General features: G+C 41.3%; 1 protein-coding gene across 6 annotated transcripts; it reads left to right on the plus strand.

Annotated features, from left to right (window-relative positions):
• Window positions 1-47740: 47740 nt before the first annotated feature.
• Window positions 47741-88658, plus strand: LOC126162158 (gametocyte-specific factor 1 homolog). Of its 6 annotated transcripts, none has more exons than XM_049918467.1 (3): window positions 47741-47887; window positions 59595-59980; window positions 87329-88658. In XM_049918467.1, exons 2-3 carry the CDS (start codon window positions 59603-59605, stop codon window positions 87671-87673), a joined length of 723 nt encoding a protein of 240 aa, XP_049774424.1. In that variant the 5' UTR covers window positions 47741-47887; window positions 59595-59602; the 3' UTR covers window positions 87674-88658. The 6 variants fall into 6 exon arrangements, with proteins under 6 accessions (XP_049774424.1, XP_049774425.1, XP_049774421.1 ...); XM_049918468.1 differs by having other exon boundaries at window positions 47843-47984; XM_049918464.1 differs by lacking the exon at window positions 47741-47887 and adding an exon at window positions 48023-48169.
• The last annotated feature ends 55521 nt before the right edge of the window (window positions 88659-144179 follow it).

The raw sequence follows: 144179 nt of genomic DNA on the forward strand, positions 1-144179 counted from the left end.
ATATATGTTGAACCTCCATCTACTGGATCATAGACCTGCGTGTGGATGTTGAAAGACGTATACATTGCCAGCGATGGGCGAGGCATGACAGAATCTCTGACCAGAGAGTAGTTTATCGTTAGCTGTGGCTAGTCTGCGCTTGACCGCGCGAGTCGACAGTTGTAGTAGCGAGTCGACAGTAGTAGTTGCGAGTGGGTAGCAGTCCAGTAGTCGTCTGTCCGTGCTTGTCGGCGGGAATCGGCATGCGTCGGCTGTGTGCTCTGGTCGCGACTCTGGTCAGGACTCTGGAGGATGAGTATTGTTGTAGAAGGTAAAGAAGCAGCCTTGCGCATAATTAATAATGTATGTTAATTGTAATTTAATTTGTTCAGAAAAAAATGCCCCAATAATAATTTCTTTATAAAGTAACTCTTTTGAAGAAAAAGCATTCATTTCAATTTAAAGAATATTTCAAATGCATGATCATTCCTTCCAATAATAAAAAAAAAATGCCAGCTTTGCACGAAGCTGTGTCTATAAAAAGAGCAGAAATAGTTGCAGTTTTTATTGGGGTAAGAATTTTTTGCTTTTGTTATTCAGAATACAGGGCCGAAGGTCAGTGCTGCTGTCCTTATAAAATTTATCAGGTTACAGAAACTTTTTTATTATTTTTTGGTGATTAGGAATTTTGCTATTTTGAACCTGACATTTAAATGAGAAAAGAATTTTGTGGGAATATTAAGTGTGAATACATTGTTTGCACAGAGACTATAAATCGGAGCCAATTTTGTTCAGAGTTTACAATATTAAAATTCATTTAATTATAAATTATATTTTGTGGGGAGGTTACATTTGCCACATTTTCATTGACTTTTTTCTTTGTGGGGAGGTTACACTTGGTTCATTTTTATTTACATTTTCATTTGCTGCGGTGAGGTTACAATGTCAAGGTGTAGTATTCAGCTGAGTGCTTTAGCTGACCCTCTCTAACTTCCACCTCGGAAAACCAGTCCAGTATAGCACTCAAGGTGGACTTACGAAACCACTCAGTGATTGATGTGTTCCATCATACCATGCCATACTCCTGCCCCCTCCCCCTCCCCCTCCCCAAATATTGTGAAGGCTAGTCTCTTCAATGCCAGAGGTCTGTTTGAGAGGAGCACAACAGTTCGATGTACAGCACAGTGCTGCATTTAATGGTGGCATAACGCAGTTCATTAACAGCCTTGAGGCAATCCGTTTCCAGAACAGGAAGGCAAGCTTTCAGAAAACCTACAGGGTCACAGTACCCTCCTTCTGTATTCTCGACCCTAGTGAGCGAGATTCTCTCCTCAACGCAATCACCAAGTACTCTAACTGCGGTATAGTGTTGTGTTACTAACCTGATGTCTTTCACTAAAAGAACGCGTGAAGGATCTGCCGCTATCCATTTATTCCTATTGCTACGACAACAACTAGTTGACGACGATTTGATGATGGCTGCGTGGAGAAGCATGGGGTGCACATACCTTGCGGTTCAGGCGAGAAAGTGGGGGAGGAGGTGCGCGCCCCAGTGTGAGCTGTGGCTGCAGACATGGTTTTTGCCACAGCTCTGAGCCAGTTGACGAAGAAGTTAACGTCGCTCATGGACGCCAGAGCAGAGCTGGTTCTGGAGCAGCGATGGTGGTGGCAGTGGGGGCTGCAGCTGCGGCTGTGCAGCAACAAGTGGAAGCTTACATGGTGATGTGTGTCGCACAAGACTGCGTCTTGTTGGCTTCTTAGCCGCCCCCTGTAGCCTTGCACGGTATATTGTGGTAAAGCACTTGCTGGAAGAAGAAGAATAACGAAAAAGAACTGAGTACAGTGTTCTAGATATTTCTTGCTGCTGCTGCATGGAAAGAAGGAACATAGATTATATGCAAGCAGCGTGAATGTGTGTAAAAATTACCTATAATGCTTTGGCTCTGTGACATGTCTCACAGGTCATTGGAAATCACCTCTGGAACGTCCTCATATTGACACTGCACCCTCTCAATCTACCTCACCCATTGTGACACGTCATCATTCTCACCCAAACCATAGATTCGTCGATCCAGCTCACCAAAATCTCCTACAACATATTGATCTAATAAAATAAAAACACATACATACAATCAAAACTAAGAATTTTTTTTAGAATATGCGCTTACATGGTAGCCCTGACGGGAAAGATATCACAACCTCAGTCACTCCCTGGTCCTCTTTCTCGAAATCATCTATAACAACAAATAATATGTCCCAAACAACAACATATTATGTATACCCTCAGTACGACAATGAAATTTGAGAAAGGAACAAACTCTTAAAGAATATGGATCAGCAATGAGTTATGTACACAAACAGCACTACGAAGAAGAAAATATGTTCTCGAGATGCTGATGCTGCTGTTGTTGGTGTTGGCTCTTATTTTCCAGCTGATGCAGTATTTCATGAATATATGCTGAAATAATAATAAGAAGAAGACATGGTTTCAGCACTATGAATGTCTTACAGAATGAATTATGAAAAAAGTTAGAGTTGTCGATTTTAATACACTCCTGGAAATTGAAATAAGAACACCGTGAATTCATTGTCCCAGGAAGGGGAAACTTTATTGACACATTCCTGGGGTCAGATACATCACATGATCACACTGACAGAACCACAGGCACATAGACAAAGGCAACAGAGCATGCACAATGTCGGCACTAGTACAGTGTATATCCACCTTTCGCAGCAATGCAGGCTGCTATTCTCCCATGGAGACGATCGTAGAGATGCTGGATGTAGTCCTGTGGAACGGCTTGCCATGCCATTTCCACCTGGCGCCTCAGTTGGACCAGCGTTCGTGCTGGACGTGCAGCCCGCGTGAGACGACGCTTCATCCACTCCCAAACATGCTCAATGGGGGACAGATCCGGAGATCTTGCTGGCCAGGGTAGTTCACTTACACCTTCTAGAGCACGTTGGGTGGCACGGGATACATGCGGACGTGCATTGTCCTGTTGGAACAGCAAGTTCCCTTGCCGGTCTAGGAATGGTAGAACGATGGGTTCGATGACGGTTTGGATGTACCGTGCACTATTCAGTGTCCCCTCGACGATCACCAGTGGTGTACGGCCAGTGTAGAAGATCGCTCCCCACACCATGATGCCGGGTGTTGGCCCTGTGTGCCTCGGTCGTATGAAGTCCTGATTGTGGCGCTCACCTGCACGGCGCCAAACACGCATACGACCATCATTGGCACCAAGGCAGAAGCGACTCTCATCGCTGAAGACGACACGTCTCCATTCGTCCCTCCATTCACGCCTGTCGCGACACCACTGGAGGCGGGCTGCACGATGTTGGGGCGTGAGCGGAAGACGGCCTAACGGTGTGCGGGACCGTGGCCCAGCTTCATGGAGACGGTTGCGAATGGTCCTCGCCGATACCCCAGGAGCAACAGTGTCCCTAATTTGCTGGGAAGTGGCGGTGCGGTCCCCTACGGCACTGCGTAGGATCCTACGGTCTTGGCGTGCATCCGTGCGTCGCTGCGGTCCGGTCCCAGGTCGACGGGCACGTGCACCTTCCGCCGACCACTGGCGACAACATCGATGTACTGTGGAGACCTCACGCCCCACGTGTTGAGCAATTCGGCGGTACGTCCACCCGGCCTCCCGCATGTCCACTATACGCCCTCGCTCAAAGTCCGTCAACTGCACATACGGTTCACGTCCACGCTGTCGCGGCATGCTACCAGTGTTAAAGACTGCGATGGAGCTCCGTATGCCACGGCAAACTGGCTGACATTGACGGCGGCGGTGCACAAATGCTGCGCAGCTAGCGCCATTCGACGGCCAACACCGCGGTTCCTGGTGTGTCCGCTGTGCCGTGCGTGTGATCATTGCTTGTACAGCCCTCTCGCAGTGTCCGGAGCAAGTATGGTGGGTCTGACACACCGGTGTCAATGTGTTCTTTTTTCCATTTCCAGGAGTGTAGATAAGGAACAGCAAAGGGCCTATCACACTACCTTGTGGAATGCCAGAAATCACTTCTGTTTTACTCAATGACTTTCCGTCAATTACTACGAACTGTGACCTCTCTGACAGGAAATTACGAATCCAGTCACATATCTGAGACGCACGCAATTTCACTGTAAGCCGCTTGTGTGGTACAGTGTCAAAAGCCCATCGGAAATCCAGAAATACGGAATCAATCTGAAATCCCTTGTCATTAGCACTCAACACTTCATGCGAAAAAAGAGGTAGTTGTGTTTACAAGAACAATGTTATCTAAATCCATGTTGACTGTGTGTCAAAAGACCGTTTTCTTCGAAGTAATTCATAATGTTCGAACACAATATATGTTCGAGAATCCTGCTGCATATCGACGTTAATGATACGGGCCTGTAAATTAGTGGATTACTCCTACTACCTTTCCAGTCTTTGGCTATGGATCTTTCGTCGAGCTAACGGTTGTATATGATTGTTAAGTATGGAGCTATTGCACGCGGTGATCATTTGCACTAAATAAAATATTCACGTAAATACACTGTTTGACAGTTGCTAAGGAAGAACTGACACTTCCTATGGGACAAATGCCAATTGATACGGAACAACGGACCACTGCTATAGAACACGCGACCAATAACAGTAAAAGGAAATGTAGAGGGTGGGACGAGTTAACTGTAGTACGGTGTGTGACGTAGGTTGTTGTGAAACTGATCAACGCGACATTCCGCATAGAACATCAAAATATCGGCAAGAGATCGTTTGAGTGATTACGACTGTGGCATGTGATTCTGCTCACCAGTTAATGTGGAGAGAGCGAGGAAGACGTTACACGCCACTGAATGTTCATGAATGTCATTAGTATGGCCTAATCGTTATGGTGTGCTTAGGCATTATGCAAATTGTGGGGAGTCAAGTGTACATTTGGGGGTAAATTGCCCCGCTCCCCATCCCTTTAACCTATTAGTATGCTGGAGGTTGATTTATGACCCAATGGGGATTACCTGTCAGTCGGGCGTGGTCGGCAATTGGATGGGGACCATCCACGCTGCCATGAACTGTTGCCATTTTTCTCGGTGCACTCAGCCTCGTGATGCCAATTTAGGAGCTACTAGACCGACTAGTAGCTGCTTCAATCGAGAATACCATCTTATGACCGGGAGAGTGGTGTGCTGACCCCACGCCCCTCATATCCGCATCCTCCACCGATGATGACACGGCGGTCGGATGGTCCCGGTAGGCCACTCATGGCCTGAAGACGGAGTGCTTTTCTTTTCTTTTACTGAGAAACCTTCCCTCCCTCTCCTCCTTCCACACATCTCTGGGGAAAGGGGTTGTCACTGCCTCCCTTCCCCAGTTCAGTTCTGAGCCTCTTTTCCCCTCCCAGGATATCGCCCAGTCCTTGCCTCCACCACTTTGGCCCTCCCCTCCTCCATCTGGAAATTGGTGGGGAAAAAAGGATCAGTCTGTGCTGAGCTGCTGGAGGGGAAGGATCTCATGAAACAAAAATCAAATTAATGTCAATTGACTTAATAATATATTGTTCAGTTCAGTTCGCATATTTTTAATCTACTCAGTCTGCAGTAGACAAGTGTTCTCCTCACCACTCCCCCACTTTCCAAGACGTTATAATTGTATGCACCGAGGAATGGAATGAAGTGTGATATATTAGCCACCATTGAGTTGCTCAAGTGCATGTCAGCTGACCAGGCACCACCAAGCATCGGGCGGAGCACTGACCGCATGCATCTACATCATGCAGAGATTGGGTCATGCCTACTGGCTGTGTGCTGCCTGCTCCAGATGGAGCGCTGAGCACTGACAGTTCCATTCACTGTGGAAGTCTTTGGGCTAACGGCATGTTCCGAGATGGCAAATGCCAGCGTGGACTCCTAGCATCGCCACCCAGCGACCAGTGGAACTACTGTGAGACCATGCACACGTGAGGCATCCGTTATCTGCAAACACAGAGAAACATCTGTCAGGGACCACACAGCCCACCACAGAGAAACCATTGTCAAAGGCTGACAGCTCGCCACCACCAGGACCCATATGCGCCAATGCTGATCCGAGCATTTGCCTGTGCCTACCTGCATGGACTTCCAGCTGTTTTCGTGGACCCAAACAAAACATCAGGTGGTGGCATGCCTTTGACTGGGAAACTGCAGCGCTGTTTCCTGTCTCTCTCTCTCTCTCTCTCTCTCTCTCTCTCTCTCTCTGTCTCTCTATCTGTCTCTCTCTCTCTCTCTCTCTCCTACCTCTCTCTCTCTTGCTCTCGAGTGGCTATTCCGGTCTGTGTGAACACATGTATGAACCAATGTGTCCAAACGCACGGGTTTTCATCCCTCCTCGGAATAATGTGTTCCTATTGGCTAGTGCTGAATCAGTGAAGGCACTTAAAGTCTATTCTCACCTCCAGTAGTTCTCATTTTCCTATCATCCATGGTGACGTCAGTGTGCCTGTGTCCTCGCTAATGCATCCATCCACACAGCACCAGCGCCAGTGACAAACGCCCTATTCAAGGAGAATTACCAGGTAAGCATATACACTCCTGGAAATGGAAAAAAGAACACATTGACACCGGTGTGTCAGACCCACCATACTTGCTCCGGACACTGCGAGAGGGCTGTACAAGCAATGATCACACGCACGGCACAGCGGACACACCAGGAACCGCGGTGTTGGCCGTCGAATGGCGCTAGCTGCGCAGCATTTGTGCACCGCCGCCGTCAGTGTCAGCCAGTTTGCCGTGGCATACGGAGCTCCATCGCAGTCTTTAACACTGGTAGCATGCCGGATCTGTCCCCCATTGAGCATGTTTGGGACTGGATGAAGCGTCGTCTCACGCGGTCTGCACGTCCAGCACGAACGCTGGTCCAACTGAGGCGCCAGGTGGAAATGGCATGGCAAGCCGTTCCACAGGACTACATCCAGCATCTCTACGATCGTCTCCATGGGAGAATAGCAGCCTGCATTGCTGCGAAAGGTGGATATACACTGTACTAGTGCCGACATTGTGCATGCTCTGTTGCCTGTGTCTATGTGCCTGGGGTTCTGTCAGTGTGATCATGTGATGTATCTGACCCCAGGAATGTGTCAATAAAGTTTCCCCTTCCTGGGACAATGAATTCACGGTGTTCTTATTTCAATTTCCAGGAGTGTATATAAACGATTTGGGAGACAATCTAAGAGCAGCCTTCTTCGGTTGTTCGCAGATGACGCTTTCGTTTATCGACTGATAAAGTCATCGGAAGATCAAAACAAATTGCAAAATGATTTAGAAAAGCAATCTGGATGGTGCGAAAATTGACAATTGATCCTAAATAACAATAAGTATGAGGTCATCCACATGAGTGCTAAAAGGAATCCGTTAAACTTTGGTTAGAAGGTAAATCAACAAATCTAAAGGCCGTAAATTCATCAAATGCCTAGGAATTATAAATGTTGTGGGGAAGGCTAACCAAAGATTGTGTTTTTATTGGCAGGACACTTAAAAAATGCAACTGATCTACCAAGGAGACTGCCAACACTACGCTTGTCCGTCCTCTTCTAGAATACTGCTGCGAGGTGTGGGATCCTTAGCAGATAGGATTGACGGAGTACTTTGAAAAAGTTCAAAGAAGGGCAGAACGTTTTGTATTATCGCGAAATAGGGGAGAGAGTGTCACTGAAATGACACAGGATTTGTGGTGGACATAATTAAAAACCAAGGCGTTTTTCGTTGCGGCGGAATCTTCTCACGAAATTCCAATCACCAACATTCTGCTCCGAATGCGAAAACCGACCTACATAGGGAGAAACGATCACCGTAATAAAATAAGGAAAATCAGAGCTTATACGGAAAGATACAGGTGTTCGTTCTTTCCGTGCGCTATACGAGGTTGGAATAATAGAGAATTGTGAAGGTGGTTCTATGAATTCTCTGCCAGGCACGTAAATGTGATTTGCAGAATATCCATGAAGATGCAGATGTAGATTAAAGTGGCAATTGAAACTCGAAGAATAGTCATATGAGATCGTGTACAAACCGGGCTAAATAAACGCTAATTCCGATGTGTTAAGTAGAAAGTGGCAAAAAATTGGTAGAGACCACAGGAAGAAGACGGAGGACCAAATAAGAATAGCGACTGAGCACGAGGAACCGAATGAGGACGTGGTAGAAATTAATGATGAAGAGTAAACAGAAATTATGGAAGCAACACGACAATGCACTGAGTGGTCACCAAGGAAAAAATGAAATGCTGAATCGGCTAAAGAAAAATTGTGCTTGGAAAGGAATGAAACGGGATGTAGAGGAATTCTTTTGAACACGGGATAACTGCCAAAGAAATAAATTTATGTAAAATAAGAGAAAGTTGCCATTATTATCAGAAGACAGCAGAAACCGTTTCCGGCAAATTTACTATGGACGTAGTAGGTCCATTAGATGTAACATCGAATGGAAATGGATATATTTTGACATTTAGTGGTTCCTGAAGAGGGGCAGCAGCCTTTTTCAGTAGTTGCAGGGGCAACAGTCTGGATGATTGACTGATTTGGCCTTGTAACACTAATCATAACGGCCTTGCTGTGCTGGTACTGCGAACGGCTGAAAGCAAGGGGAAACTACAGCCGTCATTTTTCCCGAGGGCATGCAGCTTTACTGTATGGTTAAATGATGATGGCGTCCTCTTGGGTAAAATATTCCGGAGGTAAAATAGTCCCCCATTCGGATCTCTGGGCAGGGATTACTCAAGAGGACGTCGTTATCAGGAGAAAGAAAACTGGCATTCTACGGATCGGAGCGTGGAATGTCAGAACCCTTAATCGGGCAGGTAGGTTAGAAAATTTAAAAAGGGAAATGGGTAGGTTAAAGTTAGATATAGTGGGAATTAGTGAAGTTCGGTGGCAGGAGGAACAAGACTTTTGGTCAGGTGAATACAGGGTTATAAATACAAAATCAAATAGGGGTTATGCAGGAGTAGGTTTAATAATGAATAAAAAATAGGAGTACGGGTAAGCTACTACAAACAGCATAGTGAACGCATTATTGTGGCCAAGATAGACACGAAGCCATCGCCTACTACAGTAGTACAAGTTTATATGCCAACTAGCTCTGCAGATGATGAAGAAATTGATAAAATGTATGATGAGATAAAAGAAATTATTCAGGTAGTGAAGGGCGACGAAAATTTAATAGTCATGGGTGACTGGAATTCGACAGTAGGAAAAGGAAGAGAAGGAAACGTAGTAGGTGAATATGGATTGGGGCTAAGAAATGAAAGAGGCAGCCACAGAGCATAACTTAATCATAGCTAACACTTGGTTCAAGAATCATAAAAGAAGGTTGTATACATGGGAGAAGCCTGGAGATACTGGAAGGTCTCAGATAGATTATATAATGGTAAGACAGAGATTCAGAAACCAGGTTTTAAATTGTAAGACATTTCCAGGGGCAAATGTGTACTCTGACCACAATCTATTGGTTATGAAGTGTAGATTAAAACTGAAGAAACTGCAAAAAGGTGGGAATTTGAGGAGATGGGACCTGGATAAACTGAAAGGACCAGAGGTTGTAGAGAGCTTCAGGGAGAGCATTAGGGAACGATTGACAAGAATGGGGGAAAGAAATACAGTAGAAGAAGAATGGGTAACTTTAAGAGATGAAATAGTGAAAGTAGCAGAGGATCAAGCACGTAAAAAGACGAGGACTAATAGAAATCCTTGGGTAACAGAAGAGATATTGAATTTAATTGATGAAAGGAGAAAATATAAAAATGCAATAAATGAAGCAGGCAAAAAGGAATACAAAAGTCTCAAAAATGAGATCGACATGAAGTGCAAAATGGCTAACCAGGGATGGCTAGAGGACAAATGTAAGGATGTAGAGGCGCATAACACTAGGGGTAAGATAGATACTGCCTACAGGAATATTAAAGAGACCTTTGGAGAAAAGTGAACCATTTGCATGAATATCACGAGCTCAGATGGAAACTCAGTTCTAAGCAAAGAAGGGAAAGCAGGAAGGTGGAAGGAGTATATAGCGAGTCTATAGAAGGCGATGTTCTTGAGGACAATATTATAGAAATAGGATGAAATAGGAGGTATGGTACTGCGTGAAGAGTTTGACAGAGTACTGAAAGATCTAAGTCGAAACAAGGCCTCGGGAGTAGACAACATTCCATTAGAACTACTGACAGCCTTGCGAGAGCCAGGCCTAACAAAACTCTACCACCTGGTAAGCAAGATGTGTGAGACAGGTGAAATACCCCCTGACTTCAAGATGAATATAATAATTCCAATCCCAAAGAAAACAGGTGTTGACAGATGTGAAAATTACCGCACTATCAGTTTAATAAGCCACGGCTGAAAAATACTAAACGAATTCTTTACAGACGAATGGAAAAACTGGTAGAAGCCAACCTCGGTGAAGATCAGTTTGGATTCCGTAGAAATGTTGGAACACGTGAGGCAATACTGACCTTACGACTTATCTTAGAAGAAAGATTAAGGAAAGGCAAACCTACGTTTCTAGCATTTGCAGACTTAGAGAAAGCTTTTGACAATGTTGACTGGAATACTCTCTTTCAAATTCTAAAGGTGACAGGGGTAAAATACAGGGAACGAAAGGCTATTTGCGATTTGCACAGAAACCAGATGGCAGTTATAAGAGTCGAGGGACATGAAAGGGAAGCAATGGTTGGGAAGGGAGCGAGACAGGGTTGTAGCCTATCCCCGATGTTATTCAATCTGTATATTGAGCAAGCAGTAAAGGAAACGAAAGAAAAATTTGGAATAGGAATTAAAATCCATGGATAAGAAATAAAAACTTTGAGGTAATGACATTGTAATTCTGTCAGACACAGCAAAGGACCTGGAAGAGCAGCTGAACGGAATGGACAGTGTCTTGAAAGGAGGCTATAAGATGAACATCAACAAAAGCAAAACGAGGATAGTGGAATGTAGTCGAATTAAATCGGGTGATGCTGCTGGAATTAGATTAGGAAATGAGACACTTAAAGTAGTAAAGGAGTTTTGCTATTTGGGGAGCAAAATAACTGATGATGGTCGAAGTAGAGAGGATATAAAATGTAGACTGGCAATGGCAAGGAAAGCGTTTCTGAAGAAGAGAAATTTGTTAACATCGAGTATAGATTTAAGTGTCAGGAAGTCGTTTCTGAAAGTATTTGTATGGAGTGTAGCCATGTATGGAAGTCAAACGTGGACGATAAATAGTTTAGACAAGAAGAGAACAGAAGGTTTCGAAATGCGGTGCTACAGAAGAATGCTGAAGATTAGATGGGTAGATCACATAACTGATGAGGAGGTATTGAATAGATTTGGGGAGAAGAGAAGTTTGTGGCACAACTTGACTAGAAGAAGGGATCTGTTGGTAGGACATGTTCTGAGGCATCAAGGGATCACCAATTTAGTACTGGAGGGCAGCATGGGGGTAAAAATCGTAGACGGAGACCAAGAGATGAGTACACTAAGCAGATTCAGAAGGATGTAGGCTGCTGTAGGTACTGGGAGATGAAGAAGCTTGCACAGGATAGAGTAGCATGGAGAGCTGCATCAAACCAGTCTGTGGACTGAAGACCACAACAACAACAACTCAAGTAATACGACAAATGGATTACATGAATATCATAAGCAGGACAGAAATCTTAATTTACCTTTTATTGCTTATTTGTGGTCTGACTTAAATAAACAACAGCATCGTTTAATATCTTGCCTAATGATTGTCGTTTTTTTCTTAATAGTGATTCTTGACAAAGCATTTTAACGAAGTTTCTGTTTTTGTGTGTCAAATAAGTGAAAAAGATATTCTTTTATTTTGTCCAACTTTGTTTCTCCATTGAACTGTAAATGGTTCTCTTTATAAAACGCGTGGTAACGTCACAAGGGCGACAGTGGCAATGCGGTCGCAGTGGAATCGAGAGAGTAGGGTGCATGTGGTTGTACTGATTGAGCATGGCAACTACTCGGCATCAGAAGCTGGAGAAAAGTGTGGAGTACCGGCAAGAACAGCTAGACGCTGGTGGAAAGAACACTAGGAAAGGGGCTATATAGGGCGGAAAAGAGGAAATGGCCGGCCCCGTGTGTCTACTGCAGCAGATGATCAACGTGTTCTGGAGAACATACGTGTTAATCCATTCCTCAGTAGCGAGAAACCTCGGTTTCCGGGCAGCGGGAAGACTGTTACGAGGAGACTGAAATACGCCGGATGATATTGTTGTAGAGCTGCTATAAAGCAGCCATTGACCATCAGAGGATTGACTGCATGGCTTCTGCAGCAGAGTATATCGACTTTTACTGGAGTAGAGTAATCTTTTCGGATGAAAAAATATTTTCTTCCTGTAGCGACGCTCCTGTTCAGGTGAGACACGAAATTTTCTCCATAAAGTTATTAGTTTATGCTGTTAGTGACTTTACATTTGTAGTAAGCACAAAATATAAAATATAAACAGTTCCCTATATCATGATTTTAGATCTCTCATCTGGTAAATAAATGTGACCCCTGCATTTGTGAATATTTGCATTAACACGCAAATGTTTTTTGCATTAGATATACCGCCCACGAGGACAGCGCTTCCAGCCGATGTATCTTAACGAAATACAAAGAAGTGGACGGTTCTCTGTAGCTGTATAGAGCTATATCTCGGCTCATGGGGTTGGTCCTCTCTGGAGAATAGAGGGAATTCTCAACGGAGAGGCCTACATTAACATACTGAACTCCATTATGAAGCCGAGTGCTGAAATGCTGTACCCAGACGGTGAAATATATTTGCTGCAAGTAGGAACAGCGGACGTGTGGAACAATTAAGAGTATTTCCGGTTTTTCCTACAATTTATTCATTACTCTGATAATCTCTACTTCTTATCGAAGAGTTTACTCTACTTTGTCAGTCGTATAATTTTGATTTCTCCACCTTGCTTTAATATTGATGGCCGTGAAATATAGCTTTCCCGGGCATCATCTTAGTTTCTTCCTTAGTGCCTCGTTCCATAATTGTATGTGTAAGGAAGACGCCATGTATATAAATTTCATTTTCCTACTTACCTTTTCTCTTCTTAGGCTTCTCTCCACAGTTGCTTCTTATACGACTCTGCGATTCGTTTCTATCTCCTTTTACCTTCTTTTGGCCATTTTCCACTACATTCAGTAACCCGTTACCTGTAGGCTGACCATACTTTATTTTTTCAGATCCCATCTTGCACTTCCAAAGAAAAGAGTACTCCATATCATTCATTTTACGGTGTGTTTCTATATTTCTACCCCTTGTATGTTTACTTGAAAGAATATTATTCGTAAACATAAATGGTTTGCTAGCGCTGTGTTCGCTTTACTTTTGTTAAGCATCTATTTCTCTCTCATTCCGGCCCTGAAGTGGCTGAAGTGCTGTACTTTTAATGCCATCAATTTTTATTGCTGTGTTCATATGTTTATTACTTTTTCTCATTGCTATTACCACTTGTTGTTGTTCTTACGTTCCAGTGTTATTCTTTTCTCGATTTTCAGGTAATACCTGCAAAATGTTATTTTGTTTCTAAATTTGGAACTATTAGGAAATTGTTAACAAATGTGATGCAGCGTATCTTTCCATAATTTAATTTAACTGTTAATGTTTCCTGTTCCGTTGTTTGTATTGCTTCTGTAATATATATATATATACGGTGTTAAGGAAAGTGGTATTCCATGCTTTGCGAGTCGGTAGTATGGACTAAAACAAGACAAACTGCATATCGTAGGAGCTACATGCAATTCTTCAGTACAAGAGAAGTGTTTTAATTAGAACAGCAGATGTGTTTCACAGTAGTAAATGTGAAGAAATGCTCATTGCTCTTACCATATTCATTCCAGACTCATTGCACTTGTTTGCTGGATATGTTTGTCTTGTTTCTGTCCATCCTATCAGCTCTCGAAATATGGATTACTTGTTTTTAATACCATATATTCGAAGCAGATATGTAGACAAAGGACGTCCACGGTTACTCATTTTCAGACTTTATATTCCTATTTTATTCGATTTGTATTGATTATTGAGCTCTAATGTGTTCAAAAATTGGAACTAATCAACCCAATCCAGGCCAGTTTCTTATAACAGTAAAATTATACCTTCCATTTCGAGCCATTCCAAAATCAATGAAGGAATTATTTCTTTATCGGTTCATTTCTTCTCTTTTAAGTAGCAGCACATACAAACCAGTAATTGATTTGGTTGTCCTTACTTTGTTCCCGAATAGGCCTGCCCCAATAAACCGATTTGTATTTCCTTTTATTAAAATTGTACGATATTCGTACATTTATTGGAGGCATGCTGTACTTTTTACTGTTGACTGCCTTGGCTGATTTTTCTTTGAAAGTTAAGCATAAGATAAAATATACTTTACAGTACTTTACTAACATTACAATCATAATCTATAACATATCCTCAAAGGTGTACACTCTTTTTCTCCAGGTCACTTCTCGGGTGGATGATAATAATTCTGTCAAACAGGAGAGGCGAAGTCTGTATCGCCTAATCCCAGGTCGTTCGCGCTCCTTTCTGCCAGCCACTTTGACAGGGGAAGTGCGTGATGACGGGGCTAGGAATCGGAGAGTGAACGTACTAGTGACGTAGTTTGAGGTTCCTGGTGTCTCAGCCTAAAGCCGTTCACTCTAGTGTGCTTTCTGTCAGGAAATGTCATCCTCGGAAAGTGGACGGGATGGTTTTCTCATTCTTTGAAATTGTGAGATAGCCGCATCAGCACGTTTCTAGGATAGTACACAGTTGTTCATGGGTTCGAGATTTGTTTCTCGTATATCTTTTTCTTTATTCCTCCTTTACACTCATTTTGATATCAGCTGACAGCTGCCTGCATTACCTTGATTAAAAATTATATGACGAAGAAACAAATTGTTTTCATGTTTAATATTCCGCAGGCGCATGCAAATACATGAACTGGGTTACGATTTACAGATTTTATGATCTTAGTCATAACAGTAACGTTGCATACACGAATTGATCTTGAGTAATGAGCATTACATAAAGATACATACTCGTAGTGGTATCTAGTTCTCACTAACATGAAGGGAAGACTTATTTCATTAACATTCCTGAAATCAGCTATTTATCTCAACTGTAGGCATTTACTCCGAGCGTGGGGCCGCGTTGACACGAGGTGTGAACAGGCGACGTCAGCGGCCGCGGTCGCCTTCGGTAAATGCAACACATTGAGCGAACGAGCACGCGTAAAGTCCGTAGAGAATATCTCGCTATAAAACAGATTTGTTTCTTCTATACATATTTGTCAGTGGAAAGATAGAAAGAATAATTGTATAGCGAAGGCTAGCAATCGTTTTGAATAAGCAAAGCATATTAGCTTTACAACCATGCAACAAACAGAGTCGAACAGTTCAACGGACTGCTGCACTGTATTGAACAACTTAGACCCCAACCTCATCGCCGGCCGGGGTGGCCGAGCGGCTCTAGACGCTACAGTCTGGAACCGCGCGACCGCTACGGTCGCAGGTTCGAATCCTGCCTCGGGCATGTTGGCCCAGCGGCTCTAGACGCTACAGTCTGGAACCGCGCGACCGCTACGGTCGCAGGTTCGAATCCTGCCTCGGGCATGGATGTGTGTGATGTCCTTAGGTTAGTTAGGTTTAAGTAGTTCGAGGTCTAGGGGACTGATGACCTCAGAAGTTGAGTCCCATAGTGCTCAGAGCCATTTGAACCCCACCTCATCATTACCGAAGCAGAGGAGGACGGTATATTCTGAAAGAAGGCCTACTTTCTTGTTATAACTGGCGCCTTAAACTATATTACTATTCACTCTGTATTCTGATCTCCGTCCCAGCACCCTCCCCTTGTCAATGTAGGTTTTTGTCAACAGCTATCAGCAAAGTTTTTCGGAATGTGGAATCCTCCGAATAATTTATAAACCTGCAGCTTAGACTACACAGCCATTGCAGGTGTGGAATTTTTTCACAGTTTAGAGAATAAGTGTTCATATTATTAGTCAGAAGTATTTAATTTGTAAGTCAATGAATGATCATTTCTTTACAGGAACATAGCCCGATTCATAATAGCAGAGCCGTCCAGACCTGGTCCCAAGATCAGCAGAGAATAAAACTTCTTCCTTCAGTGCCGGCCGGGGTGGCCGAGTGGTTCTAGGCGCTACAGTCTGGAATCGGGCGACCGCTGCGGTCGCAGGTTCGAATCCTGCCTCGGGCATGGAAGTGTGTGATGTCCTTAGGTTAGTTAGGTTTAAGTAGTTCTAAGTTCTAGGGGACTGATGACCTCAGAAGTTAAGTCCCATAGTGCTCAGAGCCATTTCATTTCATTTTTCCTTTCGTGCCAAAATCAGCAGACCTCAAACCCATTGAAAATATATGGGCGGAGGTTACCAGGTCGTTACCACCTGGATCAAGGAAATCAGAAACTCTGTGGGAAAATATAAAGAATACATGGTGGGAGATAAACGATCATCACAATCTCTCGAGGAATTTAGCCTTATCACTTCCCCCGGCGCCTTCGAGCAAATACAGAAAACGAGGGAGGGAGGATGGGTAGGGTACTGAAAAAAAAAGGCCAAACCAGTTGCGAGTTCCTAAAGTGTTCTGGAAACCTACTATAGCTAAATGGTCCCTGTGTATTCAAATGGTTCAAATGGCTCTGAGCACAATGGGACTTAACATCTGAGGTCATCAGTTTCCTAGACTTGGAACTACTTAAACCTAACTACCCTAAGGACATCACATACATCCATGTCCGAGGCAGGATTCGGACCTGCGACCGTAGCAGTCGCGCGGTTCCTGACTAAAGCGCCTAGAACCGCGCCGCCACAAGGGTCGGCTCCTTGTGTATTCTCATTAAATGTGTCACTGCGTGATTCTTACAATAGCAACTACTAATTAAATTCTTTACTCAAAGAAATAGATAAACAAATGTATGCGTAACGGATAAATGTTTGATTTTCTACTAATAACCCCAAATTTGGTACACTGTTAATCACCCGACTGTGTTTAAAGAAAATGTGTAAGTAACCGGAATCATAACGGGGCCTGCATAATAACTCCTCCTTCGTTCTGTAAGCTATTTCTTTTCATTCTGTCTTACTTTCATCTCTCAAAACACAATAACGGTATTGCCAGTAACATACAGGATAAAATTGCCTAACAGCTGATCTTGTAACAGCACATATAAAGATATTTCTACTTCCTATGGTCTCCTAGGAAGATAACCTTTTTCTAACCCACGGGAAGGGATGAAGGATAGTCCACAATGCTTGATTCATAACGTCACAGCAACACACCACCACTTTTATTACCACTGGGCAAAGCAGTGATCGTATCTCCACGCGGACTAGTACTAGAAAAATTCTGTAACTTGTTCAATCACTGTCTGATCCCAAAAACACCTCTCATTTATTGATGTGCCTCGATGTTAACTAAGTGTCGCTTGGTTGAAAAGTTCGCGCGGTGGCGATTCCGAAATTTACGTTCCCGTCATATTCGTGCACGGCACGTTATTGCAACTGAAAAAAACCTCCACAAATTACCTAGAGTGATTTCCTGATTATATCTCGGCACAGTTAATTAATATACCGCCGGGCTCTGGCCGAGCGGTTCTAGGCGCTTCAGTTCGGAACCGCGCTGCTGCTGCGGTCGCAGGTTCGAATCCTACCTCTGGCATGGATGTGTGTGATGTCCTTGGGTTGGTTAGGTTTAAGTAGTTCTAAGTCTAGGGGACTGATGACCTCAGATGTTAAGTTCCATAGTGACATCTTGGGTTGTCGAGTGTTCTGCCGGATATCAGCGTCGTACTTGCACGATATATCGGTCACGTAGCTCGAGACCTTCATCAGGTGCGACCTGAGACTGCTCCTCGAGTGTTTATATATATATATATATATTTTGCACTTTTCATTCCCACCCCTGATGGGGGATGGGCGGGCTGTTTGAGGGCTTGCATTGCCCTTTTCAGCCATTTGCTGTACATAACTCGTACATTCATTTATTTATTAGTTCAATATTTCTTGCAAAGTGCATTCGATCATATTGAGTATACAAAGATATAGCATATATAAAAATGCAGAAATATAAAATAATACAATAATACAAAATAAAACAAAATATAAAGTAGTTACAAGGATATTAGATAGGTACAAAAATATTACATAAAATGAGGTTAGAGGTTGAGGTTTAAGTATTAGAGATTTTAAGTCATGTTGTGATATAGTGTTTCTTTATAAATTATACCGTATTTTCCGTTATGATTATTTTCTTTGTTTTCTTGGAGTACTTTAGTGTGTGTGGAGGTTGTAGCATACGATAGTAGTACCGTAGTTTGGTGTGTATGCTACTTTTAATGTTTAATTTGTTATTTCTATGCTACTTTTTAGATGTAGCTTAGGTCTACAGTTCTTGTGTATGTTTTGTGTGTTTTGTGTGTGTGCGTGTGCGCGCAGGCGCGTATGTGTGTATATTCTGGGGTCAGTTTCTGTGTCTTTGGGTGAGGTGTGGGGGAAGTTGGATGCCTTGTGTTAGTGGTTCCATGGTGGGGGCGAGGTCTGGGTATTCTTGGCTGGTGTTTTGTGCTACTGTACGCGCTGGTTGGGTATACTTAAATTTTGGTCGTCTGTTCACTAGCGGTCTTGATGTCAAAATGTCTTCCATGTCTGGGCGTTTCGTTAATATGTGTCTACCGTAGTTCGCTCTGAGTTTGGTCAGTCTGTTTTGTAGCGGCTCCACGCCTGTGATGTCATATACGTCGTCACTGGGCGTGAGCCTTGGCAGTCTACAGATGCTGCGTAAAAGTCGTCTTTCGGTCGAGTAGAGTTGTTCTGCTACCGGTTTGTGCAAGCCTCCTAGGGGAGCTGCTGCATATTCTATCACTGGTCTGATGTACGTCTTGTAGGTGTGTATCGCCGTGTGGTCGTCACATCCATGGAAACGTCCTTGTACTTGTCTGATTAGGCGTTGTCTTTTACTCGTCTTGTTTAGCAGGTAAGTGAGGTGTGTCTTCCAGTTTAAGTACTTGTCTAGGTACACTCCTAGGTACCTGGCAGTATCGTTAAGTCTTAGTGGTGTGTCCCACAGCGTCAGTTGTATGTCATTTGTGTTTTGTTGTCGTTTTTTCGTCAGGTGTCTGTGTCTAAATAAAACCATTTGGGTTTTGGTTGGGTTTGGTCGGATTCTCCATGTCGTCATCCAGTTTTCTAATCTTTGTAGGTAGGTCTGTGTTTTTTGTTGTATGGTTGTCGTCCTCAAGTCTGTGCACCAGTAGGCGGTGTCGTCAGCATACAGTCCTACCGTTTCTTTGGGGGTTGCTGTCGTTGGTACGTCAGCCGTGTAAAGCGCGTACAGCAGCGGGGATAGGATACCTCCTTGTGGCACTCCTGCTTGGGGTGTGAATTCTTGGGAGTAGGCTCCGCCGACATGTACCTTGCACTTCCTGTTTGTGATGTACGTCCGTATTAGTCGTATAACCTTGGTCGGGAGGCCCAATTTGCTCAGTTTGTAGAGCAGTCCTGTATGCCAGAGCTTGTCGAAGGCACGCTCTATGTCTAAGAAGACTGCAAGCGTGCAGTGTCCTCTGTTGAAGCCTTGTGTTATTCCGTTGGTCAGTCTGATTAACGGGTCGTTAGTGGAGTGATTTTGTCGGAAGCTTGATTGTGTCAGAGGGAGGATGTCATTGCGTTCTACATACGTTTTTATGCGGTCAGTTAGTATACTTTCGTAAGTTTTCCCTATGACGTCGAGTAGAGATATCGGTCTGTAAGATCTTGGGTCAGTCCTTGGTTTGTCAGGTTTTGGTATCATTATTGTTTTGCTAGTCTTCCAAGTGGCGGGTAGCGTTTCATTTGTGAGACAATAGTTGTAGATGAGGTAGAGGATGGGTGTCAGGAGGTGGGCTGGGGCTTTCTGAAGGTGTATACGTCTTATGTCATTTTGTCCTGGAGCTGTGTTACGTCCTGAGTATATGGCATTGATTATTTCTGCGTTAGTGATTTCTGCTGTCAGCGTGTTTTCGTCTTCTGTTGCTGTCGTTGGGGTGTTTAGGATTATAGTCAGATGTTGCTCGGCGTGTTGTCTGAAGTTGTGGGAAGGAGTAAACTTGCTGCAGTACTTGTCGAAATGCATCTGCTTGTTCTGCTTTGTCTGTTGTCGGTTCGTTATCCACTAGTAATGTAGTGTTTGTTGTCTGTCGTTGTCCCGTGAGCGTTTTAAAGCGTTGCTTCCATTGTCTTTTTAGGTCTGGGTTGTTGTCGCGTCTGATTTGTCTATAAAGTTATTTTTTGTGTCGTATTAGGTTGAGGGCTTCCTGGGGTATGGCTTGTTTCCAATTTTCGACTACTATGGTGGGTATGGCTTCATGTATTGCTTGATGTATGGCAGTCTCTATTCTACACTCCTGGAAATTGAAATAAGAACACCGTGAATTCATTGTCCCAGGAAGGGGAAACTTTATTGACACATTCCTGGGGTCAGATACATCACATGATCACACTGACAGAACCACAGGCACATAGACACAGGCAACAGAGCATGCACAATGTCGGCACTAGTACAGTGTATATCCACCTTTCGCAGCAATGCAGGCTGCTATTCTCCCATGGAGACGATCGTAGAGATGCTGGATGTAGTCCTGTGGAACGGCTTGCCATGCCATTTCCACCTGGCGCCTCAGCTGGACCAGCGTTGTTGCTGGACGTGCAGACCGCGTGAGACGACGCTTCATCCAGTCCCAAACATGCTCAATGGGGGACAGATCCGGAGATCTTGCTGGCCAGGGTAGTTGACTTACACCTTCTAGAGCACGTTGGGTGGTACGGGATACAAGCGGACGTGCATTGTCCTGTTGGAACAGCAAGTTCCCTTGCCGGTCTAGGAATGGTAGAACGATGGGTTCGATGACGGTTTGGATGTACCGTGCACTATTCAGTGTCCCCTCGACGATCACCAGTGGTGTACGGCCAGTGTAGGAGATCGCTCCCCACACCATGATGCCGGGTGTTGGCCCTGTGTGCCTCGGTCGTATGAAGTCCTGATTCTGGCGCTCACCTGCACGGCGCCAAACACGCATACGACCATCATTGGCACCAAGGCAGAAGCGACTCTCATCGCTGAAGACGACACGTTTCCATTCGTCCCTCCATTCACGCCTGTCGCGACACCACTGGAGGCGGGCTGCACGATGTTGGGGCGTGAGCGGAAGACGGCCTAACGGTGTGCGGGACCGTAGCCCAACTTCATGGAGTCGGTTGCGAATGGTCCTCGCCGATACCCCAGGAGCAACAGTGTCCCTAATTTGCTGGGAAGTGGTGGTGCGGTCCCCTACGGCACTGCGTAGGATCCTACGGTCTTGGCGTGCATCCGTGCGTCGCTGCGGTCCGGTCCCAGGTCGACGGGCACGTGCACCTTCCGCCGACCACTGGCGACAACATCGATGTACTGTGGAGACCTCACGCCCCATGTGTTGAGCAATTCGGCGGTATGTCCACCCGGCCTCCCGCATGCCCACTATACGCCCTCGCTCAAAGTCCGTCAGCTGCACATACGGTTCACGTCCACGCTGTCGCGGCATGCTACCAGTGTTAAAGACTGCGATGGAGCTCCGTATGCCACGGCAAACTGGCTGACACTGACGGCGGCGGTGCACAAATGCTGCGCAGCTAGCGCCATTCGACGGCCAACACCGCGGTTCCTGGTGTGTCCGCTGTGCTGTGCGTGTGATCATTGCTTGTACAGCCCTCTCGCAGTGTCCGGAGCAAGTATGGTGGGTCTGACACACCGGTGTCAATGTGTTCTTTTTTCCATTTCCAGGAGTGTATTTGTGGCGTGTTGGAGGTCGTCGTCGTCTGTTATCGTCAGTGGTATTGATAGTTGTTCCGTGAGTACTTCTTTATATTTGTCCCAATCCGCATTTGCGTATTTGCGGATTGTCCGTCTTGTGGGTATATGGTCTGGGGGCAGGGTGGCGCTGGTCGAAAAAAGGATTGGCAGGTGGTCGCTAGTTATCGAGGTGCCCACGACAGCATGTGACATTGTGTCGCTAATGTTGTGTCCATATAGTACGTGATCTGGTGTCGAGTGGCCTCGGTGTCCTATGAAAGTCGGTTGGTTAACTGGTAACCGTTCCATTGGTTCTTTTGTCAGGAAGTCGAATAGACTTCGTCCGTTTCCATTATCGGTTGTGTCCCCTAGCATATGGTGTCGTGCATTAAAGTCTCCTAGTATTATGTATCTATTGTAAGTCATCATATGTCGTAGGAAGTGCAGTGGCAGGGGCGTTCCAGATGGGTTGTACAGGCATGCTATCGTAAGAGTGCGTCTGTTCTTGGCTCTTATCTGTACTATGACTGCTTCTAGGTTATTGAGTGGTGCCGGGAGAGGGATCTCCTTTGCTGCAATCGTGTTCTGCACGAGTATAGCTACTCCTCCTCTTCCGTCCTGCCTGTCTTTTCGGAATGTATTGAACCTGGGGATGTTAAAGGCGTGTGTGTTCCTTAGCCATGTTTCGGTGATGCCTGCAATATGGACACCTTCCTGTTGTATGGTGTGCGTTAGTATTGGGCGTTTCGGTTTGACGCCTTGGGCGTTTACCGATAGGAGACGTAGTGTGTTGTCCATCGCGGAGGTGCCTGGGAGGGAGGGGGTTGGAGTTAGGGTGTGGGTGTCTGTTTAATTCGTGTCCTGTTGTGTGTGTTGCGGTGTGTGCTGGGGTGTGTGTTGTGGTGTGTGTCTGAAGCGTGTTTCTGGGTGCCAGTGGTCACTTATTGTGATATGTATTTTGTTGCCTGTTTGTGTCACCTCAAAGTCTTTTTCTAGAATCTGTTTAGTAGCTTGTTTGAGTGACTTTTTGATGGCTTCCCTGCGATCCTGGAACAAGTCCAGCAGAGTTGCAGCAAGGACTCGCAGCAGGTCTTCCTTCAGCACGAGCTCTTGTTTGAGGTCGTCATTGTTGTTTGGAAGTGGCGCTGGTTCGTCGATGATATTTATTGGCGCGCGCGTTTCCTCACTTGTTGCCTCCTTGGGACGCATGGGACACCTGTACGAGAGCGCGGAGTGGTCACCCTTGCAGTTTGCGCACATCTCTTTCTCTTTTATGTTACAGCGTGAGAGATCGTGCGGTCCACTGCATCTTGGGCACTTTGTTTCTCTAGTGCAGTTCGCTGTGGCATGCTCGAAGGTTAAGCACCTGCCACATTGTGCCGGTTGTGGGGGAGGGTCACGTGGGGGCTCTGCGTGTCTTACGGTGAAATCTATTTTTGCTCCCTCAGTCAGGAGTGTGTCAACAGTTTGTTGGCAGTACGTAATTACCCTGAATTTCTGGGTAAACGCGTTGCGCTTCCTGTCCTTTATTCGCCATGCTTTTACCACGTCGAAACCCTGTTGGCGAAGTTGTTCTGTCACAGTTTCGTCCGTTGTTCCGTGTGGGATTTGTTTCAATATGACACTCATTGAGGGGTTCTTCCTGTGTCCCCCTATGGATCCTCGCGGTTCCCTTGTTTGTCTGGAGTTGACGGTGACCTCAGGGTACCCACATCTCCTAAGTTTGTACATGATTTCCCCCTCGGCGCCACCCATCTGACTCCAGATGTATGCCGCCGTCCCTTCGCGGTTCGTTTTAAAGTCTGTTATGCTCCTCAGAAAGTCTTGTTTTAAAAATTTCCTCATGTCTGAGGCTAACGCAGGTTGCTTGGTGCCTCTGGGGAGGTTTTTAAGCTCGTACTTTGTAGGCCAAGGGTCGCTGATTTCTTGCCTGTCTCCCTGGGAGGATGTTTCACTCGGTGTCCTGCTCCTGTTTGGTGATGGGGAGGGGTTTGGGCTGGCTGGGGGGCTCGCTGCCTTGTTGGCGTAGGTCGGTGGTGGGGGACGTCCTTGGTCACTGTCGCTGCTCATGTTGCTGGGTCAGTGAGTGCCTTGCTGTGAGTGTGGTCGTGGTTTGGGGTGCCGATTACACACTTAGTTGGCATCTTGCGTTGGCTACTGCCTCTGCCTGAAGGTATCCGTGTGCCAATACAGCCCTAATCGACACGTGCGCGGGTTTCGGGGCGGCGCCACCGGCCCTGGCACGGATTGTCCCCTACTCTTGGGAGGAGGCAGAAGAATTCTGCCGCACGACACTGTGTGTGGCACACGACAATTTTGCCGCTACCAAAGTTGGTAGCTACACAACGACAAATTCTGCTTCCTCCAAAACAGCCGCTCGCGCTCGGCTGTGGTGCCTTCTCGTTGTTGATGAAGAAGATGGCTGGTCACCGCGTGGGCTGGCGCTTTCTTCAGCGGCGGCTGCGGTGTCCCCCTCGGTGGTGGTGGGGGGTGAGGAGCTGGTCCAGTATTTATGCCTATGGCCTTCCCCCTCCACCAACGGCTGCAGGCGCTTCCTCTGTGGTCCGCGCCCATTCCCTGCGATCTGTTGGAGCGTTGCTGCTCCGTTTTCCGTCTGCTGCGGTTCTAGGTGTTCCCTCTGCGGTCCGCGCCCACTAAACCCGCTCCTGGGACTTTCATCTACGGTCTGGAGTACCAAGCGTTCCCCCTGCGGCGGTCCGCGCCCGCTCACCACGACCTGTTGGAGCGTTGCCGCTCCGTTTTTCGTCCGCTGCGGCTCTCGATGTTCCCTCTGCGGTCCGCGCCCACCAGTCCCACTTCTGGGTGTTCCATCTTCGGTCTGGTGCGCCTGGCAGTCCGTCAGAGGCTTGTTTACCATCTCCATCTCTCTGGTTCTTCTGTTTGTGTAGTGTTGCAGCTGGCCCCGTTGCTCCTTTAACAATTCCAGAGCCGGATCCCAGGCTCTGCTTAGCTGGTACCCTGTGTCACGATTCATAAGATCGTCAGCCATTTTAATCTCTATCGATTCTCTTATGACACTGTCCCAGAATCTGGGTGTTTGTGCTAGAATCTTGGTATCCTCATACTTCATGGCGTGATCTAGTTCCAGGCAGTGTTCAGCAATGGCTGACTTAGTCACCTGTCTTAATCTAGTGTGCCTCTGATGTTCATTGCACCTGATCTCCACAGTTCTTGTCGTCTGGCCAATGTAGGACATGACACATTGACAAGGTATATTGTAAATCCCTGGTTTTCGTAACCCCAGGTCGTCTTTGACACTCCCCAGCAGTCCCCCGATCTTGTTGGATGGACAGAAAACACACTTGATATTGTGTTTACAAGAGGATCCTACTGATTCTGGCAGAAATAGAGCCAGCATAGGGCAGATATGCCACCTTCTTTGCTTCATCTTGGTCTTCTTCAGAAACCTGTGGTATAGTGGCTGGTCGGAGTGCCCTCTCAATTTGTCTGTCCGTGTATCCATTCATGGAGAAAACTGTTTTGAGACGTTCTATCTCTATGGGTAGATTCTCTTGGTCTGACAGGGCACGTGCTCTGTGGACCAAAGTCTTCAGAACCCCATTCTTCTGTGCAGGGTGGTGACAACTGCTGGCCTGCAGATATAAATCAGTGTGTGTTGGTTTTCGGTACACACTGTGGCCAATTGATCCATCTGCTTTCCTCTGGACTAGTACATCCAGAAATGGCAGCTGGCCATTCTTCTCCAGTTCCATGGTGAACTTGATATTAGGGTGGCATGATTTAAGATGTTCAAGAAACTCATTGAGCCTATCCATCCCATGTGGCCAGATCATGAAGGTGTCATCCACATACCTAAAGAAGCATGTGGGTTTAAATGCGGCTGTCTCCAATGCCCTCTCCTCAAAACTCTCCATAAACATGTTGGCAACCACAGGGGACAGTGGGCTGCCCATAGTTACACCTTCAGTTTGCTCGTAATATTGGTTTCTGTACAGGAAATACGTGGATGTCAGTGTATGACTGAACAGGTCCAACAGAGCACCGTCAAATTTCTCTGCAATCAGTTCTAGTGAGTCCTTCAGTGGGACCCTGGTGAACAGCGATACCACATCAAAACTAACCATGATGTCCGAATCTGTGTTGTGCAATTGCTTGAGGCGTTGCAGGAAATCTTCTGAGTTGCGGATGTGGTGAATACATTTCCCCACATATGGAGACAGGAGACATTTCAAGTACTTGGCTGTTGTGTACGTAGGTGCCCCAGGTACACACTGTGGCCAATTGATCCATCTGCTTTCCTCTGGACTAGTACATCCAGAAATTGCAGCTGGCCATTCCAGTTCCATGGTGAACTTGATATTAGGGTGGCATGAGTTAAGATGTTCAAGAAACTCATTGAGCCTATCCATCCCATGTGGCCAGATCACGAAGGTGTCATCCACATACCTAAAGAAGCATGTGGGTTTAAATGCGGCTGTCTCCAATGCCCTCTCCTCAAAACTCTCCATAAACATGTTGGCAACCACAGGGGACAGTGGGCTGCCCATAGCTACACCTTCAGTTTGCTCGTAATATTGGTTTCTGTACAGGAAATACGTGGATGTCAGTGTATGACTGAACAGGTCCAACAGAGCACCGTCAAATTTCTCTGCAATCAGTTCTAGTGAGTCCTTCAGTGGGACCCTGGTGAACAGCGATACCACATCAAAACTAACCATGATGTCCGAATCAGTGATGTGCAGTTGCTTGAGGCGTTGCAGGAAATCTTCTGAGTTGCGGATGTGGTGAATACATTTCCCCACATATGGAGACAGGAGACCTTTCAAGTACTTGGTGGAGGGGGAAGGCCATATGCATAAATACTGGACCAGGTCCACTCGAGGAGCAGTCTCAGGTCGCACCTGATGAAGGTCTCGAGCTACGTGACCGAAATATCGTGCAAGTACGACGCTGATATCCGGCAGAACACCCGACAACCCAAGATGTCATTAGATCGCCGGGAAAGCCTGAAGAGTTACATCAAGTTCCATAGTGCTTAGAGCCGTTTGAAATAATATACCATCCAAAACCTCCCCTCAAAAAGATACATAAATACACCCACAGAACTTTTCACAATACTTACAGTTCGTGTATAGCGTGCATAGCATGGCTACACGAATTACTATTATTCCGTTTCCCCTTTATTTAATTCAGGAAAGCGATCTCACTGATTCCCACGTATCTTTCAAATCCCGTTGTTCTAAAAATCAGCTTCACACGTAAATTTCTACTGACTCATTACACAAAAGGTGACTTCTTATTCTTTCATATTAAATTAGCAACCTTGCCTTCATCCATGAATTTCAGAAACTCTTCAAATTACAAATTGAAACACACGCAAGCTACAAATGGCTTCTTTGAAAACTATTTCTTTCAGATCAAAATTAAGAGCATTACTTCTACCATGAATTTCTGGTAGCAGCTCGATTAGTTAAAGCCACGAGATATTTTCCTACACTTCCAGATCAGATTTTGAAACGAACTAACCAAAATCATGAATTTAAATTGACCATTACTAAAAAGAATTATGGTAAATCAACACATTCCTACTTATAAACTAAGCCGGCCGCGGTGGTCTAGCGGTTCTAGGCGCTCAGTCCGGAACCGCGCGACTGCTACGGTCGCAGGTTCGAATCCTGCCTCGGGCATGGATGTGTGTGGTGCCCTTAGGTTAGGTAGGTTTAAGTAGTTCTAAGTTTTAGGGGACTGATGACCACAGATGTTAAGTCCTATAGTGCTCAGAGCCATGTGAACCATTTTGAACTTATAAACTAATGGCTCCTAGCACTCAGTCATCCACTCTTCATCATTTTCTTCATCAGCCCAATGTGTTGAGTGCCAGGTCTTTAGGCTATAATAGTTCGTCACATGCATCCTATTTGTGTCGTACCTGCTTTACAATTGAATTCTAACACTTTACTGTTCACCGAAATACTCAAACGAAATATCAAATTCCGTTAACTTTCAAGCTACTCTTCGCGGTCGCGACATAGTATTCTCACATTCGCCTATATTTTACCTGCCTATAAATAATATGATTCCCTCCAAAATATTATATTAAATTAAATCTACCCTGAAAGAGAAGATTTCCACGCAAGGTGGAACATTAAAGCCTTAAATAACTCATTTCCTTTCCCCTTGCGGAGAGCGTTTTGCTCCGACACTTCCTCAGTCCATCCGGCTGCTTCAGTCACCCCAGGCAAGTGTCTTTCTCTTACCACGCTACCGCTCTCTCCCTGCCTACGGCGAGGGTGGTGTGCACCCTGGTCAATCAAGGCTCCAGAATGTCAAGCATTTGAAACTCCCAGCTGTCTTCTCCCCAGCACACAATGAAATCTGGCCGCACTTTTCTATTCAATGAGCTTACTGTAAGACTAGGTTTGTCTGTAAGAATACAGACAAACCTATCCCCCTTCTCTCCAATGTCAGAGACAGACCTTTACCTCAGAAAACTCTCATGTCGCTGCTTATCGATACATCATTACCTTACCATGATTCTAATAATTTCGTTTCAGTATTCACCCCCATTCTATCCACATTGCATACATTTACCTTGCTCTCAACCCAATTGTGGACTATTTAGGCTAAGATAAGTGGTAAAAGTGGGTTTTCATACATTATACCAAAATAATAAACTCATTCAGTTGCTCTGATCAATTTCCTAAACACAGCAGGTTGGTTCAAATGGCTCTGAGCACTATGGGACTTAACTGCTGAGGTTATCAGTCCCCTAGACTTAGAACTACTTAAACCTAACTAACCTAAGGACATCACACACATCCAAGCCTGAGGCAGGATTCGTATCTGCGACCGTGGTAGCAGCGCGGTATGGGACTGAAGCGCCTAGAACCACTTGGCCACAACGGCCGGCCAGGTTGGTTCAATAAAAATTAACAGCTCAGATCGAGCATCTGATAACAGATAGCCCGCATCTCGTGGTCGTGCGGTAGCATTCTCGCTTCCCACGCCCGGGTTCCCGGGTTCGATTCCCGTCGGGGTCAGGGATTTTCTCTGCCTCGTGATGGCTGGGTGTTGTGTGATGTCCTTAGGTTAGTTGGGTTTAAGTAGTTCTAAGTTCTAGGGGACTGATGACCTAAGATGTTAAGTCCCATAGTGCTCAGAGCCATTTGAACCATTTTGAATAACAGATACATGATGTAGCAAGATATTCTAGCAATTACATGTGGATAGTAATTCCCTTGTGAATATGCTGATGTTTTTGTATTGACAGCGTCTTTGGGCTATCAGGAAGTAAATTCGGAGGAGTACGGCCATATTCAGGGCGCTGCGTTGACCATGCCCACGCTCAATATGATGAGCCTGCTGCTCTTACTGTTACTTTGTTTCTTTCATTCTGAGGTGTAACACGAAATAAAATTCTCATCCGCTAAACGATTTTCGCTTCTATTCGAAAAGCTTCTTGAGTAACCCTGCAGTGAACATTACGTAAATATAATACTTCTAGTTTTTGAAGTATAGGCATACGTTTAAGGACAACGAACTGTAGTCGAAATTAAACCAGATGATGCTGCAGGAATTAGGTTATGACATGCGACAGAGAGAGTGGTAGCCATTGTTTGCTATGTGAGAAGCAAGAAACCTGAAGCCTTCAGTAGTAAAATGTATGTAAAATGAAATAACAACAAATCCTTTTTGATGGGGTAAGGATGCTAATATAATATATATATATATGAGGTTCAGGAAACCTTAATTGAAAGTATATGACAGGCTTCCTGCTATTATGTTTGAAAAGAAAAGAAACGAGGTATGAAGCATTTATAAATTCATTGAATGTAGTGAGGTGGCTTAATTTCGTCCCAGTCTATAAAATTAATTTCGGGCCATACTCAGCTCTTGCCGATTAATGTAATACAGTACCCATCTACTAATCAGGGCGTCTGTGTCCGTTGCTTTCGAGCGTGAATGGAAATCGTGGAAATTTTCTACGTAGCAACATTTAATAGTAATAAAGCGTTTTAAATTATCAAAAGCGATGAGCGGTAGCAGGCGCTTTCGATAAAGAACGGGGGAGTGCAGCGCCGCTGCTGTCGCCACGGCTGGTGCCGGTTGCCAGCAAATGGAACCCGGAGCTTTGCCGCATACATCGTCCAGAGGAGGACAGTCTGCAAGAAATCTGCCGAAAAATGGTTACTGAATAAAATTCTGCTATCGGTGTGTCAGAAAGTGAAATAGATTGGATCTGCGCTACCATTACATTCACGTCTTCAGCATTCAGACAGAAGAGGCTATCAAAATTCTTTGCGCCAGGTGGTCTCGATTCACAGACAGTGTAGACAGAAACAACACACGCTACTACTAGACCACGGGCAGAAACTGTCTACAGTTTATCTAACATGAGACAAGACTTCCTCCAGGAAGTGCCGCAGTCTACGGTGTTGCCAGATTGTGCAGACAGCCGGACTTAGAGAATTAGCGAGCTGGTCAGTTTATTTGTCCCATGTCGCGATCGGCGCGGACTTAACCTCTGCAGCGGCCGGCCGCCGGCCGAGTTTTATGTCAAAGAGTGTACACGCGTATATGTATCGAATTTTCTCATTGTAAACCTCTAAACCAGTGTGGCAGATCTATGGCATACACAAACGATGAATATGTGGATATGCTTCTGGTCTTTGGTGCATCTTATAACTTGGCTGGTGTTGCTGCTCGTGAATATGCTGCTAGATACCCTCGTCAACGCCATCCAGATAAAAATGTGTTTCGTCATCTGGAGCTGTGCCTTCGGGAGTCAGGTAACAGTGGTCGTGCATGGGCTCGCCTTACTCCAGCCACTGAGGAAGCTATTCTGTAGGTGATACACCGGGAAACTCAGTGCAGTACACGTAGCGTAGCAAGGCAGCTGTGTGTCTCACAAGGCATGGTCATTAACGTACTGCACGAGCATGGGCTACACTCCTCTCATTATGCTTTCACAAAGTCCGCCGCTCGTGGTCTCGCGGTAGCGTTCTCGCTTCCCGAGCACGGGGTCCCGGGTTCGATTCCCGGCGGGGTCAGGGATTTTCACCTGCCTCGAGATGACTGGGTGTTTGTGTTGTCCTCATCATTTCATCATCATCCAGGAAAGTGGCGAAATTGGACTGAGCAAAGATTGGATAATTGTACGGGCGCTGATAACCACGCAGTTGAGCGCCCCACAAACCAAACATCATCATCATTATGCTTTCACGCGACACCTGCATCCTGCAGATCGCCATCAGCGGAGGCAATTCTGTGAGTACTTCCAACACCAACATGAAGCCAACGACGACTTCGTGAACATCATAATATGATACGATGCTGCAGCATTCACTCGTGAGAGTGTCTTCAATATGTGCAATGCCCACCATTGGTGTTAAGTTAACCCGCACGCCACCCGCGACTGTGGATATCAAGTTCGCTTTGGTATCATCATCTGGGCCGGAATATTGGGCGACTGGTGTTTGGGCCCCTACATGTTGCCTAACCGATTGACTTCATGAAGGTATTATGCATTCCTCTCAAACTATCTGCCTAATGTGCTGGAGGATATTCCACTACATGTTCGACAGAGGATATGGTTCCAACATGATGGTGCACCTCTATACACTGGAATTAATGTGCGCCAGTATTTGGACAAAACATTTTCAAGGAAATGGCTTTGACGTGTGGATTTCTTCCTGCGGAGACACCTGAAGGAGTACATGTACACTACTCTGCCGACGAATGTGAAAGAATTGGTAGCACGTGTTCATGCTACTCTTGTTACTGTGGATGCAGCTTTGCTGTGAAGGGTCCAGTGCTGTGCGTGTTGCACAATGTTTGGATGTACAGGGAGGTCGCTTTGACCATCTGTTGTTCTGAGGACAACGTATTCTGTTGTGAAGGTCATGTGGTCATTAATATGGACATTTTACTGTCACTGGTTTCTAATGTGCAACATCTTAGTGCTCATATTACATGCAGTCTAAATGAAAAGTACTGTGCTATCATCTTTAGCGTCTCGAAATTGATATTGTTTTTGTAGTTATTCTGTCCTGTGACAGGTCGTTCGTTTCAGCTGTCTATTTCTTATTTTTCTAACCACGTGTTTGATGCTCAGCGTTACAAAATGTAGTAAATTTATGATACATGTGATCTAAGAAACGGTGTATATTACAGTATGAAATGCCAGAATGAAATTAGCAAATGAAAAAAAATGCGCCCCAACCCAGGATCGAACCCTCAACCTCCTGAATGCACCAACTGTGCAGCACAACTTACTTGTGCTGATAGAGAAAGTTACCATGCATATGGTTGCAGTGTTGCCAGATTGCCACTCTTTAACTTACTTTTTCTGCTGGATGTACTCACCCAACGAAATTTTGTGACAGACATTTTTTTATCACTGGCTTGTGAGGATTCATGCTGTGAAGCCCGAGTGCGTGAATTTCGCTTCACCCTGTATGTACACAAGGTAACACTGTTTCTCGATGCATGATTGTTTCACATACATACAGCAAATATATTACTGGCTGCAAAAATTGCATCTTGAAGATGATGTGCAACAAATATAAAATTTTCACGAAATATACTCTATGTTTGCATATGTAAACGATCAGCATTTCAGTTCAGCCGCACTTATGTAAATAAAGATTGTGCAGAGGCTATCTCATTCAGAAATAAAATTAGAATTTTGACTATTTGCAGCGAGATCGTGTTACAACTCACGAAAGAAGAAGACCAGGATCTGACCGCATGCATCAGAAATCGCCAGTGATAATATTATGGTCTATTGAGACTGCAGTTTATTGTTCCCTGATGTTGCTACTCTTGTTGGTCACGATCCCATGACTGTCATACGAGTATGTAACTACTGGGTTAAGGAGGGGCGTAGTAAATGCCATGCAGGATTACAATGATCCCACATTACTAGTGCGTAAGATGCCAGACGTACTGTCTGCTTAGCCATAAGGGATTGTAGAGGCATATCAGGGGCACTGAGTGAGGAAATGTTTCTACATCTCGTGTACATAGTTCCACGTAGTCAGCACGTACACAACTTTCCCACTAGAGCATGCCCTGCTAAGCACAACAGCACAGGCGCAGCGCTCGTCCATCTCCGCACTACGAGATGGCGCTGCCTTAGAGACGGACCAAATTCTACTTCCACCAATCCACGTATTAATATTTAATGCAGCCAATGAGATTGCTGCTAATGTAGAACCTTTTCTCCTCGCGGATCACACTCGCGTAGTGATACCTGAACGCGCGAGGTATTATAACGAGTGTACAGACCTCTGATCAGTCCGTCTGCATTTGTCTGCATTAGTCTGTACCAGTCTGCTTTTGTCTGTACCAGTCTATAGTCAAGTTTCAGTCTGCGTCTAATAAGATTACCATATTCCTGTACATAGCCATGAAGATAAATGAATAGACACTTTGTCAAGTGTCGGAGATATGTGAGAATAAGATTAACGTACCATGACCAAAGGAACTTCAGATTGTCAATTGTAAATAGCATCAAGAACCAAGTTAAGTTACTTTTATGCTTGTTATTATTTTAATAAATGTGTTTGAAAATTAATCAAGCTCTGTTTAACGTTGGTCACTGTCAATCTGCTACTCTAAGCGTGCAAGTGGCATTTCTATCGTCTGACCTAACGGCCGAAGATAAACACGCCACGATAAGACCACGAGACATATTGCTGACACTCGCCTACTTTGTTAGAGGGACAAGTCAAATAATCTGATGGTGTGTGTACCGAAGGTCTTACAGTGCGCACACCACACTACATTTTTGTAGGAAGACAAATATCCACTTGACAAGTGTGAAAACATCTGTAACATATGTAGAAATCTCAGAATTGGCTATACTGAACAGGGGGAGGGGGAAGGGGGCACTTAAGAGAACGCTATTCACTTTGCATTTGCTGAAGTCTTTATGGACATGAACTACAGACTAACAGACATGAGCACTGACGTAAATGCAGGAGCAGTCCTGCACAGAAACTTGTAATAGAAGAAAATTACTATATACAAAATGCCAAAGTAGACAGGAAAGAAATAATCAATGAAAACCCAGTACTCTGCAATGGAAGCCTATTTTCCCAGCTCTAAAAAACTATTGTAACATCAAGGCACACACACACAAACACCAGCACACACACACGCACACACACACACATACACACACACACACACACACACACACACACACACACTGACTTCACAAAATTCGAAATTTCCAACCAAAACACAGAAAACAAAATGATGGAACAAATGAATATCTGGTAAACACAGTGCATGTAGTGATATGAAAAATCGAAATCAACAAAAATTAAGTACACTCAGTTTACATACAGACTGCCTCTCCCAATAACCAATCTACAAAGCTCATTCATGATCAACACATCCTCACAATATCGAAAAACTATTACTTTAACCTAACAATGGCAGTTAAAGAATAAAATAACAAATCAGTGTTGACAAAAGTATATAATAAATGGCAGTATTGTAATCTAATATTAGCAAAGTGGAAAAAAGGGTTAATTTCATTTTAGGCCCAATGTTCTGGTAATATACCTACATAGTACAATATTGAAAAACCCTGACTAAGTGCAGATGCAAATGACAGACAGCCACATAAACATCAGTATATGATGTATTAAGATACACATTTTTCTGTTATGAATCTAAATACTGAAATATCAAAACTGGGTATTGTCATGCTAGACGGCTTTATATGTTATTGGAAACAGAGTAAATTAACCCACTGACATTGGTGAAACGTTACTGAAACATATTTTTGTGTTAAAAAAGAAGAAGTTGTCTTTACTCAAGGCAGAAATGTATTTGCATAATTATATAGTGACCAGTGTTGCAGCTTCCATTGACATGACAGCAGAGAGTGCTACATCGAATATCAACAGTCAGATCTTGAGCAGCACCACATCATTGTTTCACATGAGTTTAAGTCCTATGTACAGCATAGATGTATCTATAGCTTATACATGGGGGGGGGGGGTGGAAGCGTGTCCAGCACTGCCCTTTAGAAAGGTAAACTAGAATTTGAGCATAACAACATAAAAAGGCATTGCTGTTAACAGCAATAGAAACAGTTAATTCCAAATTCTATAAACATTTTAGAATCTATATCAAAGACAAGTAAAGCTGCTTGCAAGTGCTAATTAATTCAAGCACAGTTTAAACAAAAGATATATGATTTGGATATTAAGATACATATTTTTGACAAAAGTAACAAACCTAAAACTGTAATTAGTCATGGTATACTATAAAAGTATATAATAAATTATGTTACACTACTGGCCATTAAAATTGCTACACCATGAAGATGACGTGCTACAGACGCGAAATTTAACCGACAGGAAGAAGATGCTGTGATATGCAAATGATTAGCTTTTCAGAGCATTCACAGAAGTTTGGCGCCGGTGGCGACATCTTCAATGTGCTGACATGAGGAAAGTTTCCAACCGATTTCTCATACACAAACAGCAGTTGGCCTGCGTTGCATGGTGAAACGTTGTTGTGATGCCTCATGTAAGGAGGAGAAATGCGTACCATCACGTTTCCGACTTTGATAAAGGCCGGATTGTAGCCTATTGCGATTGCGGTTTATCGTATCCCAACATCGCTGCTCGCGTTGGTCGAGATCCAATGACTGTTAGCAGAATACGGAATCAGGAGGGTAATATGGAACGCCGCGCTGGATCCCAACGGCCTCGTATCACTAGCAGTCGAGATGACAGGCATCTTATCTGCATGGCCGTAACAGATCGTGCAGCCACGTCTCGATCGCTGAGTCAAGAGATGGGGACATTTGCAAGACAACAACCATCTGCACGAACAGTTCGACGACGTTTGCAGCAGCATGGACTATCAGCTTGGAGACCATGGCTGCAGTTACCCTTGACGCTGCATCACAGACAGGAGCGCCTGCGATGGTGTACTCAACGACAAACCTGGGAGCACAAATGGCAAAACGTCATTTTTTCGGATTAATCCAGGTTCTGTTTACAGCGTCATGATGGTCGCATCCGTGTTTTGCGAAACTGTGGTGAACGCACATTGGAAGCATGTATTCGTCATCGCCATATTGGCGTATCACCCGGCGTGATGGCATGGGGTACCACTGGTTACACGTCTTGGTCACCTCTTGTTCGCATTGACGGCACTTTGAACAGTGGATGTTACATTTCAGATGTGTTACGACCCATGGCTCTACCCTTCATTCGATCCCTCTGAAACCCTACATTTCAGCAGGATAATGCACGATCGCATGTTGCAGGACCTGTACTTACCTTTCTGGATACAGAAAATGTTCGACTGCTGCCCTGGACATCACATTCTCCAGATCTCTCACCAATTGAAAATGTCTGGTCAATGGTGGCTGAGCAACTGGCTCGTCACAATAAGCCAGTCACTACTCTTAATGAACTGTGGTATCATGTTGAAGCTGCATGGGCAGCTGTACTCGTACACGCCATCCAAGCTCTGTTTGACTCAATGCCCAGGCATATCAAGGCCGTTATTATGGGCACAGGTGGTTGTTCTGGGTACTGATTTCTCAGGATCTATGCAGCCAAATTGCGTGAAAATGTAATCACATGTCAGTTCTAGTATAATATATTCGTCAAATGAATACCCGTTTATCATCTCCATTTCTTCTTGGTGTAGCAATTTTAATGGCCTGTAGTGTATATAGTACAATATTGTTACAGCATTTTTGTTTATATTTCAGTTTGTGACTTTAGGCCATAAGTTAATGTAAACCTATAAATAATAATAATGAATATAATTTAAAGTATTATAATCAACCTTTTGTCTTATTGGTGACTTATTTATAATTTTAGAGCAAGGCCAGTAAGTCTTTACACTACCATTTTATTTCTAGTGCATGTTTGTAGCCTTGTTGGCGTGAAGTAACATCTTTAAGGGACTGGAGTAGAAACTGGGGGAGTGTGGCTAAAATGATAAAGAGCTTTTTTTATCAAATGGGAAAATTGTTCACCACACTGATCAATACCAGATTTATGGTGATTGTGCCATATCTCATATTCACATATTTATGATGGAGTCATTACTGGCTCTTCAAGTAGAAAAATCTGAATCTCTTTGATCGTCTCTTCATGTGGTTTAAAACGAGCAACTAGTCAAATAGTCACATGTTCAGTAAAAGGGTAAAATACGTTTCGACGCTAAGACAAAAATGGATGCACCACAAAGGAATAATCTAACCAGAAATTTATGGAAGTGGTGTACATGTACAGGTGTACATATGACTATAATTTCAGAAAATTTTGATGATTCGTTCAAGAGAAAGAACTTCACATGTTGAGCAAGGCTATATTACATTGGTCCACCTCTGGCCGTTATGCAAGCAGTTATTTAGCCTGACATTAATTGACAGAGTTGTTGAAGTCCTCTTGAGGGATCTCATGCCAGCTTCCGTCCAGCTTGTCTTACATCATCAAATTCCTGAGCTGACTAGAGGGCCCTTTCCATTATGTTTCCAATATTCTCAATTGTTGAGAGATCTGACGGCATTGCTGGCCAAGATATGGTTTGACAAGCATGAAGACAAGCAGTAGACGTTCACGCCTTATGCATTCGGGCATTATCTTGCTGAAATGTTAAGCCCAGGATGGTTTGCCATGAAGGGCAACAAAATGTGGCATAGGTTATTATCGAAGTACTGCTGCGCTGTAAGGGTGCCATGGATGACAAAAAAGGAGTCGTGCTATAAAATAAATTGGCACACCAGATCATCACTCCTTCAAGCTTGCTAGGCAGTATGGTGGGTAACAATCAGGCTTGTATCTCATTGCTGTCCAGGGCATCACCAGATATGCCTTCACTGCTCATTGTGGCTAAGTCACAAGTGGGATTTAACACTGAGGATAACTCAACTACATTCAGATTCCAGGCTGAATGTTTCTGACACCACTGCAAATGGGCTTGGTGGCGTACAGTGGTCAATTATAGTCGGCACAAGGGACGCTGTGAGTTCAGATTCCTTTCTGTGAGCCACATATTAGTGTGATGATCATGAGCACCTTGCTTTTTTCCACACAAAACACATACTTTGGAAAATGCTCCCTACATGTCATTTGAATACACAAGTCATGATTGTCTCGTAGTCCAAAGATTTTGAAAAGGAAGGTTTTTCCTGCCAGTTACGAAACATGTAAGTATCCAATGTGGTTCAAGACTCTTTTAATTCTTTCAACTTTCGCTCGTCATTTGTTGGAGGATGACTGACATATCACCCCACTATCATAATCCATGGGTGTAGCTGGAAAAAGACGACCTGGCTATAAAAGAAAGAAAATAATTAAAATTAAACACTAGAACTACATGCTTTCACTGTTGTTGGTGTACAGCTAGCTCTAACGATGGTAGATAAATCACTGTTTGCTTCTTTATTGCACATATTTTGATGTCACTGATAGGTTGGTGATGCACCTCCTGGAATTCCTGTGGCTCTTTCACAGGATAGAGCATCCCCATTAGGTGATGTCCTGTGTAAAAAATAATGCCTGTGACTGAATTGTGACAGTCTGTAAATGCGACAAGCATACATATCCTCCCTTAACATCCAGCATTAATGTAGTTTCCGTTTTACTGAGAAGATCGCCCAAAATAACCTCTACACAGCTGATAATACAAATAGCCATATAGCTGTCCTTAAAGAAATAACAATGACAGTAACACAACAACTGTATTATATGACATCTTTATACAATTTCTTGTCACTTTCTATACAAGAAACTAAGTAATTTTTAAAAACAAGTGTTATGGATTGTTTATAATTCCTTATTCAACACGAGAAAGCCTGCTGCCCTTCTTACATGCAAGGTTTCAGCAAGATCATGTGAAGGGAAAACGTTAAAATTTTGGTAACTGAAGCTTTGAAAAATTTTGATTTCTGACTTTTATGCAGTGTGAATTCAATCAAAATCAAATTCTCGTACTGTTTACATGAACGATATTTTAATTTTTACAACTTTTTTCTAGCAATGCTGTAAATTTGTATACCTCAGAACATGCATTTCAGAGAGAACTTCATTGGAGAACTGACGCAAAATCTAAAAGATTACTCTCTATGTTGGGTAAGATTAATGAACATGTTGGTATTATCTACAGGAATAGAGCAGTGATATAATCTGTCTTACTTTCCTCGAGTCCTGGGCTCCATCAATAAAATTCTTAAGTGCTGCTACTGACAATCCATACTTAGTAGCGCTGTCATAGTCATTACAGTATGGACTGCTTGTTATTTGATCTTGTACTTGACCTTAATTAATTACATTTCAGATTTCACATGTATTGGTGTGAACATTAATGTTGTTGTAATGCACTGTCATAAAAGGTTATTTCTGCAAATCATTTATACCACAACATGTGATCAGAATGTATCCTCCTGCAGATATTGTTAGCAGTGAGGGAGATCTTTTCCCCTCCTCAACACAACATTTCACAGTTCACAGCTCTGAAAGTGCTTAGCGCCTCCCTCTTTGCATGCTGTGCAGTTCATGTCTCAAGAAAAGTTAGACTAACTATAGCTTAACTTGCCTATAACTTTGTCACAGATACTTTTCAGCCAGTAGATGGTCACCACTTTGGTGCAGCACCTGTGGCACAGAGAATATGAAGCTACTTCACACGATCTAATGATCACACACTCTTATTGACTTATTGATACATAACCAACATGGATTCAGAAAATATCGTTCTTGTGCAATACAGCTAGCTCTTTATTCCCATGATGTAATGAGTGCTGTCGACATGGGATCTCAGATTGAGTCCATATTCCTAGATTTCCAGAAGGCTTTTGATACCATTCCTCACAAGCGACTATTTAACAAATTGCGTGCATATGGAGTATCGTCTCAGTTGTGTGACTGGATTCGTGATTTCCTCTCAGAGAGGTCACAGCATGTAGTGGTAGATGGTAAATCATCGAGTAGAACAGAAGTGATATCTGGCGTTCTGCAAGGTAATATCATAGGCCATTTGCTGTTCCTGATTTATATAAATGATCTAGGTGATAATCTGAGCACCCCTCTTAGATTGTTTGCAGATGATGCTGTAATCTACTGTCTAGTAAAATCATCAGAGACTCAATTCCAATTACAGAATGATCTAGAAAGAATTTCTGTATGGTGAGAAAAGTGGCAATTAGCATTAAACAAAGAAAAGTGCGAGGTCATCCATATGGGTACTAAAAGAAATCCGATGCATTTTTGGTATATGATAAATCGCACGAATCTAAAGGCTGTCAATTACACTAGATACCTAGCAATTACAACTGCGAGCAACTTAAATTGGAACGACCACATAGATAATATTGTAGAGAAGGCGAAACAAAGACTGCACTTTGTTGGCAGAACACTTAGAAGACGCAACAAAGCCACTAAAGAGACAGCCTACATTACACTTGCCCATCCTCTGCTGGAATACTGCTGTGCGGTATAGGATCCTTACCAGGTAAGATTGACGGAGGACATCGAAAAAGTGCAAAGAAGGGCAGCTCGTGAGGAGTGAGAGTGTCATTGATATGATATGCGAATTGGGCTGGTAGTCACTGAAACAAAGGCGGTTTTCTTTGTGGCGAGATCTGTTTACGAAATTTCAATCACCAACGTTCTCTCCTGAATATGTAAATACACTCCTGGAAATTGAAATAAGAACACCGTGAATTTATTGTCCCAGGAAGGGGAAACTTTATTGACGCATTCCTGGGGTCAGATACATCACATGATCACACTGACAGAACCACAGGCACATAGACACAGGCAACAGAGCATGCACAATGTCGGCACTAGTACAGTGTATATCCACCTTTCGCAGCAATGCAGGCTGCTATTCTCCCATGGAGACGATCGCAGAGATGCTGGATGTAGTCCTGTGGAACGGCTTGCCATGCCATTTCCACCTGGCGTCTCAGTTGGACCAGCGTTCGTGCTGGACGTGCAGACCGCGTGAGACGACGCTTCATCCACTCCCAAACATGCTCAATGGGGGACAGATCCGGAGATCTTGCTGGCCAGGGTAGTTGACTTACACCTTCTAGAGCACATTGGGTGGCACGGGATACATGCGGACGTGCATTGTCCTGTTGGAACAGCAAGTTCCCTTGTCGGTCTAGGAATGGTAGAACGATGGGTTCGATGACGGTTTGGATGTACCGTGCACTATTCAGTGTCCCCTCGACGATCACCAGTGGTGTACGGCCAGTGTAGGAGATCGCTCCCCACACCATGATGCCGGGTGTTGGCCCTGTGTGCCTCGGTCGTATGCAGTCCTGATTGTGGCGCTCACCTGCACGGCGCCAAACACGCATACGACCATCATTGGCACCAAGGCAGAAGCGACTCTCATCGCTGAAGACGACACGTCTCCATTCGTCCCTCCATTCACGCCTGTCGCGACACCACTGGAGGCGGGCTGCACGATGTTGGGGCGTGAGCGGAAGACGGCCTAAGGGTGTGCGGGACCGTAGCCCAGCTTCATGGAGACGGTTGCGAATGGTCCTCGCCGATACCCCAGGAGCAACAGTGTCCCTAATTTGCTGGGAAGTGGCGGTGCGGTCCCCTACGGCACTGCGTAGGATCCTACGGTCTTGGCGTGCATCCGTGCGTCGCTGCGGTCCGGTCCCAGGTCGACGGGCACGTGCACCTTCCGCCGACCACTGGCGACAACATCGATGTACTGTGGAGACCTCACGCCCCACGTGTTGAGCATTTCGGCGGTACGTCCACCCAGCCTCCCGCATGCCCACTATACGCCCTCGCTCAAAGTCCATCAACTGCACATACGGTTCACGTCCACGCTGTCGCGGCATGCTACCAGTGTTAAAGACTGCGATGGAGCTCCGTATGCCACGGCAAACTGGCTGACACTGACGGCGGCGGTGCACAAATGCTGCGCAGCTAGCGCCATTCGACGGCCAACACCGCGGTTCCTGGTGTGTCCGCTGTGCCGTGCGTGTGATCATTGCTTGTACAGCCCTCTCGCAGTGTCTGGAGCAAGTATGGTGGGTCTGACACACCGGTGTCAATGTGTTCTTTTTTCCATTTCCAGGAGTGTATTTTGCGACACCCACCTACGTAGGGAGAAGTGATTATCATAATAAAATAAGAGAAATCAGAGCTTGAACAGAAAGATTTAGGTGTTCCATTTCCCCCGAGCCATTTGAGAGTGGAATAGTAAAGAAGTAGTATAAAATGGTTTGATGAACCCTCTGCCAGGTTCTTAAGTGCGAATTGCAGAGTAAGCATGTAGATGTGGATGTAGATGTAGACTCTTCACTTTTACTCTTTATAAGATTGGTATCACACTGCCCTGTCCCAGAGGTTGTAGCTCCAGATAACCACACAAGTGAACTTCAAAACAAACCTACTTTTGTTATTCTACAGGGCTGAGAAAAAGATAGTTTAAGAAAATTATAAAAAATCTTTTTTGGGCGATCGAAAAATTCTGTAAGTTGAGATTTGCACTGTCAATACATGTCCCTATAATCTATTAAAATTTCATTAACACCAGACTAATATGTTTGAAGTGCTTTAAACTGATCAGTTCCTAGCAGACTCCCAAATTCCGGACAGTTCTTACTATAACCATATATAAGAAGTAGGTATTGAACATCAAACTCAAATTCTCTCATCTAGCGTACTGTAGAATTAAACAAGAAAAGTATTGATATAATACAAGTTGTGATAGCACTGTGGGCTCACTTGTAATTAAAGTCTAAACTTCAATGTCCATATTTGTAATACAAACAAAAATCTGAGAATAGGCAGCAAACCCTCTTATTTGCACAACCAAACTATATACATGAAGCGAGTGAAACTGTTATGGTTCTGTACAATATTCCAAAAGTTAGTCACTACAATTGGCAAAAGGTGTGAACTACAGATCAGATGCAAATAAAATGGAGGAATAGCTTTTTTATATTCTTGTCGTTAAAAATTAAAAACCCTTTACACAAAGGTAAATAAGAAGCTTGTTGTTGTTGTTGTGGTCTTCAGTCCTGAGACTGGTTTGGTGCAGCTCTCCATGCTTCTCTATCCTGTGCAAGCTTCTTCATCTCCCAGTACCTACTGCAACCTACATCCCTCTGAATCTGCTTAGTGTATTCATCTCTTGGTCTCCCTCTACGATTTTTACCCTCCACGCTGCACTCCAATACTAAATTGGTGATCCCTTGATGCCTCAGAACATGTCCTACCAACCGATCCCTTCATCTGGTCAAGTTGTGTCACAAATTTCTCTTCTCCCCAATCCTATTCAATACTTCCTCATTAGTTATGTGATCTACCCATCTAATCTTCAGCATTCTTCTGTAGCACCACATTTCGAAAGCTTCTATTCTCTTCTTGTTCAAACTATTTATCGTCCATGTTTCACTTCCATACATGGCTACACTCCATACAAATACTTCCAGAAACGACTTCCTGACACTTAAATCTATACTCGATGTTAACAAATTTCTCTTCTTCAGAAACGCTTTCCTTGCCATTGCCAGTCTACATTTTATATCCTCTCTACTTCGACCATCATCAGTTATTTTGCTCCCCAAATAGCAAAACACCTTTACTACTTTAAGTGTCTCATTTCCTAATCTAATTCCCTCAGCATCACCTGACTTAATTCGACTACATTCCATTATCCTCGTTTTGCTTTTGTTGATGTTCATCTTATACCTTCCTTTCAAGACACTGTCCATTCCATTCAACTGCTCTTCCAAGTCCTTTGCTGTCTCTGACAGAATTACAATGTCATCGGCGAACCTCAAAGTTTTTATTTCTTCTCCATGAATTTAGTACCTACTCCGAATTTTTCTTTTGTTTCCTTTACTGCTTGCTCAAACCTTAGCGTTCTTTATTCTCAGGTTTTATGATTAGGCCTGCTCCTGCTACTTCTTCATGGTGGGATTCTGCATCATATGGAGCCCTGCCACTGTCTTTTGAAAGAAGTTCATGGGTGTTCAGTCTCTTTTTTAGGAAAAAAACCTGAAAGATATTTCTGACATGATCATTTCATAGTTTTTGTAAATGTGAATGTTTAACAATTAAGCACACGTAGTTTAATCTTGCCAGATATATGTTGTCTAAAACTTTCGCCATTGATTATTAATTGCCCAAAGTGAACTGACAGGTCAGGCTGGCTTGGGTCCACTGTGTGCAGAGTGAGGGTAGGTAGGAATACACGCCGTGCTTCAGGTCACAGTCATACTTTTTTGCATCATACCCCCAAATTTTGTTACTATGTTAACCAAATGCAGTGCGTGTGTACTACTTTGTGACTTGAGGTTTATTTGGTGTTACACTGCTGACGTTTTAAGGTGAGTGGCAGTGTCCTGTCTTCAAGATATGCATGAGAGACCCTTTCCATGAAATAACCCAAAGACCACACATTGTCCATGATGCCCTGACCTACCTCAATATGGAAGGTATTTGACTGTTGATCCGTCCAGCATGTCTTACAGGTCTCTCATTTACTAAAAACTGTCACAGGTAGCTGAGAGATTGGTTCACCATCATCTGTCAGGGACAGTGATTGATGAACTATGACATAGAGTAGAAGCAATGTGGAATGACCTACTCATATTTGTCATCCAAATTCAATTTGGCTCATTGCCCATCTGGGTTAGATCTTTTGTTGCTGCTAGAGGTAGCAGTTCTGTGTACTAAATTTGGCACCCTGTATATCTCCTATCTATCTACAAATTTAATCAAGCATTCTTCCTACTATATTGTATAGGCACAACTATTACAAATTGTCCATATTTATTCTCTGTAGTGTTGAAATTTTAATGGCCAGCAGTGTACATATACTTGCCTCATGTATATGATGTAATCATGCACTGAGCAACTGTTGCCTTGTCCTATAAGCGCTGTAGGAACGAATTACATATATTTGGGATGGGTCAGCAAAATACAGCATTTGTAAATGCTGGTTACTTGTTGGACAACACAATAGAAACGACAGTAAAGATAGTGTTCAGAAATAAGTTACAAATTCTTTACATTTATCTTGCCCACACATGTTAAAAAAAAGAAAAACTGTCATATAAATATATTTTTTCCAAACAATAATTATCTATGTACAAGTCAAAGAGTAAACACTTCACGGGAAATCAAGGAAAACTTAAATCTGATTTTGTCTCAGACCATTTCTGTTGTTTTTGTGTTTTGGTTTGTTTCAAGGGCCTGTCGAAGAAATGATGACCTACTAAAGGGCACTGGAGAAAGAAAAAGCAGGGAAGTGTGTTTGGAAAGTAATGAGGGAAAGGTTTGTTTTCTCTTTTGTGATATCAGATATTTATCTTATTGGTTGTGTTTTCACCATTGTACTTGCATATTCTCACTAAGACTGATAAAACTGTATAAAGTGATGACTGATATTATTAAGTTTAGCTGTTAGTTGTCGCTGCTGGTACCCATCAGCTAATAATCTGTTCATTTGTTTATAATCTCTGGGAAACTTCTTACCTATATTTCACGAAATACAGCGAGGTTTCCACAGGCAACAAAAGATGACGCCATTTACCTGACACTCGAGCGGCGTCACCAAGTTGTAAGTGGAAACACCTTAATAATTCCTGTAGCACCACTCGAGTGACATCACTTTTAGCCATGCCACAACTTCAAAAACTCTTTAATTTTATGACACCACTTTTGTTCTCTCTCCATCAATTAGCATCAGAAGTGGCCACCATCTTTAAACCTAACATGTGATATTTTATGTTTTTAATTTTTATGTATGTGTATTTCGAAAAACTGTAGTTTCAATGACAGACAGCAATGAGGAGCTCTCCAAAACACGTTGTTTTGAATACGTTTTTTTTCTACAGTAGCAGGGTTGATGTTGGATCAAACATAAAATAAAAAGATAGAGACATAAAAGGATGTGCCACTGCAATGTATAGAGGTTTTGTCAGTATGATTGTGAGCAGATAATGGTTGATAGATGATATATGAGGCGTGCATAAAATTTATATGTGAGTAAACAAGTAGTATTTAATTAATGAAAGGTGATGTTTGGTTTCACAACAGCTCATTATATTTTGAAAATGGTAGAAATTAATGCAATAGTTTCTATATATTGAGGTTCTAGTACTGGAAACTTCAGTGTTATTTAAAGACTTGTCCAGTGCATTTAAAAAGCAAGTGATAAGATTTCCACTTGCATTGTTATTTCAGATTGAGTGTAACTTTTAACAAAGGAAATCGACTATATCACAGTGTCTTTTAATGCACTTGCACGAAGCAAAGCTCCAAAATTTGATATAGAATAAATTTAATATTTCATAATAGCCTATTTAACTTATGTGGGGTTCAAAAGTGAAAATATTAGCTTTTAAATTGTTCTTTAGTGCATCATAAATAGAAACCAATATAACACACAAAAATTCTGAAACTGTGCTTTTGAGAATGTGGTATAGACATAAATATTGGAAAGGTATATTCGCCAGATGTCAGATACTGAAGAGTCACTTCTAGCTTTATTTGAGCTACCTTAGTTCTAATACCAGAAACAAAATAATGACAACACCAATATCTGTATGATTAATCCTGGCTGATGCCATATTAAAAACAGTGCTAGAACAATTTTGACAGGAGCATGTGGAAACAGCTGCAAACGGCGTCACTGCCATATCAGCTGCCATTTCGCGTGCTGTGGCGTCACTCCTTTGGTACATGGAGACATGGCTGGGTCAATTTATACTAAATGTTCATGAAACTGAATGGAACGTCAGGCAACAGCACCATCACATGGTGAAGTATTCGCACTACACGGAACCCCAACATGATGTAGGTTCGCTTAGACCAGTACCGATTGGTGAAAAACGTCTATGGTACAAAAAGTCAGAATATAGTATCAGAATCAAGAAACTAGTGTTGATGAAGTTTATCAACAGCCAAAGGAAACTTCTTAAAAGACATTCTTGATAAGTTCTGAATGGTAAACTGTTGACAAGTGAAATATTTCAGAAAATCGACATTGATTTGCGCGGGAAAATAACATACATACCAATACAAGAACATGAAAATATATTTATAAGGGAATAAATAGAGAATGTTTACCTTACCTATAATTTTTTTTCCTATGCAGTAAATAACGTCTGAAGTAATTGTATTTTTTTCCTTCAATAGAGATAACTTTTCCACTTGGGAAAAATTCGTTTAACGAAAATTGCTTACTGTATTATTATGTTCTTATTTACAGACTTTATGTGGGTCAGCTCTGTTCATTAATATAAAACATAAATAGTTTTTCACTTTCAAATATCTGGGCCCTGTTGCAAAAAAATCTAAGTCATTGTTGAACATTCCACTGTGTCGTGAAAACATACTCTTTCACAGTATGTTTATTCGCTCATGAAGTTAGTTGTAAATAAAAAAGTTCAAGAGGAACAATGTGGTGCATAATTACAATACCAGAAGAAAAAACTGACATCCATTATTCAACATTAAGGTTGACTTTAGCACAGAAAGGGGTGCACATCGCTACAAAAATTTTTGACCACTTACCCACTGATATAGAATGTCTTAACAGACAGCAAGGTAAAATTTAAAAATAAATTGAAAAAGTTTCTCCTTGACAACTTCTTCTATTCCGTAGAAGAATTGCTATGTTTGTAATGTGTAAAAGATGGTGGATAGGAATTGCTAACTCAATCCGTGTGTAAAAAAATTATTATATGGTGATGTTTAGAGTACAAATAGATGTACAAATTAATTTGCAGTGTGAGTGTAAAATAGCTCGTTCCACATCATGACGTTTTATCGCGCAAAATATTCCATGGAACGTGAAAGTAACTAACTAACTAGCAAAGTAATGAAATAAAGCCTAAAAAGCGCAAAATCCATTACTATAATGAATAACGATTAGGACGTTGAAGATTTGTTAACGTCTGATATTAGCAAACGACGACACTTTCTCCCCACCAATATCAAAAATTTCTTCCTGGCAGACCCGACCTTAATTTCCAATTCAGTCTTCGTTACGCGGACGTTGTCTGTTCCGTTCAGAGGGTCACCTACTCCTAAAAAAGGCGGGGGATTTCTCTGGAGGAAAGGTCTGATTGATAAATCTGGGAATTTTTCATTGTCGGTGAGGATTTTTCTGCTTCGCGTGCGGCTGTGGTTTCTGTGCGGTTTCCTTTCAACTAAGAACTTTTTATTAATTGAAAATAACTGTGTTTATCGAAGTAAGTGTTAATCCATATGGTAGAATTTTTTATGGTACTCCGCACTAATTGTGTAGCAGGTCTATGTAATAATGTGATACAACTTCCCCTGTGTCGAATGACGCGTCGTGTTTCTCTGCTGTTATCTTTGAACCAAGGTGGAGCAGGGTTTTGTGTAAATAGTGGGCGTGAGGTGCTCCGAGCTTGTAAGTTGTAACTTGTAAGTAAATTTGTCTTATCGTGAAGGTCTGAAGATTATTGGGTTGCTGGATAATGACGTGAAGTTTGGGAAGGCAGAGCGAGTGTTTGGTATAAATTAGTGTGCGCGTCATAAGAGGTTTTTTTGACGAAAAGTCTGAACATTTATTAATTTGATTTTCGTGATAATTTACTGGTCGGAGTATTAAATCATTTAAAGGTACATCTCTTTGTATTGAGCAGTAAGTATATCTTATTTGTGTGACCATATGTATCGTCTTCGGAAGCTAATTTATGGTGGCTGAAAGGCGGACGCACCTGGTTCGTATTCTGGCCGTGAAATTTCATTGTGAACTGGTTGTGGGTGATATTGGGAGTGTAATGGTAGCGGTAGACCAGATTTTGTGTGACATGGTTCTTCAGTTAAATCGGACCTAGTATGCTTCAGTTCCGTGTGATTTTGGTACAAGTCATCCAAATTACTCCTTACGATATTGACAAAGGCAGCTCATAACATTGTACACTCAAGCTCTGAACGTGAAATCCTTAACCTAGTATAGAGGCTACGATCCCACAGCCGATTCAGCCTAATCTAGATGTTGAGTCATGCTGTAGATAAATCTCCATCAGTAACTAAGATAAAACGGTATCGCTGGTGAATTATCACACACTAGCATTCACAAGTGTTATATTTGTACCCAAATGTTCGAATTAGTGTTGATCACATTTGGTCGAATTGTGCGAAATTAAATTTGGAGGTACGAAATCATTGGTAAAAAATTTGCGAATCATATTTTCTCTAGGCCCTCAGTGTGTCTGTGAGAAACAGTATTGTAGGTCAATACCAGATAAACGAAATTTAATTATTTTTGGCTTTAGTTATGACCATTAGGCCTATTTCTGGTATTTTTTTTAAATGATCGATAATACGTATGCAGTTAACAAATTCTAATAGTTAAACTATAATCATTGAATGGTAAATCAAGTATACTTCCTCAGAAGATTTGAGTGTTACTGAAATTGGGTTGGTTAAAACTAGTTTAACCAAAAGTGTCAGATCTTGAAGATGGTGGCAGGTTGCTTGCATTCTTGAAAAGGACAATGAATTTTAAGAGATTTGTTTAACATTATTTATACATTATTATCTAATCCTTGAAAATATTAGCTGTTTGTAAAGGCCTGCTAGGAAAGGTTGAGCTAAGGATGCTCACTGGAAGGATCTAGACTTGGGGTGACAAGCTGTCGTCATAAATTCATTTTATATATAAAAAATGAATTGAGAAGGAAGTGTAGAAGTGAGATTTAAAGCAAAATTGTTAATGAAATTGAATAAAATAGAAATTCCCCAAACAGTATTTTTATACCTCATTGGAGAAAGATCGAGTAAAATGCTCAACAGAAACGCAGGTGGCTAAAATCATTCTTGTGAAGTTTTTTCAAGTAACTTTTGTTACTTGATTTATCATATTTATAGTATAGCGTTTCTAAATATGTTGTTTACATTCAAGTTGCTCTTTTATGTAGGCTCCTAATATGTTCAGAATTTTATATCATACAACCTGTTCTTTGTAGACATGTGGAAACTATAATTTTTTTAGAAAGAACAAGAAGGGTGCTTCTGAGATATTCCAGATATTTTAATTTTTTACATACAAAACTAATAAATAATGTGACGGTATGAGTTCCAAACCTTTGGTCGTTTTGATATAACTGACCCATTTCTAAACTGGTGCAATGTTGTAAACAAGTGCCTGCTGTGTCAGTGTTGGTAGCGTTAGTTTACAAAATAGAACAAAAGTCAGTGATTTGTCCATAATGGTGTTTCACTGCTGACAGATTGAGAATGGATGGCTGTAAAAGATGGAGCGTAGTTCATTACAAAAGTTAACGCATGTGTGTCATATGGTGTTTCTGAATGTGGTCGTTGGGAAGCCAGAGGAATGTAAAAGGAAAAGTTTTGTAACAAGCACAACCCATATTGGGAGATATGTATAATTATTAATAGAAAATTGAAAGACTGTGTCATTCAGCAGTGGTGGTCACGGTCAGTGTTGAACTGTGTAGAAGAAGCAAAGCATTAGTGTGATGTCTTAACAAAACCTTTGTTGTGGTTACATTTGTATGCAACATGAAGGCAGCAAATGTGAATACAAAGTAAAAGTTTCAATAATACGTTCATATGTAATGTAATCCAAAGTCTTAGTACCCTATATGTAACTCACTTTTCATAATAAATAATGAAAATTGCTTAGGTAAACCCAGAAGGTTAATTTACATAACAAATTATGAATATTTTGTTGCTTATTATGTATGTACATAAACTATAAAAACTCGGGGTAGTGGGATGAATGTAACTCGCACTAAGAAAAATGCATCAAATTGCCTGTGAATGGTGCAGTTTAAAGTTTTCTGCATGGAAAATTATGGTAATTAAACAATTACAACCGTAGCATTGAAAACTACCAAGTGAGGTGGTGCAACGGTTAGCACACTGGACTCGCGATTCAGTAGGATGACAGTTCAAACCAGTGTTTAGCCATCCTGATTTAAGTTTTTCATGATTTCCGTAAATCCCTTCACGAAAATTCCAGGATGGTTCATTTGACCAGTGTTTAGCCATCCTGATTTAAGTTTTTCATGATTTCCGTAAATCCCTTCACGAAAATTCCAGGATGGTTCATTTGAAAGGGCACGGTAGACTTCCTTCCGCATACCTTCCCTAATCCAATAGGACCGATTACATCACTGTTTGGTCCCCCCCCCCTCCCACAAATCAACCAACCATTGGAAAGTGGGGGGGGGGGTGGGTGGGAAAACCACCTCTCCCTCCTCCTCTGCCCCCCTTCCCCCACACTATTTCCTCCCCCACCATCACACTCCCCCGCCTTCCTTCCTGTCCATCTCCTTTTCTCATCCTCTGACCTTGAGTCTTGTTTGTTGTTATTGCCAACTAATCCTTGATTGAGAGTTTGTCACTTACTACCCCACAGAGATGGTATTCCACTTGGCCTTCAGTGACTGTTAAAAAAACACATGGTGACTTTACAGTCAACAAGTGCAGTGGCACTGTGAATGATTTCAGGAGTTGTGTGTATACTATCAAGTGTTTCGGTGTGTTTTTGTGAAGTATGATGATGAAAACTCATGTTAAGCTGCCCAAAAGGTCCTCCCTTCCAGGTGCAATAAAATCGTGGCCTACTAATAAAATGAATGGGTTAATCGCTTGGGGCCAATAGTATAAGGGCACGAGAGACCTCTCCTGCTGCTACTGCTGCTAGATTTGTGAACTGAGTGAGGTAGTGGAGGTGTTAGCACACTGGAATGGCATTGGGGATGCCAGTTGAAAGCCACGTCTGGCCATCCTGAGTAATCATATGTCTACACAACTTTGCTATTTTGTTTTAAAGTGGACTGTTAGGAAGAAAGTGAAACATTATATAGTTTGGTACACCTCTTCCCATTCCCCCCTCCCCCTTAAAAATTATATATGTGGGAGAAACAAGTTTGTGTAATGGTTTAAATTCCCTGCTATCATTCTTAAAACCGACTGTGAGGATGAAGGAGAAACTGCACATTTTCACAGCACACCAGTTTCTTTCCTGCAGTTGGTTTAAATGGAAAATGTGTAAAATTTTGTTTAAGTGATTATCTTGTAATTGTCAAGTAAATTTTTCATAACATTTCCCATTCTTTCATATACATGACTTACTTTTATATTGCAATATGGATAGAGAGACTTGGTATGGGAAAATATGCTGTAAAGTGTCTCCGTTATCAGAAGGCTTCTGGGAATCCTGTGTTATTGTACTGAGGCACGTGCAAAATTTTTGTGCACATAAAACCCTGTCTGAGGTATAAAATTATATAATGTCGCGTTATTTCAGTTTCACAGTAAGTAAACTGTCAGAATTCTATTGACTCATAAAGTTAATTTCATATGAGTGACATGCCTGGATGTAACAACAAAAAAAGGAAACCTGTGGAAAAATGCTTCAAGCGGAAGACAAAAGAATCAAATACGCTCTTGTTTTAAGACTTTGAAAAATGTAGCATCTGCTGCCAAAGTGTACCTTCCTCAGCACCTTTAAAACTTTTGGCATATGAATATAACTGCACTTTATGTGCGAAGAGAAGAGCAGGCAGTGGCAGTGGGAAACAGACTGAAAAGTAATAAAGTGCACAGAAAGAGCTGAGAAGACAATGGTAATGTGAGAGAAAGAGGGGTGTAGTGGCAGTGGAACATACGCTGAAGAGCCAGAGAAACACCTGCCTGATGTCGTGTAGGGGCCCTGTGAGTGCACAGAAGTGTCAAAACACGACGTGCCATGGACTCAACCAATGTCTGAAGTATTGCTGGAGGAAACGGACACCATGAATCCTGAAGGGCTGTCCATATACAGGGTGTTACAAAAAGGTATGGCCAAACTTTCAGGAAACATTCCTCACACACAAATAAAGAAAAGATGTTATGCGGACATGTGTCCGGAAACGCTTAATTTCCATGTTAGAGCTCATTTTAGCTTTGTCAGTATGTTCTTCCATCTACGCTCAATGGAGCACGTTATCATGATTTCATACGGGATACTCTACCTGTGCTGCTAGAACATGTGCCTTTACAAGTACGACACAACATGTGGTTCATGCACGATGGAACTCCTGCACATTTCAGTCGAAGTGTTCGTACGCTTCTCAACAACAGATTCGGTGACCGATGGATTGGTAGAGGCGGACCAATTCCATGGCCTCCATGCTCTCCTGACCTCAACCCTCTTGACTTTCATTTATGGGGGCATTTGAAAGCTCTTGTCTACGCAACCCCGGTACCAAATGTAGAGACTCTTTGTGCTCGTGTTGTGGACAGCTGTGATACCATACGCCATTCTCCAGGGCTGCATCAGCGCATCAGGGATTCCATGCGACGGAGGGGGGACGCATGTATCCTCGCTAACGGAGGACATTTTGAACATTTCCTGTAACAAAGTGTTTGAAGTCACGCTGGTACGTTCTGTTGCTGTGTATTTCCATTCCATGATTAATGTGATTTGAAGAGAAATAATAAAATGAGCTCTAACGTGGAAAATAAGCGTTTCCGGGCACATGTCCACGTAACATATTTTCTCTCTTTGTGTGTGAGGAATGTTTCCTGAAAGTTTGGCTGTACCTTTTTGTAACACCCTGTATTTGTAAGAGTAAGAGCAGGTTGAGATCTCTTCTGAACAGCACATTGCAAGGCATCCCAGATATAATCAATAACATTCGTGTCCGGGGAGTTTGGTGGCCAGCGGAAGTGTTCTAACTCATAAGTGTTCCTGGAGCCACTCTGTAGCAATTCTGGGTGTGTGAGGTGTCGCATTGTCCTGCTGGATTTGCCAAAGTCTCGGAATGTACAATGGACATGAACGAATGCAGATGATGAGACAGGATGCTTATGTACGTGTCACCTGTCAGTCATATGTAGAGGTGCCAGGGGTCCCATATCACTCCAACTGCACACGCCCCACGCCATTACAATGCCTCCACCAGTTTGAACATTTCCTTGCTGACATGCAAGGTCCACGTAGTCATGAAGTTATATCCATGTCTGCTTGATTCAATTTGAAACCAGACTCGTCTGACCAGGTAACATTTCCCAGTCATCAACAGTCCAATGTTGGTGTTGATGGGCCCAGGGACTGCGTAAAGCTTTGTCTTGTGCTGTCATCAAGGGTACACAAGTGGGCCTTAGACTCCGAAAATCCATATCGATGATGTTTCTTTGAATGACGCTTGTTGATGGTCCAGCATTGAAATCTGCAGAAATTTGTGTTGTTGGTCCTATTCTTGCAGTATCTTTTTCCAGCCACAGTGATGTTGGAGATTTTATGTTTGACCAGTTTCCTGATATTCAAGGTACACTCTTGAAATGGTCGTACGGGAAAATCCTCACTTCATCGCTACCTCGGAGATGCTGTGTACCATCGTTCGTGTGCCGACTATATCACCACATTCAAATTCACTTAAACCTTGATAATCTGCCACTGCAGTAGCAGTAACCAATCTACCAACTGTGACAGTCACTTGTCTTGCATAAATTGCTGACCACAGCACCATTATCTGCCTGTCTAAATATCTCTGTATTTGTATACCTAAAAACAAAGGTGATGTGACTTACCAAATGAAGGTGCTGGCAGGTCGACACACACACAAACGAACACAAACATACACACAAAATTCAAGCTTTCGCAACAAACTGTTGCTTCATCAGGAAAGAGGGAAGGAGAGGGAAAGACGAAAGGATGTGGGTTTTAAGGGAGAGGGTAAGGAGTCATTCCAGTCAAAGACTTACCTTAGGGGGAAAAAGGACGGGTATATGCGCGCGCGCGCGCGCGCACACACACACACACGCGCACACATGTATGTGTGTGTGCGCGAGTGTATACCCGTCCTTTTTTCCCCCTAAGGTAAGTCTTTCCGCTCCCGGGACTGGAATGACTCCTTACCCTCTCCCTTAAAACCCACATCCTTTCGTCTTTCCCTCTCCTTCCCTCTTTACTGATGAGGCAACAGTTTGTTGCGAAAGCTTGAATTTTGTGTGTATGTTTGTGTTCGTTTGTGTGTCTGTCGACCTGCCAGCACCTTCATTTGGTAAGTCACATCACCTTTGTTTTTAGGTATATTTTTCCTACGTGGAATGTTTCCTTCTATTATAACCATATCTCTGTATTTGGATACACGTGCCTATGCCAGTTTCTTTGCTGCTTCAGTGTAGTAGACAATGACAGAACAGTGCTAGGAAACAAGTGAATGAGACAGTATCAGTGGGAGAGAAATTGAGGAGGAGAATGTGGGTAAGAGATGATGATGATGATGATGATGATGATGAGTGTCTATGACAATGACAGTGTGAAAAAGAGAGAGAGAGAGATAGTAACAGTTGAAAGAAGCAGCGGCATTAAGAAGGAATGAAAGAGATAGTGACAGTGAGAGAGAGCAAGCAAGGGTGAGTCTCTTGTGAGTCTGTAATAGTGAGAGGAGGTGAAGGTGGTTGGAGGGGGGGGTGGAGGAGGAGGAGGAGGACAGAACCAGAGAGACTGGCTGTGAGACAGAAGGCAGTGAAAGGTAGACACTCAGATATAATGACAGTGAGTTGGGATGAGTGAATGAGAACGGGCAAGTGGTAGTGGATGGATATGAGCAATGGACTAGCAATAGTGGGTGTGAGTGAGTTACAGTTAAGGGTGCTTGTGGGAATATGATGTGAGTTGCATGTTAAAGAGTGACTATGTTCACATACCACATTTTTTTGGGAAAATTTTTAGAGGTGCTGAGGAAAGTAGAACGAGGTAGCTGGTACCTCACTTCTCAGTCAGCCTTTTAAAAAGGAGCCTATTAGCCTTTTGTGTGCCCCTACAGCATTTTTATGCTTATCATTTTCGTGATAAATGTTACCATGTGTCAGTTAAGCAAAATATTGGATAGACAAATTATTTGTGGGTCTTCATGTGTCTAAAAGCTTACCAGTCTTAACTCATCCATGTTAAAGGAGCCATTAAGGAGAAACTACTTCAATTTACATTTGAAACACTTCGAATGTCTATTGGACATTTAATTTCAAGAGCCTGTTGTCAGAGTGTAATAGCTTTGTGAATCACTACTTTTTGCCCAACTTAAATTCAGTAGAGGAAAGTGCAGATAACTTTTCCTTTTACTGTTGTACTTTTCCTTTTACTGTTGTACTTTTCCTTTTACTGTTGTACTTTTCCTTTTACTGTTGTACTTTTCCTTTTACTGTTGTACTTTTCCTTTTACTGTTGTACTTTTCCTTTTACTGTTGTACTTTTCCTTTTACTGTTGTACTTTTCCTTTTACTGTTGTACTTTTAAAACTTAATCCTGCTTAGATGAACACCCAACACCAAACAAAGATTTCCTTACCATAAGCACGATAATATAGAAATGTGGTTGAGGACCATTTCTACACCTACATCCATACTCCGCAAGCCACCTGACGGTGTGTCGCGGAGGGTACTTTGAGTACCTCTATCGGTTCTCTCTTCTAGTCCAGCCTCATATTGTTCGTGGAAAGAAAGATTGTCGGTATGCCTCTGTGTGGGCTCTAATCTCTCTGATTTTATCCTCATGGTCTCTTCGTGAGATGTACGTAGGAGTGAGCAATATACTGCTTGACTCCTTGGTGAAGGTATTTTCTCGAAACTTTAACAAAAGGCTGTACCGAGCTACTGAGCGTCTCTCCTGCAAAGTCTTCGACTGGAGTTTATCTATCATCTCCATAACATTTTCGCGACTGCTAAATGATCCTGTAACGAAGTGCGCTGCTCTCCGTTCGATCTTCTCTCTCTCTTCTATCAACCCTATCTGGTACAGATGCCACACTGGTGAGCAGTGTTCAAGCAGTGGGCAAGCAAATGTACTGTAACCTACTTCCTTTGTTTTCGGATTGCATTTGCGACTGCTTTACCGATGATCAACTTAATATGATCATTCCATTTTAAATCGCTCCTAATGCCTACTCCCAGATAATTTATGGAATTAACTGCTTCCAGTTGCTGACCTGCTATATTGTAGCTAAATGATAAAGGATCTTTCTTTCTGTGTATTCGCAGCACATTACACTTGCCTACATTGAGATTCAATTGCCATTCCCTGCACCATGCGTCAATTCGTTGCAGATCCTCCTGCATTTCAGTACAATTTTCCGTTGTTACAACTTCTCGATATACCACAGCATCATCCACAAAAAGCCTCAGTGAACTTCCGATGTTATCCACAAGGTCATTTATATATAATGCGAATAGCAACGGTCCTACGACACTCCCCTGTGGCACACCTGAAATCACTCTTACTTTGGAAGACTTCTCTCCATTGAGAATGACATGCCGCGTTCTGTTATCTAGGAACTCTTCTATCCAATCACACAATTGGTCTGATAGTCCATATGCTCTTACTTTGTTCATTAGAAGACTGTGGGAACTGTATCGAACGCCTTGAGGAAGTCAAGAAATCGCGGAATCTACCGGAGAACCCGTGTCTACGGCCCTCAGTGTCGTGGACGAATAGCGCGAGCTGGGTTTCACACGATCGTCTTTTTCGAAACCCATGCTCATTCCTACGTAGTAGATTTCTAGTCTCCAGAAGTCATTTCTTGCAAAACTGAAAATCTAAAAGAAATAAAATTTCAAGAAACACTTTTTATTGAATAACTTTAGAAACACATGAAACAGAAATGTAAAAACACATTTGATTTTTTTCTCACTGGGGTATTAAATAAAAGTTGCATCCAAATAATAATTTTGTGGAAGTATTACAAGGAAATATGCAATGAAATCACAAAGTTTTTGCAAAACTGAACAACTACATGTATCACAATTCCTTAGAATAACCAATGGCCTGTTATTTGTGAATAACTGAAAAGTTAATATATTACAATCCTTGTAATAAATTGGTTCATCATAATCATATATTGTTGCAGCTTTAGCTTTGTCAATGCCATTGTTAATGCGACCTTGAAGAGTTTCTATGTATGAAACATTCTTGAGTCATCTGAGTGTTGTCGTCAAAATACTTAAGGAGTTCCTTTACACCTTCAGTCTTCATAGCACTGACTTTATTTTTTAATCTTAGTAATGGCACACTGTCCATTTCTGTGAAGTTGTTTTTTCCATCACTTGAACCAAACTTGAATCTATTATGGTTTTTTTTTTCCACACACAATTTTTCCAGGCTTTTTGTGTATGAGAATTGTTGCTTCACTTTGAATGAAAACTTTTTTTAATGACATTGTTGCTTGTGGGTTTCATATCATGAACCTGTCAGTCAGGAAAAGTGTGAAGTTATTCACATGAATACTAAAAGAAATCAGCTAAATTTCGATTACGTGATAGGTCACACAAATCTGAAGGCTGTAAATTCATCTAAATACTTAAGGATTACAATTACAAATAACCTAAATTGGAACGATCACATAGATAATATTGTGGGTAGAGCAAACCAAAGACTAAGATTCATTGGCAGAACACTTAGAAGGTGCAACAGGTCTACCAAATAGACTGCTTACACCACACTTGTCCGCCCTATTCTTGAGTATTGCTGTGCGATGTGGGATCCGCATCAGGTGGGACTGACAGATGACATTGAAAAAGTACAAAAAAGGGCAGCTTGTTTTGTGTTATCGCGAAATAGGGGAGATAGTGTCACAGACATAAGTGAATTGGAGTGGCAATCATTAAAAGAAAGGCGTTTTTCGTTGCAACGGGATCTTCTCATGAAATTTACAATCATCAGTTTTCTCCTCAGATTGCGAAAACATTCTGTTGGCACCCACCTACATAGGGAGAAATGATCATCACGATAAAATAAGAGAACTCCGGGCTTGCACAGAAAAATTTAAGTGCTCGTTTTTCCCGCGTGCCATTTGAGAGTGGAACGGTAGAGAGACAGCATGAAGGTGGTTCATTGAACCCTCTGCCAGGCACTTTTTTGTGAATAGCAGAGTAATCACGTAGATGTAGATGTAACTTCTAGGCACTCTTGGGCTACATAGATGAAAAGACTACATTAATCTCTTAATTATTTCTGAATACAGATGCCCTTTCAATACATTTTATTGTTAGTGGTCATTTATTGTATACAGTATCCATAACAGCTAAAGAATCTTTCTTTGTTAATTTGAGCTGCTTCCTATATAGTCAATTTGTTCCCGTTTCTCATTTTGTGATAGTGTGTCTATTTAACTGTGCTGTACTATCTTCTTTAAAGTGCATAATTGTCACAAAAAGCTATATATAGTGAAGGGACAGCTTTAACATTAAGTTCTCTGAATTTTTTTCTGCAGGATTGGTATTAAAATTTGAGAGCTGAAAGTTTGTAAATCTTTCTTTGGTCATTTAACAGATCTGTACACCAAATTTGAACAAATTCAGTTACGATAGTGAGACCTGTAGATTACTTGATATGGCTTAATGCAATGTAAATATTTGATTTTTTTTTTTTTTTTTCAGATTACAGGACTTGCATAATATCCCCATTACTTTGGAAACATTAAGTGTTTCTGTCCTGCATGTAGCAACATGGCTGAATTTGCTAAAATTTTTCTTGATTTTTGTAATGAGCTATAAAATATGGTAAAAGGGAAAACCTTAAATACTGAAAAAAAACCTGTCCAAAGCTGAAGTAAATTTGAACATACTGCTTCTATTTTTCTTACGGCCTATTTAAATTTCTTTGTTTATCCAGTCTTCCATTTGTAAAATGTTGTTTAGAAAAGCTAAACCATTCTGAAATAAAATACAGGTTACATTTCCTTTGATGATAGTGTGCAAGAGTATGTTAGATAGTAACTGCATAGTAAGAAATGATTTATTATAATAGTACTTGAAATTTGTGCTACAACTCTTGAATTGGCATTAACTTTTCTCCATGTGTAATTCCTCCGTAGGCATCATAATGTACACAGACCAAGATGACCCTCTTGAGACATGCCCTTATGAGAAGGCTCATCAGATACGAAGATCTAGAATGCAGATACATATAGTAAAATGCCGCAGAAATCATCCCATGGCAGAAATGCAGATCTGCCCATTTAATGCTACTCATGTTGTTCCTGTGCCTGATTACCAGTATCATCTGAAGACTTGTCCCAGCAAGAAAATAATTGAGCAGCAATTTTATCGTCTTACGGATGAGGCAGACTCGGGTGAAATAAAAGCAGCTCCATTTGATGTGCCAGAAATTGACTGTGAAGAGAACTGGGACACACAAGTTGGTGCAGGATATGATCCCAGTCTGAAGGCAGGACCAGCTCCAATTTTTGTAGCAAAGCAGGTTTGTAAGCTATTCATTATATAAATCTTAAGTTAAAATTCCTGGCTGTACATGTTTCAGTGATCAAAGTGTGTTAGCACTCAAATACCCAGTACGTCACTAACAATTGTTAGCAAACTTAAAATTTTTTTCTATGAGTTTAGTGTCGGACGTCTCAAGTGTAATTTTCTGTATTGTGGTGCAGTGAACACATCTTCTTTCAAATTGGCGTCACTGATCTTGGGGGGAAAGACTTCTTTCACATGATTAAAATCGTCTCTGTTTCTCAAGACTTTGTGTGATTCATCAGGCCTAACTTAATATTAAGTGCAAACAGTATAAATGTACTTGTACTTGGCCCAACTAAAGATTTGTGCTAAAGTTTTCTTTCCTGCAATATATCTTTGCCCCATGTGTCATTCCTTGATGTTGTAGTTATTTTGAGGTCTTGATTGTTCCATGCGCACAGAATGTACTTCAGTTCAGAATCTTACTCGTAGTGTGAAACACTCATTAAGTGATACAATTTATCCCATATAAGTTAATGTAAAATACGATAATGCATTCCATGCAGAAAAAGTACTAAAAGTTTTAAGTTATTCATGCCATTTGTTCAAAGAAAATTACACATACAGTTATTATGTACTTTATTATTCATGATACAGAACTAATTCTTTTTTATTAGGAAACTGACACTTCAAAACTTGACGAAAATGCAACACAGCATTATCTTCAAATAAATTTGTAGCATGCATAATGACTGTTTTATTGGGGGGGGGGGGTGATTTTCAATGTATTATGTGACTGATACCCATGCTTTCAGCATTCTCTTATTGCATCAGAAGACTGTTGCTTTGCTGTTACCACCTCCTCCTCCTCCTCCTCCTCCTCCTCCGAACTCCTCTCAACAACTTCCTCCTGTGTAACACACTGCAACTCCATAAGCTCTTTGGTGGTTAGGTCTTGGTTGTGATCTTCCACAACGTCATTGATATCATTCTAGTCCCATGCTATTGGCCAAAGACACAATTTCATTGACTACAGGCTCTACAGGTACTGACTCAAATGCTTTGTCACATTCGACAATGCACTCTGGACAAAGCTTCTGCCAAGTGTAAGTGAGAGTTCCTTGTAACCCCTTCCCATGCTTTCTTGATCATCTTGATGCAGACAATGATGTTGAAGGGATATTTCAAAACACTGAGGGTGAGATTGGTAGCTTCAGTCTATTCTGAACAATGCTTGAAGAATGCTTTAGTGTAGAGCATCTTCTAGAAATAATCTGCTAGTCTGTAGGCTGGGATAACAGTGGTGTTGGGAGACAGAAATTATATCTTGATGAATTGAAATTTGGGCAGTGTTGTCCATAACAAACAAGACATGGAGTGGTAGATTCATCTCAAGAAAACGTTTTTATTCACCAGAGGACCAAACACTTCATTGATCCTACACAAAAAAGATCATGTATTACGCAAGCCTTGTTGTTGGACCTCCACATCACATTTAACCTGCTCTTCTAGACTTAATAATTCTTGAAGGCTTGTGGAGTTTCTGAATGGTAAACAAGCAGCAGTTTAATTTTCAAATCACCGCCTGCGTTGGCTCAGAATAGCAGTGTGAGATGAACTTTCATCAGCTTGTGACTGGGCAGTGCATTCTCCTCTGCTGCTTTAAAGGTAAGCTTTGGTACCTTTTTCCAGAGTAAACCTGTGTTGTCAAAATTACAAACATATTGCAGCAGATAAACCTCAGAATCTATGAGCACCTTGAAGTTGCTGATGAAATTCTCAGCCGCCTTTGTATCGGAACTAGCCGCTTCACCGTGCATCGCAGTGCTGTGGATGCCAATTGTTCTTTTAAACTTCTCAAACCACCCACGGCTTTCCATAACACTTCTTCGCCACTGATGATTTTGGTGTCTTCTTAACAAGGTCAGCAAAAATCATTCTCGCCTTGCAATTGCTTTTCATTTATCTACATAAGGAGCAGCCCTTCGACATCATCCAGAATATGAAACAGATGTTTAGCATCTGTCTCCTTAATTTTGTCCTTGTTCTTGAGGATAATGCAAATAGTTGATGTATGTACACGCTAAATCAGCAACGCTCACACTATGTTCACATTTTTCAATGATTTTGTTTCATTTCTAAGGTCATTTTCTTTCTCTTAGGATCGTATTCCCCCCCCCCCCCCCCCCCCTCATGAACCATGAACCACGGACCTTGCCGTTGGTGGGGAGGCTTGCGTGCCTCAGCGATACAGGTGCAACCACAACGGAGGGGTATCTGTTGAGAGGCCAGACAAACGTGTGGTTCCTGAAGAGGGGCAGCAGCCTTTTCAGTAGTTGCAAGGGCAACAGTCTGGATGATTGACTGATCTGGCCTTGTAACACAAACCAAAACGGCCTTGCTGTGCTGGTACTGCGAACGGCTGAAAGCAGGGGGAAACTACAGCCGTCATTTTTCCCGAGGGCATGCAGATTTACTGTATGGTTAAATGATGATGGCGTCCTCTTGGGTAAAATATTCCGGAGGTAAAATAACGTCCCCCATTCGGATCTCCGGGCGGGGACTACTCAAGAGGACGTCGTTATAAGGAGAAAGAAAACGGGGTAATCACGCAGGTAGATTAGAAAATTTACAAATGGAAATGGATAGGTTAAAGTTAGATATAGTGGGAATTAGTGAAGTTTGGTGGCAGGAGGAACAAGACTTCTGGTCAGGTGACTGCAGGGTTATAAATACAAAATCAAATAGGGGTAATGCAGGAGTAGGTTTAATAATCAATAGGAAAATAGGAATGCGGGTAAGCTACTACAAACAGTATAGTAAACGCATTATTGTGGCAAAGATAGATAGGAAGCCCACACTTCCTACAGTAGTAAAAGTTTATATGCCAACTAGCTCTGCAGATGACAAAGAAATTGAAGAAATGTATGATGAAATAAAAGAAATTATTCAGATAGTGAAGGGTGACGAAAATTTAAGTCATGGGTGACTGGAATTCGGTAGTAGGAAAAGGGAGAGAAGGAAACGTAGTAGGTGAATATGGATTGGGGGGAAGAAATGAAAGAGGAAGCCGCCTAGTAGAATTTTGCACAGAGCACAACTTAATCATAGCTAACACTTGGTTCAAGAATCATAAAAGAAGGCAGTATACATGGAAGAAGCCTGGAGATACTAAAAGATATCAGATAGATTATATAATGGTAAGACAGAGATTTAGGAACCAGGTTTTAAATTGTAAGACATTTCCAGGGGCAGATGTGGACTCTGACCACAATCTATTGGTTATGATCTGTAGATTAAAACTGAAGAAACTGCAAAAAGGTGGGAATTTAAGGAGATGGGACCTGGAGAAACTGACTAAACCAGAGGTTGTACAGAGTTTCTGGAAGAGCATAAGGGAACAATTGACAGGAATGGGGGAAAGAAATACAGAAGAAGAAGAAAAATGGGTAGCTCTGAGGGATGAAGTAGTGAAGGCAACAAAGGATCAAGTAGGTAAAAAGACAAGGGCTAGTAGAAATCCTTGGGTAACAGAAGATATATTGATATAAAAATGCAGTAAATGAAGCAGGCAAAAAGGAACACAAACGTCTCAAAAATGAGATAGACAGGAAGTGCAAAATGGCTAAGCAGGCATGGCTAGAGGACAAATGTGAAGATGTAGAGGCTTATCTCACTAGGGTAAGATAGATACTGCCTACAGGAAAATTAGAGAGACCTTTGGAGAAAAGAGAACCACATGCATGAACATCAAGAGCTCAGATGGAAACCCAGTTCTAAGCAAAGAAGGGAAGGCAGAAAGGTGGAAGGGGTATATAGACGGTCTATAGAAGGGCGATGTACTTGAGGACAATAATATAGAAATGGAAGAGAACGTAGACGAAGAGGAAATGGGAGATACGATACTGCGTGAAGGGTTTGACAGAGCACTGAAAGACCTGAGTCGAAACAAGGCCCCCAGAGTAGACAACATTCCATTAGAACTACTGACGGCCTTGGGAGAGCCAGTCCTGACAAAACTCTACCATTTGGTGAGCAAGATGTAGGAGACAGTCAAAATTCCCTTCAACTTCAAGAAGAATATAATAATTCCAATCCCAAAGAAAGCAGGTGTTGACAGATGTGAAAATTACCGAACTATCAGTTTAATAAGTCACAGCTGCAAGATACTAACATGAATTCTTTACAGACGAATGGAAAAACTAGTAGAAGCCGACCTCGGGGAAGATCAGTTTGGATTCCGTAGAAATGTTGGAACACGTGAGGCAATACTGACCCTGCGACTCATCTTAGAAGCTAGATTAAGGAAGGGCAAACCTATGTTTCTAGCATTTGTAGACTTAGAGAAAGCTTTTGACAATGTTGACTGGAATACTCTCTTTCAAATTCTGAAGGTGGCAGGGGTAAAATATAGGGAACGAAAGGCTATTTACATGTTGTACAGAAAGCAGGTGGCAGTAATAAGAGTGGAGGGACATGAAAGGGAAGCAGTGGTTATGAAGGGAGTGAGACAGGGTTGTAGTCTCTCCCCGATGTTATTCAATCTGTATATTGAGCAAGCAGTGAAGGAAACAAAAGAAAAATTCGGAGTAGGTAATAAAATCCATGGAGAAGAAATAAAAACTTTGAGGTTCGCTGATGACATTGTAATTCTGTCAGAGACAGCAAAGGACTTGGAAGAGCAGTTGAATGGAATGGATAGTGTCTTGAAAGGAAGATATAAGATGAACATCAACAAAAGCAAAACGAGGATAATGGAATGTAGTCGAATTAAGGCGGGTGGTTCTGAGGGAATTAGATTAGGAAATGAGACACTTAAAGTAGTAAAGGAGTTTTGCTATTTGGGGAGCAAAATAACTGATGATGGTCGAAGTAGAGAGGATATAAAATGTAGACTGGCAATGGCAAGTAAAGTGTTTCTGAAGAAGAGAAATTTGTTAACATTGAGTATTGATTTAAGTTTCAGGAAGTCGTTTCTGCAAGTATTTGTATGGAGTGTAGCCATATATGGAAGTGAAACGCGGGCAATAAATAGTTTGGACAAGAAGAGAATAGAAGCTTTCGAAATGTGGTGCTACAGAAGAATGCTGAAGATTAGATGGGTAGATCACATAACTAATGAGGAAGTATTGAATAGGATTGGGGAGAGGAGAAGTTTGTGGCACAACTTGACCAGAAGAAGGGATCGGTTGGTAGGACATGTTCTGAGGCATCAAGGGATCACCAATTTAGTATTGGAGGGCAGTGTGGAGGGTAAAAATCGTAGAGGGAGACAAAGAGGTGAATACACTAAGCAGATTCAGAAGGATGTAGGTTGCAGTAGGTACTGGGAGATGAAGAAGCTTGCACAGGATAGAGAAGCATGGAGAGCTGCATCAAACCAGTCTCAGGACTGAAGACCACAACAACAACAACAACATGATCGTCCGGATTTATGTTTGGGAACATATCTACGAAGGTTATTTAAATTTGCTCACAAAAAACACTGTGATCACAGGTTTAGAAAAATGTGTGATCACAAGCTGCACTAAGATGGCAGCAGGAGGAGTGCTAAACCCAGACTGCAGTTTGTACTAGAAACAGCATTCATATGCCGCTGCTGGCAATGAGAGTTGTTCATATTGTTGAACGTTCCCCTGCTACGCGTGAACGTCTGGTGACATCACAGTAAATCGTTGTCACTCATTATGCGAAACATTGCTCATAAGTGTCTTTTTGCAATTTGTTTTGTTCGTTATGTGAATTGTGCTTATGGGATGGCCTTAAGTGATGGTTCTCTGTAGATTATTAGGGTATTTTCTAGAGTAAGGGAAGGAAGGTGGAGGAGTGTTAGTTGGGATGTGATTTGACAATGCAGGCATGACACATAATTACAGGACAACTTTATTTGCAACTCACTGCTTGGAGAATACACACAACTTATAACAGTTAACTTTAAAACATACGCATAGTGACATTTACAGATAGTTACAAATTAGAAATTGAGTGCCACGTTCGTTGCCCTAGGATTGAAGTCAAAGTCCTTCAGCTTTAGTGCAAAAGGTACCTTCTTCAGTCAATCTGCCATCATGTCTTCTGTTGGCTACTACTCCAGTTTCAGTGGACACTCTTGTAGAGCCCTGACATGATGTGATGTTTTACGTAAATGTGACTTGTTGAGTGAAAAAGTGGGTTGTGTGCTAACTTTCCAGCTGACTGTCATTAAAAAGGTGATATGTAACACTTTTCCTATAACCAGCTCCATCATGAATGTTGACAGTGGAATTGCCTCTTTTGCTGTTTCCATGAAGCTCATGCACTCAACTTTGGTTGATGAAATAGTAACAAGTCTTTGCTTGCATGAACACTATGATATTGCTGCTCTGGATAAGCTGGAACTGTAGCTGAAGGAAGACTTCCCATCAGCAATGGACTTTCCCAGTCAGCATCTGCGAAACTGAAGATTCCTTCTTTTTCCTTGGCATAGGTAAGTTCCGTGTGTGTGGTTCCTTTGAAGTATCTAAGGATTCGCTTAGCATCTTTCCAGTGAATACAGTTATGGCTGTCATTGTACTGGCTTAGCTCGTTGACCAGGTAGTGTATGTCATGTCAAGTGCTGACGGTGATTTAAATCATTGCTCCAACCAGTTCTCTGAATAGATAAAGAATACAATGTTTTTTTTATTTGTAGCCATTGCATCCAACTTGCTCCCAGTTGCCATTAGAGTTCTTGATTTGGTTTTTATCAGGGAAGTAAAAACAACATTAAGTCCGCTGCTGCCCACACTGAAACAGAGTTTAGTGTGTGGTATCATTCCCTGTGTCTCTAGTAAAGCCAACATATGCTCTTGAACAGTGCAAGGAGATCCTTCACTAGTGCTTTGCTAGACACAATTTCTTCAGGTCTGGTTGATCCAAATACTCTGTCTCTTTTAATCTCCAGTGCTTCGCATTTGAACATCAAATGTGATGAGGTTTCCTCTCCCACACCACACATCCTACATTTGGGGTCTTCTTCTATTATCCCCATTGTATGTAAGTGTTTTTTGAAATTCTCGTGGCCTGTCAACAGTCCAACCATGAGTTTCATTCTCAAGCCCAGGATTGAGAGACTTCTCTTAGAACATGGCGTCGGCGTCAATACCTTGCCATGTTTCTGCATTTGGACCTTAGCCCAGTATTCTACATGCTGTCTCCTTGTCCTGTCTTGTAGTTTTATTTTGATCGTTGTGTTGGCGATCGTTGCGTTGGCGATCGTCAGGACGGGTTCCTGTCCAATACATGGTGTCTTCGCCCCATCCTGGCCAACCTATTGGCTTGCTCATTACCACTAATCCCTCAGTGACCAGGGCCCCACAATAGTTTTTCCCTATTGCTTTCCCCTAGCTCCACAAGGACTTAATGGCATTCTGACACGATCTTTGATCTTGTTGCAGAGCCTGCCAGTGCTTTTAGGGCTGCTTGGCTGTCTGACTGAATGAAAGTGCTATGACCTCTGTAGCACCTCCACAAATTCTCCTCCACGCACACCCTGATAGCAGATATTTCTGCTTGAAACACAATGGCCATCTTCCGTAGAGAAATTGCACTTTTCAGCCTTGGCTGCACTCCGTATACCCCGGCCCCAACACCTTGGTCTGTTTTCGAACCATCAGTGAACCAGACTATGTCCCCAGTACGGTTTCGAAATTTGTCATCCCAGAGCTCTCTAATTCCTATTACTACATTGAAAGGCTTGTTGAAGCAGCTGGGAGTTGTTATATAGCCGGCCGCCATGTCCCCCAACCATACCTATATCTACCTCACTCAGTATTTTAGTATGAGATGCTGGATACCCCAGTGAGTTCCAGTTTTTACCAGTCTTTAACCTGTGTGCTCCAGCTGCTGCCTCCATATTTACCCACAGGTGTAATGGGGGCATGTCCAGCATGGTTCCCATCCCAGCAGTGGGTGTGCTGCTAATTCTGCCTGTAATGGCTAAGCAGGCCAATCTTTGCGCTTTAGCAGCTACCTGCTGTTCTACCTTTTTCCAACACACTATAGCCCCATAAGTGATCATAGTCTTACTACCATGGTGTATATCCAGTACATACTCTTGGAGCTTAAGCCCCAGTTTTTACCACAAGCTCTCCTGGTACTCATTAGAGTACCTTTCACCTTGGAACAGGTGCTCCTTAAGTGAGGGGTCCACAATAGTTTCTCATCCAGGGTTACCCCTAAATATTTAACTACCTCTTCACTGGTAGTTTAATGGAGAAGGTTCAGATTTCAGCATATGTGTTGGATCTGCTTCCTCATAAAATGGTACGACAGTCTTCCTAGGGCTGACCATTAGGTCATGTTTTCTGCACCAATTTTGAACAATGTTCAATGCTCCTTGTGCCATAGCTCTCTGACTGTACTTAAAAATTTGCAAAGTAATACTATGACAAGATTGTCTGCATATCCCTGCTGAAAGTACTGTTTAGAGTTTAATCCTACAAAACTGGGTGTTGTGTGCTGCCCTTAGGTTAGTTAGGTTTAAGTAGTTCTAAGTTCTGGGGGACTGATGACCATAGATGTTAAGTCCCATAGTGCTCAGAGCCATTTGAACCATTTTTTTAATCCTACAAAGAGTTCATTCACCACAAGGTTCCGCTATAGAGGGGACAGGATCCCTCCTTGTAGACAGCCTTTGTTGGTGTTGATTACCATTTTTTCTTGCATCATGGTGGCTTCTACTTTCCTACCATTAAGTGTGGCTCTAATCTACCTACAAATGGTGGTCTTAACCATGGCTTTGAAGGCAATGTTACTAAAAGCCCCTTCGATGTCCAAGAAGATGCAGAGGGCTATTTCCTGAAAGGGTAGTGCTTTCTCCACCTTCCAAACAAGTTGGTGGAGTGCAGTTTCACATGATTTTTTTCTGGTTGGTATGCATGTGGTTTGTGTGTGGAGGGACTGTAGTTAACCACCTCTTCCTAATGTGCACATAGACCAGTTTTTCTAATGTTTCAAGAAGAAAGGAGAACAGACAGATTGGTCTCATATCCTTGGCTGTGGTATGTTCAGTTCTTCCTGGCTTTGGAATGAAGACTTCACTGCCCTTCAGATGTTAGGAATGATTCCTGTTGCTTGACTAATCCTAAATAACCCATCCAAGAATTCTGCTTCAGTTTGTGATACCCGGACCAGGTGGGATTAACCGAAGATATTGGATTTTCACAAGGAAGTGAAAATGTCATTGCAGTGTTGAAGAACATAGATAGACATATGCCTGAAGATAGGTGGAAACTATTCTGCAAATGCCTATTTACAAAGTTTCAAGAATCAGTATTTAGGGAAGGCTTAAGGAGTATACTACAGCCCCCCCCCCCTCCCCGTTTCCTGCATATTTCTCCTGTAGAAAATGTGAGAACATTAAACTTACTACAGTGTGCCCAGAAGCATTTAAACAGTCATTTCTTTCATGCTCCGCATGCATTTGGAATGGGAAGAATCTACAATGTTATGGATTCATGTGTACCCTCTGCCATTCACTTCAGCATTTTGAATGTGTGTAGCTGGGAATTTCAGTTGCATGACGTGCCTTCATGATGTTCATTTATGAGAACTTTCATCAGTATAATTTTAGTAATGTTTTACTGTTCTTAAAATTCAGCAAAAGCATTTAGCAATTTTAAACCATTTTTTTCTCTACAAATGGATATTTGCAACAGGCCTATGTTTCGGCACATGCCACATACAGTGCCAGCATATTGATACTCCTCTTGAGTGAGAATTAATTAAGTATGGAGCATTGCTACTTCTTGTAGTGAGCAGACTTTCATTTACTGCTCTATATTTATGATCACTGTAACAAAACTGCAGAATTTTTTTTCCTCCGCTAACCTTCAGAAGTAGTAACAAAAATGGGTAGAAGTATATAATGTAGCTTGGCTTTCACTGGTGGACTACAATGGACTACAAGCCCTCTGCTTTGTGTCCTAGTCTTCCTCATTGTGTAGACGTTGTCAGTTGCATATGTTGTTTGCTTTTCAGTTTTTCACTTTTTGTGATGGAGACTGGTTATCTTAAATGATTATTGGAAGTTAGACTGCTATTTTGACTCTCGAAAATCTGGCGGAAAAAGCTAACTTTGCTGTTGGAGATACCATGGGAATGATTCTTTTTACATAATTATATTTTAAACTCAGTTTCAGTCTTTCATTGTTAAGTATATTTCTGTACCATCTCTACCTAGAATATGCCAAATTTACTGTCTTACTGCTATCAATGGTTGGGTAAAAATACATTATCTTCAGTTAATTTGAAATGTGTTTCTCACCCACATAGAGACGATGGCTTCCACAAAGATGAGCTTTTATTAAATTGGGTTGCAAGGACTTCGGTTATATAAAATCCTACTTTGCAAAGTAGTTATCCGTGACACTTACTTATTTATAGTGATACCATCGTAAAGAACAATTACTTTCCAACAGCAACCAAGACGGCTGCTTTATGATGAGTACACCATGCTGGATTGTCATTACCATCCTACAGCATCATTCTGAAACTGGCTAGTGCTGTTAACTAGTGATGTGTCTGTTGCTTTTAGTTGTGGTGGGAGAATGACTGTTCAGATCTTTATCTGGCCATCCAGATTTAATTTTCTGTTTGATGAGGGCATGGCAAATTTCCTTCCCCATCCTTTTGTAATCCGAGCTTGTGCTTCATCTCTAATGACCTCACAGTTAATGGGACATTAAACTCTAATCTTCCTTTGAGTCGTTTACTTGTTTCTTGACGAAAATGCAGCTCCCACTAATTTTGATCTACCACTGACCACCTGGTGCATTTGGACTCAGCAGTTGGATATGCTTTCATATGTCACCACTCACCTAATAGCTATGTTCTTCAATATACATGGTGTCCATCATTAAAGTTGCAGTTTCAAAATGCTGTAGAAAGAGAACCACTGCTCTGAATGACGTCATATTTGAAGAGCATGTTATTGACATGGCACTCCGTCTTCAGGCCACAAGTGGCCCATGAGGACCATCCGACCGCCGTATCACCCTCAGTTGAGGATTCGGATAGGAGGGGCGTGTGGTCAGCACACTGCTCTCCCGGTCGTTATGATGGTTTTCTTTGACCAGAGCCGCTACTATTCGGTCGAGCAGCTCCTTAATTGGCATCACGAGGCTGAGTGCACCCCGAAAAATGGCAACAGCGCTTGGCGGCTGGATGGTCACCCATCAAAGTGCCGATCACACCTGACAGCGCTTAACTTCGGTGATCTCACGGGAACCGGTGTATCCACTGCGGCAAGGCTGTTGCCCGAAGAGACATTAAACAAAAATTAACGAAAATTTGACCAATAGCTGGCTCTGTAAGCATCACAGTATTCATATCAGTAGATGCACAGCACATGGCAGTTACTCGTTTGGCATCAGGTGTCCAGCATGATTGTCTGTCAGAGGGATCTTGGACTACTGGTAAAGCTCTTTCACAAGAAGTGTGATTGTGTACTAGTATTCCAGTAGCCCTGCATAAGTTCCAGTCACTCGAGGGTATGAAAAAAGGCATGGCCTGATGTCTGCTAAGGCTCTGAAGAAAATATTACAGAATTTGAAGACAGGTTCTTTTGAAGTGCAGTGTGGCAGAGGAAGCAATGCAGTAAATCAAACATCTGTCAAAGATATGGTCACAGGATTGCAGGAGGGCTTAACTTGTGTTGTGCAAACATGCAGTACATGGGGAATTGCCCAAATGTTGGACATGCCTGTGAGCTCAGCGCATAAAATCTTACGAAACATTGTGCGTTGCTATCCATACAAAATCACTCATGTTCAGGAGTTGCTCCCTGCTGACATGAATGCTAAAGAAATATTTGCTGTGGAATTTCTTGCTCTTATGGAAGTTAGCAATGAGTGGTACGGAACATTCTGTGGACAGACTAAGTCCATTTCTATTTCCAAGAACATGTCAATACACAGAACTGCAGACTATGGGCAACAGAAAATCTGGACACACACCAGTTTGTTACCAATTCATTCTGCGGAGTTGATTGTGCGATGCAGACTGATGGCATCATTTATTGTAAGGCTGTATTTTTTTTTTTGAGGAGTTGTCATGTGGGTCTTACTATCTCTTGTGTCACTGGTAAATGTTAAGAGAGTTTTGTGCACAGTTGTCATTCCATCCTTTCAACAACACGGATGTGTGGGTAGGCTCGTTGTCATGCGAGACGGCTCCCTTCCACACATTGCACAGCCAGTGAAGTGGCTGCTGCAAAGGTATTTTGGAAATTCTAGAATTATCAGCAGTCATTTCCCAACACCTTGCCATTGAGATCACCTGATATTGAGCTGTGTAACTTCAGGCTTGTGTTCAGTGCTCCAATTACAAATGTAGCTGAATTGGAGGTATGCATTGTGCAACTAATTCTGAATGAATGTGACCTCTAGACACTTGGATCTGTTGTGGAACGTGCTGTTTCTCGATTTCGACTAGTGGCTGAAAATGCTGGATAGCATATTGCATATGTCTTGCACTATTCTCATGACAATTAGAAACCAATGTCAATTCTTTCTCCTGTGGTGTTTGGTCTCAGGAGAGTTAAAAACTGATCTAATTTTGCTTTTTATATGGATTTTGGCCTCAGGACAATTAAAAACTAAATTTTCCCTCATGATGTGGTACGACCTTGCTGTGGCGAATTGGCTTACCTAACAGTGACACAACTATTGACTGCCGAACTTGTGCAGTCATGCACATTGAACAGTACAGATGATGTAATGTGCAGCTCAAACATGTCAGATTGCGATTCATCTGTCATTTGTAGCCAACCCCTTTTATGTTGACAGTACCAGCCAGGTGAAATTTTCTTCAATTTTTTTTTTCTATGATGTTTCCCTCTGAGCCAGTAATATGATCTTCAATTTTGACATCATTCTGAGCAATGGTTCACTTTCTACACTGTTTCGAAACTGGAACTTGATTATGGACACACTGTACAGAAAACATAAACCATCTGGCAACATCCTTTCCACACTAAATAGATAATGTTTCTGAGGCCACCTGTTGATCGCCAGGAAGAACATCTCTGCAGTTTTTCCATGCCCAAATGGGACTGCCCTTCAACATACAACATATGCAAGAGAATGGATCACGGATCATTCCTGTCATGATCTGTGCTAAACCAATTGACAGGCTCATACGTGCTGAGAGCCCCATGGTCTTGTCTTCTCATCACATCTGCTTCCACCACAATGTCATATCATTGCATGTCACCAAATGCCAACCCCAGGGAGCCATCCCACTCTCTTTAGACCCATAGTGATGTGCAGAAAGGCATTAAAACAAAACTTGCAGTTTTATTGGCTAGGAGGTACAAGCCATGTGCAACATTCAAAAAATTTTTATTGTGGCCGGAAGGGGCTGATGGGAAGTATAATATATTATACTATAGTTCGTATGTTATATTATGGTCATACATACATACATACATATGTACTTCAATTACAGCTGTGCATGAAATTGTCTGAAGCAATTTGCCCCTCTGTATCTGCATCGGCTGAAGCCTAAGGATGACACGGAAGCCAGTTGGTACTGTTGGGCCTACAAGACCCGTTCAGAGGGTATTCTCAACTATGGGAAAAATGTGTTTGTTTTGGATTATGTTCAGCCACATTCACTCTGAAGTGAAACTGTTTATTGCCCGCTGCTTTGTTTTGGTTCTGATCACATATGTACTTATTACTCTATCTAAGATATCATCTGGCATGTTAGTGTTGTATTGAGGGACAATGGATGGCCAGTCTCTTTCTGCACTTTTTTACACTATTGAGTACATTTATGCTTGGGTTCAAAAGCAAACTTAGTTGAAGCCAGAAATGTCCTATTACCATATCACGTAATTATGGCAATTTTTTCATTATACTGAACCATCTGATTATGGCTACCTCTTCCAGCCCTCTTTATAGCAGAATCTTTCAGAAACAATATCTGTAGTCATATTCGATAGTAAAAAATTAGTAATATTTCTGTGCAATACTTAATAAAATAAAGGAATCAAGATAAAATATGTCAGTCATAACCTTGCAGGAGCTGTCACATATCTTCAGCACTGTCTTCTCTCCAATGTCTGTGTTTTGTGGAACATAATTAACTGTGCTCTCAGTATATCATCCTTTCCACTGATACTCAATAAAGTCGTAGAGTACACAATTTCAAGATGCCATTACAAAAATCTTTATTCCAACAGGATTTAGTTTGCCTTTGGTATACTATCTCATAGCTCTTGGAAGGGGATCATTTGTTTGTCAGTACAGATGTTTGTAGATCATGAGATTTTCAACCAAGATTTTCAAACCATACTTCGTGTAAGTTTCACCTTCCAGAAGTGATCGGATTATTTATCCTGTTGAGATAGTGTTACCATTTACTACTTTCAGGTTGGTTTGAAGAAGGAAGAATCTGTTTCTGTAAATGTCTGCTATTTCGAAATTCTTGCTCCTGGAGCCCAAACTATTAGCAGATGTAGATAAACAATTAGTATTGTGTAAATGTACTGTGAAAAGAAAGTTTTCACTTCTTCTACGTTGCTATGAAATGATATTCCTGGATGTTCCAGACCCATTAAATTAGTAAATTTGGCCACTTTGCAAAAAAATGTAGATAGTCTAGAAAGTGCTCAAATGGCTTCTGAAGATTATAATTAGACACTGGTTGTGGTGTAGGAATTAGGGTTGGTGAAAATCTGCTTGAGAGAAAAGAAAAAAGATTGTAATTTCTACAATCCATTATCCCAGCATTTTAGTTCCTCATTATTAAATAAACTTTGCTAGAAAAGTTTAAAACTTGCATATCCATTTGCTTGTAAGAATCCTGTTCATTTCTTGTCCTGACTGGTTTAAAATTTCAGAGCATTTGCCTAAGAGTCCTTATTTGAAATTCCCCAAGAAGAGTTAATATTTTCCTGAAACAGTCGCATACTTATTTCAAATTTGTCTTGTGTATCTTCAAACTAAAAATCAGTGTTTTGGGTCTGTTTGATGTATTAGAGCCGAAATTGCATTGTCTGTCAGGCCTAGGAGTGAAAGCAAACCATCGTCAGTTGGCATGTTAAATAACGTAAGTATCAAATGTGATACTTTCACATTTTTGTCCTATGAAATCCATAAAAAATTGAAATACAATTCTACGACACAACTTGAATGAACTTCAGTAATCTGAAACCTCTTCCAAAACAGAAGAAATAATACACTCCTGGAAATTGAAATAAGAACACCGTGAATTCATTGTCCCAGGAAGGGGAAACTTTATTGACACATTCCTGGGGTCAGATACATCACATGATCACACTGACAGAACCACAGGCACATAGACACAGGCAACAGAGCATGCACAATGTCGGCACTAGTACAGTGTATATCCACCTTTCGCAGCAATGCAGGCTGCTATTCTCCCATGGAGACGATCGTAGAGATGCTGGATGTAGTCCTGTGGAACGGCTTGCCATACCATTTCCACCTGGCGCCTCAGTTGGACCAGCGTTCGTGCTGGACGTGCAGACCGCGTGAGACGACGCTTCATCCAGTCCCAAACATGCTCAATGGGGGACAGATCCGGAGATCTTGCTGGCCAGGGTAGTTGACTTAAACCTTCTAGAGCACGTTGGGTGGCACGGGATACATGTGGACGTGCATTGTCCTGTTGGAACAGCAAGTTCCCTTGCCGGTCTAGGAATGGTAGAACGATGGGTTCGATGACGGTTTGGATGTACCGTGCACTATTCAGTGTCCCCTCGACGATCACCAGTGGTGTACGGCCAGTGTAGGAGATCGCTCCGTACACCATGATGCTGGGTGTTGGCCCTGTGTGCCTCGGTCGTATGCAGTCCTGATTGTGGCGCTCACCTGCACGGCGCCAAACACGCATACGACCATCATTGGCACCAATGCAGAAGCGACTCTCATCGCTGAAGACGACACGTCTCCATTCGTCCCTCCATTCACGCCTGTCGCGACACCACTGGAGGCGGGCTGCACGATGTTGGGGCGTGAGCGGAAGACGGCCTAACAGTGTGCGGGACCGTAGCCCAGCTTCATGGAGACAGTTGCGAATGGTCCTCGCCGATACCCCAGGAGCAACAGTGTCCCTAATTCGCTGGGAAGTGGCGGTGCGGTCCCCTACGGCACTGCGTAGGATCCTACGGTCTTGGCGTGCATCCGTGCGTCGCTGCGGTCCGGTCCCAGGTCGACGGGCACGTGCACCTTCCGCCGACCACTGGCGACAACATCGATGTACTGTGGAGACCTCACGCCCCACGTGTTGAGCAATTCGGCGGTACGTCCACCCGGCCTCCTGCATGCCCACTATACGCCCTCGCTCAAAGTCCGTCAACTGTACATACGGTTCACGTCCACGCTGTCGCGGCATGCTACCAGTGTTAAAGACTGCGATGGAGCTCCGTATGCCACGGCAAACTGGCTGACACTGACGGCGGCGGTGCACAAATGCTGCGCAGCTAGCGCCATTCGACGGCCAACACCGCGGTTCCTGGTGTGTCCGCTGTGCCGTGCGTGTGATCATTGCTTGTACAGCCCTCTCGCAGTGTCCGGAGCAAGTATGGTGGGTCTGACACACCGGTGTCAATGTGTTCTTTTTTCCATTTCCAGGAGTGTATAAATGTAAATAAGTTATACACAACTGCAACCAGTCACTTTTTCAATAATAATGCTTTATTACATTAACCGGTTTTCGAACCCTTTCAGGTTCATCTTCAGATGATTTCGGGAGGATCCAGGAAGTTACATTATTACTGGTAGTAGCATAATGCTGGGTGCTGGTTCTATGGCAGAAAGATGGGTCACACTTTAATGTATCGCCGTGACTATACCTTATCTGTCGATATGGATGTAAATTTAGTTTTTACTTACTGTGACAGTATAGGTGGCTTTTTTCGTATCTGTCTGCCTCCATTTTGGTGTCCTGAACACTTTCACACGAACTATATTAGTTCACACTTTAACAGTGACACTTTACCAGCATCCAGCATGCGCTTTACAACTATTGCTTATAACAAAGATGTTGACAGAGAGATATGGCATAAGCCTACTTTGTACAGAGATGTGATTTGTTGTTCTTTACATGTGTTAAAATCGATATAAGGGCAAGTTTTTTATCAGAATGGCGATAACATGAGAGCACTAGATAAAATATTAATAAATTACTACAAGAACAAATTTCAGGTGATCTGATATGCTATTTCTACTTGTATGTTACAGGAAGTTGGTTTTTATATATATATATATATATATATATATATATATATATATATATATATATATATATATATATATATATATATATATAAAAATAGCAATTATCATGTTTGGCATTAACATGAATCCCAAGGAATCAACCTGTATATTTAAATTAATAACAAATCTTCAGATGAACTGTTGGCTTATTTCTGTTGTTACGTTAACGTGATCTGGAGTATTATCAAGAGCAGATTCTGTTTATTTTAGCTAAAGGTATATGTATAAGAGTTAAAGTGATTGTAATGGATTAAAGCTGTTTGAATGGCTGTACATTTAATAATTTAAAAATCATGAACAAAAATTCTTTAACTGTTGACTTATTTTTATTCTAACATTAGAGTGATCTGGGATATTGGTAAAGGCAGCTTGTGTTTGTTTCAGCTAGAATTAATATGTATAAAGTACTTATTTATGTTAGCAATGGAGGGCTTTGACATTTAGAGATATGGTACATGTCTAATTCTGTGGTAGTATATTACATTGACACCGGTATGGTTAGGATGTAAGGAGAGGGGGGGGTGTCATTGGGAGGGGGCGGGGGTTGGGGAGCCGGTGTAGGGTTCGTTGGGTGGTTACTTGTTTTGAACTAGTAGATCTTCAAAGTTCTGAAGGAAAAATTTGTTTCTCAGTTCAGTTTGATCATTGAGTAGGTAGTCAGGTGCTGTATTTGTGTAGATAAGTATTTAAATTTCTTCAAGAAGGTCAAGTATTGTGCCTTTGTTGGCAAAATGTAGTATTCGGAGATTCTGTTCTATGTTGTTTGAAGAATGATTGTTGGGTAAGATGTGAGGCAAAGCTGGATTTGTTCAGGTTGTTAAGACGGAGTGCATCCATGTGTTCTTTAAACCTTGTTGTGAAGCTTCTACCAGTTTGTCCAATGTAGAAGCTTGGACATGAGTTGCAAGTGAGCTTGTACACACCTGACTTTTGATATTTTTGTATAGTGGTTTTGGTGCTGTGTATGATTTTATTTTGTACTTTGTTGTTGATGAAGAAACTTATTTTTATGTTGTATGTCTTGAAGAGGTTGGCAATTTGATGAGAAATCTTCCCTAGGAAAGGAAGGCTAACAAATGTGGTTTTCTTGTTTGTGGGTGGTTGTTCAGCAGTTTTGCTGTATGGATTAGTTTATCTATTATTGCAGGGTTGTACCCATTGGTGGAGGCACCTCACTGCAGATACAATAACTCTGTATTATTGATTCCTTGGGATTCATGTTAATGTCAAACATGATAATTGCTATAAAAAAATTGCCTGTAACATACAAGTAGAAATAGCATATCAGATCACCTGAAATTTGTTCTTGTAGTAATTTTATCTAGTGCTCTCATGTTATCGCCATTCTGATAAAAAACTTGCCCTTATATCGACTTTTACACATGTAAAGAACAACAAATCACATCTCTGTACAAAGTAGGCTTATGCCATATCTCTCTGTCAAGATCTTTGTTATAAGCAATAGTTGTAAAGCGCATGCTGGATGCTGGTAAAGTGTCACTGTTAAAGTGTGAACTAATATAGTTCGTGTGAAAGTGTTCAGGACACCAAAATGGAGGCAGACAGATACGAAAAAAGCCACCTATACTGTCACAGTAAGTAAAAACTAAATTTACATCCATATCGATAGATAAGGTATAGTCACGGCGATACATTAAAGTGTGACCCATCTTTCTCCCATAGAACCAGCACCCAGCATTATGCTACTACCAGTAATGATGTAACTTCCCGGATCCTTCCGAAATCATCTGAAGATGAACCTGAAAGGGTTCAAAAACCGGTTAATGTAATAAAGCATTATTATTGAAAAAGTGACTGGTTGCAGTTGTGTATAACTTATTTACATTAATATACAGTCGCGGTTCTAAAATATCCGTAATGGATAAGCATAATCTGAAGAAATATTTTATTTACCTTTATTTCTGCTAGCAGCATGGGGCAGATTGCACGCTCTTTCACTATCCTGATGTCTCATGCGAAAGTGGTAACATTTGCAACAATTAGCAGTCATGTTCTGCATGAAGTAAAGCTTGCGACATTGTTGGTTTCAGTGACAAATATGCACTCTTAGCTGCATGAAACATAGGTGAGGTATAATATGTGATATCTGGGAACCAAAGAGGGTAAAACATGGCTTTGAATTCTTTCCACCGGAAACAGAGTTGTGCACTACCGTAGACTCAGGCTAGTACATTCTATCTCGAAGTTACAATTCAGCAACTAGTTATTAGAATCTGTTGAATGACACTCACTGCTTTTTGAGTCTCCTCCTTGTTCTTATGTGGCTGTGTCATTACACCAACTGTAATTATTATGCTCTACACACGTCATTAATACTGTCCCACTTGGACTGTGGTTAAATTTCATATGGATCTGAAGCAGTGTCAGTCTGAAGTAAGCTTGCCCCAGTTCGCTACAATGGTGGGAGACTGGTGACTTGAGCATTTTGTATGGACCTCAGCAGTCTTGATGGCACAGGCTGAGTTTCCAGTGCAAAAAGTCAATAACAGAAATTGCCCATAAATGATGGGGGTAACAATCCACCAGATGCCCAAATGAACCAGTCAAGAGCAGACCTTGAATCTTATAGAGCATACTTAAGTAATCTGTGAATGTCTGATATTTTGAGCTATTGATTTTTATTGTATTGTTTTGATAGCAGCTATAGCAGTACGAGGTGATCCGTGAATGAAATAAGTAAATAGAAACTTTCAGAAATGAGTGTAAAGTTTCACTGCAAGTGCACTGGGGTCTTCTTTCAGTACCTCCATGGTGAGTATTGCCTCCCTGTGATGTGTAGTCCTGTCCCATGGCTTAAAGATGACTATTGCTCCAATGACTTTCTCATTTATGACACACAAAGTAACTGCATTGATTGCTCAGAATCAATGGCAGAGTTTTCTTTGAAATCATTTACCCCAGAGGGTATGGAAAGAGATTCCTACGTAATGAGTGTTGCGCATTTACTGCTGAACTGCAATCCATCACCCAGGCCATGCAGTGCACCAGTAGTCGGGAGAGTGAGGTTATTATTATGTTGCAATACTCATGTAACATGCTGGCATCCAACTTCCAAGACTAGTTAACAGAGCTTCATCTTGGTCCCTTTTATTTGTACACCAAATTGCGTGTATACAGGGAAATAAGGTGGCAGATTGGAAGGCCAAGCAAGCTAAGACTAAAGAAAGGTTAGTCATTGAAATATCTGACACTGAGGTGCCGTTATTTAAAATTATGGGAGGAAGGAAATCCACAACTACCCTCAACAAAATGAGATTAATGAAACCCAGGCTGTATGGAGTACTTCTAGAAGAACCTTCTGAGAATAATCCATTGGGCTCTGGCGACCACATGAGACGCACACACTTCTTTCTTGTAAAAAGAAAAAATAGGGTGTCTTACCGTATTTACTCGAATCTAAGCCACACTTTTTTCCGGTTTTTGTAATCCAAAAAACTGCCTGCGGCTTAGAATCGAGCGCAAAGCAAGCGGAAGTTCTGAAAAATGTTGGTAGGTGCCGCCACAACTGACTTCTGCCGTCGAATATATGTAGCGCTACACAGGCATGCTTTGTAGGCACAAAGATAAATACTGGCGCCAAAACCTCTGCGTCAGTAAATAAATTTTTTTAAAAAAGGTGGAAGACTAGCTTTTTTTCACTGCCCCGAGTTTTGACCACTGCATTTTCATACATTATCCAACGAAGTAAATACAAATTCTGTATTGTTCATCTTCGAATGTAGCAGAATTTCAATGTACTACGAAAATCTGACTGGCAAGATTGTTTGGGATGTTTGTCAATATGGCCAACTCTACGTTCTGAATTTTTTTCCTACCTGTGAGAAGAGATGGTTGCTAATAGGAACCTGATGAAATGTGTCTCACATGCAGTATTCTCTTCACCATAAGAATAATACGAATATAAACATTTTGCCATGTATTCTTTCGTGTTTGCCGCTATCTCATTTAAATCCTGTCTGCCTAATAAACTACGAAACTAGAGTGAGACAACAGCAAACACGGAAGAATATACGTATCGTGTCATGTTTATATTCATATTATTCTTATGCCTAATAGTGATACAGTCAGAAATGAAGCACGGCAACTGACTAGAATTTGATGTACTAAAGAAGCGGCCGCAAAGATTTTCAAACGGAGAAAAATTTTCGCCTAACTCTCGTTCAGAACATGTTCTATCATACGCAGTCTATTATTTGGTTCTTGTTGATTATTATGAAAGAAAGCAGCAGTGTAAGTAACAACAAATAGCAGTCTCTTGCCATTGTTACGCTAATGAGACGATTCCTCTCTGTTTTTTTTTTTTTTAATTGTAGGCGGCGGTAGCGCGTACAAAAGCAAGCCATGCCGTGAGCGGCCACAGGCCGTAAACATGCACTATCAGAATGCGACGAACAATGCATGACACAGTACAGTAATGCATTTTCAGCTTAGAATAACGTAAACACCTATAACAAAGAAAACGGCACTTATCAGATCAAAGCACAATAAGCAATCGATTCAAACCAGATGAAGCACATGAAAAAGGAAGGGTACCCGTATAAATAAGGACGGAGCGCCTGACGCATAGCAATGGCTACCTGGTAAAGCTTAACTGCTAAGATTACGACTCGAACCAAACTACTGTAGCTGTATCGTCGTTCATTCGACCTAAATTGTGTCTCATATTACAATGGACGAACTTACTTTCGATTTGGAGGTGTGGCCTAAAACATTTCTCTCCCCTTGAATTTAGAGTCTCAAATTTCAGGTGCGGGTTAGATTCGGGAAATTTTTTTTTCCTTTATTTCGAGTCTCATTTTTCAGGTGCGGCTTAGATTCGAGTGCGGCTTAGATTCGAGTAAATACGGTAATCCAGTTGTGGATGTAGTGCATTCATCACTGTGGCTCATGAGTTTGTGGAATGCACCATTTGGAGATCAATGAGTAAAGAACTTAAGGTGGTTACTCATTTCTGTCGCAACTTGCAGACAATGAAATGGATGGATTTTGTAATCACAATTGATTATTGTAATAAAGTCCCACTGTTGCAGTGTTATAGAGGGTGGGTGGGTGGGGAAGGTGAACTGCTCCCTCCAGCTCTGGCACAGTGGTACTGTCTGCCTGCCTGCACTCCATGCCACACACTGTTTATCCAGGGTATCTGAAAGCCAACCGTCCTACTTATCACTGCTCGTAGGCCTGTTGGTTCTGCTGCATCTACTTTCCTGGGAAAGAAAGCAGCCATATTTTTCCCATTGCGTCAACTGTTGTGCATTTCATTTTTGAAGGGACAGATGACAACACAATTTGGTATCTTAAAACACCAGCATCATAATATAAAGTCTGAGATCTGAATGTTACAAACTATACAGAAAGCTTCAAAAAGAGGGTGAAGCTATGTATTTGCAGTGCCAAAATCTTACAAGCTTGTTTCATTGTATTCGGCAAAATCAGCCCTATGGCACTGTTGAAGATCCTCTGTAAAGTTGGTGTTGAAAAGAGAAAATTAGAGGTGTTTTTCATGTCTTGTCTGACAAAATAATAAAATAATATTTTTAAGTCCTGTTGCAATTAACTATGAGGTGCTATCCAAAATTTTCGGGACTGGTGCTGCCATCCTCGAAGTAGTTCCCATCTGTACAGACACATGGGTCCCAGTGCTTCTGCCACTGGCCAAACATTTTCTGGAAGTCTTGTTTTTTGAGGGTGTTTATCACCGCCAGTGATACTTCTTGAATCCTCTCTAGAGTTCAACTTGAGTTTGTTTTGGGAATAGTGCAAAGTTGCAAGGTACCAAATCTGGCAAGTATGGTGGGTGTGGTAAAACCGCCATGTTTTTTGCCGAAAAGGTCCTGGTGAGCAATGACTTGTGACAGGGTGTGTTGTCATGATGCAGCAGCCAGTTTCCCTGACAACAAAGGCTGTTGTCACCGCATGTTTTCACGGAGCCGTCGCCAAACATCACAGTAGTAAGCGGAATTCACTGTTTGGTTGGATGGGACAAACTCTTTGTGCACAATTCCCTTGGTATCAAAGAAAACAATGATCATGGTCTTCACTTTGCTCTTCACCTGTCTCATTTTTTTGGGTCTTGAGAGCCCAGACTCTTGCACTGGGATGATTGTTGCTTTCTCTCTGGGTCATAGCCATAAATCCAGCTCTCGTCGGTGATAACCCATGACAAGAAGGTTCGATTGTCAGATGCGGTCTGACGTAGGTCCATGCACACTTCAACACATTGTGCCTTCTAATTGGCAGTCGAAATCCTTGGCACAAATTTTGCGGTGACACGACGCATGCCCAATTTATCAGTCAACATTCGTTGACATGTCCCCATAACCAATACCCACTTCATCCACAAGGTCTTGAAAGGTTCACCGTCGATCCGCACAAATCAGTTGTTGAAGTTTGGCAACAATGTCCTGGCGTTGTGCGGCTAATGGTCTTTCCAGTGTGAGCATCATCTTTGACGTGTGTATGGCTGGCACTGAACCAGTCATGCCACTCACACATGTGTACGGCTCATGCTCTGTCCCCCAAACACTTGTTGAATCATTGCAAGGGTCTCAGAGATTCGCACAGAATTTGATACACACTTGCTGTTCTGTTCGCGGATCCGTTGTAAAATCGCCACACACCAAACACAGAGTGTTACGGAAATCACTGTGGACATGCTACACGTCCTCCCAGTTGAATGCCACTCTGTACACCGACTCATTAGATATGCAGCTCTCGCCACCTAGTGGTGCAAAGATCTACTACGCCTACTTTCCAGATGGCAGCACCAGTCCCGAAAATGTTGGATTCCACCTTGTATTGTCTGCTAGAGTGCACACACTTTCCACCTGAAACATGTAACAAAAAACACAGCAGTAATTATACAGTCATCTTTAATCAGCTAAAGAGTGTCATTGAAATGCTCGTCAGTGTCCTGTGGAACTTGCAAAGAACTTTACTCTCCAGTTTACACAAAACAGGCAGCAAAATCTAAACTGAAATGAAAGCTAATCACTCTGCCATTATTTCACGGAGCCCACATGATAAAAATGCTCAAGGATTGGTTGAATTACGTTTTGTAAGTGATCATCTTTGAAGCAAACGGAACTGTTACATTCTTTTCCCATGCCCCATGACAAGATTGAAGTGAGTATTTCACCTTAAATTCCTTATGGCACACACTTCTTTTCAGTTTCGACTGATTGCCATGACAATCAATAATAGTATAGTCAAATGATACCAGATCTTTTCCTCTATGCGTACATGGCATTTCCTAACAGTGTAATCCTCATGAACGCGCATGTCACCTGCAAACTGCTTACAACTACAGACGTGTTAATCTCTCTCTCTCTCTCTCACTCACTCACACACACACACACACACACACACACGCACGCACAAATACACAAATAATTAGTGGTCATGTAAGTGATTGGAGTTGAATTCTCTGTGGCAGGTAGAGTGCATAAGTGCACACCAAACAGCCAAAACGTGATGACCAATGCTCACCATGATGTTGGATGCCACCTGGAGGCAATTGCAGGCTCATGACACAGTAGGGTTAGTATGTAAGCATACACAGATGGGGGATCTCGCTAGCAAAGATACGGGCTGCAAATGGGGAACCCCATTGAGAAAAGTGGCTCTGACAAAGGGCAGGTTATTACGCAGAGCCTGTGAGTGAGTATCTCGAAAATGGTTCAGTTGGTCGAAAGTTCGCGTGCGACTGTTGTGACCATCTACAGAAAGAGGTAGGACAGTGAAACTACCATTAGGCACTAAATGGTTTGGACATCTATGATTCTTTGCAGAATATGGCGTTCAAGGCTTGTCTTCTTGGTAGAGTATGATAGATGGTGATATGTCAGGGCTCTGCCGAAAGAACACAGTGCTAGTGCATGCATAGGTATTTTGGAGCACACTACTCATTTTACATTGTTGAACGTGGAACTCCGCAGCAGACAATCCTTGTGTGTTCAGATGCTGACCCAATGGCATTGCCAATTAAGATTGCAGTGGGCAAGGGACCATCGGGATTTGACCATTTATCAGTGGAAATGTTTTGGCTCTTTAAGTGACTCATATTTTTTGCTACACTAGGTGGATGGTAGTCTCCACAAATGCCGTCACCGAGGTGAATGGTGGCTCGAAACGTGCAATGTGTCATGGATGCAGGCTAGTGGGAGCAGTATTATGCTATGGGAGACACCACCTGCACTCGCATGGGACCAGTAGTAGTAATCAAAGACACGCTGACAGTTGCAAACCACCTGCATCCCTTCATGCTTAGTCTCCTCCGATGGTAATGTCATCTTTCAGCATAAAAGTGCCTGTGTCTCAAGGCCAGAGTCTTACTTCTGTGGTTTGAAGAGCATGATAGTGAAATCAAGTTGATGGCTTGGCCACCAGATTCACCTGATGTGAATCTGAGAGAACCCTTCTGGATTACCTCCACAAAACTACCAACAAATTTTAGAACAGGTGATAGAAAGAATCAGCACTGTATTGTGTTCCAAAGATGGACAAAGAAACTGTTAAACAGGTGGTCATAATGTTCAGACTTGTATGTGTATAGTGATGTTATCAGGCCTACTAGTGTAGGCTGCTGTTGACACCATTTGGAGTGGTTCTGTGACTGGAAAGCATGGACTGCTGATGACTGGTGTTGTTATATTCAGCAATAAATTGTGGTTCTGCCCTACCCTGGATCACCGTTCTCAGTGAGTATGGCCGTGATACAGGGAGAAGTCCCATTCTTCTAATGTTTTGGTGTTGGTCATGGTTTGAGGAGCTATTGGGTATGGCTTCAGTCATTACTAGTAGTTATTGAGGCAACTTTGATGGCACAATGGTAAGACATGGACATCCAGTATCCTCATTTACCTCTCATGTGACAGTATTGTGGTGCCATTTCTCAAAAGGACAATGCTCATGCACACATGGCACATGTGTTTATGACCTGCTTGTGATTTTTAGGTACTCTTCTGGCCAGCAAGATCCCCGGATCTGCCCAAGTGGACCATGTGTGGAGCCAATTAGAATGTCTCGTCTCTCCCATTTCCAATGTCAAAGATATCGTGGACCAGTTAAGAGTTGTGGGCCAGCTTGTCTCCCAAGATACAATAGGTCTGTCACCCTTCCAAACCAAATATGTGTGTGCATTCAGGGCATAGGGGGTGCAAAGTCATACTGAAAAGTGCGCAGATACTGTCAGGTTCTTTGTAAATTTGATTTGGTCTTGTAATCACGGAAATAACATCACTTATACCCTCTCAACCTCTGAAGTTTCTCCTTCCTGTTCTGGGGTGCTTCACTTTAGTCAGGGCAGTGTTTATTGTAAACAGGATCAAACCTTGAGGAATGCTGGGTGGATTTAGTTTCTGATATGCCTACTTGAGAATGAATTCTGTATTGTGTTTCTTACAGTCTTAACAAAAGGTTCGCCTAAGCACAAATTTCATTTACTGGACAATGGTTTGGAATTATAAAGGGCTGCCTGGAAGTCAATACACACTTCAACTAGTAATCTGCTATAACTTCTAAAAGTTACCCATTGTACTGGGATGAAACTGTTGTTAAGTGCCAAAAGTGGTTAACATCTTTCACTTTCCATGCACATTTTTACTAAATGCTGTAGTAGACAATAGGTCCATTGGAAGAAGCATAAAACTATCTCAACCCTCACCCCACCCCTCCTTGTGTTAACTACTGCTGCTTTCAGTGAGATTTTTAATGCATTGCTGAATTAGTGTTTAATGATTGAAAATAGTGCTAAAACTTTTGTATGGTTATAATGAAGTTGGAGGTGTTGTTGGAATAATTAATGGAAAAAAATTCTTAATTTGGAGAATAGGAAATATGGCAACATTTATAAACTGAAAGAGTTCTACAAGACAAACTTCTAGAAGCAGTGAAGGGGTCTGTTTATGGACACATGTTCCAGTGTAAAGCTGTATTTAGTCAGATCCCTTTGCAACATTGAGAAGTCTTTATTATGCATTAATGTGTTGTTGAACACAGTGTGTAAGCTGTGCCAATACATATATCTTAATTCATGTATTGATTGTAAAAATATGTTGAAATGATTTTCATTGCAGGGAGCTACAAAATCTGAAGCAAAGGAATTCAGAAAGCAGCAACGCATGCGGTTGCAAGAGGAATTAGCTCAACATAGCGATTCAAGACCTACATCTTCAGCAAGCACAAAAACACCCTCTGAATGCAGTTCACCTGCTTCAATTGCAAGTGATAGTACAATCCGCCCACGTGAACCGAAAACTCGTTCTCTGGCACTCCAGGGAGTTCTTTCGAACCGGTCAAAAGACGTCTCAACCTCATCTGCTCAACAAGATATACCAGATGAAGTAGTGGCCTCAATGGGAGGACTTTCATTGGGTCGACCACTTGGTCGTGGTAGTGCATTGATAAAAAGGACTGTGTAAAATTAAAAAGTTACCAATGTTCTGCCAGCTCAGAAAATTCGAAGTCTTGTCTTGTAAATATAAATGGATCAGAGTGTAGTAGGGTTCTGGCTGTGATGAGACCTTGCATATGTTGGAAATATTATTTGAACTTGACACACAGTTACATAAAGAATTAACTCTCTTTCTTGTAACTTAAATTTAAAAGGCAGTTACGCCAAATGAAATTACAAAAAGTTTTAAGTCACTTCTACTTGCTTGTGGAGAGGTGTTTCTGAGATTTTTTATTATTGTATGTCATGTGCAATTTAGAACAGTGTATATTTCATTAATGGGAAATATAATTTTAATTATATATTGGAAGTAATATCAAGTAATTTTATCTTTTTATTACTTTGCAAATACATGCACACCCATATTTCCAGGATGTAAGATAACATAATTAATGTTCTGTTTTCAGTAGTGGTACACCACTGTTCTGTCTCCTTCATCTCACATCGTGCATAATATTTTTGTGTGTGCTTTAGTTCCACTAGTACTATCCCGGTGATGAAATGTGTGAATGTTCTAATTTCTCAGTGAAATGAGGGAGATATTGTAATTGTTTCCTCACAGTTGTTGGCACACATTGTAATGGATTTATATAAACAAGGTGTGGTTGTGTAAAGGGATATATAATGAGGAATGTACTTACGTTGTCAAATTTTTTGTAGATAGCAAACTTATGTTCAGTGAAAGAATTGTTAGCTGAAACAGGAAGGAAATGACTTTAATTGTTAAGTAATTGAATGTGAGCTGTAGGAGAGAAAATAAATGAAGACACTTCATGTTTTCTACAATGTGTGTTCAGATAACATGGCTACTAAAAATTTAGCCAAGAATCCATATTTAGCTGTTTTTTTTTGGGGGGGGGGGGGGGGGGGGAGAGACACTTTAAAACAAGATTTCTGTGTCATTGTAATTGATGTTATTGTGTTTAGAATAACCATTAAAATTATAAAAATCAGTTGCGCAAATGATTTCTAAACCCACATTTCCACTGATTTTAAAAACATGTTATGTTCACAACATAGTCTGATAGTCTTCAATATGATTGCAGTTGTATTTGTTGTTTGTATCCTGTTTGCACTAATGTCAATCACTTTTGCATACGTATTCACGTTGTCTGATGCACTGAAGCTGGGAGCAAAGATGTCATATTATGTATTCTTATCATGTACTATGTTATGTCCAGCAAAGAGAATGAATTAATGATATATAGTGCTGCAGTTTTAATATTTGACAATATAAGCAGACAAAAACAAAAGGCATAGTCATTGTGTTAGACAAAAACATAATATAGTGGAAATGGCAGAAATGATGTTGCACGAGCTGAATGTGGAAAAGACACTGTTTCTTGTAACTTCAGCAGGATGTCACTGCAAGATTTTTAAATTGTGTTGAACTTGAGAGAGCAACTTTGTACAAAGACAGTTTTCAGAAAAGCAGTTTGTGTGCCGCAGTTTTTTGTTGTAAGAGATTCCTTACAAAGCCTTGCAAATTTATTATATATTTCAAAAGCAGCAATATCTCAAATAATTCCTGCAGTGTGTAAATGATTTCTGCATCATATATTGAATACTTGCAGTGCATTATTAATATACTATCAAAACCTATTCATTAGCAATAGCTACCACCTCTTGCACAGGAGTGTTAAAATTGATACGAACAAATGAGGTAGGGGATCTGCAGATGTTGTCGATCCCTCTGTTGCATCCAGGCTCACTGAAGATTTCTTCATTCTTTTATAAATTATTCTACTGCAAAGACGACCTTTCACAATTCATCTATACTTGTTGTCAGCAGTGACCTCAGTGTGTTTTATACTCCACTGCTGCCATGATTTTCTGTATGGAGCCTTGTTTTAACTTGGAATTTATGTAGTCTGCATTTTCAGTTCCAAAGGCACTCCATCTGCTTCAGTGTAATTAAATAAAATATCCGTTGTCTTGACACGATAGTTATTTGAACATGTCACTCTGAGGCAACACAATTATTACAGTCTGCTACAAGAATTCACGAAGTTTATTATAAAATAAATACTGGCACCATAAAGTGGCATTTAGTGGTAGCAGGCCAGAAACAATATCCTTTGATCTGTACCAACACAGCCATGGGTCACTGTTTTTATGTTTGCAACAGCTTGAAAACATTTATGTAGTGATAGCAGCTGCAAACAATGTTGCGAACATTGCTGCAAAACCTATTTCAAGCTCAGTGTAAATGTTGCTTTAAAGCTTCCATGACAAGAATATTTTGGCAGTTCTGTGAAATTCTCTCTTCAAAAACGGAACTAAAGTTCTTAGTTTTAATTTTGTTCCAAGTTTTTGTTGCATTTCATGCATTAATTTGCTTAAAATTGGATGTGAAACATCAAAAATCTTTGTACAAATTTTGGAACCGCATCCAAATTTCTCTTCAGTTACATATAAAGAATGAAGTTTCCCTACATCAAAACGAAGTTTTAAAACCATCTTTTAAACATATGGGATCATTGCTGTAGTTGGCTTGTTTATAATTGAGAATGTGTTCCTGTCCACAAATTAAAATAAAATACCTGAGCTGATATACAAATATAATTGTATGTGGTGGTGGTGGTGGTGGTGGTGGTGGTGGTGGTGGTGGTGGTGGTGGTGGTTGGGGAGCAGAGAGGGGATTGACACAGCACTGATTTAGTGGTAATAAATGGTGCTGTGATACATTTTGCATCCATGCTCCTGGATACACTCTGTGCTATAGAACACCAAAAATCGTTAGAATCTTTGAGACATGAGGGCATGATGTGTTATGAGGTACAGTCGTCAATGTCATAAATTATTACAGGTATTTTAAATTGTGACATTCAGGCTAATATTATGATTAGTTAGATGAATTCTGTTTTAGGTCATGTATCAAACTGCTTGTGTAGTTGATCAGACCACTCAACATTGATACAAAATGAGAGGCATTGGTAAACTATGTACATTGTCTGAGAAAGTGAACGAGAGGTTAACATCATGAGGTGGTATAAGATTTCAGTAAACAGTATATAGAGTGTTTTTCATTGTTTTGGAATAAGGAACGAATGGGTTTACCAAGTATATTAAGATTTGTCTTGCCCTTACAAAGGACGTAGCTACTTACTTTGCTGCATTTTTGATTATATTTGCTCATCACTAGCAACCTTAAATGGATTTGGGCACTGTTTCCCATCAAGTGCATTTCTGAGGTTCCCAAGAACTGAGTTAAATGGTGGTGTTTGAATTTTGCAATGATTAAGAGCGTGTGCGATATTTACTGCATTGAAAGAAGCCTTAAGAGTCTCACATGAGTTGTGTCCTATAAGATATATTATTTTCTGGAAAAATATTAATATTATTTAGTATATAGGTATGGTATTTGTCGGCATTGCACCAGTATAAAAGCCATGCACCCAGTTCTTAAGACTTTTTTTTTTTAGAAAGAAATTTCCCACTTAATACTTCTGTTGCAAAGCAGTAGCACGTGTGGGCACATACATCCAAATAATTAGGCAATACAAGTAGAAAAAAGAGCCTACCTTTTAATTTTCATCCTCAAATCCACAAAATTCGTACTCAGAGCTGAAGGTGGTAGTACTTGAAGCTTCCATATCAGAATCTGAATCCTCAAACAATATATTATCCTCTGTACCATCCTGTGCATTACTGATTCCACACTTCTTAAATAATTTAATCACTGTTTCAGTTTTTATAGAATCCCATGAAGCGTTGACTCACTCACAAACTTGAGAAATGCAAGGCAGTTTCAAAATCTGTGCTTTGCATCCACCTGTTTCATTCATTGTAGATTCCTTAACACTTTCGCTGCGGCATCGGTCCAGGCGTGCAACTCTCCAGTGCGGCCCAGCAATGTGCGAGTGTGGGCCGGTAACACTGAAACGGCAGGTACTGTCATGTAACGGATTCGAAAGTTGTGCTGCCACGCTATCATCACTCTGTAGTTCGTCTGCAGCCTCTAAATGATAATCTCCGTGGTATGCCTCATCCTCACTACACAGAAAATCACTGTCGTCTAGTACACTAAGTAACTGTTCCTCTGTCAATTTAGCACTTTTCCTGCTCATAGGAAGGTCCAGGTGTCTGTTCATTAGTCTCCATTACGAACAATATATGTTCGATAACTGACCACACAAAAGTTTACACGCTTTTATGCTATCTTAGACGCTGCAAGTAGACTGCGAAATCCGTCAGTGAGTGCAGACGCTTATAAGCGTCAGCCGCACTGGCTCGTGGCTTGTTGTGACGCTTATAAGCGTCAGCCGCAGCAAAAGTGTTAAATGGTCTGTTACCTAAATCTAATGGTTGAAGGAAACTAGTTAACCCTTCTGGAATTACAGCTAATTTCAGTTGACAATCCATTCAATCTACTTTTAATGTCTTCTTCAGTGAGAATGAAACTGATCCAATACTGGCAGAGTAGACAGGCTTCTTCAGTAGGCCTCTGTGTCACTTAGATCAAATTTCAAATAAAAATCATAACCTCATTCCTCCTCCACCTGTTCAGCTGTTATTGAGTACATGGACAAATGCTCCTTTCAGCAGTTGTTCCTTGGGAAACATCTTTCCTTTTATCAAAAGTTATGACAGATTTGTCCCATCAGTATAGCAGGATAAAACAGCTATGTAATGAGCTTTTTCATGCCCTGAAACTTAAACAATAACACTTTTTTTGCCCTTGGAATCCACAGTTCTGTTAGAAGACACATCAAATGGTAGCAGAGTCTTGTCCATGTTTTCAGTCTGCGAAAGTTCAAACTTTTCCCTTTTCCGTGCATTAATGACAAATTGATGAAATTCAACAATTTGTTCTTTGTACTTGGCTGGCAACTTACATGATATTTTTATCTTGGTCTGCATACAAAGCTGATAGCTCTTAACAGATCTTGAACGCCACGACATTGATCCAATAAAGTTGATGACCGCTTTGTTAGTGGATATTGCTTTCACTTGGGTCATTTCCATAGAAACTGAAATTCCCACTTATCTGTTCTCTAAAACCCAATATTGAGTTCTGCTTCCCATTTAACAATTACTTCTTAGGTTATATTTACTGTGAGGTGATTTCTTTAAAACATCTTCCCAATTATACCAAGTTCTCATAATTTTTTCAGTTACAAGTGACCTGAAATGCTTTTCTGCAGCCCTGTTTCCATTCTCTTTAGCATATGCAATCACTTACAGCTTAAATGCAGTAGTACAGCAATGCCAATTTTCAGCCATAGTTTGCAAACAAAACTCCAATATAGGTATGACGCAAAGTGGATGTTCACTGTAAACACGAGAACTGAAACTTGAATGAACGGTATAAAAACTACTAACTATAGTGCACTGAACTCTCTACAGCTGAAATGCTCTAAATTTGCAAAGAAGCTACCAACAACCTGCCTCAAGCAGAAACAGAAATTTTGAAGAAGTGGAGCTTACAGATACCTACTTTAACTTGCTACTGGCATATAACACACATCCAGTTTTTGGGCCTATTTTTGAAGGAAAAAGTGCCATACACCTGCAAACACAGTAAATATTGTGTAAAGATACCAATCTGGCACACCAAACATAAATTCAGTTACGAGCTGTTCCTGCTCCACAATGCTCGGTGATACTTCATACAGAATCCATGCTTGCTCTCTCTCTCTCTCTCTCTTTCTCTCTCTCTCTCATGAAATTACCTTTGTTTTTGAAAGCTATTATCTATATGAAGATTTCAGACACGTGATATTGAGCTGTAGTTTGCTTAACTGAGACATTAATTTGACCATTTCCTTCTTCAATTGCTCATAACACTATTGCTACACTGGTTACAAATTTATCTCATTTACAAGAATTATGACCTTGGTTGATATACATAGCAATACCACAACCTATTTAGCAGAACTTGAAATTTGTCATTAAGTTTCTGCTGGCTACAGCTGTAAACTTAGCTACTTCGTATTCAGACGTTATCTTTTCATATGACACAAAATGCTTTTGTTTTGTCATACAGTGATGTGTGTTTGCTGTTATTTAAAATGTGTCAAATATCTGTGAATGTCAGGTGTTCTGAGCACACAATGAGTATGCATATTTGATTACACAATAACAGCTTTCTGAGACACACAATGTGTTGAAGAGCTCAGTACTGTGTTCTCGCAGCAGGAGATGCCTACTAGTCCTTCCCATATTTGATGTTTCTGAAATGCTGTACTTTATTTTTTTTCTTCCCCTTTTCTGACAGAATTTCTCCCATTAATACAAATACATCCTGTGAGCAATTCAGGTAATAGGTATTGGTTACTGTCTCCATATTTTTGTCATTACTTTAAATTAATGACCTAAAATTGCAAGATGCAAGGATAGCAGTATAAAACAACTGTGTAATGTGTCTTTCCGTGCCCTGAAGTTTGCTGGTTCTTTTTATTTCACGTCATGTAAGTGAAACACAGAGATTAACATTTTGACTGCCATGAGGCTGCAGACACACACTACCGAGCCTCGCATCTGACGCCACATGCCTGCCGATGACCACAAGCTTCTGTATGTTTAGTAAAGTATATCTTTGGATGGTGTGTTTATAACAATAGTAGTCACATGCTGCTTGTTAGCTGAACTTATGCTGTGGACACGTGTAAATGCAAACTTGGCTTGAAGATGTATCAGTTTAGCCTTGGTCACAGTTATGGCTTCTTAACAGTTCTATTTGATTTGAGCTGATTAATGTAGGGAGGCAAAAACAGCAGTGGTCTTGCCTGCACTGAAGCTGCCATCATTGACAATGAGTGATTTACAGCAACAGTGAATACCAGAACACCAAGGACAACCAAAACCAGCAGACAAGATTTATATCTTGAACAAACTAAAGAAAGAAATAGTAGTGTCATACCACAGTGAGGAATTTGAAACTTTGAGCTCAGGACAAGAGCATGTAGAGGAACAAAGGCTCAAGTTTCAAAGCATATTTGACCATGCTTGGGACAGATTTGTAGCCAGCAGAACATTTCTTAATGGGAGAGATCCTCCATGCTATAGAGTCACTGTAAAAGACTACTGCATGATCGGTATAAAACAAAGCAGAGAGCTATTGATAGAGAGAGATGCTGAATGAAATGAATTTGACAGTCAAGAGAGCAATGTGTGAAGCCTTCAATGACTACCCTAGCATAATATTGTCATATGATCTATTGGCGTTGACATAGAGGTCCGTGTGTGTTTTCTTTCTATACATTGTGTGTCCCAGCAGCCAATAGCTGCCACCACCCTGCGCAATGCAATGCTGTACTCAACACCTTAGTGCACAGGGCCAGGTCCATCTGCGATAAGGAAAGTTTGCTAGGAGAATTGCAACACCTAAAGGACACCTTCAAGAAAAATGGTAGAGCGCTTGCCCGCGAAAGGCAAAGGTCCCGAGTTCGAGTCTCGGTCGGGCACACAGTTTTAATCTGCCAGGAAGTTTCATATCAGCGCACACTCCGCTGCAGAGTGAAAATCTCATTCTGGAAACATCCCCCAGGCTGTGGCTAAGCCATGTCTCCGCAATATCCTTTCTTTCAGGAGTGCTAGTTTCGCAGGAGAGCTTCTGTAAAGTTTGGAAGGTAGGAGACGAGATACTGGCAGAAGTAAAGCTGTGAGTACCGGGCGTGAGTCGTGCTTCGGTAGCTCAGCTGGTAGAGCGCTTGCCCGCGAAAGGCAAAGGTCCCGAGTTCGAGTCTCGGTTGGGCACACAGTTTTAATCTGCCAGGAAGTTTCATATCAGCGCACACTCCGCTGCATAGTGAAAATCTCATTCTGGAAACATCCCCCAGGCTGTGGCTAAGCCATGTCTCCGCAATATCCTTTCTTTCATAAGTGCTAGTTCTGCAAGTTTCGCAGGAGAGCTTCTGTAAAGTTTGGAAGGTAGGAGACGAGATACTGGCAGAAGTAAAGCTGTGAGTACCGGGCGTGAGTCGTGCTTCGGTAGCTCAGATGGTAGAGCGCTTGCCCGCGAAAGGCAAAGGTCCCGAGTTCGAGTCTCGGTTGGGCACACAGTTTTAATCTGCCAGGAAGTTTCATATCAGCGCACACTCCGCTGCATAGTGAAAATCTCATTCTGGAAACATCCCCCAGGCTGTGGCTAAGCCATGTCTCCGCAATATCCTTTCTTTCATAAGTGCTAGTTCTGCAAGTTTCGCAGGAGAGCTTCTGTAAAGTTTGGAAGGTAGGAGACGAGATACTGGCAGAAGTAAAGCTGTGAGTACCGGGCGTGAGTCGTGCTTCGGTAGCTCAGATGGTAGAGCGCTTGCCCGCGAAAGGCAAAGGTCCCGAGTTCGAGTCTCGGTCGGGCACACAGTTTTAATCTGCCAGGAAGTTTCATATCAGCGCACACTCCGCTGCAGAGTGAAAATCTCATTCTGGAAACATCCCCCAGGCTGTGGCTAAGCCATGTCTCCGCAATATCCTTTCTTTCAGGAGTGCTAGTTTCGCAGGAGAGCTTCTGTAAAGTTTGGAAGGTAGGAGACGAGATACTGGCAGAAGTAAAGCTGTGAGTACCGGGCGTGAGTCGTGCTTCGGTAGCTCAGATGGTAGAGCGCTTGCCCGCGAAAGGCAAAGGTCCCGAGTTCGAGTCTCGGTCGGGCACACAGTTTTAATCTGCCAGGAAGTTTCATATCAGCGCACACTCCGCTGCAGAGTGAAAATCTCATTCTGGAAAATGGATACAGTGAGACACAAATAAAGAGAGCTCTGAAGACCGACCACAAGAAGAGAGAAGAAAGACCGGATGAAGATGAAGCAATGGGCTGTGCGTTCTTGCCATATGCAGGTTCTCCGACGTCCAAGATCGCGAGAATTCTCAAGAAACATAAAGTGAAGACCGTTTTCCGCGTAGCAGGAAAAATCAAAGACCTTCTCGGTTCAACGAAAGATCCACTAGGTCTGACGGCATCAGGAGTGTACAAGATCGGATGCGAATGTGGGATGCAATATCTAGGACAGACGCAGTGTTGCATCTCACAGTGCCGCAGTGAACACATTAGGCATGTACGCTTGGGTCAGACCAACAAATCTGCTGTGGCGGAACATAGCATTGACGAGAAGTACACATTCGATTTCGAGGACACAAAGAAAATATGCAGTACAAACGGATTTTGGGACTCAGTAATCAAAGAGTCCATAGAAATCAATTACACGACAACCTAATCAACCGCGACAGTGGCTACCATCTCAGCACGGCCTGGGAGCCTGCAATCAGGAAAATCAGAGAAGATCGTTCCGTTCCTCCAAGGGCCGTGGACGGAGCAGACAGAGACGGACGCCGGGACTTGAACCCTGCGCACGTGCGCGCCCCCCCCCCCCCCCCCCCCCCCCTCCCACTGGCCGATCCAGGCACATCGGGCATGCGATTGGCTGGCCGCGGGAAGCGGAGAGCGGTCCAGCAGAGATATAAGCCCGCGACTGACGATATCCCGACTCTTCGCCTGAAGATGATGGAAATGCATTCCATCGAAACGTTGCTACGAGACAACGGTGCTACTCGGCTGACAATCCGTGAAGACTTCATATATGAAATTCGCCGAGAAAACCTGCACTCGCATATAAGGAAGGCGGTGTCCCTCGGGGAGGACAGTTCTACTTGCTATAGATTTCTCCTAGAACGGTGCATTATTTTATTTTTCTTGATTGAGTTTTTACCAGTGTACAGGAAATTTGTTACACTATCTTGTTCAGCAGTCTCAAGGAGCCAACAAAAGTTACCACTATCTCACGGTCTAACATCAGGGATTCAAAAGGTCACTGCCTGACAGTTACACAATAAAAAGATAAAAGAAATAGAAAAGTGTTAAAGAGATGCCAGGAATGTTCCTTGAAGATCTCTGAAACTCATAGAAGGTATGAAGATTTGAAACGAGTGAAGTAGTAGTCACACTCTGCCCATCTTGGTAGTCAGAGTGGCACTGATTGCTGTGCACCTGCATCCTTAAGTCTACTTGTCCACTTGATAAACTGTATATTGCACACATTATTATTTCCCTTACACAAAGCAGATTCAGAAGGATTTAGGTTGCGGTTGGTACTGGGAGATGAAGAAGCTTTCACAGGATAGAGTAGCATGGAGAGCTGTATCAAACCAGTCTCAGGACTGAAGACCACAACAACAACATTATTTCCCTTATTTTTGTTTATAGTATACCTATTGTTTAGAGCTAGTTTTTGTATCTAATCCTTGTTGTGATATAAGTAACCTGCAACAGTCAGCATGCTTGCATTATTAGCATCCATATGTTATGCTAATAATAATTTTGTGTAGCTCAATGGCCATGTGCAAGTCTTTTAACTGGTCACTGCTGCACTGACTTGTGTGTCTGTAATACACCTCATTTATCTGACTGGAGAAACGGGACCTACAGTTTAACATGGAAAAAGAATCATGTGTCATTTTTGTGACTCTTCACGTTGTTGAGAGATGATGGCTAGATTTATGGCAGACTGAGGTGCTGGTCCGACTTGGATTTGATTCCATGGCCTCTTGATTTCCAGGCACACACTTTACCACTAGACAACTGGCCTGACCTTGGGGCACTGAGTTCACATGCTGCATTGATACATAATGTATCTGAAGGCAACCTAGATTTTTTTCACATTTTTGTTTATAAGGTGCATGTGTAAGCTGAAGTAAAAATACTTCATTTTATGTGATTTCCAAATCTCTTGTTAACGTGAAGTGACCTGGTCTACCTAGCCTGGCAATGCAGCTGAGGCTCTGCTGTGTCCAATGGCAGCTTCGTGGAAATCAGTGTGTTAAACAGTGGGACAATGCAGAGGCGAAAGGTTGCACTCTGTTTTGTGTTGTTTTTAACTTGAGAATCCTAGAATTTCCCCGTTTCCCATTGAAATAATGCTCACATGTTATTAAGCGATGCTGTGCCTTCTCCTTCCATAATTTATGTTGCCTTAGCAATAAAAATAGTGAAGAAATAAAAAAATTTAAAGTCAAAGTAGAGTTGACAAAATACTGTTAAAGACTAAAAATATTGCTTTTCGTAGAGTAGAACTAAAGAAAACCTGTTAGTCTTTATTCAGTTGTCAGCAGTCGACACCTGTAATTCAGTTGATGATGTATTGTCCTGTCCAGAGAAATTTAGTTACAATGCAAATGCTTCACTTGAATGCTATCAAAGATACTGATTTAGTTTTACGAACTGAAGGGGAGTATTTTCAGGAGAGTTCACAAAAGCAAATACTATATTGTAAAATTTAAAAACAGTTGAACTGGGCTTATGGTTCCTGAGAGTATATGTTAATTAGTCTAACATACGAAAGAATGGGTCAGGAGTGCTCAACAGTATGGTAATGTACTCACTAACAGAATACAAGAGCTGGCTTTAAATTATTTTGTTAGATTGCAAATTTATTAATTTTCTTGCATTCTAAGCATGTTTGTCTTTTACACTGAAGAGCCAAAGGAACTGGTACACCTGCCTACTACGAGGGTCGACTGAAAAGTAATGCCTCCACCTTCGTAACTCTTCAACAGTTGGCAACATTGGTATGTGGCAGGTACTGGTTTGTTCCGTAGCCTCTTCTCTACAGCTCCAGTTGGCGGGAAACCTTAGCATTGAATGATTGTGTTGTTACAGTGTACAGTACGGAACCCTGCGCAGGCGGCCAGTCAATACGATTTAAGAAACATGTAGTCATTGAATTCTTGATAACAGAAGGTGTCACCCCAAAGGAGATTCATCAGAGAATGAAACGTCGGTCTATGGAATATCGACACAAAGACTCACCCCAGCAAAAAAAATTCAAGACGCAGCTCTCAGCTGGAAAAATCATGGCTACAGTGTTCTGGGACGCAGATGGTGGTTATCCATGTTGATTGCCTTGATCGTGGAACAACAATAAATTCAGTGTGTTACATCACAATGCTGTAACTCTGAAACAATGGCTAACAAGGGTCTGAAAGGAAAAGGGAAATGTTTTCCTGCAGCATGACAATGCCTAACCACACACTTCATGTGCCACCAAAGCAGAACTTCAGAGATTGAATCTCACCACTGTACGTCATTCTCCATACAGTCCAGATTTAGCACCGTCTGACTTCCATCTGTTGCTGATAATGAAAGATGATCTGCGGGGACATCATCATGCTTCTGATGAAGACGTTGAGAGAATTGTGAGACCGTGGTTGCGGAAACAGAGTGTCGACTTCCTCTGTGACGGCTTCAGCAAATTTGTTCATCGTTGGCAGAAATGTATCCAGCTGGCTGGTGATTATGTGCAAAAGTGAATATTGAGAATTAAAGATCACATTCTAAGGATTATTTCTGCATTTGATTTATTAAAATATGCCCATCCAAACCCAATTAATGAAGGTGGAAGCAGTACTTTTTATTCAACCCTCGTAATACCATGTACGGCCCCCGCAAGCATGCAGAAGTGCCGCAACACAATGTGGCATGGACTCGACTAATGTCTGAAGTAGTACTGGAGGGAAGTGACACCATGAGTACTGCAGGACTGTCCATAAATCTTTAAGAGTGTGAAGGGGTAGAGATCTCTTCTGAACAGCATGTTGCAAGACATCCTAGATATGCTCAATAATGTTCATATCTGGGGAGTTTGATGGGCAGCAGAAGTGTTTAAAATTTGGAGACTGTTCCTGGAATCACTGTGTAGCAATTCTGGATGTGTGTAATGTTGAATTGTCCTGCTGGAATTTCCCAAATCTGGATTGCACAATGGACATGAATGGATGCAGGCAATCAAACAGGATGTCACCTGTCAGTCATATCTAGAAGTATCAGGGTCTCGTATGACTGCAATTGCAAAGCCCCACACTGTTATAGAGCCTCCACCTGATTGAACAGTCCCCTGCTGACTTGCGGAGTCCATGGGTTCATGAAGTTGCCCCATACCTGTACATGTCCATCTGCTTGATACAATTTGAAATGAGACTCGTCCGACCAGGCAACATGTTCCCAGTTATCAACAGTCCAATGGCAGTGTTGACCAGTCCAGGCGAGGTGTAAAGTTTTGTGTTGTGCAATCATCAAGGGTACACAAGTGGGCCTTTGGCCCCGAAAGCCCATATCAATGATGTTTCATTGAATGGTTCACACTGTGACATCAATGGCATTTGTTACGTTATATACAAAAAAAATTACATGTATATTTTATACATTTTTATTTTTAATTTATCAGCATGAATTTTTCTTTTGTTAGACCATGATTATTTCTCTCAGGGATATTATATTTTCTTATCACTTTTACTTATGTGCATAAGTAAGTATGAAACGGGTTCTTGAAGGGCCGCTGTTATTCATGACCCACTTTAGATTTTGAACAGGATGACTAAAATATAGTTGCTGTTAACTGAATTGGATGTAATTTTGGTAATTTCTATTTATTGATTGCAAAGCAAGGCTCAAGAGAATTTCGATTGTTGCCGTGGAGCGGCCAAGATAAAACTTACTGAACTCATGGAATCTGTATAATTTAAAAAATGAACTTTAACGTAAATTAATTATTTGTTGCAATTTAGAAAGGTTCTTACAACAAAATCTCTTGCATTTACATTTACTGTTAACACTTTGAAAAATAAATTAATACTTCGGTGCGCAATGGCCTACCCGAGGCTGCATCGGAAGATGAGCTTCTCGCAGCGCAAATTACTGGAAAAATGCTTATTAAAAATAATTAGCCACTGCGAGCATTTGAGGTGACAACTATTACAAGGAAATTCAATTTGTGATAACAATAACAAGTTTATTGTATCAAAAATAAGAATAACTTACATAAAATATGTGTAGCTGCTCAATGGCTGCCTTCCGTATAGCGAAACAAAACAGTGTGTGTACCATAAAATACGTCCTTCCTCCTCGGCCATACAATCACGACTCATTTGATCCTTTTTTATTTTCATAGATATTAAATAAAGATGCTACTCTTAAATTATCACTGCACATCAGTTGTTTCAAGAACATTAACTGAATCTTTTATACTAATTATGTTCATAAAATATGTAAACTACGGTTTACAACCAATAAAAATGTCAATATTTATGTGACATACCAGAATGAGATTTTCACTCTGCAGCGGAGTGTGCGCTGATATGAAACTTCCTGGCAGATTAAAACTGTGTGCCCGACCGAGACTCGAACTCGGGACCTTTGCCTCTCGCGGGCAAGTGCTCTACCATCTGAGCTACCGAAGCACGACTCATGCCCGGTCTCACAGCTTTACTTCTGCCAGTATCTCGTCTCCTACCTTCCAAACTTTACAGAAGCTCTCCTGCGAACTTTGCAGAACTAGCACTCCTGAAAGAAAGGATATTGCGGAGACATGGCTTAGCCACAGCCTGGGGGATGTTTCCAGAATGAGATTTTCACTCTGCAGCGGAGTGTGCGCTGATATGAAACTTCCTGGCAGATTAAAACTGTGTGCCCGACCGAGACTCGAACTCGGGACCTTTGCCTGCCAGGAAGTTTCATATCAGCGCACACTCCGCTGCAGAGTGAAAATCTCATTCTGGAAACATCCCCCAGGCTGTGGCTAAGCCATGTCTCCGCAATATCCGTTCTTTCAGGAGTGCTAGTTCTGCAAGGTTCGCAGGAGAGCTTCTGTAAAGTTTGGAAGGTAGGAGACGAGATACTGGCAGAAGTAAAGCTGTGAGACCGGGCGTGAGTCGTGCTTCGGTAGCTCAGATGGTAGAGCACTTGCCCGCGAAAGCCAAAGGTCCCGAGTTCGAGTCTCGGTCGGGCACACAGTTTTAATCTGCCAGGAAGTTTCATATCAGCGCACACTCCGCTGCAGAGTGAAAATCTCATTTTGGAAACATCCCCCAGGCTGTGGCTAAGCCATGTCTCCGCAATGTCCTTTCTTTCAGGAGTGCTAGTTCTGCAAGGTTCGCAGGAGAGCTTCTGTAAAGTTTGGAAGGTAGGAGACGAGATACTGGCAGAAGTAAAGCTGTGAGACCGGGCGTGAGTCGTGCTTCGGTAGCTCAGATGGTAGAGCACTTGCCCGCGAAAGGCAAAGGTCCCGAGTTCGAGTCTCGGTCGGGCACACAGTTTTAATCTGCCAGGAAGTTTTATGTGACATACCGTCACATGGGCCCCCTAGAGAGGGTGTACGTAATAAAGTCCACTGTTTATGTACAGACTCACTATGGTTTCATATTTAGTTCAGTTTTGTGGATGGCCGATGGTTCATTTTGGCGCACCTATTTCAATTCACTGTTCAATACTCTGTTTATTACACAATTATGGGTGTCATACATAATTTACAATTACAGGTGAGTACATGTATCAGTCCCAACTGTCTTTTTGTTCTATTATGAATAGGAACAATCCCTGATCTTACAGACCCGAGGCACTTTGACTTATGCTCCCCCATTCGGGTTACAGGCCTTTGGAGTATCGTTATTACGGTTTATTTTGATTTACATTGAATGTGTAGCACCTGCACACAAATTAACAGACAAATATATACATATACATTTACATTACGAAAAACATCACCATTAAAACATGAAATTACATAATGTACAACAGTCTTTTTTCTTTTGTACAGATAGTTGCTTTAATTTTTATGTTTTTTGTGTATCAGTTTGTTACAATTTTACGTGGTGTATCAGTTCATTGTTGACTACAACACTTTTGGATCTGATCGAAGTAAATGTTGCCGAAGGCGGTTTGTTGTTGGTCTGGTGGTGTGTCGCTGCTGGCGTAGACGGTAGCGTATGTGACCGCTTGTAGCAGCCGGTGCCGGTTCGTTGGCCCAAGCGGTGACGTAGGTGCGCACAGCTGCCGGTCGGTGGGCGGGGTGCCATGGCCGCTGCACGAACAGGACAACCGCCGATCGCTCGCCACGTCGCGCAACATGTAAACATTTCACTGAGTATCAGTTCATCAGCATAATAAAGTAAATATACCTGCTATAAGTGTTGGAAGAAAATTCATTAGTTTCCCAAACACTCCACAGTCACCCGTGTTCACTGTTTATGGAATGCATTGTAAGAATGTACGAACAAACGAGTTCCAGGTCTTTAAATAAGTTCTGGTACGAACTCACACATTTTACGCTGGTTTAACATAACTGCAGTTTTGAGCTAAGTGTTCACTTGATCGCAGTACGCACTGTCACTATGGTGAGTGTTCAGTTGAGTACGTTGCGGTGACACTTTTCGCTTCATACCACTTGGCCTGGGTTTCTTCTAGAGTGCATCTGCCGGTCCAGAAACCACAGTTCGCTGTGCGCTACTTATAGCGTATTTTCACAGTCCACTGCTATGGCTCCGTTTATCAGAAGTCTCACTTCTTTGCAGAAACATTTATCCACACTGTGAATGTCTATCATGTTTCACATCTAAATTGTTTTCTGTGAGAGGCACACCATCTGAGCTATTAATTTTTATTCTTTTGTTCACCATACTTTCAGAACAGTCTTCCTCTGTTAAACACAGTCACACATGTTGTGTTCTTGCACAGGTAACTGTTCACACTTTTATGTCATTCCAATTCGTAGTTCAGTTCATCCATCTTTTCACTATTTGAGTGTTCGGATAGTCACTTTTAAATTTGAACATGGTTTATTGCATTTTACTAGAATTACATAATAAATTTGCTTTCAATTTTACATGTTAATATTATGTATATACATAGATACGGTACAATTAGAGATCCTTCTAGGTCCGTTTATCACTTAATATTCATTGATTGACCTAGTTGTCACCCCTTATTTAAAGTTTTACCAGTTGGTCATGCTGGATCCATGAGTTCAGTAGGTTTTATGACGTGTGTATTATTTGTCCATTCAACACTGATTCAGAAACTTTTGTCATTGTCGCATTTGCAGCTGCCTTGCTTGCGCGCGGGTGTACCTGCAAGCACCTTCAAGCTGGAATCAGTGTGGAAGTCAAGCGATAATATTCTGTTTGAAAATTTTTATTACGTGAATTCTCGCATTTGTACAACGATTCGCTTTTAATTTGCGCGTCTGACAACCATGCACAGTGCTTCTTCCCTTTTCAAGGTTTATCCTGTGCAGAGTGTCCTTACGCAAATTCATTTGCTAATCTCTTTTCTGTCACGGCACTTGTTTAAGTGCAGTATTCTCCTTCTGTCACAACTCACTCACACATACTCTTAGCAACTACTCTATATCTAACAAGCACAAGTATAAAATCAAATAAACATGAAATAAATCTTACTAACTAGGCATACAACTTACATCTACCTTTACACACTACACATTTTAGACTTAAACCCTTAAGAATTCCTGGATATAAATGGTTTTATTATTTGCCACCGCAGCATTCTCTGAATTTCTCTCCCCACAGTTTGTCTTTTTGACCACGGTATTGAATAGGAGGCACGGCAGAAAGTTTGGTGAGGTTTTACTTGCATGTTGAACTCCTACTCTTTTATTATCCCCGGTTTTTCTGAAAACACTTGTACAAATTGGTTCAGCACTTGGCTCAAGTCAGATTGCTGTGACAGGCTCAGGTACGAAGATTCAGCTACTTTTGATGTAATATGTTGCTTAATAATAGCAGTTTCCTGTTCCCAACCGGATTCCGGTTTGCTGCTGTCTTGATTTACAATACAGTTGTTGTGATTCAACGCATCAGGATCCTGTAAAGTTACCCGGACGTTCTGGCAGTAGTTCACATACACGTCTGGAGTCCTCAAAATGCCAGATCAATTTGTCGGTTTAGATAGGTTAAGGTGCATCTGGCTTGGGGAGGTCAATTTTTGCCTTCAATTCCCTAAGCACGTCAAGGCCCAGGATGCAAGGTACTGTGAGATTTTTTACCACCAGGAATGAGCACAGTATGGCTTCGTTTTCCAGGGCAATCTCTGCCTGCACCTGATTCTTTATTAGCTGCACCCTGCCCCATAGAGCACCTACTAGCCTACAATTTTCTACTGGCAGGCTGGGCAACTTTTTTACGCTATCCACGCACTTGAATAACTGCTCACCAATACAATAAGCACTCGCCCCTGTATCCAATATTATTATTACTTTGACCCCATTTATCTTTGCCACAAAGGCAGTCTGCACATGTTCTATTTCTTGTTGGTCCGCAGGTCATGGATCAACTGTCAGTTCATCTTTCACTTCATCTTTCATCTTGCATCTGTCATTGTAGCAGAGCAAATTCACCCCCACATTCTGTCTGCCCCCCCTCTTTCATCTTTCTGACCATCTGGGAAGGCCTACAGAGGTCGGCCAGAGTTTGACGGCCTGTCGCACCCTGCCGACATGTGATCAGACACATCGGTTATTTGAACATTATCAGTCACAATTGGTGACATGCACTGCAGTGCGTACACGTGTGACTGATTGTTCGGAGGCTGAGGTGGAGACGGTGGCATCGGGATGACATTGATGTGATTAACAAGCACATGACCTGACGGCATGTTTTGATGTGCCTGCCAGTTTGCTGGCCCTGCCCGTTGCCACTGCTCATTGGTAGTTCTCATATTTTTATTGCCGAAGTTCGAGTTTCCTTCCCCTTCGCCTCGTCTCTTTTGATTGTAGTTTTCTCCACCTCTTTTTGGTGAAAACGAGTTTGACTGGCCACGCTGGTACATATTGTATCCAGTGCTGTGCCAGTGACTATCCACAGTGGGCACACTATTCATTCCCATTGCGAATATTCGTCACTCTTTGAATACCCATTCTTACGAGGGCTCTTATTGGATTGGTTTTTTCCTTTACCGTTTGCTTGTCCATTGTCTGTACTCCCCTGGTCTCCCTGCCTGGCATCCTCGTGTATTAAATCGAGGGAGTCTATGGTTGCCACAAACAACTCCAAGTCCATGTCAGGGATGTGTATGAGTTTCTCTCTTATCATTATAGGCAGTTTACCCTTCAAAATTCTTAGAACGTCCCTGGCAGGCATGGGTTCATCCCAGTATCTTGTTTTGTTCAGGTATCTTTCAAAATATTTTCTCAAGTTACCTGAACGGGGATTGAATGGTTCCGTGTTATACACTTGTTTCTGGAGACGCTCCTGAACAGACCTGGACCAGTATCTGGCAAGAAATTTACTTTCAAATTCAGACAACGACGGACACTGCTCCACGATTTCCATCGCCCACAGTGTCGCATCGCCTGTGATGAAAGAGATCACAAACTGAACCTTTTGGTGCTCAGTCCATGATGCTGGGAGTACATTCCGGAAACTTTTTATAAAGATTACTGGATGGACATTCTTTTTCTCGTCATTAAACATCTGGGACTGCCTGTGTTTTAATAGTGATTCCTCGTGCTTTACTTGTGCTATAGTTGGTAGCGCTACCTCTCTGTTCATGGTGACAACACCTGAACAATTGACTGGTGAGTACAGTTGCACTTCCTCGCAGTCAGCTTTTTCCATTCGGCATACATTTATCGGCACATTTCCGTACTGTGTTTTGCTATTGTTAGGCGCGGCGGTCGATGACTGCTCGGCCCGCTCTAATTGAGCTACTACCTGTGTTACACAGTTGTTGACTCGCTGCTCGAGCGAGTTAGAAATTTCATCAACAGTTTTAATAATATCTTTCACTTGTTTTTCCAACACGCACTGAGCTTTGTCTAATTGATCTACACATTCGTCCAATTGCGTGACCTTTTGTGGAATGTCTTTGTTCTGGTCTACCAACTCAGCTACTTGCTGTTTTACTACATCAATCTCCTGTGACAAATATGACACCACAGCACCCTGTCACGTTCAAACATTTCATTCATTTTTGCCAGGCACTGAGCATCACGCTGCTGTTCCTAACGTTTGCGTTCCAGGCGTTCCTGTCTTTCCTTTTCCTCACTTTCGAGACGTTCTTCCGCTAAAATGTCCTTAACTTGGGTAATTAATGCCTGCTCCCATTGCTTGTCTCTCATGTCTATTGTGTCATCAGCACCGTTAGAAAATCAGTCGTTGGTACAGGTACTTGTACAACATTTGCGGTCGATGCATTAGCATTCTCCTTCCCTGTGCCAGTAATCGAGTGGATTTCTTTGCTCAGTTGGGCTTGATCCTGATCAGTGCCTAATATTTTGTCCATTTCAGGTTGCTCAGCTTCTGGTTTTGGAAGTTGAGAACCTGTCATTGTGGGTGAGTTCCTCACTGGAAACTCTTGTATATTTTTGTCTGTGTCATAGCCTGACAGATCTTCCCCCTCTAACCGTTTGTCCTTGCGTGTCTTCACCATTTCGACTAGTATTAATCCTGACTGGTAAAACACGAGTACACACAAAATCTATTTTCCCCCAAAAATGACACACACACACACACACACACACACACACACACAAAAAAAAAAACTGTTTTCCCCCAAAAATGACACACACACACACACACACACACACACACACACACACACACACACACACACACACAAATATACTAGCTACACAAAACACTGAAATCAAGTAAAGCAAAGAAGCTACCTACTACTGTTACTACTGAAACTAACAGTTACACTATCGCACTCATAATATTTCCGTTGCACTGTGAAAAATTTTACTTCTGCTAAAACATTACTTTGGCAATCAACTGCACTAGCATTTATTTGATTCACACAGCTGATTGTGTGCCTTCAAATCCAGAACACTAATCACTGTCTCAGAATTCTAGCACTGATTTTTGTTCAGTAGTAGTAAATGAATCTGTTTCACTGTCTGCTGACATTAAAAGAAATTGAATAAACACTTCTGACAAATTTTAACTCAAGAAGATAAACACAGTGCATGGCCCCCAGATCCTTTCTTCCTTTAGTTTCCAGCCCAGAAGCGCATGCATATACACCCTTACCTTTATTAGTTATTGTTGCTTGGTGTTGTCTTTATCTCAGTTGAGACAATGGTACGCATCTAGTCAGCTTCATGTCCATATATCTTCATTGGTTGGATCTTGTACAAGTTTTGTATTTTGTGGTACATGGAAATAGATTACATATATGGCATTAATTTTACATACATATAATTACATACATAATAAATTTTCTTTTAAATATAGTTTTATAGACGGGCAACCATATCTCAGTCAATTTCTGTGTACTTGATATTGGTACATAAAATTTCGGGCCCCACGCTTGGTGCCATATATATATATATATATATATATCTAAAAACAAAGATGATGTGACTTACCAAATGAAAGTGCTGGCAGGTCGACAGACACACAAACGAACACAAACATACACACAAAATTCAAGCTTTCGCAACAAACTGTTGCCTCATCAGGAAAGAGGGAAGGAGAGGGAAAGACGAAAGGATGTGGGTTTTAAGGGAGAGGGTAAGGAGTCATTCCAGTCCCGGGAGCGGAAAGACTTACCTTAGGGGGAAAAAAGGACGGGTATACACTTGCACACACACACATATCCATCCACACATATACAGACACAAGCAGACATATTTAAATATGTCTGCTTGTGTCTGTATATGTGTGGATGGATATGTGTGTGTGTGCAAGTGTATACCCGTCCTTTTTTCCCCCTAAGGTAAGTCTTTCCGCTCCCGGGACTGGAATGACTCCTTACCCTCTCCCTTAAAACCCACATCCTTTCGTCTTTCCCTCTCCTTCCCTCTTTCCTGATGAGGCAACAGTTTGTTGCGAAAGCTTGAATTTTGTGTGTATGTTTGTGTTCGTTTGTGTGTCTGTCGACCTGCCAGCACTTTCATTTGGTAAGTCACATCATCTTTGTTTTTAGATATATTTTTCCTTCGTGGAATGTTTCCTTCTATTATAACTATATATATATATATATATATATATATATTTAAAAAGAAAGATGATGAGACTTACCAAACAAAAGCGCTGGCAGGTCGATAGACACACAGACAAACACAAACATACACACAAAATCTAGCTTTCGCAACCAATGGTTGCCTCGTCAGGAAAGAGGGAAGGAGAGGGAAAGACAAAAGGATTTGGGTTTTAAGGGAGAGGGTAAGGAGTCATTCCAATCCTGGGAGCGGAAGGACTCACCTTAGGGGGAAAAAAGGAGGGAAAAAAGGATAGGTATACACTCGCACACACACACATATCCATCCTCATATACACAGACACAAGCAGACATTTGTAAAGGCAAAGAGTTTGGGCAGAGATCTCTGCTTACCCTGGCACAGGAAAAAAAAAAAAAAAAAAAACTGAAAATGTTGTAGCTAATTATCAATAATTGGTAACAGGTCAGAGAAGCACGAAAGCCAACTGAAGTGGAGGAGTGACCAAGTAGTAGTACATACAAGTTTGTGGTTATGAATATAGGATATTCTCACCAAAGGAAGAAGAAGTTGATCACCTTCCACTGGATGGCTCAGTCTTCCCACAATTACAGAAATTGCACACAGCCCTTCTGTGTTGTAGCTACAGTGCCCAACAGCTTCTTCTTCAAGCAGTTGCCACCTCACAACTCTGTTCAGTTTCTCAAGGCAGCTGGACACCAGGAGCCATACTATGTACCTTCACTCACACGCACTTGCGGAGAAAACACCTCACTCGGGCACACTGCTCTCGCCTCTATATAGCCATTCTTCATGGACTAGCCTGCCCCCTATTGTAACCTTGCCTCTCACAAAGATGTAACCAGGGAAAGATCACAGAGTTGATAGTGTGCAACATGCCAGAAGTACTGGCACACACAGCAAACTCTACACAGGAGGAATAAGTTTAATTTCCTATCAGGTGATCCAGAGATATGTGACTAGTTACTGAAGGAAAGAACAGATGCAATATCCTTTGCCAATCCAAGGCAGTGCACCTTGTCTAATGACCCTGTCACTCACAGTGCATGGAAATGTACTCTTCCTTCTTTACTTTTTAGTGTATTTTTGTTACAGATGTTGGGTTCTGTGTGATGATTGTATGGTACCCTGAATATTGTTTTTCTTTGGAGCTTGTGTGAAAGGAGTGGGAGGATAATGCTCCCCCATACGTGGCATTTGATAAGCCACATGTACCTCTTGGGTCATGTTAGATGGTACACATCTCAGGGAGCATAGTCATTGTTGCCTGGGTGTGGATTTGGTTGAATCCAGGATTCCTGAGATAGGGGCTAATCAAACCACAACAACCTGCATTTCTAAATGTAGCCACAAACTTGCATCACTATTTTAACTAATAAGTATGGGGATTTTTCTTCTTAATAAAATGTTCTGCTACCACCATGTCTTGGCAAAAAAAAATGTTTCTCTTAAAAAAGCGTCATCAATGTCCCCAAAGTCGAATCAAGAGATGGAAAAAGGGCCAAAAGTATCTGGAACTGAACCATCAAACCATGCTATCTTGGTATTGTGTGAATTATCTTACTTGTCCCTCAAGTGTCTACCCCCCCCCTCCCTTTTTCCCCTCTGCTACAAACTCATCACTATGAAGGAGCAGTAACAGAAAGGGGGGGGGATGCCTCACCACTATGCTGGTTCTTGTACCTCTTGTACCACATTAGAACATTAATGGGGTCAGGAGACATTTGGAGGAACTACGACTTTTAGCTCAGGAAAGACTACCGTATTTACTCGAATGTAAGCCGCACTTTTTTTCTGGTTTTCGTAATCCAAAAAACCGCCTGCGGCTTAGAATCGAGTGCAAAGCAAGCAGAAGTTATGAAAAATTTCGGTACATGCCGCCACAACTAACTTCTGCCGCCGAATATATGTAGCGCTACGCAGGCATGTTTTGTAGGCACAAGGATAAATACTGGTGCCAAAATCTCAGCGTCAGTAAATAAATTTAAAAAAAAAGTGGAAGACGAGCTTTTTTTTCTCCGCCGCGAGTTTCGACCACTGCATTTTCATACATTATCCAACAAAGTAAATACAAATTCCGTATTGTTCATCTTCGAATGTAGCACAATTTCAGTGTACTACGAAAATCTGACTGGTAAGACTGTTTGGGATGTTTGTCAATATGGCCAACTCTACGTTAGTACGTTCTGAATTTTTTCCTATCTGTGAGAAGAGATGGTTGCTAATAGGAACCTGATGAAATTTGAATCATATACAGTATTCTCTTCACCATAAGAATTATACGAATATAAACATTTTGCCATGTATTCTTTCGTGTTTGCTGCTATCTCATTTAAATCCTGTCTGCCTAATAAACTACGAAACTAGAGTGAGACAACAGCAAACGCGGAAGAATATACATATCGTGTCATGTTTATATTCGTATTATTCTTATGCCTAATAGTGATACAGTCAGAAATGAAGCACGGCAAGTGACTAGATTTTTAAATCTAAAATGACTCTAATTTCTGTGCAGAATTTGATGTAATAAAGAAGCGACCGCAAAGATTTTCTAACGGAGAAAAATTTTTGCCTAACTTTCGTTCAGAACATGTTCTATCATACGCAGTCTATTATTTGATTCTTGTTGATCATTATCAAAGAAAGCAGCAGTGTAAGTAACAACAAATTGCGGTCTCTTGCCATTGTTTCGCTAATGAGATGATTCCTCTTTTTTTTTTTTTTTTTTGTTTTTTTTTAATTGTACGCGGCGGTAGCGCGCACAAAAGCAAGCCGTACCGCGAGCCGCGACAGGCCGTAAACACGCACTATCAGAATGCGACAAACAATGCATGACACAGTGCAGTAATGCATTTTCAGCTTAAGAGTGACGCAAACACCTATAACAAAGAAAATGGCAATTATCAGATCAAAGCAAAATAAGCAATCGATTCAAACCAGACGAAGCAAGTGAAAAAGGAAGGGCACCCGTATAAATATGGACGGAGCGCCTGACGCATAGCAATGGCTACGTGGTAAAGCTTAACTGCTAAGCTTAGACTCGAACCAAACTACTGTAGCTGTATCGTCATTCATTCGACCTAAATTGTGTCTCATATTACAATGGACAAACTTTGTTTCGATTTGGAGGTGTGGCCTAAAACTTTTCTCTCCCCTTGAATTTCGAGTCTCAAATTTCAGGTGCGGCTTAGATTCGGGAATTTTTTTTTCCTTTATTTCGAGTCTCATTTTTCAGGTGCGGCTTAGATTCGAGTGCGGCTTAGATTCGAGTAAATACGGTAACATATGTCAGTCTCCAGAAGATGCATTCACCTGAGCTACATGGCTACAGTCCTCACAGAAAGGACTATCTTGGTGGGTAGAGAGCTAAAAGAGTTGCTATTTTAGAATATATTCTCTCTACCTGCACCACTTCTCCCTCCCCCATGAAATGCTATATGAAAAGAATCTCACTGAACTCATGCAGCACCCTAGCCATTCCTCCTGTGTGAGAATATTGCACATCAATGTAGTATGGGGCTCAGCAACTTATGCCCCAGGGGTAGAGCCATTGAGAGCCCCCACCCCCAATGTCATCACATACATGGCTGTTGAACATGGGGCAGAGCAAGCAGGTCACTGCAGTTGAAATCTCACTGTTGTCTCCAGACCTTGTAAACACTCCTCAGCCGAAAGTGGTGAAAACTTAAAAGTGACTACTTCCCAGTCTACAATCACCTACTAACTGGGAGCTATGCCCGAAAGAAAGCCATCGAGATACATGAAATGTGCTCACATTTGCAAATGCGGCCAGATGGTCTATTACCAGACTTGTACAGTTTACACAACAAGGTGAATAGTCATTTCGTAGCACTTCCCCCAAAGTTTTTAGAAATTCTGATGGAATGTCACCTATCTGTTTTGCCTTATTTGATCTTAAGTCTTCCGAAGCTCTTTTACATTCTGATTCTAGTAATGGATCCCCTGTCTTTTCTATATCGACTCCTGTTCGTTCTTCTATCACATCATCAAACAAGTCTTCACCATTCTCTCTTCATTGTGCTATTTCCACCCATATGCTCTCTCCCCTCTGTATTTAACAGTAGAGTTCCCATTACAGTCTCACTTTTGGGTAGTAATGGAAGCTCTTTGCCCCAAACTGTTGCTCGCCCAGTCGAATATATGGTCTCAGATATGGAGCAGCAATTAATGGAGAGAGTGGCAAACTTCATTTAATTTTCTATCGCTCTTGATGAGTCCACGGACGTTGCCAATATGTTTCAGCCCATCACATTCATTTGGGGTGTCAATGACAATTTGTGTGTCATCAAAGAATTTCTTGACCTTATACCATTAAAAGACACTATCATGGTTTTGGATATTTTTCTAGCAGTGGAAAACATGTTTGAGTCAATGGGTTTAAAATGGGAATGCCTGACCAGTGTAACAACGGATGGAGCCCCTGCACTAAAATAAAAAAATGGCTCAAGTCAGCTGCTCCTTATTTGCGGCAGTCCATTTTCTGATACACCAGGAGGCACTTTGTGTGAAGATTGTCAACATGAAAAATGTTATGGGCACAGTTGTTTGAATGGTTAATTATCTTTGCTTGCATGGGCTCACACATTGCCAATTTAAATAATTTCTGGCTGATATCAAAGTGGAATACCCAGACATCCCTTACCATGCTGAAGTAAGATGGCTGAGCAGAGGTTTTTCTCCTTGAGGGATGAAATCAATATCTTTTTGGAAATGAAAAGACATCTAGAAGGATTACTTTGTGATCCTGAGTGGGTGGTGAATTTGGCTGTTTTGAGTGACCTAACTGGTTATTTAAATAGTTTGAACATTTCACTTCAAGGCAAAAATCACTCTTTTGTTGATTTAGTGCAGACAATTCAAGCATTTCGAAGAATATTTATTTTGTGGGAAAACAGTTGTGCAAGGAGAAATATGGACACTTCCCTGCATTAGACAGCATTAAAGAAGATGTTGATTTTTCGGGTTATGTTCAAATCATTTGCGAATTACAAGAAGAGTTTGAAAACAGATTTTCGGAGATAAGTGAGCTTCAAACGGCCTTAGATGTATTTGTTTGCCCGTTTTCCCTTCGGGCAGAGGACATCTCACAAGTGTTTCAACTAGAGTTGATTGACCTGCAGTGTGATATCTGCCTGAAGGACCGCTTTCTTATGTGTAAAACTTTGGATGACTCTTACAGCTGTTTTCTACGAGAGAAGTATCCTCTTTTGCACAAGCACATGGCAAAAGTTCTCTCAGTGTTGGTTCCATGTATATTTCTCAGTGCATTTTCTTCCTTTTAAAGCTTGCTAAAACTAAGAACTGTTCATTACTTAGTGATAAAAATTTCACTAATTCTTTGAGGTTAGCAGTCTTCCAGAACATTGTACCAAACCTAGACAAAGTCATATCCGCGAAAAAGAAAAATGTGTAAAATGTTAATTGTCTTCTTTAACAATTTTGACTGTAAGGATTAAATGTCTTTATAAACTTAATTCTATTTTTTTAAATAAGTTTTCAAACTTGGTCAATTAAAGTTATTGCGTACAAAACAGCAAACTAAGGATCCAATGTCTAAACTCTGAAAAGGTATACAAAAAACTGTAGCACAAAGTACAACAAAAAATATTTACTATTAACTACTAACAGTAAGAATGAGACTCTACATCCCTTACATAAAATTATTTCTAAAATAGAATATTTATGACACTAGTTCATTTCAGAAATTGATGTATCTTTCAGAAGACACCTACTGTACATAAGACGAGTGTACATGTGCCATAATAATAAAATCAACCTGTGGGTCAGTAAACTACTAAGTTGTTCTCTGATTCTTGTTTTGGATATTGTTTTCTAAAGCTTTGCGTAGTAATTCTGCCACACAAACACTAATTGTTACCTAAACATTAAATGGTTTGCTGGTTTTACCTCTTGTCGACCACTTTTACTCCCTCTGTTATTGTGTTGACGTTGGATCTGATCGCAGGACTGTCCAGTGCGGAGCAGTGTTGAGTGGTCTCACTTTCTCTGAGCTATCTCTTTTGCTCCAGTGTCAACACTAGTGACACATGGTCACTTACAGGGAGCTGAACTACACTGTCTTGCACCCGCGAAGCGTGTCCGCGTCCGCCGGATGCAATTCTTGGATGAGCCTGGTTTAGACAGTGGCACAACATTTCATCAGATTTGCTGTTGCTGCCAGTCAGGATTAGGCTTTCCAGCAGTACAGAAGTTACCACCAAGAGGGGCACTTAGTACTTCACTTCCACCAATGATGAAGAATACAACTGCACCTTTTCCATGTGGGAAAGAATTCTGTCTTGTCTGTGGCTTGTGACAAGTCACCTAGTCATGTTAGGGTTTGTTACAGCATGATGCAGCACCTCATGGGGAGTAACAAAGAAGTCTTCCTCATCCTTTTTAACTGCTTTTGAGCATCAGGGCTATTTCCTGTCCTACAGAGACAATCCATTTTAATTTAATTATATAACCTTTTAAGTGCTGAATATGACCAAGTAATTATCATAGTATTGATCTCACCATCTGTGTGGAAAACATATTGGAGTCGATGGTCTCATTTTTAATTGCTCGTGTTCTTCCTTTTTGCTCTCATGGTCTGGGGATAATGGACATCTCCTTGATTTAAAAGGAACATTGTGGTTTTGGGGCCTGACATGTAACTTTAGCTTAACTGGTTACCATACCTTACAGACCTGCAAGCATGGTCCCTAAAAGCACTAAATGTTTTATTATGTAGTGGTGATACTTAATAGGGACCAGACCGAATGTATCCTCTTCAGTTTACAGAAAGTTCAGGCACCTCATGTTGATTATGGGTGCATGGTGTAAAAATCTGTAAAATGCTTCTGTTTGCAAATGTTGAAAACAATGCACCATGAGAGAATTGTGAGGCTGGCCATAATGGCCTTTAGGACCCGCACTTATGAAGCCATGACAGTGAACCACTACTTACTATCAAGTGAGCTCTCTTCATAGTGCAGCAAGCATATGAAACAGTATCCATTCCACAGGTGTCTGCATACCATATCATTACTTGTCCACCAATGAAATGATAGCAGAACATGAGCAAGGGGTGATCTCCATGAATGTCTGCGTTTTAAAGGTAAGTGTGACTGATTTTAACATTTTATACCGAGGTTGGAGCAGATCTCCACTTTGGCTCCTAAAGAGGCCCAGAATTACTTTAGAGTTAACAAATTTCAAGAAACAATGCACTCCAGGTTTAACTTTTCATGTCCTTGTCTTGTAACATTTTAGATAGGTGTCATGGCTCTTGATATAGTAAACATTAATGGTTCAGAGTAAGGCAACTCCTTCGGCTGTTTAGTCACAGCCCCTGGTAATATTTCCAGAATTCACCTTCCCATTGAATACATTGTGTTTACTGCAAGGCTACATGCAATCCAGTAGGCACTTGAGTCAGTGAGACATTTTCAAAGCAAAGAGTTTTCCATCTGCTCCATTTTCCTCAGTGCTGCAATAGGATTGCAAAAAATGCACCCAGGAAAGAACAATGCTCAAAAATCATTCCAGACACCCTTCTTCGTCAACAGCAAGGGTACCAGAGCATGTGGGACTTTGGGGAAAGGAGCAAGCAGCCAACTAAGTCTGCAAGGAACACAATGTGTGACAATACACTATTCCCCTGCAGGCTGTTGTCTCATTGTTAAGTCAAGAAGCCATGTGAATGTGGAAGAACAATAAGCTGTGGTCACTGCAACCGCAACCAACTATCTGGCTGTGATGTACCTCGTATCAGTATCTCTGATGGAATGAAGCCACATTGTCTCAATGTAACATTATGAGTGGCTAGCTCACAAGTGGTGAGTACATATGAAAGTGTGGCTAACCGGCTGTGACAGAGCTGCTAGCTGAATAGAGAGACATGTACTGGGTGCAGGCAGGCAGGATATGACAGGTCAGCAGGGAAAATCTCAGAAGCATGTGGACAAAGTTGTTCTCTTACAGGATAGTTACAAGCAGGATGCTCCAGTGGGAAGACATAAGGAGGTGAACTAAAGTATTCTTAAAAAATGAATTATCACACTTTACAGACTTGCTACAAGAAAACCGGGCAAACCAAAGAAATAGTAGCACTGAGATAAACTCACTGTAACTTTGACTTCTTTTCTAAACAACAGGCCTTGAAAGTTGTAGATGTTGTAGTTATTACAGCTTATAAAAGTTAATAACAAATGAACCATCATGCAGTTTGTACACATCATATGAAAGCTGATGATGTCAGTATTAACTATAACATGTTGCTTTTGCAGGCAGGCAGAAATATAAACAATTATAAATAATTTACTAAGTATATATGCAAATTATAACAATGTGGGAAAAGAGAGATCCCTACTTACTGTAAAGAAGATACATTAATTTGTGGACAGGCACAATTAAAAGACACTTACACAAGTTTTCGGCCACAGCCTTCATCAGAAAAGAGAAACACACACCATTCATACACACAAGCAAGTACACCTCATGCACACATGACCACCATCTCCAGCATCTTGGGCTGGAATGCCTGTCTGCAACTTAATGTCTCTTCTTTACAGTAAGCAGCAATCTGTTTTTTTTCCTACATTGTTAATATTCTTACTTGCAGTTTCCATTGTTTGACTCTGTGTATGCAAATTGTGCCATGTAGTAATGGCATTCTAGCAGCAGGCCACTGTCTTTATTGAGGGTGTTGTTGCAAATTTTTCTCTCATTGCTTCTTTTATTACTCTATCCTGGGAACTATTAGTCCATGTAGAGGTGTCTCATCAAATGAGATCACTGTGAGAATCCTAGACCATTACTCAACAAATCCTGATATATAAGTAACCACATATAAAATTCTCTCGTGTTTCTAACCGCATCAAGTGGTTTAAAATCCACAGGCTTTTGGCTGAGTACTCCTTGGCCATTTTCAAGTGGTGACTGTCTTTTGGTTGCTGCCAGCATCCTTATATAGCTGTACTGCCTTCTGTGAAATCACTGGTACTCTCCCCAGTGCCATGTCAGATACTGTTTTTGTTTTGCACCCACTTTGCCCCTTTCAAACTTCCAATGGCTGGGTCCCAAGCATTCTAGCAGCAGGCCACTGTCTTTATTGAGGGTGATGTTGCAAGTTTTTCTCTCATTGCTTCTTTTATTACTCTATCCAGGGAACTATTAGTCCATGTAGTAACAGGTGTCTCATCAAATGCAATACAACGTCCATTTTTTAGGGCATGTCCTGCTACCACTGAATTTCTGATATTACTGTAGGTGAAAGCATCTCTCATGTTATACAGTGCTGTTCAGTAATACACAAAGTCAGTCTGGCATAAAACTGTCCACACTCACATGATACTTTATATATTTGTGATGTTCTGAAGGCTACAGCATCTTTTATTTGCCTCATGAATTGCCGAATTTTTGCTGGAGCCTTGAAGACCGAATTGATTTTATGCCTAAAGAGGCACAAAATCAGTTCAGTCTTCAGGGCTCCAACAAAAATTCAGCAACTCATGAGGCCAATGAAAGATTCTGTAGGCTTCAGAACATTATGAGTATATTAAATTGCCAAATTTTTGCTGGAGCCCTGAAGACCAAATTGATTTTATGCCTAAAGAGGCACAAAATCAATTCGGTCTTCAGGACTCAGCAAAAATTCAACACTCTTGAGACCTGTGAAAGACGACATAGGACTCAGAATTCCAGGAGAATATAAAATATCATGTGAGTATGAACAGCTGTATGTTAGACTGATTGTGAGTATTACTGAATAGTGTTGTGTAGTATACGAGAGATGTAGCAGAGCCGATCATGACCTAAAAAAAACAGACATTATATTGCATCTAATGAGACATCTGTTATTACACAGACTGATAGTTCCTGGGATAGCATAATAAAAGAAGTGATTGAGACAAAAATTTATGACAACACCCTCAGTAAATATGTCTGCTTGCAACTGATCATGGCTTGGAACCCAGCCATTGGAAGGTTTAAGTAGGCACAAAGGGCATGCAGTGAAAACATTACTTTATGTGACACTGGAGAGAGCACCAGTGACATCACAGAAGGCATCGTGTTCTATAAGGATGGTAGCAGTAACAAAAAGACAATCACCACTTGAAAATAGCTGAGGAGTACTTATTCAGAAGCTCATGGATTTTAAACCACTTGACATGGCTGGAAGCTCAAGAGAATTTTATCAGCACATATTGCCACAAAATCCTGCATTCATGTATAAGTAACCACACTTTGATGATTTATGATGTATTAGTAACATTAATTAAATTTGGACTCATTTCAAACTCTCATGTATTTTATCCATAACTGTTGTAAAAATATATAAATGTTTTAATGAGAGGGTGCAAACTGACTGAGAATTTCCTTTACACACTGTAGGCTGTCAATATTGGCTTATCGCTTGAGTCCAGTTGCTAGCCTGTGTGCAGAGGCTGCTGAGTCTTCTCTGTCTATTTGACATCTTCTCTTCATAGTAAGCCAAGCATATAGGTCCATTCAAAAATCACTGGCATCTATCTCCATTCTACAACCACCACTGGAACAGCTATTCTGTCACCATCCATGGATGGTCAATGAGACCATTTGGGTTCTGTGTAAGGGAGAGCCTTGAGTTACTACAGGTGGGGGTTAAGGTCCAAAGCCAGGGGTGGAGTAGGGGATCCTCCTGGCTTCTACACCAGATTAAATTTCTAAAATTAAATTTAACAAGATTTTGCATTGCCACCCAGATTTTATTACTGTTTACACAGATGAGTCTAAGCTGGGGGATTTTATTAGCCTATCTCTCATGTTACGTGGCATTGTCCTCAGGATGGGACTCCCACAGAAGTTTTCAGTTTATTACAAGGAATTATTTGTTATCCTGAAGGTCCTGGAGCAGATGAGATGACATCATGACAAGAAATTCCTCATCTGCTCAGATTCTCACAGTGCCCTTCACATTATTGGTCAGATGTACCCAGCAGATAAGATGATGCAACAAGTGCAGGATGCTCTCCTTCTCTTCCAAAGGTAACACAAGAAAATAATTTTTTGCTGAGGAAATAAACTAGCTGATGCAGCTACCATGAAGGCTTGCTCCCTTCCACTTCCTGCTCACTGTTCAGCCCCTCTGCAGGCTGTTACCTCATTTGTGGCCAAGAAGACTTGTGTTGGTGGGAGCCTCAGTGGCTGAAAGTTTACGTTCCATAAAATCTTACGTGCAACTGTGGCTTACCTCCTTCCAACCACAGTGAGCTGTAGAGGTAGCCTTTACAAACCATGGCTTTCACTTATGCTGCAGGGTGTCACCAGTGTATCACAGATACAGAACACAGCTGTCAATATGATGTAGCTCAATTGAGTAATAATAATAATAATAATAATAATAATTTTATTGTTGTTCAGCTGATTACAGCAATAGACAAAGTCAAGAGCATATATTTCTACATAAACTACTATATCGATGTAAATTGGTTTACATAAAATAGCTACACGTTAGAATACAGTATTTTCATCTTCAAAGAATTCATCAATGGTGTAAAATGGATTGTTCACTAGTAGCTTGTATAATTTAGCTTTAAAGATATTTACAGGCAGTTCGTTAAAGTCAGCACTTAGTCTATTAAACATCCTTAGTCCAAGAACTAGGTAAGAGTTATGCGATTTTGATAATCTATGATATGGTACATCTACAGATGTTCTGTTTGTAGTAACATGGCTATGAATATCACTTCTCACCACAAAATTAGACACATTGTTTCTAATGTACGTTAAAACATTGTAGATGAATAAGTTTACTACTGTAAGACACTGCAATTTAATAAACAGAGGTTTACAATGTTCTGTTTTATCAGAATCCTTTATTATTCTTATTACTTTCTTCTGTAAAAGTAAAATGTCATTTACATGACAGCTACTACCCCACAGTAAAATTCCATAAGAGATGATGCTTTGGAAGAAGGCAAAATATGCTGATCTCACATAGTCATTGGGAACCTGTCTTTTTAAATTTCTAATTAGATGAATAACTCTTGAAAGCCTAGCTAATATATTTTTAATGTGTGGTTCCCACATCAGTTTATTGTGAATAGTAACACCTAAAAATTTAATAGTTTCTAATTCCTGGTAGTTAGGAATCTCTTTGAGGCTAAAGTAAAGTGTCTGGGTTTTGTTTTCATTTAGCAAGAAGCCATTAGCTTTGAACCATAATGAGGACTGAGCAAGGGTATTTTCGGTCAGTGTTTTCAGTGTACCTAGATCAGAGCTTTTATGTAGAAAAGTTGTGTAATCAGCATGCAATATTGTATGAGAATTTATGAATAAGAGCAGGTCATTAATCATTAGTATAAACAGTAAAGGTCCAAGCACCGACCCTTGAGGCACTCCGTACCTAACATTAACCAAATTTGATTTCTCCCTACCAATGCACACAACTTGTTGACGGTTCTCTAGAAAAGACCTGAACATATTTATACTGTTGTCATCAAAACCATAGTAAACTAGCTTATTCAGCACAGTGTCATGCTCTACACAGTCAAAGGCTCTGCTCAGGTCACAAAATGTAGCCTGGGCATAATCCCTAGCCTCGAACACATCTAGGACTAATTTTATGAGGGAGTCCATTGCATCCGTTGTGGATTTACCTTTCCTAAATCCAAACTGTTTATCACTAATTATATTTAGTTTACCAAAGTAGGCACTAACTTGCTCATACATAATCGTTTCTAAAATATTTGAAAAAACTGGGCTTATGGATATAGGTCTGTAACTAGCGGGACAGTTCTTTTCCCCTTTTTTTGTATATGGGCACAACTCTAGAAATTTTTAGTATGTCGGGGAACTTACTTTCAACTAGGCATTTGTTAACACAAAAGGTTAAAGGATAAATCACACAACCAATAATATCTTTCAACAAATTACATGACATATCATAGTAATCAACACTAACTGAAGGTTTGAAATTTTTCACTATTTTTAGGATATTATTTGGGCTCATTTCTGTGAAAGTGAAGGTGCTTGATGCTTTAAATGATGATCAAAGGGCTCATCTGGGTCTCCCACAGGACCTGCCCTCTATTGAACTGATAATGATGCAAGTGTGGTTTGTGTTTTAAGATTTTGTGCAATGTTTAGAGTCGTTCACAAAATATTGGGGGTGATATTTTAATGTGTCACACAGCGGCTTGGTTACTAAACATTTCTAAGTAGTCATTCAGTCACAGCCACCCATCCCTTTTTTAACCATGTCTGTTCTGATATTTTATCCTTGATCTTGTCCAGTTATTCTGCTGTGTTTTTCTGACGTCTTTTGAGGGCTTTTCCGATGCTCAACTTATCAGGATTGTGTGTGAATGCAACTTGGTTTTCCAATTTATTATTATTTTTTAATAGAGTTTCGCCATGCTATATATTATTCATACAAGGATGCTGATGACTTTGCTGTTTAGGTCCTTGCCCACAAATCATCATCATCACCACCATCACCATCACCATCATCATCGCTGTACACTAGTATTGTGGATATAAGACTGTCTTTTGTAACTGAATAGTGGTCATTGTAAATATGTGACATGAATTCAGTAGTCATCACTCAACCAAAAGCTTATAGGTGCATGCAGAAGCACGCTCACAGCCTTTAATTGATAATTATTCAGAGTGCAAAGTTGGTGAATGGTATCGATTGCCGAGGAACTAAGAGTCTTGAGTTAACATTCAGTGGACTTGGAAAATGTCTTGACTTCATTGTTATTCATGTAGTTTAAGGTAGCTATGAGCATGGTTTGGGTTTTGAAGAAATACATTATCATCAGGTATGCCCGAGTGCACAAAATAAGGGTCCATGACAACAGCAATTGTCTACTTATTTAATAAACATCCACTGTTTAATGATCAGCAACATTGCTATTCTTATCCCTAGCACTATAAAGCTCTTAAATAAAAATCAGCAACCTCATCAGTGTTGCCAGTTTAGTAATTTTGCCACTAAATCTAGTGGACTTGTGATATTCTTCAACAGGAAAAATCTTCCTAATTTTATACTCCTTTTGTGGTAGTTTAGCAGGTTTTTAAATTATTGTGAAGGTGGAAAATATATTTTTTTACTTTGAAAACTTAAAAGTTAATAGATTTTTTTACCAGTATTTGGTGGTTTTGCTTGAAATGAATCATCAACACTGAATATCATGCTTTAATTTGTATTAAAAACATTGCCAGAGAAAACATGTTTTGCAGAATCTTGTGTAGTTACAATTTGCATTTCCAGAAGTGGTTGTGATGAGATATTGGGTTACTGTGTTATGTTATATCTCTTATCATTAGCTGAAGTGACTAATTTGACAGATATCACCTAAACTTGTTAACAGTGCACAGAAAATTGAGATTTGCAATGATGTGACATGTGACAGTCAAGAAAGTAATTTTGTGCCCATCAAAAAGGAAGCCTACCAGAATTTGTATGTTTATAGTGGTTGTAGTGAAAATTTCTACTCACAAATGTGATCATGTTCTACAAACTAGTGGGTCTGGCTCTATGGGAAAAGACCAAGCATGCCATTTGCTGTTCCCATGAGATGGAGAGAAACAACTGATCATTCCACCACAAACTGCTATTTCTGCATGATTCCTCCAATTAAGGGCATATCTAGAAAAAAAGTGAAGTATCACTTATTGCACTATCCCTGCAGCTATTTGTCCTGTGCCACATTCTGAAGAACTACTCGTTCCACAACCTCCAGCATCTTACTTCAGTGGTTCATCCAATGAAGAGCAAGACCAGTAGGAACTCAACAAAGATATGCCAAATGCTATTGTAAATTCACCATCATCCATTTATCCTGACTTCACAGCAAACATCTCATCATCTAATCACCATCTGATTACTCAGCTTGAATTAAATTAGCTTGTGGGGGTACTGGGGTTGTCAAAAAGTGGTACATAACTGCTAGTACCTACACTCAAGCAAGGCCAGCTCTTGCTGAAGATGTTAAGATATCTGTTTTTCAGACATGTCAAAAGACTCTGGAAGATGTGTATTGTAAAAATGCAACTGATCTTATAAGGCAATTTAACATAGAACACAATCCCAATGACATGACTGTTCGTAGACACACCAATACTAAGTCTGAAAGTTGTGTTATTGAACAGTGCAAATGTCTTGCCATCAATTCAAATCAGTTATGCAGTGCACTGGAAAGAGACATATGCCAACATGGAAAAACTGTTGAGTGCTATAAATTAAAATGAATACAATGGGAATATCTGTATCCACTTCAATGTTCTAGCCCTACATGTTGGCCTGCAGCTTGGCTACACAAAATATTTCTGTTTTCTGTGCAAGTGGGATGCTGAGATGAGGCTTCCCACTTTGTAAAAAAATACTAGACACTCAATAAATCTTTGGAACCAGGAAAACAGAACATTCAACACATTCCTGTGATACATTCCAACAGTGTTTCACTTTCTCCTTCACATATTAAACTAGGTTTAATCAAGAGCTTTGTTAAGAGTATGAAACAGACAAAAACGCAATCAAATACATTTTGAGTAAATTTCCATGAATTACTGAAAGCAAAATCAGAGAGGAAACGCTTATTGGATCCCAGACTCGAGATCTCCTCAATGATCCTGAAGTCCTTGGACTGTAGCAGAATAAGGAGAAGATTGCATGGGATTCTATCCAAAATGTGGTCACAAAATTTCGTAGGAAATTTTTGGGCCCAGAACTAAAAGACATAGTTGAGCACCTTATATTGTCATACCAAGCAATGGGGTGCCATATATGTCTAAAAATAAGTATGTTATACTCCCATGTAGATTTCTTCCCAGAAAATTGTAGAGCAGTCAGTGATGAACCAGGGGAACATTTTCATCAAGTGATATCTATAATGGATAAACAATGTCAGGACCACTGGAGCATGTCTATACTTGCTGATTATTGTTGGACAAAAACTAGAGGTTTTCCAGACATACAAAGCAAGTGAAAAGCAAAAAGGTGCTGTTTGTAATATCCAGATAAGTTATGTTTTTATCACTTCCACTGGATGTATTCCTGTTTCTTTCTCATTAGCACTAGATAACACTGACTCTTTACCATCACCTTAAACTTGAGCCACACTCAGGGGCTCAGCATTCTTTTACTGGATATGGGCTTGGTGATCCTTGGGTCCTGAGCTGGGTACTTGTAAGCGACACCTGTCCTGTGTCACCACAAGCTCTGGGCATGCTTCAGTGATCAGTGTGTGATGTGCTGGTGGAATGTTTTGTGTCACAGGGATTGGGGATCTTGGCTTGACTCCATTGAATAAGGCTTACCTAGGCACACTGGGCTCTGTCTAGGTGGACTTTTTCTCCCTAGCTGCTTGTAGGACCAAGATGGACCACTTGAAATGCCCTCTCCTCCTCCTAGCAGAATGCACGGGCCACTGGTAGGTACCAAAATGCAATCACTCAAGAGACTCAAGTGACAAGCCCTCAAGATTCTGGAGTTGTTAAGAGTAGTTCAATATCTAGTATCAGAATGCATGCTGCTGGTCTGAATGTATTTTTGATTGTTAAAAGAAGAGAGGGAACCTCCGAGAAAGTCTCCCCTTTTTACATTCAAAAGTATTTAGAAGGTACCGCAGGGACATTAAAAGCAGTTATGCAATGGGACACTGTTGGCAATGAACCTGCAGAAAGCAAAATGTCTTGGGGAATATGTAACTGAAACTGAGCTCTGCACCATATTGAATTACAGCAAAGGTGTTGTGAAATGCAGGGATTTGATGGACATCAAAGAAGATTTGAAAGTTGTGTGGGAAGGCAGATGTCCTCTGCTTCAGCATACAGCTTGATGTGTCCATCCTTATGCACTGTTTTACATGCCAGTGCTTTAGGCACACCAAAGGAAAAGCCACAAGTGGCAAATGTGGTAAGGTCACCCATGAAGGAGATGGTTGTCCATCTCTTCTGAAGTGTGTAAACTGCTATGGGTGTAACCCACTCTGGAGGAGGAACTGCAGTGCCTTCCTTGAAGAAAGGAAGATACAGGAGATTAAAACAACTGCACATATCTCATACGGTGAGGTCAAAAAGATCTATAAGGCTTTACAGCCCCCAATGTTCGCTAACTTCTTTGCCTCTGTTCCCAAAGAGCCTCAGGAGACAGATTCTGCTAAACAGAGGTTCCTGGTGTTAGCACTAGTACCTCATTTGCCAATGCACTTATGCTGCTGCAGTTACTTTGAAGTCCATACCTCCTCCCAATACATCAGTCGTGGTTGACAACATCGAGGAGCTTTAAAGGCCCAAGCAAGGGGTCGCTTTGTTTGTCAACAATACACACCACTTCCCACAGTTGCTGACCTGGAGGCTGTTGCAGTTGAAGTTCATGTGTGTCAGAGGATCACTGTTTAATCACCATATTTACCTCCACATGATCTGGTTGACTCTGAGGCTCTAACAGATCTTATAGAACAACCCCCTGATCTCTTCTTCCACTGGGAAATTTAACTGCTCATCATGAATTGCGGGGCTCAACAGCTGCTTGCCCTCAGGATCAGGTTTTGGAGAGCCTCATAATGTCTCACAAACAGTGAATTCTCAACACACACACTCCCACTCATTTCTCTGCTACTACTGGGTCATTCTCAGCAATTGACCTCTCTTTCTGCTTTCCAGCCCTTGTGAACTCTGTTCAGTGGGAAGTCATTGATGAACTACATTCTAGTGGCCACTTCCCACTCTGCATTCATCTATTGGATGGGACTCTCCTTGAAAGGATGCAGCCATGATGAATGATCAGCAGAGCCAACTGGGCACTGTTCAGTCAGGTGGCTGTGTTTGAATGCCATGACAGGATCTAGAAGTGGATGAGCTACATCACACATGTAATCCACCATGTTATTTACATCTCGATGCTGAAGTCATCTTGTCATCACAGGAGGTCACCTATCCCTTGGTGGACTGATGAATTCTGTTCAGTCATCTGTGTCAGGCATGCTGCACTGCGATGGTCTGAGTGCCGCCAAACGGTGGAAAACCTCACAGCCTTTCAATTATCGAGGCAATGGCTTGAGACATAATCAAGGAAAGCAAGAAAACATCAGTGCTAGTGTTCCTGGACTCCATCAACTGTTTCACTTATTCTACTATGATATGGGAAGCCATCAGGAGGATTCCAGTAAAGGCAGTCAGTTACCTATAGCAATGCTGTTGACTCAGGAGTGTCTTGAAACAACACCTGGTGACAATGGCAGAGCATTTTGCAGTGACCAGTGTCACTGCCAGCCAGGATCCAGTATTTGATTGCTTCCATGCCAGCATGAAAACGGGTGAGTTAGACTTCAGGTCTAACAATTCAAAGTCCTACAACTGCCCATTCTTCTTGTGGGAGCTGGATTCAGCACTGCTGCAGCTCATGACACTGTGCCCAGTCACGACCAAATCTGATGCAGCATGCTGCAGAACTTGAAAGCAAAGTCAAAGGAAGCCCTCTAACTATGTTTTAATTTGATATGTCAGGCAGGCAATTTCCCAAATCGTGGAGGGAGGCAATTTTGGTGCCTCTTCTCAAACTGGGAAGGGACTGAACATGTCCCAGTTGTTACCACAGCATCGCCTTAATAAGCTGTATAGGAAAGATCTTGGAGTGAATGGTTAACCATCATCTGGTATGTGTGTTAGAGACCAGGTAGCTCTTAAGACCCTCTCATTGTGGTTTCAGGAGATTTTGATCCATTCTCAACAACCTGACTCTGCTAGAGGTGGCTATTCACCATGCTTTCCTGTGTAAATAACATTGTATAGTTATATTTTTTGATATCAGTAAGGTCTACAACACCACTTGGGAGCACTGTATTCTATGGCAGCTCCACTAATTTGACTTCTGTGGCCATCTCCCCATCTTTATTCACACCTTCTTCTCAAAGCGCTTTTTTCAGGTCTATGTTGGTTATATGCTGTTGAATAGTTTTGATCAGGAGTAGTATTCCTCAGGTCAGTGTTTTAAGTGTTACCCAATTTGCCATAGCCATAAACATTATCACTTCTATGGTAATGAGTCGCGTACAATGCTTCTTATTTCTGGACAATTTTGCAGTTTCCTGTTCCTCCTCCAGTATTTCAATAGAAACTTATCAATTGTAGCTTACAGTAAAGAGGCTGGAGGAGTGGGATGTAAAGACTGGTTGTACATTTCCTGCAGAGAAATGTGTGTGTGTTCATTTTAATTTCTCTCATCATATTTTTAATTTATCTGAATTGTGTATGGCTTTCTCCCTTTTAAAAGCTCTATGCATTTTTGGGCCTAATTTTTGACTCCAAATTGTCTTCATTACCACTCCTGAATACGTGAAAGACATGAAGACAAGGTCCTAGAAGGCACTGAATATTTTGAAGCCACAGGCTTTGGGGAGCAGATAGGGTGCGTCTGCTCCAGTTTTACAGAGCTTTCATGCAAGCGTAACTGGACTATGGGTGTACTGTGTATGAAACAGTGAGCCCTTCATACCTGAAAATCATTGACATTGTACACTATGAGGGTATCGGTCTAGCCATGGGTGCTTACACGACCAGCCCCATATCCAGTCTCTGTACTGAGACTGATGGATCACCACTTACCATCTGTTAATAGCTTCTCATGATGCTTCATACATGTCAGTTCCTTGCTATATGCATGTCCCAAGTATACCTTATCATTGGTTGTCTTGCTGTGGAATGCCTCTTTACCAATCATCCGTGGGCAATGAGGCTGTTTGGGATCTATGCAATGTGAGTGTTGGAGTCTCTCGGTGCGGGGCACATACAGGCTCAAATCCCAGGTTTTAACCAACTGCCACCCTTGTTACTACAGATGATCAGAGTAATTTTAAATTTAGTGCAGTACAAGAGAGATTACACTCCAGCTTCTGTTTTTAATACAATATTTTCCAACATTAACCTAAACAGGGGGATTCTGCTGGTTGCTTTGCTGTTTTCCCAGATTGTGTCCTCAAGATTTGGTTGTCTCTGGAGTTCACCACAATCTTGAGGGTACTAGAGAAGATAAAGATGTTCCATACCTCCTAGATTGCTCATCTATTCATAATCCATCAATGCCCCTCAGTCTCTGCAACACTTATATCCAGCTCATAAAATAGTCCAGGATATCCAGGGTGCCCTCCTTCGGCTACAGTGGGTCGGAAGGGGGTGTCTTTGTGCTGGGTGCCAGGTCACATGGATATTGTGGGGAATGGAAAGGCAGATGTAGCAGCAATGGAGGCATGTCATGTATCTTGGTTAGTACAGTTTGCCATCCCCTGCATGCTATCGTCTCGCATCTTGCGTCAGTGCAAAGATGACTGGCTGGAAATGACAGACAACAAGCTCCCTCAAGTAAAGCCCATAATGTGGCCATGGTGTACCACTGTCCAGCCATGCAGATGGGATGGGGTTCTCCTTACTCATGTTCACATAGGCTACAGCCCTATGGTGCATGGCTTCTCACTCCAGAGAGAGAACCCTCCACTGTGTGGTGCTTGTGGCATACAGATCACTGTGCACCACATTTTATTAGACTGTGTTTCATTTTCCAGCCGGAAGACAGCAGCAGATTTGCCAATAGATCTGTCCTCTATTTTAATTAACATTCAAATGAATGTGGTGAGCGTTTTAAGATTTTGTGATTTGTCCCATTGTTTCCTAAAATTTTAGGGAGATGTTTTTAATGTGTTAACAGGGTTACTGGCTCACACATGTTTTTTGTAAGTGGTCTGCCAGTCACTTTTCCCTGTGCCTTTCTTTTAGCTCCCCTGTTGTTTTACTTCTGTTTTAATCCCAGGTATAGCACCTTTCTCCCTTTCCTCATTATCTTAAGGCATGTTAGATAGTGTGATTGTGAGGGTCAATGTGAGTGAGATGAAAGTGAGTGCATGAGTGTCATTTTATATATGTTTCCTCCTCACTGTGTGACAAAAATTTTAGTGATTTTATCCACTTTTGTTTCTTTTCATGTGTGTAAGGGTGCTGATAACCTCACTGTTGAACACACACTTGAACCAAAATTCAGCATTTTTATTGTCATTTTCGTATTCTGTATCCTAGATTTCATAAGAAAATTCACTTTTCATTTACAAAGTATGAAAAAAATTGAATTTTGGTGTCCAGTTTTATTGTTACTAGTGAGATAATTCAACTTTGGATTTTTGTAGAGACTGTTAGTGAGATTGTCTGTAGACAAGCATTAAGATCTTGATGCCAATATTTGAGAGTTAATGCTCTGCAATATGAATTTCTTCAAGCTTGCTTCTGTGTTTACATGCACTGTGTGCCCTACATGACCCCATTCACACTGCTTGGTTAGTGAAATGTTTAACCAGTGTATCAGCTTTTTTCCAAATCTCTGTCAAACCACCATTTGCAGTTTTGTGTGCATATCTCTTGAGTAAACATTTGACCTAAACTTTGAACAATTTGGTGTAGCCCACACTATTATCCTACAGAATCATTATTTTAGCCACTTATTCCACATTTCAGTTATTTTATATAATACATATTTGTATTTCACTACTTTCTTGTTCTGCTAGTAAAAGTTTGATGAACAATTATTTGTCGAAAATTTGGGTTTAAAAGTGATGGCTGCAGTGTTCCTGTTAGTATTTAAGAATGTATAAGTTTATACTTATTAAGAATATTGATATCGTCTTGAAATTGGATTCCATTGGGAACAATGTGCTCAACAACTGCAATATTAATATTGTAAACAAGAAACCTGGGAGCCTCAGACATAAGAGATTTGAAATCATTTATTACAGCAAATTGATTTCAGTCACTGCATGACCAAAAACTATAAGACATATAATGAGAGAGGAAGACCAAATTATATAACATAGGCATAAGTCACATTGGGTACATTCGAATTATGACATGTAGTACGTATCAAATATCAAAGTCTTCAAGACTCATATAATAAAAACACATATTACAGCTTCAACATGGTGTCAGTATAGAAGAACGTAGCTGCTAATGAACAAATTCTGAACCGAACTTGCAGCTTAGAGTCATTCACAGCAAAGCTTAGTGCAAGATGTGGGCATCACAGTGCCCTCTTTATTCAAATAACCCATTCAACAGGTTATATTTTATTAAGAAAGGAGAATCAAGGTTTCACTTGAAAGAACAATAAAAACAATTAAAAATTAAAAACACTGTCTTTGTAACCCGAGAAATCAGGTATATAAATGATATAAAAATACAGCAATAAGAAAAATTATGCCCTCTGAAGTACCATTCATAAAACCATCAACAGACACTAACAAAGTTTATGTGACTGTAGTTCAGCTAACCTCTGACGAAATTCAACAAGTAATAACAACTAGCACACCACCATTTTATATTAATATTTATTTTTGCTTCACCTGTAAATGACAACTTCTGAACCAAATGAGTGCAGCAAGCAACTGCAGTATGCTTCATAGCAAAATACCATAAATGACCATAATTGTACGTAACAAACATATCAGTGGGATGAATAATCACATAGTTTGATGTTAGGAAACTTGCAGAACAAGATGCAAATGAAAATTACTAGAGGAGAAGTTTAATACATCGACTATGACATGTGTACTCATATCATGAGTAATGTTGCAAAACTGTATAAGAGCTCACTTTAAGAAGATTTGTTGCCATACTGATGAACTGGTGACACATCATTTTTTCTTTTTCAAAGGAGTGAGATGGCATTCAGAATATTCCCAAAAATGGATACTCCTCATTGCTGTCTGCTCATTAACGAGGTGTAACCAGGCAATTTTTGATTCAGGGTGTCTCCGTCTGCTCCAGGAGACTGAGATATCTGCCCTTTTCTTCTTTATGTAGCAATTTAAGCTCTGAGATAAGATCTGGAGGAGTGTGACCTGCATTAACCAAGTGTGCTGCAAAATTAAACTTGCCAGCTATATCTCTTCTATCTAATACCACATGCTCATCATATCTCCATTCCATCTTCCTCTCTGTCTGTCCAAAATAAATAGCATTACAGTCAGAACATTGTAACCTATATACACAATATTACTCATGATACAAGTACAAATATTATAATCAATGTGTTCAGCTTCTCCCTTAATAACCGTTGTTTGCATCTTGTTCTGTGTGTTTAATAACATCAAATTATGTGATTAATCACCCCACTTATGGTTTTGCTATGTATGGTTATGGTCATTTATGGTATTTCTGTATGAAGTGTACTGCAGTCACTCACTGCACTCATTTGGTTCAGAAGTTGTCATTTAAATATTAATATAAAATGGTAGTGTGCTAATTGTTATTTCTTGTTGGATTTCTTCTGTTGTTAGCTGAACTAGTCATGTAAATGTTGCTAATGCCTGTTGATGGTTTCATGAACGGTACTTCAGGGGGCATAATTTTTCTTATTGCTGTATTTTTATATCATTTACATCCCTGATTTCTCAGCTTACAAAGACAGTGTTTTTAATTTTTAATTGTTTTTATTGTTCTTTCAAGTAAAATCTTGATTCCCCTTTTTTAATAAAATATAACCTGTTGAATGGGTTATTTGAATAAAGAGGGCACTGTTATGCCCACATCTTGCACTGAGCTTTGCTGTGAATGACTCTAAGCTGCAAGTTCAGTTCAGAATTTGTTCATTAGCAGCTACGTTCTTCTATACTGACACCATGTTGATGCTGTAATATGTGCTTTTATTATATGAGTCTTGAAGACTTTTAATATTTGGTTTGTACTACATGTCATAATTCGAATGTACCCAATTTGGTCTTCTTGTCTGATTTTATGTCTTATACTTTTTTAGCACTGAAGATGGTCACATAGTGACTGAAATCAGTTTGCTCTCATAAATGATTTCAAACCTCTTATGACTGAGGCTGCTTTTTTCTTGTTTACAATTTTGCCATCTTCCAACCTGGAACTGCTTTTTCTTGATTTATTTTCTCAATAAAACCATGTAAATTAAATAAATTTTGGGCTACTTCTCCACTGCAGTTCTTCTTGTGCTGCACTCTGGAAACAGTAATACTGATGCAACTTTCTGCTAAATAATAACTTCTTTTAGTAATATCTGTATTACACCTTCCATTACAATTTTTGGATAAAAAGAAACATTGCATACACTCAACATGATGTTATATGAACACTTGTCGGACAGTAGTGACTTACATTTCTATCTAATTTGACAGATGATGACACTCTTTCTTGCTTTTCAACGGCATCTCCATTCTCATGACTTGCTCTTCATTCAGAGGTGTTCCCCACTTTTCCAAGCTGAGATGTCACTGCATAACTGCCAAGCTAGCTGCTACTGCAACGAATAGCAAAATTACATTGTCATCCCATCTTGAAGACAAGCCGTCACCATTCATGTCAGTTTACATGCACAGACGATGACAAAAACTTCCACACTGTTTTCACTTTTAAACTACTTAACTAATAAAGAATACTTTTAACTGTTGTGATCATCCTTCATTGGTTAGGTAGATGTTGGGTAACACATCACTTTACCAAAGTGATATGTTACACCACACAGTGGATGATCACCCACTACTGAATTCAAGTGAATGAAGATCATAAAGTCTTTAGGTCATGCTATAATGTTTCATTGTTTCTGGGATTAATCTTGAATACTCAACTTTTGTTGTAGTTTCTTACTGACTGGACGATGTACTTGTTCATTACATAAGTAATCCTTCAATTATGGTGCATGCATGGTAATTCAGTCAGCATGTTAAGACAATTTTATAGTACTCTAATTATTAAAATAATATAGTCTACACATTTGAATTACTCTTTCACTAATTTATTTCTATGAAGACATATGTCAGAACCTTGTTCAGAACTAACACAGAATTAGCCGAAAGTTAACATGACACAATCTGTTGTGTACTACTTTGTACACTGTGGTAAGGAGAGGTGGGCTACAGGGTGGTGTAGCAGCTGTTGTCGTAGGGAAGCTGGACAAGAGCAGAAATGATTAGTGAACATGTAAATACAGTATACAAAAGTTTTACTTACTTGTAGCTTCCTCCAAGCATTGTGAAAAAACTTTACGAAAGAACAAACAGCAATAAAGTCAAGCTATTACAAGAAGCAAACTAAAGAGCATTGTATAGTGTAATGCACCCACTCTTAGTGCACGAGTGAACTGATGAAGGGTGACTAAGACTGAGGACTGTCAAAGACTGCAACTGAGACTGGGATGTGTAGCTGCCACTGGCCATCCTACATTGCTTTGGCAGAGGGCATTCATACTTGGAGCTGCTAAAGGCATGGCCTGGCAGGTGCACATCATTGGTTCCACCAGGTCCCCGTGTGGCTGCTATGTAGTAAATGTACATTTCCATTGCCCATTGTGAGATACGGATGGAGTTGGTATCAATCTATGATACTGCACAATCACATGAATAACTGTCAAAAACTGGAATAAGACTGAGGCAATATAGCTACCACCATTGGTCCTTATACAAGAGAGAGAGAGAGAAAGAAAAAAAATACATGATCACTTGGCATATTGTTTGAACTGCTCACAATTAAACTTACAGTTGAAATTCATATGCTTTTATGAAACTGATTACAAATTTTGGCTTAGCAACTTATGACAGGGCAACTCATGACAGTATCTCTGATATAATTAGTACATTGAAATATCATGGTTTTCATATTGAAGTTTTGTGAAATATATATTGATAACAATCCTTTGATTAGTTTTGTTAATTAATTTCTGATTACATCATAACTTTTTGTCCTGACATAAATCCAGTGTCTTTACAATATGTTCTATTGTTATTCCTATTATTCTTTCCTATATTAAATCTGTGTTTGCATTTGGTTTAACATATTTTTTGTTATAGTACAGTCTTTCTATAAACTGATCACACCTGAATACTATTGCCTTAATTTTGACATAAGTTAATAATTTTTGATAGGTGCAGTAAGCTAACAATGTTGTATGTACATAACCTCACAAAAAATTTGCCTGGACATATCCCAATCTCCAAAATGTGTGGAATCATACTCCGCATTTTATACTGTACTGTTCTGTCACATTACAGAGCACTGTCCACGCCAGTCTATCAGGTAGGATTGTAATTGGAATTGCTCATATGTGGATAGGTGGTACCATTACATTACCTCCAAGTAGGATACAGTCCAATAGCTCATTGCTTCATACTCCAGTGAGAAGCCCCCATCCCCCAAATTCTGTAATGCCTCTGGTGTACAAGTCACCATATGAGACAGTTAAATTTAGTGCAGTTTATATTTTAATCCAGGCATGGGCAATCTTTAGTGATCTGTGGGCCTGATTCACAAACTTACATAAGTTTGGGGACTGCCTTGTCACATGATGTGGCAGCAGTGCTCCTGCCACATAAAGCCAAAACTGTGGCATACATGACGTTAATGTTTTGAAGTGATGTAGTTCAAGTTGACAAATTTCATGAGTAGTTGGTAATTTTTGTGTCATTGCTAATACCAACATCTGTGATCTATCAATGTGTAGCATAGACATAGGCAGTTAGCAATATGAAACACATGTGGATGCTGTGTGTGTGTGTGTGTGTGTGTGTGTGTGTGTGTGTGTGTGTGTGACCTTGATAAGTAAAAGATGTTTGACTTTCTGAATAATTGTGGCTCATGTAGAAATGAAGTGACTCATGGATAATATCCTCTATTGATACACATATATTCCTCTTATTGCTCCAAAGTCTGCAATTTGAAGGATATAAAGGGGATAAAGCACAACATTTATGGAAACCATAAATGATGCCTAAATCAAGATGATGATGTGTTCCAGTGGTCAGAAGCACTTGTGTAAGGCAGTGGTGTATGACTTCCTGAATGATAGTAGTTTTCTGTGTTACTGAGTGAATCAATGAGTAACATTCAATGAGTAACATCCATTGGTATGCTTGACAGCACAAAAAAGGTACATGTATGAAATTTGAATATGCTGCCATATTATGCAGGAAACAGTCATGATGGACTGTATCAATCTCTTCATTAAAAAAAAAAAAAAAAAAAAAAAAAAAAAAAAAAAAAAAAAAAAAATTGTAATCGTGAATGTCGAAAAGGGTAGACACCTTTCTGATGCTTAGCATTAGGATGCACACTCTAAAAACATGAAAAAAAACCTGTGCCACATCATTCACCACATTATAGACATAGAAAGGCACTTCATTTCATGATGTAAAATCAAGAGTGGAACAAAGCATCTGATTGTCGACAGCTATAGTATAATGTATTTGTAGCTCAGTGGCATAGTCAGCATTCTGGTAGGCAACTGCCTGACCACAAGGTGTGGTTTGTATCTGGTTTTATATGCATTTTTTTGCATTACTCTGTTAATTTGTTTGTTCTATTAATTTAATGATTTCTACAGATCAAACATTTACCTGTTTGTATTAAAATATTTTTGACACTCAAAAGTGCACAGTATGTGGATTCTTTAACAATTAATATTCCATAAAAAACCTTCAGTTTCACAGAGTATCTGCAGTTTGTATGGAAGGCAGTCTATGAGGTGGGTAAAGAACCTCTCATTTTTTGCCACCTCCTCCCAGGCAGGTAGGGTGATATTCGAAAGGCCATCAAGAGTTCTTGGCATGGGGTGAGGCAAGTTTTCTTGCATGGTCCATTTTATCTCTACCCATATTATTTCAATAGGGTTTGGGCCTGCTGCAGTGCCTTCTCAATGTTTATGTAAACTGCCTCAAATTCAGGGTATGTTCCAGCTTTACTGAGAGTAATCCCAATTTTTGGATTATTCATGCTTAAATTTTAGGAATAAAATATTGCAGAGTCTTATTGGTCTTCATCAGTTATGTAATTTATTATTTCCACAACAATTCTGAATATTGCACAGTAAAGCATTTTAACTTTGCAGACAACAAACAGAAAACAGGATTAAAGTAGAGGGCACAGCATTTCTAGAGCTGAGTTAACATGCCACATTATTTCATATAACAATGCAGAACAGAGCAGTGTTGTCCCACGCCAAAGTTAAAGTGATCAACGATGCTCAAGTTGCAACACAAATATGTTTATATTTATGTATCAGTCTTTCCATAAAATTTACTGTATAGGTGCTTTTCAAATTATAATAAAAGAAGTGTATAAATAATAATAATAATAATAATTTTGATACTCTCAGAAGTTTTCCTCAAAATTAAAGCAAAATATGTGTGACACGTCATTTAATGGTTTGATTCTTATTTTGAAATAATTTCTTATTACACATTTTTATATTTGCACATAAGTGAAATAATATTCTATGATGTATTTAATCATAAAAAAAATTATTATCCCTGAAGAATGTCCATGTATTGAGTAATCCTTAATTTGAGTGTATCGAGAAGTACAGTTGTAGCAAAAATGAGCCATTGACTAGTTCCATTACAATAGCTCCCTAATAATTTTGCAAGCATGAAATGTGAGCAAAATTCTGATAGCAATATGATGGAACTGCCTAATGTTTAATTTTGACTAAGGTAAAGAAAATAATTTCCTCCAAAACAATTCCCTGAAAGTAAAATATGCAAATTTGTGTAAATGTTGTGCCTGCAAAGATATGTAGTAAACAAGAAATTGTATAAAGTGATCTGACATGATATGTTGACACAGGTAAAGAAATAGCATAATTAGCCAATTTATGCAAATTGCATAGCAAAATTTACATTACTTGAAGAGTTGGGGTAAAAATTGGTAATAATCAGATTTTCAAGAAATATCTTGAGCCATCTAATAATTACAGAAGAGCTGAAGTAAAAACTTGTAATAACCACATTTTCAAGAAATACCTTGAGCAATCTAATAATTATATGCATTAACAAAGATTACCAATACAACGACTACAAAATATAGGTTAAAGAAAATTTGTTGCTTCCAATTTATTTCAAAGTGTTATCTGTTTCTAGCTAACATGATTCCAAAAATGCTAAAATGGTTTTTGATTATACATGATGGAAAAAGCATTTGAGTAGTATGCAAAATAGCCAATTTTTATTCTTATTAAGTAGAGTTTTAATCATAGTCTTATGCCATAAAAAGCATTTTGACAGAAAAAGTGCTTCAATTTTTTTACAAAATTTTTAAAAAATGGTCAGAATTTATAGAATTACATTAGATAGTAGTTCTCAATACAGTTTCTTTGTACTTCAAGAACAGTTTCTGATATTTTTCTTTATTGTTAACACCACACCACATTCTTTTTCATGCAAACTTCTTTTTAATAATCAAAACTTGTTTCATAAAATAGTCTGGTGGTATAAAATACTAGACAGCATTCATAATTATATTATACATATTTTCCACAGTTATTTTTTTGCTTTCCTTATTATCCCAACATATATTGCAAATCCAAAAGTATTAGATTTTTCTCATGGCTGTTAGAGCCACAGTATACCCATTATGAATTTTCAGCACATTTTCTGAGACAAGCTTATCTTCTTTGACATAAATGGACATAATGCACCACATTTTACTTTCTACATCATCATCAACAAAGTCATCACCATTGGCATAAAAACACAATCATTACAATCTCATCATCAATTGTGTCATCATTATTATACTATCCCTCATATCAACATTACCTCAATATCTCACACAGACCCTCTCAACATGTACACTACTTCAACACATAATTCTCAACTTATAATCTTGACCTTGCAAAAGTGCTCTGAATATAGTGTATCTACACTCAAATTTGAATCTAGTACATGTTCACAGTTTTTCAAAATTTGCCTTACATGTGTATTCCAAAACACCATCCCCCTTCTCTAAATAATGACTTTTCAAGCATAATGTTACTGGAATAATATATAAATAGATTGTTAATATACATACAAATTCTACTTCAAATTACCAGTTCAAAATTCTTATCAATGTTTAACAATGAAATGACAATATAATGTAATCAGATAGTTAAAAACCTACTCAGCAAACACCAGCAAGAAAACACACACATAAAAGGTTATATTTATGCAAGCTTTCAGAGCCAGTGGATCCTTCTTCTGGCATAAGGGTTGAATGGGAAGGAAGAGGGGTGAAGGAAAAGGACTGGAGAGGTTTAGGAAAAGGTGTAGGTTTTGGAAAAGTCTTACCAGATGAGGTAAGAGGGGAAGACTGATCATTAAGGACAGCACCGTATGAGATTTGAAAACCTGAGTGCTTAAAGGTGGAAGACAGGGTAATATTCAAAGGTAAAGATTACTGTGAAAACATTGTGCACAAGTTAATAAGAGTGAAAAGCTAAGTGCATTTTATATAACAGAGATGGGAGGGGGACAGCAATAAATAGACGGATCAGAAAATTGAAGATGTAGAAAAGTGAAGTGAAGACAGGAATAGTTACTGTTAGGAAATGCTGAGATGGAAGAAATTAATGTAAATTAAGGCTAGGTGGGTGGTGAGAACCAGGGACATGTTGTAGTGCTAGTTCCAACTGATGGAGTTCTGAGAAACATGTGACTGGGGGAAGAATCAAGATTGTGCAAGTGGTGAAACAGGCATCAAGGTCATGACTGTCATGTTGTAGAGCATGCTCTGCAACATGATTTTGTGTGTTGCCGGTATACACCCTTTGCCTATGCCCATTCATCCTAACTGTGAACTCGGTGGTAGTCAACCAACGTAAATGGCCAAACAGTGTTTACAAATACAGGTGGTATATGACATGTGTCGTTTCACAGATGGCTCTCCCTCTGATAGTATATGTTTTGCCAGTTACAGGGCTAGTGTAGGTGGTGGTAGGAGGGTGCATAAGGCAAGTCTTGCAGCAGGGATGGTCACAGAATAGGAGCCATAGGGTATGGACATGGGTGTAGAAGGAGCATAGGGTCTGACAAGGATATTGTGTAGATTGGGAGGGTGATGAGAAGTTGTTTTGGGTGTGGTGGTCAAAATCTCAGACAGAATATACCTCATTTCAGAGGAAGTCATGGCCTTGTCAAAATAGCTGACTAATACATTCAGGATCAGGATAATACTGAGTGACAAGTGCTATGCTCTGAAGTTGCTTCTTGGAGGGGTCAGCAGAACCAGGACTGGATGTGATTGCATGGAAAATCTGCTGTTAGAACTAGGCTGGTCGGATGATTACATACTAGTTCAAAAGCAGATTTCCCGAGCCATCACATCCAGTCCTGGTTCTGCTGACCCCTCCATGAAGCAACTTCAGAGCATAGCACTTGTCACTCAGTATTATCCTGATCCTGAATGTATTAGTCAGCTATTTTGACAAGGCCATGACTTCCTCTGAAATGAGGTATATTCTGTCTGAGATTTTGCCCACCACACCCAAAACAACTTCTCATCACCCTCCCAATCTACACAATATCCTTGTCAGACCCTATGCTCCTTCTTCTCCCATCTCCATACCCTATGGCTCCTACCCTGTGACCATCCCTGCTGCAAGACTTGCCTTATGCACCCTCCTGCCACCATCTACACTAGCCCTGTAACTGGCAAAACATGTACTATCAAAAGGAGAGCCACCTGTGAAACAACACATGTCATATACCACCGGTTATGTAAACACTGTTCGGCCATTACATTGGTTGACTACCAACAAGTTGCCAGTTAGGATGAATGGGCATAGGCAGAAGGTGTATACCAGCAACTCACAATATCCTGTTGCAGAGCATGCTCTACAACATGACAGTCACGACCTTGGTGCCTGTTTCCCCACCTGTACAATCTTGATTCTTCACTCAGTCATCAGTTTCTCAGAACTCCACTGGTGGGAACTAGCACTGCAACATGTCCTTGGTTCTTGCCACCCACCTGGCCTTAATTTACATTAATTTCTTCCAGCTCAGCATTTCCTGACAGTAGCTACTGCTTTCTTCACTTCATTTCAGTTTTCTACATCTTTCATTTTCTTACCTGTTTATTTATTACTGCCCCCTCACACCTCTATTACGTGCAATGCACTTATCTTTTCACTCATATTAACTCATGCATGATATTTTTGCAGTAACCTCTGTTTTACATATTACCCTTTCTTCCACCTTTAAGTCTTCAGGTTTTAAAATTACATTTAGTGCAGTCCCCAACAATCAACCTTTCCCTCTAATCCTGTCCAATAAGTCTCCCCTGACTGCAGTTCTGGGTGACTTTTCCTCTCCAGTCCTTTCTACACTCCTGGAAATTGAAATAAGAACACCGTGAATTCATTGTCCCAGGAAGGGGAAACTTTATTGACACATTCCTGGGGTCAGATACATCACATGATCACACTGACAGAACCACAGGCACATAGACACAGGCAACAGAGCATGCACAATGTCGCCACTAGTACAGTGTATATCCACCTTTCACAGCAATGCAGGCTGCTATTCTCCCATGGAGACGATCGTAGAGATGCTGGATGTAGTCCTGTGGAATGGCTTGCCATGCCATTTCCACCTGGCGCCTCAGTTGGACCAACGTTCGTGCTGGACGGGCAGACCGCGTGAGACGACGCTTCATCCAGTCCCAAACATGCTCAATGGGGGACAGATCCAGAGATCTTGCTGGCCAGGGTAGTTGACTTACACCTTCTAGAGCATGTTGGGTGGCACGGGATACATGCGGACGTGCATTGTCCTGTTGGAACAGCAAGTTCCCTTGCCGGTCTAGGAATGGTAGAACGATGGGTTCGATGACGGTTTGGATGTACCGTGCACTATTCAGTGTCCCCTCGACGATCACCAGTGGTGTACGGCCAGTGTAGGAGATCGCTCCCCACTCCATGATGCCGGGTGTTGGCCCTGTGTGCCTTGGTCGTATGCAGTCCTGATTGTGGCGCTCACCTGCACGGCGCCAAACACGCATACGACCATCATTGGCACCAAGGCAGAAGCGACTCTCATCGCTGAAGACGACACGTCTCCATTCGTCCCTCCATTCACGCCTGTCGCGACACCACTGGAGGCGGGCTGCACGATGTTGGGGCATGAGCGGAAGACGGCCTAACGGTGTGCGGGACAATAGCCCAGCTTCATGGAGACGGTTGCGAATGGTCCTCGCCGATACCCCAGGAGCAACAGTGTCCCTAATTTGCTGGGAAGTGGCGGTGCGGTCCCCTACGGCCCTGCGTAGGATCCTACGGTCTTGGCGCGCATCCGTGCATTGCTGCGGTCCGGTCCCAGGTCGACGGGCACGTGCACCTTCCGCCGACCACTGGCGACAACATCGATGTACTGTGGAGACCTCACGCGCCACGTGTTGAGCAATTCGGCGGTACGTCCACCCGGCCTCCCGCATGCCCACTATACGCCCTCGCTCAAAGTCCGTCAACTGCACATACGGTTCACGTCCACGCTGTCGCGGCATGCTACCAGTGTTAAAGACTGCGATGGAGCTCCGTATGCCACGGCAAACTGGCTGACACTGACGGCGGCGGTGCACAAATGCTGCGCAGCTAGCGCCATTCGACGGCCAACACCGCGGTCCCTGGTGTGTCCGCTGTGCCGTGCGTGTGATCATTGCTTGTACAGCCCTCTCACAGTGTCCGGAGCAAATATGGTGGGTCTGACACACTGGTGTCAATATGTTCTTTTTTCCATTTCCAGGAGTGTATTTACCCCACTTCCTTCCTCTTCAACTCTTCTGCTGGCTCCAAAAGCTTGCATAAGTATAACCTTCTTTTACGTGTGTGTTTCCTGCCGCTGCTTGGTGATAGATTTTTTTATCCCTCTGATTACATTATACTGTCAATTTTTAAGCTTCTTTATAATCATTCAAATTTTGACTGTAAATCTACAGTGTGAAAATAACATCTAATAAGTCCTGTTTACCCTTCAGTAAATATTTCCAAACAGAAACAAAAATTTTGCAGATATGTTGTGTAAGGGTACAGAATTATTTTATAATTTTTGAATGGATAGGTAGAATGCCTGTACCCTTGATATTTTAAATTATTGGGTAATTGTGCTCAGTGGCACATAGGATTTGTTAGAATGAATTAGTTAAGTATTTAATACTATTCCCTCTTTGGTTTGTGCATTCTTTTATGTTTGAAGTGCTCTAGGGATGCTGTGCAGATTGCCACTTGTCATGCTTATGCAATGTCACCTAGGAGGCATTGGCTTACACCATCACATGAATTTGTCTTGGAGTTTTCAGTTTGGTGTTTCATGCCATGTAGTTCCTCCTGTGGAAAGTTCCATGGTATTGAGCTACCCAGGACTGAAGTGCTTCTCTGAGACAATATAAGAGACAGAAGAAGTGAGAGTTAATCAGACTTAGGTCAACAAGCACATAATCAGATAATTTTAAAAGTCTATGTTAAATACGACTGACTGACTGATAAATTGGTTGCTTGTTAGAAATGTATTCCTCCATAATTATTCCGATAGTAACTGATTAGTATGAGGGAAGGCTGACCACAGAGTGAGATTCCAATCCCATGGTCAGGAAAGTCAGCAGGAACCCTCACAAGTCAAGACTGTGAGTTTTGAGCCCACAAGCAGTACAGAAGAAGTAGTTTGATGCAATAAACTGTAATATAATTATCATCAAGTTATGGCAAGAAAGAAGATACTGAAGACTACACTTTAGCAATAACATTGCAAGTGGCTACCACACCATATAAGTACAGTATTAGTGAATCTATGAAAATATATTAAAAAACAAAGCTGCTGTGACTTACCAAATGAGAAAGTGCTGATAGATAGACACAATAAAAAACACACAAACACACACACAAATTTCAAACTTTCTCAACCCATGGTTGCTTCATCAGGAAAGAGGGAAGGAGAGGGAAAGACGAAAGGATGTGGGTTTTAAGGGAGAGGGTAAGGAGTCATTCCAAT

This window comes from Schistocerca cancellata, chromosome 2, assembly GCF_023864275.1.
Source record: "Schistocerca cancellata isolate TAMUIC-IGC-003103 chromosome 2, iqSchCanc2.1, whole genome shotgun sequence".
Taxonomy (NCBI): domain Eukaryota; kingdom Metazoa; phylum Arthropoda; class Insecta; order Orthoptera; family Acrididae; genus Schistocerca; species Schistocerca cancellata.

What these genes read in the sequence shown, in the direction of transcription:
- LOC126162158 (XM_049918464.1), top strand. Translation starts at nt 48,082, where the DNA reads ATGACGCGTCGTGTTTCTCTGCTGTTATCTTTGAACCAAGGTGGAGCA. An exon ending in GCGTGAGGTGCTCCGAGCTT is followed by an intron (nt 48,170 to 59,594) that starts GTAAGTTGTAAC and finishes ATTCCTCCGTAG; the next exon opens with GCATCATAATGTACACAGAC. An exon ending in CAATTTTTGTAGCAAAGCAG is followed by an intron (nt 59,981 to 87,328) that starts GTTTGTAAGCTA and finishes TTTTCATTGCAG; the next exon opens with GGAGCTACAAAATCTGAAGC.